The sequence below is a fragment of the Onychomys torridus genome, chromosome 8 (assembly GCF_903995425.1).
Source record: "Onychomys torridus chromosome 8, mOncTor1.1, whole genome shotgun sequence".
Lineage (NCBI taxonomy): Eukaryota > Metazoa > Chordata > Mammalia > Rodentia > Cricetidae > Onychomys > Onychomys torridus.
The window spans coordinates 5379411-5519918 of record NC_050450.1 but is presented as its reverse complement, the minus strand read 5'-3'; the positions used below and the strand labels follow the sequence as shown (position 1 = coordinate 5519918).

Genomic DNA, 140508 nt, shown 5'->3' with positions numbered 1-140508 from the left:
CCTTCTTGTGGGACTCCTACTGTGGGAGCAGGGCCTGTCTCTGACTCTGTTGCCTGTTTTTAGGACCCTTTTCTTCTACTGAGTTGCCTTACCCAGCCTTGATAGGAGAGTGGTACCTAGACTCACTGCAACTTGATAGAGCATGGATGGTTAATATCTGTGGGAGGCTTGCCCTTTTCTGAAGAGAGATGGAAGAGTGGATATGGGGGGAGGTGGGACTGGAAGGAAAGGAGGAAGGGAAAATTGTCATCAGGATGTAAAAACAATTAATTAATACACCCCCCCCCTCAAAGAGTACTTGCTGCTCTTGCAGAGGACCAGAGTTTGATTCCCAACATCCATGTCATGTGGTTCACAATCACTGTAACTCCAACTCCAGGGGATCTGACACCTCTGGCCTCTCTGGGCACCAGATCTCCTGTGCATGTACCCACAGACACAGATACACACACACACACACACACACACACACACACACACACACACGAACGTATCCACAGACACATATACGTACACACATGCACAGACACACACAAACAACTTAAAATAAAATAAACATTTTTTAAAAAATAGTTTCATTTAAAAAAAACCACAATGAGATATCATTTCATACTAACTAGGCAAACTGTATTAATAAAAAAAAGAAAGGAAAATAATGGTGGAGGAGGCAGAAACATCAGGAATTCAAGTCCCGCCTAGGCGATATGAGACCTGGTTTTAAAAGAAAAAGGAAGGATAGACGAAAAAGAAGAGAGAGGGAGGGAGGAAGAGAGAGGAAAATGCCCTGCGTGCTGGTCATCCTGATAAAGAAACCTGAGTGGCCATGAACACTTGGGAAATGGAGCAGCGTCACCTCTGGCTGGCCGTTAGAGGGCAGCACGAAGGAGAGAGGCTGTTAGAGGACATGTAGGGCAATCCCTCTTCCTAGCCCTCCTCTTTGGTCCTCTGAAAGATGGGCAAGGTCAAGAAGGTGGGAAGGGTGAGAGGCCATTGCAGCCTGGAGGGGTCAGCACCCTGAGGGTGGCATGCCCAGAAGATGCTGGCTTGCCCTCTGTGGTTCAAAGCTGATGTGTTCTCGCCTGTGTGCCCTCAGTTCTCGGTGGCAGGGCTCCGCCTTGTGATGTAAAGTCCTTAACTGAACCCACTGGCCACCTAAAAACAGGAGCCTGGCGGCCAGAGGCATCATCGCTGTCTGGCGGTGGATGATGGGTTTACTTCACTGCTACGCTGTATGTCAGGGGATCGCAGCTGTGCCTGTCAGTCAGGCTCTGCTTGGTGAAGCTGCACTAACAAACAGGCCACTCTGCCACAGGCATAATGAACAAGATGCCTGCCGCCTTCTCATGCAACAGGGAGACTGTGGGGAGTAGGACAGCTCCCCGTGCCAAAGGCCAGGTACATGCCTGCTTGCCATCCTCAACAGTGTGCCCTTGACATCACCGCCAGGTCTCCCGGATGAAGGGGGCGGGGCTGCTTTTCCTCCAGCAGCCCCAGCTCAGCTCTGGAGACCCTACTCCATCCTCTGTGACCCTGTGACCTCTCTGTCCTCATGTTCCTGTGGAGCTCTCCACCACAGCTTCCCTCCTTACTCAGGTTCCCTCCTCACACACTCGCCTGGGGACTCCAGACAAGAAATTCAAGGCACAGCTAAAAGCTATCTCCTCTCATTCAAAACACTTCTTACTAACTCCAGACTCACTTCCTCTTTTATTCACTTCTTTGCAACATTGATTTATTGGGTGGGTGTAGATGTGGGGTACACACCCATGTACGTGTGAACACCATGCACTTGCATCCTCAGTTCTCTGTGTTGTCAGGCCCAGCAGCAAATGCCTTAACCTGTTGGGCCGTCTGGCCAGCTCAGGCTTACTTTATTTTTTAATGATATCTGTTATTTTTTGAGATAATCATTTCCTTGTCCTTTTCCTCCCATATACGTTTCCTTACTTTCTCAAATTCATTTTCACTAATTGTTGTTGCAAACATACGTGTGTACAGATATATGTTCCTAAATATATACATACGCCCTGCTCTATTTGTGTACCATTACTTGTATGTATGTTTTCAAGGCAAACCATTTGGTGTTGGATAACCAATCGCTGTGCTCCTCCCTAGGAAAGACTATGTCCCCACTCTCAGCGTGCCTTAGCTGCCTGTGGTTCTGTGTGTAGCTGAGGATGCCTGGACTTCCTCATGTCCACATTAGCATGTCTATTGTTCTTGTCCTTGTTCAGCTCCTGTTAGGCAGTCATGTTGATGAGACTTTGATAGTAGCTTCTGACATGGACTAAAGACACCATGAGAGAGAGAGACACCATCTCACAGAACACTCCCTAATCTGCTGGCTCTTACAGTCTTTCAGCCCCCTCTTCTGCAACATTCCCTGAGCCTCAGGTGCAGGATGTTTTGTAGGTGTATCCATTGGGACTGGGCTCCACAGCTCTGCATTTTGATTGGTTGTGATTTTCTGTAATGGGCTCCATCTTTGATGAGGGGTGAGGAATATACTTACCTGTGGGAATAAGGACAAATATTTAGAATGTAGTTAGAAATTATGCTGGTTGGTAAAGTGGTTGTAGATTCTTCTCCAATATCCATGACTTCATTAGCCCTGAGTAGTTGCCTCCGTTTCCAGTACCAGGCATGATATCTCTCTTGTTGAGCAGGTCTTAAGTCCAGTTAGAGAGCTGTTGGTTACCACCGAGGTATGTGTGCCACTACCACACCCTTAGGGTTATCATGCCCAGGCATACATCTTTAACCTAAATAAGGAGCTCCATTTTTGATGATTTTGTCTTCATTGTGCCCCTCTAATGTTTAGGGTAAGCTCTACATCTTTGAGGTGTTAATGTTCTACCTTGATTCTACTAAGAGTATGTTCTGGCTTTGGAAATATTTTAAAATTTAAATTATTCTTTAATTAGCTTACAAAACAGCAGGCTTCCTTATGACATTTTCTTACACACCTAGGATTGGTTGATCTCCCCCACACCTTCTTCTCTCCATCCTCATTTATCTTCTCCCACTTCATATATGAAGGTTCTACTGCTCTCCCCACTCCCCTCCCTTAAGTCTCTCTTCTCTCGAGGTTTCCTGGCCTCTGCATACCCTCACTCCCACATACACACATATGCATACACATACACATTAGAAGCTAAGATCTGCACATGAGAGAGAGAGCACATAGTACTCATCTCTCTGAGCCTGGTTTACCTCACTTAATGTAGTGTTTTCCAGTTCCATCCATTTCCCTACAAATTTCATATTTTCCTTCACAACTGAATACAATTCAATTGTATATATATTTTAAGAATGAGCATTACCGAACATAAAAGCCATCAGCTTCGGGTCTCACCATTTCCTTGGGGTAAAACGTGTTGTCTTGTGTTTTATCAGAGGCAGCTAAGCCCAGCAAGGACTCATTCCCATGCCTCTTCTTTCAGCCAATTGGCCAATTATGTCAGATTCTGAAGCAGGAATGAGACGTGGTCACCCACCACCTGTGTCAGGGATACAAGGCAGGAGCCATGTTAGCCCAGCTGTGTTGCTAGCCTGGTTTTCAGTTCTGCTACACACTTGCGCCTTAGCAAGCTATGTTCACTTTGTGGTTCCCTTTGTAAGACACTGAGATTATTCGGTTTGTTTCTAATGCTGATAACACCAATTTTGAGGAAAGGAAGAATCTCATTTGTCCCTCCTTGAGATTTAAAATTCTCAGGGATGGATAGATGGCTCAGTGGTTAAGAGCACTTACTGCTCTTGCAGAGGACCCATGTTTGGTTCCCCGTACCCACATGGTGGCTCACAATGGCCTATATCTCCATTTCCAGGAGACACAATGCATTCTTCTGACCTCCAAAGGCACCAGGCCTGCACATAGTGCACATAAACGCAAGCAAAACACTCATACATATAAAATTTACAAGTATTTTTATTAAAAATGATTTAAAATACCATGTGAACAGGAGGTGGAGAGCTATTTAAGGGAAGCTACTTTCTCCTAGGTAAAGAACAGTGTGTGAATTTTATCTCAGAGTGGGGGTAGAAATGTAACTTTCTAAACTGCCCAAAGCATTGCAAACCATTATCACCTCCCTTAAAAGTTCATCTAAATGGGCCTGTCAATCAACTGGCTAGGACACCTGAAGACTTGTTGATAAGATGGGAGGCTAATTACCCACTCAATGGGAGACTGTATTTCCACACTCAGGTGTTCCTCCCTCAAGGCAGTTGCTTGCAGATACTCACTGGTAAGTCTGCCTGGTTTCAGGAGTTGTAACTCAGAAGCATAACTTCTCTTCCCCCTTTCTATCTAGTCTGGATACCAGCCTACATCCTAACTCGCTTGCCCTGAACTCCTGTGCTCTCACCCTTCCCAAGCAGATGCTTGCTGACCTCTGGTCCTCCGTCTCCCTCCTCCCAGTGATTGACAAGTGCTATAACCTGTCTGCCCTTCTGTTTGTTTTTTTTTTTTTTTCTCAAATTCTAATACAATTGTCCTCAAGCTTTCTTGCTGAGTATGTGTTTAAATGCTTTTATCAATGGAAATATGACCTGCTTCCCTCCAAAAAAAGAAATGCTTATTCCCTGGTAATGCACATGCCACATTTTCTTACCTGGTCACCTGTTGGTAGACAACTGGCAGATTCCACAGAGTAGCAATGAACATGATGTGCAAACGTCCCTGTGGTAGGATGTACAGCCCTTTTGGTGTGTGCCAGGAGAGGTGTCTTGGCTACTTTTCTAACTACTGTAAAGCACTTGAAAAAGGAATGATTTGTTTCAACCCACAGTTTGAGAAGAGTCTGTCAGGGCAGGGACATCACAAAGCGAGTGTGATGTCATGGAGCGGGTGTGAAGCAGCCAGGGCATTGCATCTGCACTGGGAAGCAGGGAAATGAATACTGCTGCTATTCTGCTCAACTTCCTTTATATTCAGTCCAGGACTCCCTCCCACCTATGGAATAAACTCCCTCACAGACACGCCCTAAGATTGTTTTCCTGATGATTCTAAACCCCATTAAGAAAACAATTCCTGAGCAGAATGGCTGGTTTATGTGGTAGTTTTCTTTTAGCTTTGCTGGAAACATCCATGCTGCATTCCATTGCAGCTACACAAATGTATACTCTCACTGACCGTGTTCAAGTGTCCTGGCTGATTTCCTGTTGCTGTGATAAAAAATACCCTGGAAAAAGCTGCTTAAGGAAGAAAGGGCTTATTCTGAGTCACAGTTCCATGGGGACAGAGTCCATCATGGAGAGGAACACTTGACTGCAAGGAGGGAAGCCACAATGACAGGGTCAAAGGGCTAGCTGGTAACAGTGTATCTGCAGCACTTAGGGAGCAGAGAGTGCATCTGAAGTGGGGTTAGGCTATAAGGCCTTCCCCCAGTAGCCCACTCCTATGAATAAGGTTCCTCCTCTAAAAGTTCCACAACTGTCCCAAACTGTGCTATCAGTTTGGGACTAAGAGTTCAAACACAAGCCAGGCACGGTGTCGCATGCCTGTAGTCCCAGATACTGGGGAGGCTGAGGCAGGAGGATTGCCCTGAGCTGTAGGGCGCTATGCTGATCGTGTGTCTACACTAAATTCAGCATCAATACGGTGACTTTTTGGGAGCAGGAGGGGTGAACCTCCCAGACAGAAATAGAGCCTGTCAAAAACTTCCATGCTGATCAGAGTAGGATCATGCCTGTGAGGAACCACTGCACCCCAGGACCCCAGGCTGGGCAACATAGCAAGACCCCGCTCTAAAAAGAAAAAGAAAAGAGTTCAAACACATGAGCCTATAGGAGACTTTTGACATTCAGACAACATTCTGGCCCCTGGGCCCAATAGGCTACAATCTCTTGACATCAAATGTACAACTTCAGAAGTCCCCGTGGTCTTCAACAGTCCCAACAAAAGTCCAAGGTCTCAAACTGTGACCCTGTAAACTTTTTATTATGTACTTCCAACAAATGACATCGAATAGACATTTCCATTTCAGAAGAGAATGAGGACAGCCATAAGGAAGACCAAGCCAAGGGAAGCAAATACTCAATCCTGCAATGTCATGTCTGGCATCTGAACCTCAAACGAATCACCTCATTTCCAAGGGCCTTAGGTAGCCCTGCACACCCCACTCAGCTGCCTGTGGCCCCAAAGCCCTCTCTTTGGGGCTGGCTTTCTGTCATGTACCCACATTTCTTTAGGGACATCCCATGGCTCCTGCAGGTTCAATTCCAAGCACACATGTGGTGGCTCAATGGTAGTAACTTCAATACAGGGGATCACGTGCCTTCTGATCTCTACAGGCACAGGCACACACAGGGTGCACATAAACACAAGCAGGCAAAACACTCACGCACATAAAATGAAATACCAAAAATAATAAGCCAAAGTTTAAAAAAAAATTCCCCACTGTCTAACAATCACATCCTCGCTGTCTGGACCAGACATGATGCTTGGTAATGGCATTATAAATAATTACCCCTACTGAGCCCAGCACCACACCTCAAATGACCCATGATGCACAACCAAGTAACTTAATTATTATAAAAGGACTCCATTATCTCACAGGGGGCAATTCTTACTCTTGTTCTCATTCTCTCTCTCTCTCTCTCTCTCTCTCTCTCTCTCTCTCTCTCTCTCTCCTCCCTCTCTCTCCTCCCTCTCCCTTGCTCTAAATTTTTCCACTGTGTTTCTGTCTGTTCCACAGCATATATTCTTTTTGTTTGTTTGTTTGTTTGTTTGGGTCTCTTTGTGTAGCCCTGACTGCCCTGGAACTCTCTCTGGAGAGCAGGCTGGCCTCAGATTCACAAGAGATCCACCTGCCTCTGCCTCCTGAGTGCTGGGATTAAAGGTGTGTGCACCCATGCCCAGCTCCACAGCATATAGTCTATATTATAGGTATACAATGTATAAATGTATACCTGATGGTGACCATCGGGCCCCCATTTAATAGTGACAAACCCATTTCAGATCACAAAACAAAATGAAAAGACATGTAGAGGGTGCCAATGAGGGAGATGGACAAGGGTGAAAATAGTCAGAACACAAAAACCCACATCCATTAATTTTAAAAATCTATCAGTCTTGTAAGTACGTTTACCACCGTGCCCTTGGCTCACTGTTTCCAACATAACATAAACATGTTATGTAAAGTGGCCTCCTTCCAGGCAAGAGTCTGCCTGCGTTCAAAAGGGAAATCATATTGCCCAACCTAAGCAAGTCTAGCTGTGCCAAAGGTGAAAAGAAACATAAGACCCTGAGGATAAAAAAGCACATGGCAGAGTCACTGTTCCCTTAGTGAGATACGCACCCCAAAGCATTTCCTCAGCATGGTGCAGCTGCGTCCAGACCCCTCTGCTGACCCCTCTCCATCTCTGTGCTTCTGACACAGTGGTTCTCAGCCTTCCTAATACTGAAACCCTTTAATACAGTTCCTCATATCGTGGTGACCACAACCACAAAATTAGTTTGTTGCTACCTCATAAGTGCAATTTTGCTACTGTTATGAATTTTAATATAAATATCTGTTTCCCAATGGTCTTAGGCAACTCCTGTGAAAGAGTTATCCAACCCTCCCCCCTTCCCCCCCAAGGGGTTGTGACCCACAGGTTGAGAACTGTTGTAGCATTTCCAGGAGCACAAGCTTGTCTGCACTGCCATTAAGTGCACATTCTCTCTCCCCAACACCAATAAACTCTCCTCCAGTTCTCTTCTGCAACCGTTTGCTGTGGATATCACTCTGTATAAATAAAATGCTGATTGGCCAGTAGCCAGGCAGGAAGTATAGGTGGGACAAGAGAGAAGAGAATTCTGGGAACAGGAAGGCTGAGTCAGGAGATGCTACCAGCTGCCACATGAGTACCAACATGTAAGATACTGGTAAGCCACGAGCCATGTGGCAAGGTATAGATTTATAGAAATGGGTTAATTTAATGTAAGAACCAGATAGCTAGAAGCCTGAGCCATTAGGCCAAACAGTTGAAATAATATAAGAGTCTGTGTGTTTATTTTATAAGTGGGCTGCAGGACTGCCTGGGCTTGGCGGGAGCTGGAGAAAAACTCTCCAGCTACAACCGTTTCTAAATTCCTTTATCTACATACAGAGGAGACTCTGTGGCCCATGTCGTGCAGCACTTCCCACAATTTCTGGAGGAAGTCTGCCTCCATCACAGCCTTGAGACATCCTCAGACAATGTCTCCATTGTCCTTGGCATTCTCCAAGACTGCTAGGCACACTGCTTAGGAACAACCAAGACTAGTAGAAAATGCCTCACCTAGAAAATGGCTTCAGCCCTAAACATGTGGTCCCCTAAGCAGGCCTCCCCTGTCCCTTACCAGCCTGGTACTTCAGGCTCCAAGTCCCCTTTACCTCTCTAAGGTCCACCTGCTTGTCTTCTGCTCACTTTTTACATTTAATAAACTTTAGGAGACACCATTGGCTGAAAGCCCAGGCTGTTGAATCTTTATCATAATCACCTTCAGACTTGACCATCTTGAGGATTTATCTGCAGGCTATTTACATTTGTCTACATCTCTGGAAAAGATTGAACTCCACAGGGACCAAGGAGAAAGAGTCTGTTAGGGATCTATATCCAAGTATATGGACATCAGCCAGCTCTCTAGGCAGAGCCCAGACATAGGAGATGGTGGGGTGGGGGCAGAGACACACAGCACAGGGCTGCAGTCAGTGGGACCCTGTTTATCTCCTGGTTTCTTTGTTACTGTTAGGCTAATCACTGTGTCTGCACTAAGGGACGTCTGTAGCTACCTCCTGTGGGGCACACTCCTATTGAAAGTGTGCTGGCAGGGGCATGCTGCTTTCAGGTCTGCAGACTTCTGAGAGAAGTGTGCCCCAAGGTAATCTCAGCTTGGGCACTCTGCTGACTCAGACAGCACGTGAAACCATTTCTGCCCTTAAACCTGCACATATGTATACGTGTAAGGGCTCTGTGGTTTCTAAGAGCTGTCATGGTGCCAGAGTGTCTGCTCCCATGGGTGACCTGTGCGCTGTGCCACTTCATACCTGTCCCTCAAGTTTGGCCTCTCTGATAACTCCCCTGCTGTGATGGGGTCAGCTGTCCACCCACAGCACATTTGTCCTGAGGGTGGTGCCTCTGTGTATCATGCTGCCACTGGGCACACAAGTCATCTAAAAGGAGGATTTGGGCTTCATTTGATTCCAGACACCCTCAAAATTTGAAGGTGAATATTTATGGCTGAGATGCCCCTCAGCTGTGAGACCTCATCAGAGCTTCTTTCTGTTGACACACTGTTGAGGAATACTTGACATAAATTATAGGTCCCCAAAGTCACTACCCCGGCACCAAGTGCAAAGGGAGCAGCACTGGTCATATTGGCTGCTGTTGTGGGGACACCTACTCTTTGTGTTCACTAATCTCTGTGACTGATGAGTGAGGTGATCACCACTGTGATTGGTGGGCATCAACAGGTGAGTCACTGTGATTGGATGAGGGCATTGTAACCAGGGATTGGTTGATTACTTCAGAGTGTGGTTCTCAGCTCCTAATCTAAGTCTCTGGTTCCACATGACACAGCCTCTGTGTACTGTTGAGAGTGACAGCACCCGCTGCTAGCACAAGGCTAGAATGACCCTGCAGAGTCATCATTAGAGACATGTAGACTGTATTTTCCTTTAACTTAGCAGAGCAGAGATAAGATAACTTTTTTTGTTATTTCAAGTGTCTATTTAGAGCTGAGTATGGTGGCGCACACCTTTAATCTCATCACATGGGAGGCAGAGGCAACTGGATCTTGTAAGTTCAAGGCCAGCCTGGTCTACATAGTGAGTTCCAGGACAGTCAGAGCTACATAGACAGACATTATCTCAAATAATAATAATAATAATAATAATAATAATAATAATAATAATAATATTCAAGTACTTGTTTAGGGTGCTGCAATGATCATCTGGAGTATAGGTGAACACAGATCACTGTTGTGGAATATTATTTTAAGGTATGTTACATTTGTTTATGCTGTAGAACATTTGTTTAATGATGCAAAGACGTGTTGCATCTTTTATGTTGCATTTGTTTAACTCTGTGAAACTGTGTTACTTTGCCTGTCTAAAACACCTGATTGGTCTAATAAAAAGCTGAATGGTCAATAGCGAGGCAGGAGGAAGGGCAGACAGGGCTAGCAAGCAGAGAATAAATAGGAGGAGAAATCTGGGAGGAGCAAGAGAGATCAAGGAGTGAAAGGAGAAGAAGGGAGACATCAGGGGCCACAGCCACACAGCCACACAGCCACAGCCACACAGCCACAGCCACACAGCAGCAAGCCACAGAGTAAGAAGTAAAGAAAGGTATACAGAATGGAGAAAGATAAAAGCCCATAGGCAAAAGATAGATGGGATGACTTAAGAAAAGCTGACAAGAAATAAGCCAAGCTATGGCCAGGCATTTATAAGTAATAATAAGTCTCCATGTGTATTTATTTGGAATCTGGATCACAGACCCCCAAAGGAGCAAAGAGTAAAAAACAACCAACTACAGCTACCAAAGCAGTGACTGGCCTGCACCTCTTCTGTTGTGAGAGTGTGATCAACCATCATTCCTCACCATTGAAGCTATCTGGACATGCCCCCCTCTCCACCTTAAGAGAGGATCCCATTTTTATGCCTGCCCCAGACCATCTTTAAGGAGTCCTCCCACCTCCTCCTCCTTCTTTTGATTTATTTATATGTGTGCAGGTGTTTTGACTACATGTGTGTCTGTGCATCACATGCATGCAGTGCCTGTGGAGGCCAGATGAGGGCATCAGATCCTCTGAGACTGGAGTTACAGGCAGTTGTGAGCCACTGTGTGGATGCTGGGAACCCATGTCCTTCACAAGAGAAGCAAGTGTTCTTAACTGCTGAGACATCTCTCCAGCCCACTCCTTTTTTTGAACTTGAAAGATACAGTCCTTGGGGCTGGAGAGATGACTCAGCAGTTAAGAGCACTGGCTGCTCTTCTAGAGGACTTGGGCTCAATTCCCAGGACCTGCATGGCAGCTCACAACTGTCTCTAACTCCAGTTCCAGGGGATCTGACACCTTCATACCAATGCACATTAAATTAAAAAAAAAAAAAATCAGTCCTTTATCCCACCACCCAGGAGGCTACAGCAGGGGGATCAACAGTTCCAGGCTCAAGACACTAAGATTAAAAACTATATATGTTTTAAAATTAAGTATTGAGGGTTGGGGATTTACCTCAGTGGTAGAGCTCTTGCCTAGCAAGCTCAAGGCCCTGGGTTCGATCCTCAGCTTAAAAAAAAAAAAGTATGGAATCAACTTAAAACATCAAGTGCATTCAACTGCTTTCCCAACTCAGACAGGATAAACAGCACTCTCAGAGACATGGATTTGAAGATGCTCTGGTCTCTGTCCTAGCCTTTCTAACTACCCATCAAGAGACACCTACCTGCTCAGCACCCAGCAGGATAGCTGTTGCTCCAATCCTAATGGTCCTAATAAAAACCTTGAGACAGATATTGGGGTAAATACTGAAAGATCAGAGAGACAAAGGAACAAGCCACAGCCACTTCTTACCTCACCAACTCGACGAATTCTCTAACTGAATGCCTCCAAGTCCTCAGCCGAAAGGCCTCTAGTTCCTATCTCCTCGTGCATCATATACCTTTCTCTGCCCAGCCATTTCACTTCCTATCTCAACCTTCCTAGTGCTGATATTAATGGCGTGTTGCCTCCCAAATACTGGGGTTAAAGGTGTGTGCCACTACTGCCTGGCTGTTTCTCTCCTAGACTGGATTAGTCTCATATAGCACAGTATGGCCTTGAACTCACAGAGATCTAGATGGACCTGTGCCTTCTGAGTGATAGGATCAAAGGTATGTGCCACCACTGCCTGACCTCTATGTTTAATCTAGTGGCTGGCTCTGTCCTCTGATCTTCAGGCAAATTTTACTAGAGTACAACAAAATATCACCACAGATAGCCTTGCCTGACCTCACCACCAGCTGCTCCCCAGGCCCACACTTCTACCTGGGCTTCAGACCACCACTGCCCTTCTTTCTTAGACCTGTCTGTGTCCCAGCCCATCGCCAATTGCTGCTCTTACTGCCATTGCACACACTGCTCTGAAACTACATGCTGCGGGCAGAACTCATGCCTCATAAGGGACTCTACAACCTAAGTACACATTAAATGCAAAGTGATGGTGCACAGCACCGTCCGAGTGACAGGGTGCAGCTGGCACATAACCAGGGAGACTGCAGATAAGAGGTAGAAGCCAGATGAGAGGAAACTGTGGGAGGGAGGGCCACGTTGGACTGAAGTGGCTGAATCAGGTCCTAGGAGGCCAAAAAGCATCTTCACCATGGGGTTCGTTCCTTTGTTACCACTTCAAAATCAGCCACAGTCAGTGTTGATCTGTAGTGCATTCGAATCATAAGCCCTGCTGGGAAGGTTTAATTGTGAGATTAATTGTTGAAGCTGGAAAGGCTTTTAAAGGCTTTGAAACTGTAAGAAGAGGCCTGTGGATTTTCATTTCACTTTTAAACTTAGAAATTCCACGTGGTAGATTATGTGATATGTAATTGCTGCATATATTACAGAACAAATGCATTGGAAAACAGACTTCAAGAAATTGCAAGAACATAGCCAAAGAAGCATGAAAGAGGTCAGGAGGGAGAAGCTGAAGAGAAACCTAACCCAGGCATTGAAGAGCACAGAGCACAGCAGATACTCCATTTGGAGGAAGTACTACAGATTGACTCCCCATCATATGTAGATCCTACCATATGATATATATACACACACAAGTGGGTGAATGCTGGTATAGACTAGAAAGGAGACCATGAGACGGTGAGGACAGTTGAGGAAGAGGCAGGACAGCAGGACACGTACGCCATAAAAGTGAAAGGAGGATATAGGGGGAAGGGGAGGAGAGGGCACAGGAGGAGCAGGGAGATAAGGCAGATAATTAACAAAAACTAATTTTGCTTGAAAATGCCATAATGGAACCTAACACCGTGCATGCTAATTCAATTTTTCATTTAATTTTATTTTTATATTATGGGTAAATATTATGAATAATAATATTAGTGAATTGCCTGAGTGTAGGTGCAATACTTGCATTTGATGTACACCATCAGAAGGCAGCATCAGATCCCCTGGGACTGGAGTTATGGACAGTTGTGAGTCACCATGTGGGTGCTGGGAACCAAACCCAAGTCCTCTAAAAGAGCAGCAAATGCTCTTAACAGCTGGGCCATCTCTCCAGCCCTGGATTCAGTTATTTCTAAATAATAAACAAACAAATGATAAATAAATATAATACATCACATAAATGGACTCAAGAACAGAAACCACATGACCATCTCAATAAACTGAGAAAAAGCTTTTGAGAATATATAACATCCCTTCTTGACAAACATCTTGAAGAAACTAAGAATAGAAAGAGTCCATCCCAACATAATGAAGGAAAAATACAACCAACTTAGAGCCGACATTACAGTGAGTGGAAAATAATCCAAGTATATTCACACTAAATCAGCGTAAGAGAAGGGTCCTCTTTCTCCATTCTCATTGCTGGAGGTTCTAATGGCAGCAAGAGAATCAAATAAAGGGATACAAACAGGGCATCGGAGGGACCTTATTTGCAGATGATACGATTCTATACCTAAGAGCTAATGTTAAGGTTCCCACTAGGATATTCTTAGAACTGCTAAACACTTTCAACAAAGTGGCAGGGTTTAAATTAACCTACTCACATCTTCAGCCTTCCTATACACCAGTAACAAGTGTGGTGAAGGAGAAACTAGATCCCATTCATCACATACAGGCCCATGCACACGCACATGCACACACAGACACACAAGAACACACACATATATGCAAAACCTTACCAGAAACCTAACTGGAAAAATCAAAGAAATCTACAATGGAAACATTACAACACTCAAGAGAGGAGTTGAAGAAGGAAAACGGAAATATTCCCCGTGCTTACTGATGAGGAGAATCGGTACTGAAAAATTTACTCCCTTACCAAAAGCAGTCTATAGATTGAATAAATCACCATCAAAATCCCAGTGCATTCTTCACAGAAATAAAAAGAATCTCCTAGTTATTTCTGTTTGTTTCATTTGTTTCTAAGACAGGCTTTATGTAGCCCTGGCTGGCCTGGAATTTGCTATGTAGACAAGGCTAGCCTCAAATGCACAGAGATCCATTGATCTCTGCCTCCCGAGTGCTGGTGTTAAAGGTGTGTGCCATACTCAGTGAAGTACAAGAAACCTGAAAATCCAGGGGAAGCTCAAAAGACCTTGGATAGCCAATCATGGGGAAAAAAATAAGGCTTGGAGGATCATCACACTAGTTTCAAGTTGTGTTACAGAGACATAGTAACAAAACCAGCATGGTAGAGACAGAGGGCAGGCATGCTGATCCATGACTCTGAATAGAAGCTCCAAACCCACACAGCTACAGCCACCTGAGTAGACCGCGGCAGAAAACCAGCCTCTTTCACAGTGTGCCAGGAAAACTGGATAGTTGCCTGTTAAAGAATGAATCCAGTTTATAACTTATCCTTAGTAAAAATAACTCCAGATGGATCGAGGACTTTCAGACTGAGAGTCTAAAGCTGCTAACGGGAAAAGCAGGTTAAGCATGTTGTATCCCTTCCAGCACTCAGAAAACAGTCTGTTTGAAGGTTTCAATATTCTTTTTTTGGCTGGCTTTTTAATTTCCCATTCCACAGATTCCTGGACTTATAGATTCATAGGTATAAGGCACAGTTAGAGGCTGAGGAACTCCTGGCTTCAAGATCTGGGACCACCAGGTCCTGGACACACCTACAAGGGAAGGAGAGGAGGGTTAGCCTGAAAGGATGATGGAGAAAGCATGGGTGAGAGAGAGAGTGGCCCTGAGAACTTACCTCCTCACACTCTACTGGCAAATAGCCGAGAACATTCTCCTGATCTGGCAAGCCCGGAGTCCCTGCGTAGCCTTTAACATAGCGGTCATTATTTGTCTTCTCAGTGGAGGCCAGTCTATCCATCACATACTTTATCCTCCACTGGGAACGCTTAGCCTGGAAGCCCCTATCTAAATACCCTATTCAACAAAGGCATTGCCTTAGTGACCCCAGGAGGCAAACCACCTCACTCCTTTGGTCCCCAGCTCTGCTGAAATGCCTACCTGGTTAGCCTCAATGCCAGAGCCGCGCTGCCTCTTAGCGCTCCCGGGCGGTTTTCAGGCACTGACTAGAAAGGAGTAGCTCAGGCTCGCTGGCTAGCCTGCGCAAAGGTCCACACAAACCTACACAAGCTGGCCGCGCGCCAGGCCCTCTCCACCACGGCACCCACTCTCCTGGGGCTCAAATAGGGAAAATGTAAAACGCCTGTGACTATGATTCAAAAGCTGATCCGGACGGACAGAGCAGAACCAGAGGGGCATTTTGTTCGCCTCCACATGCGGCCATAGAAGGCTCAGAAGAGAATGTGCTCGAGCGAGGCTTCCCGGAGTCCCCTTCTGGAGGAAGAGCTAGCTCTCCAAGGCCTCGGGAGCAAGGGAGTAAGAGGAGTACAGCCTCGGAGACAGACAACCTTTATGCAGAGTAGGAGAAAAGGAAGGCAGAGCGTACGCCATGCGGCGCTTCCTTATGGCGTCACGAGGCCGCGCCCGTAGCCAGGGGCCGCGCACGCGCTCTGCTGGCGGCCGTGGGCATAGGAATTGCACCTGTATATCCTGCGGCTTTGGCCTCGGCAGCCAGTCTAATCCTCGTGGGCACTCCTAGTCCTTGGATTTTCCCGCGATCGATTGCAAGCCCCACTACACTTGCCACCTCAGCCACGTGGCAACTCTTAACCCCTCAGTGTGAAGGGACTCTCCCCTCCAAATCCCAGAGTTCCACCCCTGTGATTCCTTCCTGCTGGACCACACTTCCTGACTCTCTTTGCCCTGTGATTATAACTGCCCATTGGGTCCTGTGGAACCCATGTACGGTCAGGAGCCTAATCCTCTTTCCGGAACTACCCTTTCACCTGTTTGTCTTCCTGTGAGCTCATATCCAAACTCACAGATGACAACGTGGCAAACTCCCTCCCCCACCCCCCCTGTATCTCCTGTACAGAGACTAGGCTGGGATGTCGTTAGTCATTACTAAAATGGAGATTTAGGCACAGCAAGAGCTTTCCCAACAAGACAGCAGTGTCTCCAGCCAATGATGGGCAGATGGGGCCTCGTGGAGTGTAAAAGCTTCTGCACAGCAAAGGAGACCGGACTGTGCGGGGACAGCCTGCAGAGTGAGAGCCGGGACAGCCAGCAGAGTGTCTCAGAGAGGACTGACATCTATACAAAGAACCTGGGGGTGGGGGAAGAACATCAATCAAAAAGTGGCTTTAGGGGAGCTAAGGAACTGGTCCAGTGTAGCACGCACTACCCAGCATGAGGTCCTGGGTTCAAATTCCCAGCACCCAATAGGAAATAGAATCTGTCTAGACATCAATCAACTGACAAGTTGTGCAGACCTCTTGGCTGGTGTTTCACCTAAACCTCCCGTCAGTATCCTGTTGCTGGCTCCTTTCCTAGTGTGGCCACGTGGACAAAATCTCCTTTCTCTGCTTTTTACTATTACTCTTCTCTTTACATGGCATCCGAGGACAGGTGACAGAGCCACGCTTGTGAGAGCTGCTGGGACCCGGGCTGCACCCTCAAAAACTGGAAACAAATGCTCTTTGTTTTTTCCTTCCCATCTTCCTACACCTCCCAGGGACACTTCTAAGAAACCCCTCTTTTGTGTTCACACACAAGCTATGGCCTTGCTCTGACACAGCTCACGTGTCATCTGGAGGCCCCTGCATCTGTCCAGCCCTGTGTCTGTCCAATGAACAAACTTGTTCCCCACCCTCACATGGCCTATAATGCTCTGTCGTACTGTCTCCCCTCCCAAGATCAGAAAGCATTGTCCGTATTCTACCCCTAGCTAGAAAAGCCCATGGAAGAGGCCATCTCCATGTCGCTGTCCCTTCTGTTAGACCTCTTGTGTCTGAAACACCCCCACCCCAATCAGGGGCTCCTGTTCAAGAAACACTTGGCATCCAAGAAACACTTGGCATCCATTCAAGAAACACTTGGCATCCAAATGCTTTGTGATGAATTGAAATGGTCAGGTGGAATAGGTAATCAAACAAGAATGTCTGCTCCTAGAAGGTAGCTGCAAAGTAGGCAAGCCCTATTATAAACCCTGGGTTCTGGAGGGACGCAGTGAAAACCTAGACTGGACTGTGAGTTTACAGCGATTACAGTGAGTCAGCTGCCAGATACAGTATGGCCAGGCCTTACTGCAGGACACCGTGAACTCCATCAGGGACCTAGCATGTTGTTGGTATAAAGTCCCATGTGCAGCTGGTGCAGGAACACAAGCCAGAGTGACAAGCATAGCTCCTAGAACATGGCTGAGGAGAGTGGCAAGGTGCAGCCCACCTCGGGATGCATCCTGCTGGAGGAGCTGTCAGGGCTGGCTGACTGGCTGTGAGAGGGAGCCAACATGAGCCCCTCGGTGAGATGAAACAGCTGAGGTGGGAGCAGGGGGAAGACAGCCTCAGGGAGACAGGGTGCCTGGTACACAAGTCTGCCCTCTGCTGGCTGCCACATAGCTCTACATGGAAGGCTGTAAGAACCAGGCTTCTGGGAGATGACAGGGCTCCAAAACAGACAGACCGGTGCTCACAACCAGTGCTCAAGAGGGGAATAGGGATTGAATAGGCCTGGCACCTCAATGTCCAGGAGCAGGGAGAAGTAGAACTGGAAAGTGGCCAGAGAAGGTTGCAGACCGTAGTGTCCTGAATACTGTGTCATTACCTACCTACAAGTGATGTCTGATTGGAGTGGGCACATGGACAGCTCTCCTGAATAGGTATCCTGGAAAGAGTGGTGGAGCAGTGGCAGCCTCTGGGTAACATGAGGCTACAGCAAATAAGATTCATTGTGTTTTGTATGTTTCTGGGGGAAAGAACAGCATTTCCTTGAGCCTATGGGTCTGGCTTGTTGATATGGGCTTGCTGGGAGCCAGGTATGGAGCAAGACAGAAATTAGTGATCCACTGTGCCAGTGAGGGAGACTTTCACAGTCCCCGAGCAGCAGGAGAGCTCTTCTGGGGGTTTTCACTTCCTTGGGAAATAGGAACTATGTGCTTGCCATGTGGAGTTGGAGGTTTGAGGAGAGAAGATGGGAAGCAGGACAGTTGGCCCAACAGGGTTCTTAGAGACACACCAGCACTCTGGTCTGAGGCTGTCTCCATCTCTCTCTCTCCAGTCCCCAGAGTAGGTGAGGCATGGAGGTGGCCCTGCACAGGACTGAGAACGCCTAGGAGGGTCAAGGGCCAGGCAGTATGAGCTGAGCTGCTCCAATCAGCAGAGGCTGAGAGTAGATGCCAAACAGAGCCAGAGTGGAGCCGATAGGATGGTCAGCTGTGTGGAGGCAAGTGCTCATGGCATGGGTGACTGAGACACGAGTTCCTGTATGGCAGCATTTGGGCATGGTGACAAATGGCTTCTGTGGTAAGGAAGGCAAAGTTCTCAGAGTAGAGGAGGCCAGAGACCTTGTCTGGAAAAGAGGAATATCTGCAAATGGCAGCAGAAGCAAGGGATGCTGGGAAAAGTCTGACATCAGCATCAGTCACAGCCTGGGGGCAACAAGGAGCCTATCTCCCTCAGGCCCCACCAGTGTAACACAGGTGTGCAAGGTGACAGCTAGGGTCACAGGGGAGCACTCAAGCATAGGCACCTGGATAGGAGGGGGTGTCTTCCAGGTGTTCTGAGTGATCAGGAAGGTGCTTGCCTCCTGGCCACATGAGGAAACACACCGCCATCCAGTCCCTGAGAGCCAGCTCAGGAGAGTGTCCATGTCAGAACACCTCAGCAGAGCTCCCAGTTGGCTACAGGCAGGAGACAGCTGGCATACAAGGTCACCACACTGCTATATAATTGTATTTCTGACTTTGCCTTTCTGGCCTCCTCTGTGTTCCACACTGGTGCCAACAGCACCTAATTGTACAAGGCGTGCCCAGCCCTTGTCCAGGCAAGAAGCTCAATCTTCCAGGACAGTGCAGAGCCTCATAATGAGCAAGCACAGGCCCTGGAGGTCTCTGGGTCAGACTAGTCAGCTCTGAGAGCACGGACTCCATGGCACTGCATTATCCCGCCACATCCTAAAATCTAAGTGGCTGCTGTATCATGGTGTAATCAATAGAAATTAACATTATTGGCCTGTTATGGCAAGTCAGTACAGCAGGTTGTCATACAGGTCTCTGATAATGTCAGAGTCATCGTAAGTGGACAAAACTTTATACTTAAAGAGATACAGACAAGGGGAGTAGCTGCCCTGCTTTGATGCATCGCCAAAAGAGTGCTTGCAGGAAGATTCAAATCAGCCACCACCATGTCCCCAGACTCCTTGGTTAAGTGGTTCACACAGTGTGGCTCTAACACTCTGCTCAAAACAAAACAGGCTGGGTGAGTGGTGAATGTGATGATTGTTGTTGGCTAGGGGTGGCATTCAGTTGGTATAGTGCTGGCCTCACAGACATAAAGTCCTGGGTTTGGTACTGGACATGGTACCCCATACATATAATCCTAGCACTCTGGAGACAAGTGGACATCATCTGACCTGGCTCTGGGCTCCTTGTCAGGGGTAGGGGTGATGGGGGTACTAACATTAAGGGGGTGGCCACTTCTAGAACATAGGGTGAAAACTGGGAGGGATATGCAGTCCCATTAAATTTATTCAGATTGAAAGGCTCGTGTGCCAGACTTGGTGATAGAGACCTATAGTCCTCGCTACTCTAAAAGCTAAGACAGAGCATAGAAAAATTCAAGACCAGCTTCAGCCATATAGTAAGTTCAACAGCAGCCTGGATAACTTCATGACACTTAGTCCCAATGTTTAAAAAGTATGAGCCAGTTGGGCACACCTACAGACCCGGCACTGGAGAGGTAGGAGCAAGAGTTCAAGGATCCATACAAAGTTTCAGGCCGGCTTGGGCTCCACAGCTCAAGAAAACAAAGAGAAGGCTATGAGTGTAGCTCGGCGGTGAGGCACTTGTTTTCCGTGCATGAGACATTAGGTTCAGTGCCCCAAAGAACAAAAGAAGCGGGGAAGAATAGAAGGAGACTCATTTTATATGGATGAGTGGTTTACTTACATGTATGTCTGTGTGCCACATTATGTTCCTGGTGCCCTAGGAAGTCAGAACAGGGAGTTGGATTCCCTGGAACTGAAATTATGGATGGCTATAAGCCACGTGGGTGCTGGGAATCGAACCTAGGTCCTCTGCAAGAACATGTGCTCTTAACCACCAAGTCACCTCTCAAGCCCCAACAAAAGGCAGATTCTTAAGGCATCTTCTCCAGAGTATAGGTGGCCATAATTCAATCTAACTAGTGTGGCAGAATTCATTTCCTGTCACCTACTCCACTTCCTGTTGAAAGAAATTAAAACCTAAGCTAACATCAAGCTTGAAACGTGTTTCTGCCATGAGAGGTGGCCCAGACCTGACTCCAAGAGTATGCTAGTCTGGTTGGGCAGCCTGGAGGGACTGCCAAGACCCTGAAGGCATGGCTAGCTCTGTCCAGCCTGAGCCTGTCCCCAGTGGAGCAAAGTGAAGTTGCATAAAGCAGCTAACATGGTGGAATCATACCTGCTCACTCCCAAGAGCTCCAAGTGCCAACAACAACTGGCAAACTTGGCCGAGAATCTAACTCCTCATTGTTGTCCTTGGACATTTCTAGGTATCGTCTCAGGGCACACAGGCAGTGACCGCCACGCATGCAGCACAGGTGCCTTACTCCCAGAGTCTATGGGCTGTAGCTTACCCTCCAGAAAACCCACGGTTCTCAATGTTGGGATCATATCACACTTCAAACCAAGTTGTTTTGGGTCATCCAGCCCTTGGTGATTGAGTACATGGTCCTTGCTGAGAGGTAAAGCCAGAGGTGGCTCAGTGCTGCCTGCTGAGGGGCCATGCAGATGCTCAGATGACCAGCTAGCAGGTCACAGTCACTCGGCTTACCCTGTGATACCTGCCCCTAAGCAATGACCAGTACTCAGTGGCAAAGTGCTGCTGGGGGCCAACCGGCTCCAGCCAGAGCCAAGACAAAACCACCAACAGCAAGTGGCATGCTTAGCCTAAAAGAGTATTTTGGGCCCTTCCGTCACCATTTGGGGTGTTTGCTGTGTGTAGGTGATAGAGACCAGGAGTGGTGCTCCTATCTGTTATAAGAGCTTGCCTTGGCATCCTGGGAGAAGGTGGTCGTGTTACAATGCCCAATCGGGAAACCGCTGTGAGAAGCATTTCCAGATGGTAGTAATGAGATGAAAGATGGTGGGCAGTGGCAGCCTTGAGGCCTGGGGCACAGTCAGCCTAGCTGCTGTGAGGGTTACAGTCAGAAGAAATAGTCTAAACAAGGGGCCAGTGAAGGAGAGGCCCTCCACACCCACCAGCTAAGAACTGCAGCCAGGCAGTGAGGTCACAGTCAGGCCGCAGCAGAGGTCTGGGACGAGCCGGGACTGAAGGCCAACTGTGTGCCTTGAGAGGACACAGCCAGGGTGGTGATGAGAAAGGGAGAGAGCAGGACTCTTACACCAGAGCCAGCTTGGGGCAGCAGGACTGAGTGCTCACCAAGAGTCCCTTGCACGCCGCGTCCTCTAAGAAGCCACCTTGGGTGGCTGCATTTGGAGCGCTGGAGATCTGGAAAATATATAGCAGTGGTTCTCAACCTGCAAGTCGCGATCCCTTGGGGGTTGATGGACCCTTTCACCTAAGACCACCAAAAACCATGGATATTTACGATTCATAATAGTAACAAAATTACAGTTATAAAGTAGCAATGAAAATAATGTTATGGTTGGGGGTGGGGTCACCACAACATGAGGAACTGAACTAGAGTCGCAGTGTCAGGAAGGCTGAGAACCACTGGTCTATGGCTCCATCCCGGGAGGTGTCCATATTAGCTCAAAGCCTATGAGGGGAAAGGACAGAGGAGCCTAGATTTAAAAATCAACAGATTCGATTTTAAAACAAGCCAGCGGAGGGTGGCCCAGTCAAGTAAGGCTATTCAAGGACATTGAAACTGTGACTGTATTAAAGGGTCACAGCATTAGGAAAGTTGAGAAATCTATCGTTGCCTTCCCCTGTATCTTAGTGGTCTAATGTTGGTTGGGGCACAGATTGAGGACCAAAGAGGCTCCACTAATTTCTTGTGTTGGCCTCCACATCCTCCGTACCTAGCTAGCTCCAGTCTAGCCACCTGTTGCAATTGTAGGTTTATCAAAGGCACAATGTTTGTATTTCCATGAAGGAAGAGACCAGGCACAGGCACATCTCTGAGTCCCCTGCTCTGGGCCCTGTCAGTAGCTGCAGGAGGGAGCTGTGTTTCTATGGAAGACAGCAATGCGCACAGGCTGCACTGCTGGACCTACTACGTGCTGGCCTGGCCTGGCCCTGCCTCCTATGGGCCAGCCTCATTGATCAGATGAGAACACCCAGATGGAGACCAAGGACTGAGATCAGAAGGCCATAGCCAGCAAAGCCTCACCCTGCTCCACCTAAAGAGAAGGGACTGAAGATAAAGGGGTGGGGCAGAAGGTGGTGTCACATTAGCCTTGTCAGAGAGTCCGTCAACAAATTTGTTTCATGGTTCTTCCTTGGAAAGTGATCACAAGGGGAAAATTAGGGGCGGGAGGAGGCTGCAAAGGGTGGTTTCTTGCTTGTCTCAGTATCTTCCCAGTTTGCAGCCTGCTTCCTGGCCCTTCACAATGGGAAGTATGTGAATCTTCTTGAGGAACCCCAGCTAGGAAAACTGGAGCCTCACTATGGCTTGGGTCCATAAAGGGGCAAGGGATGTCCTTCCCTTTGCCTGGGACAGAAAGGACAGAGGCTGTATGCTGTATTCCTGGTGGTCCACAGAGGAGGGTAGCAGTGAACCAAAGACCAGTTAGGCTTCACACTTGGCAGCTGCCCAAATCCACCTATTGGGCTCTTCCAAGGACCTCTCTCTACCTCTGCCTTTAAACACGCGACTGCTGGAGAAACTGAGACCCCAGGTCTCCCCAACTCAGGAATGTTCCCTGCTTGTGACAATTGAGCGGCCAAAGCAGATTAACCTGGGTGTTAATCCCCTCTAATGGTTTCAGAATCCTCGGTGCGAGGCGCTAAGCCGGCCTTTCTCCTCGGCCTGCTGAAGCCCTTCCCGAAGCTGCGCCTGCAGCCGCGCCGATGCTATCTCGGCCCCGCCTGGCAGCGAACCCGCACTAATCCCCGGTGCTCGCTTTCTTCCCCTGCCTGCCTGAGATGGGGCCGATTGGCGTTTGATTACCGCGTTATCGAGGACCCTTTGTGCAATCGGCCTCAAATCCCCTAATTCCGTGATAAAGGAGGCATTAGCAGGCGTTTGCTGTAGAAAAGGCACTGGCATGAAAGAATGCAATCAGGGGAATCCTGATGGCCTGGTCCAAGCCTGGACAGCAAGGAGAGGGAGACGCCTCTGTCCTACTGGACAGGGGAGGGGCAGCCCTGCAGAGGGCATCGTGGGTCCTCGCTTCTTCTGACATCTCCAATCCATCTTCCCCAGCTCTAAACACCTGAGCTGCAAAAGGGTCCAGCCTCACGGTCGCACTTTCAAGACCTTTGACTTGAGCTGTATCTGCCTTGTCTGCTCAACCTCTAAATATCGAGAACCAGGAGTCTGTCCGTGCTTGGATCCTCTCATCTGCCCTTCTCTTTGGGCAGGGACACTGCTGGAAACAGTATGCTGTTTTCAGACTGGGAAGAGGAAGGGTGACAGACACGAGCTGCTAAAATCACCCCTACTAGAGGAGTACTGAAGACGGGGTGGCAAGCAGATAGAGTTTCAGGAAGAGGCCTCTGTAAAGGCCACCAGAGCCCCAAGATTTAGCTTCACAGAACCAGGCATGAGGTCAGCATGCTGGAGGAGCTGGCCATGGCTTGGGCAGCTGAGAGTGAAGAATAAGCAGTTGATGGAGAGGTGTAGCATGCTGGAACTCTGGTGTTGGGGGTTCAAAGCAAGAGAGCCTGAGGATGAGATTTGTGTGGGTAGAATCGTGGAGCCTACCTTGAAGAGTAGGGTTGGGAGAGAGAAGTGGCTGGAAGTGAGTTAGGAAGCTGTGTCTGGGCTGGCATATTGGCTTATGCTTCTATTCCAATACTTGAAAGGTAGAGGCAGGAGAATCCAGAAGGTAATCAAGTTACATAGTGAATTCAAGACCAACTTGGGCTATATAAGACCCGGTCTCAAAAACAAAAAGCCTGGGGTTGGGGATTTAGCTCAGTGGTAGAGCACTTGCCTAGCAAGCACAAGCCCCTGGGTTTGGTCCTCAGCTCTGGCAAAAAAAAAAAAAAGTCATCAAAGCAGAGACTCCTTAAGTAGCACTGACAGGTCGGCTCCAGGGAGGACTGGGCAAGAGGAGTGTCGAGCACAGTCCCAGGGCTGAGGCTTCAGTAGCTCCAGGGATAGGCAAGATTTTCCATACAGATATGTCCATACAGACATACAGATGGGCTGGAGGGCTCTTCACCTGGGTAGACAGACGTGTGTGTACTTATCAAGGTGAACAGGAGTTGGCATGTTAATTTTACTAAAGCAAAAGGAAAAGCATGCCATGCCAAGGAGGGACACAAGTGGCTAGATGTGTACTGGCTCTGTCCAGAGCGGCCTTACCTGTCCTCTAGCAGCTGAGGGCGGCTGCTTACCTTGGTCATTGCCTAGATAGCAGAGCCACCCAACCCTGAACGTTACTCTGCGATGACCTCAAGGTGGGTCAAAGGTGAAGTCCTAGGACCTCCAGCTGGAAACTGGTTCTGAGCCTGCCTTCTGCTTGGTCTTCTCCCTCCTCTGTCCTCAGTTAGCCCTGCTCTGCATCCAGGGTGACCAAGCAACCCAGTCAGTGTTCTTAGATCAAGGAAACTGGTTGAGAGAATAGGACATTGAACTCTAAAAGTGATAGAATCCAGGAGAACCAAGGGTGGTTAGTATACCTGTGTGTTTGCATGTCCATCAGAGAGGCGGATCAAAGTCCTAACCTGAGACTTGAGAAATTGTAAATATGGCCTTTGTAGCATCAATTAAGATTAATTAGGGCTGGGTGGTGGTAGTGCACACCTTTAATCCCAGCACTGGGGAGGCAGAGGCAAGCAGATCTCTGTGAGTTCGAAGCCAGCCTTGTCTACATAGTGAGTTCCAGGACAGCCAGGACTGTTAACATAGAGAAACTTCGTTTCAGAAAACAAAGCAAAACGATTAATTAGGATGAGGTCCTACTGGACAAACTAAGTGCTCTACTACTGAGCTGTATCCCACTGGTGTTCTTTTTCCATTTTCCACTCCTTATCAATTTCTCTCTCTCTCTCTCTCTCTCTCTCTCTCTCTCTCTCTCTCTCTCTCCTTTACCTTTTTTGTTTGCTTCTCTGAAACAGAGTGGCCAGGCTGGACCCAAGCTCCCAGTAATCATCCTGCATCCTGTCTTACTCTCCTGAGTCCTGGAATTACAAGTTTGAGTCACCATGCTAGGCACCTAACTTTCTTAGACATGTTTGTTTAGTTCATTTTTGAGACAGGGAAGGATGTAGTCCAGGCTAACCTCAAACTTGCTATGAAACTAATGACCTTGAACTCCTGATCACCCCTGCCTCTATTTCCCACGTTGTGCGTGTGCAGCTGTTTGCCACCATGACTAACTTTAGTTTTTTCTTCCCTTTTTAGAGACATGTTCTCATATAGCTGACACTGGACTTGAGTTCCAGATCCTCCTGTCTCCACCTCCCAAGTACTCAGATGACAGGCATGTGCCACAGTGCCCAGCCGGCATGACATCTTTTATGCCAGGGTGACCATGAGATGAAATATTACAACTCTTCCTTTACGGTTTCTGCACCTTGAGCATAGTCTTGTTCATGAGGCCTGCTGCTGTTTACAGCACATCTGGTCTGTACTCTGCTTTGCTTTTCAATAAAATGCCCTTACTACTTTTTAATCTGTGTGCACTTTTATTTCAGGTATTTGAATTAGATGCCTAGAACCTGGAAACGCCAAGTCCAGACATCAACCACAAATAACAAAAAGAGTGCTGGGGATACAGTTCAGTGATCTGCCTAGCATACTTAAGACTCTAGGTTCATTCACCAGTACTGAAAATAATAGGTAGCATAATACTAGCACAAGGATAAACTTTGGGGCTGGGAGACGGATCAGCAGTACTTAACTGCTCTTCTGCTCCCAGCACCCCCAGGAACCTCACAAGCATCTGTATCCCCAGTTCCAGGAGGTCCAGCGTTCTCTTCTGACCTCTTCAAGCACTGCACTCATATGCTATATGGGCATAGATACAGGCAAACACCCACACACATAAAATAAAATAAAATAAACAATAAAATCTTTGTTTTAAAAATTAAACCAATAGGTCAATAGAGTAGAATTCAGAATCAAAAATAAATCTGCGGTGGCTGGGGCTCTATCTCTGTGGTAGATGCTTGCCTAGCATATGTTCAGTACTGGCCATAAGTTCAGTACCGGTATGGCCAGTAAATAAATTAATAAATCTTCACATTTGTGATCTATTGATTTTTCACAGAAATACAAAACTTAATTCAATAGGAAAAGAATACTCTTGTCAACATATGGTGCTAGGGTGAGATGTGGGACACACATATGTAATCCTAGTGCTCCAGAGATGAAGCTGGAAGGTTAAGAGTTCAAGACCATCCTCAGTGAACTTGAGGCCAGGCTTGGGAACATGAGTCCCTGGCCTCAAAATAACAACAAAAAGTCCAAAATACAAATTATGTCCCCATACAGAAGAAAAAGAGTTGAATCCTGGATTGGGGGGGCTGGGGTGGATAGAGCACTTACCTAGCATGGTCAAGGCCATGGGTTCTATCCACAGCATCCATACCCAGAGATGGGGGTGGTATTGAATCCTATTTTATATCATATACAAAATTTAACTTACATGGATCAATGCCAGAGCTAAAACACATAAAGCTTATGAAACTATAAGCCTCCCCATCTCCAGTACTGTGGACAGAACCTAGGGTTTGTGCGTGCTAAAAAAAGTCCGCTCCCATCTGAACTGCTTCCCCAGCTCCTAGTAGTAAGTCTTGAATTTGACAATGCTTCTTAGGTACAGCACCAGCAACATAAGCAATCAAAGACAAAATAAATTAGGTTTATTCAAATTTTAATATATTTTTGTCGCTCAATGGTGGTGGTGCATGCCTAAATCCCAGCACTCAGGAGGCAGAGGCAGACAGATCTCTGTGAGTTTGAGGCCAGCCTGATCTACAAAGTGAGTTCCCGTCTCAACAAACCAAAAAGAAAAAGGTAAAAAAGTATTTTCCTTTTTTTCTTTTTTCTTCTTGTTGTACAGTAGTTTCCTCCAAAGTCTTGTTGGGACCCAGGAGTTCTAAACCACGAGCATGAAGCAGGAAGTGAACTGAGAACAGCTTGGCTTTAAAAAAAAAAAAAAAAAAAAAAAAAAAAAAAAAAAAAAAACTTTGCCTATGTGCATTGCCTGAAGATGACTGATCCCAGGGAACTGGAGTTACAGACAATTAGCCAACATGTAGGTGCTGGGAATTGAACCCAGGACCTCTGGAAGAGCAGCCAACTGCTGAGCCATCTCTCCAGCATGGCTTTTAAACCCCAAAGCCCAACCCCAGTGACATACTTCCTCTAGTAGGCCTTCCCGCCAACTCGAACTAAGTCTTCAAACATCCGAGCCTGTGGAGCCATTTCATTCAAACCACGTGATGCAACTGTCTGAGTCATTTCTGTTTCTGTAAGCAACCTCCAACTAGACTTCAGCAGGAGTCTTACATTGGCTATCATTGGTTCTCTACTTGGAGTGGGTGGGCATTTACTCACTTTATCTCAGGAATAATGTCACATGTCACTATAACACGATGAAAGTGGCATTGCCCCAATCAGCTCAAAGCAAGTTCAGAAGACACAAATGAGCCACATACCCAAGTGACTGCTACCTGCGAAAGGCCTGGCTCCCCACACCTCACAGTGGTCCTGAATGGCAGCATTGAGGGAGAAGTCCCCAAGGACCAGCTTCTGAAGAGCACCATGTCATCTTCCTACACGAAGAAAAACACAAGAGAAAGGAGGCAAAGCCATCGGCAGTGAAGGAGGAGATACATCAGACACCACAGAGGCCTTGCTGTCCCATTCTCAGCGGAGCTCCAATCTTAGGCGGGAGTAGTTGGCACTGCAGTGGGCTTAGACATGATTGTTCTACATCGTCCTACACTAAAGTCTGCTAGACAAGGTTTCTACATCCAAAGGATCACATGGGAGGTCTGGGGCTATGCCAGCCATTCTGCAACCAGGAGGCAGGCTGAAAGGTCACACACAGAGCTAGTGATGCTATCCCTGAGCCTCTCAGATGAACACACTCTGAGACTCTCGCAACAGGGATGAGCCACCAAGGTCCATCACTGTAAGTCCACAGCATCCTCGCTGCTTCTAGAGCAGCCAGCAGAGGAACCCAAAGAAGGGCTTGGTAAGATGGGAGAAGGGAGAGTGGGTTTCTGCAATGGCAGATAATGTTCCTGGGTCCTGACCCCTGCCTCTAATGTAGTTCCAGACACCTCACACCTACTAATTGCTTAAACCCTAAGGACACATCCTTTACATTTTTTTTTTTTTAACAGAGTCTTACTGCCTCTGCCTCTCAAATGCTGGAATCATACCAGGACTTTGTTTGTTTGTTTGTTTGTTTGTTTGTTTGTTTTTGCTTTGTTTAAGACCGATCTCACCATATTGGCCTTCCTCTCCCAGCAATCCTCTTGCCTCAGCCCCTGGAGCCCTGAGATCCTGCGATTACAGACTGCCTCACCGTTCTCAACATTTGCCCCTTAAGACCCACTCTTGATTAGTTGAAAGTGTGCCGACACCGGACAACCCAAGAGAAGGAGCCTTTGGAACGCCACACAGCCGGGAGAGCTGAGGAAAGGTGAGATGGTCTATTGCTCTGTCCTGTGAGACACACAACGTATTTTCAAAGATCAAAAGCAAAGTGCCTAAGCAAAGTGCTGGAGGTCCAAAGCTTCGTAACTGACGATGGCTTAAGTTAGGCCAAGTACTGGTCTCTGGTGGGAAGAATAGTGGGCACAGGTTATATTGTAGACAGAGCAGAACGCCCAGGCGAAGGGGGGGGGGGAGCATGTGAGACCACTGTGGTGTGAGGGGAATATTGATGTTTGAGGGAGTCGGGACAAGGGCATCGGGTCTTTTAAGACAGGAGGTAACAAGAGGATCGGCCTTAGACGGGATTAGAAAAACCTCCTAGACCCTGGAAAGACCGCACAGAATTGGTGGCTCTCCAAGCATTCGGGAGACAAGAAGCAGATGAATCTCTGAATTGGAGGCCAGCCTCAACTTCCCACCCTGGAGATTCAGACCTGGGCTCCAAGGTGAGCAAGTGCTGTGAAATGGGATCACCTGATTGCCAAGGGTGCTGGGCTCATTCAAAGTAGGGGAGAAAGAAATTTGGATTCCAGGAATCTGCTTCACTTTCATGGGTGGCGACAGAACAAGGAAAGCCAGGGCAGAGCGGTGGCAGGGACTCTGAGCTCAGAGGTCTCCAGGATCCTGGCATCTCTTCCAGCAGGCGACAACGCCATAGGAGATAGAGTGGGCTCCTGACCACTTCCTTTCCCTCCAGCTCTGGACTTGGCCGAGCACAGGTCTCCCTCCTGACAGCGCGGCTCCCTACACCCAGACAGTGGCTCTCCCTCCTCGATAGCCGGGGATTAGCTCTCTGGGGACTAGTGACGGGATTAGCACGCGCGAAAGCGGCGCCCGGCCCGGGGATTACCGCACCCCCCATCCCCCGACGTATATATTCGGCCGCTCGCGCTGGCGACCCGCGGGCATGGCGACTGCAGGCAGCGCGGCGAGCCGCAGGGACCCTGGACGACCCTGCCCTTTCTCCATCGAGCACATCCTCTCCAGCCTGCCTGAACGCAGGCCCGCGGCGGCACGGCCGCTGCAGCCGGTCGGTGGCCGGAACCCCGCGGAGCCCGACGAGCCCGAGGCGCCTGCCGCCGCTGCGCCCTGCGCCTGCTGCTGTTGCTGCGGCCCGCGAGCAGCAGCCCGCGGAGCCCCGGAGCCGACGTCAGGAAACGGTGAGTGCGAGCGAGCAGCGGGGCGAGGCGGGCCCCGGGATCTCGCAGGGCGGCCAGCGGGGCGAGCTGGGCTCCCACCCTAACCCTAACCCTCGGCCTGACGCGCCCTCGCCCCGCCCCGCAGGCGTGCGGCTGGCGTGGCCGCTAAGGCTGGCATCGGCCGCGCCCTCGCTCTTGACGGCGCCGAGCGCAGGCTCGCCGGCGCTGACCGGCACGAGCGGCCCGGGCCCGCAGCGGCGCACGCGGCGCCACCGCACCATCTTCAGCGAAGAGCAGCTGCAGGCGCTCGAGGCCCTCTTCGTACAGAACCAGTATCCCGACGTGGGCACGCGGGAGCGCTTGGCTGTCCGCATCCGCCTGCGAGAGGAGCGCGTGGAGGTGGGTGTCCGCCCTGCAGCCCGGAGGCCACTCCGGCGTCACTCTTCTCTCTCAAAGACCGACCTTCCAGAGTGTGCCTCACCTCAGAGCCCTCCACGCTGGAGGGAAACCCCCCAGGATCAGTGGATGGGGGCGCAGGGCCAGTTCCCCCAGCAGGTTCAAGTGTCGCCAGTATTGGAAGGGGTTAAGAGTCGTTTTCTCTGACTTCGTCTGTCTTCTCCGTTTCCCCTGCTGATAAAAGATGTTTTCATTCATGTCTCAGATGTGGGCAAGTTAAGAAATGTGTAAAACTAGCCAGGCACCGTGGCACACGTCTGTAATTCAAACACTCGGGGAGGTGGAGACAGGAGGATCATGAATTCATCAAAGTCGTCCTTGGCACAGCGCTTCAGAAGCCAGCCTAGGTTACATGGGACTATGAAAGACACGGAGACAGAGAGTATCCTGGTTGCTAGTGGGCCGAGACTGAGGAGAATAGGAAATCTCCGTGTAGGGGATCTAGGTCCTTTTCTGTGTGTGGATAAGGGAAGTGACGCAGGTCCATTCAACTTCACCTCTGTGGTGAAGCCTACCACCCCGCTCACCTACCAGTCCTTCCGAAGTTCTGTGGGTGTGGGTCCATGGACCCTGAGCTGTCTTGGTCCCTCTCCTCCTCAGGTCTGGTTCAAGAACCGCCGGGCCAAGTGGCGACACCAGAAGCGTGCTTCGTCAGCGAGGCTCCTGCCTGGAACCAAGAAACCTCCCAAGGACAGCTGTTGACGTGTCTGGAGTGTCTCATGGCAGTGATGTGGAGCACAAAAAAAAGTAGGAGGGAGGGAGACCTACTTGAACAGAAACTAAGAGAGGACTGCAGTCTTCCAGCTGCCCAGTGCCGGAGAGAGGGAATCCAAGACCTCCTCACCTATGAAGGAAGGACACAAGGGGCAGGAACCAGAGATCTCCTGCAGGTGAAGAACAGGCATAGAGCAGGTCAGCTTCCTCAGGCACCTTTACTTCGTAAAGAGGCCATAACTCCACCCAGGGCCCCAAATCCTCTGCAGTGGAGTCTCCCTCCCCACCTCCTGCCTGCCTCCAGGACTGGCCCCCTATCTATTCTTCCACCTTCTAAGCCAGGCAGTGGCTTCTGCACAGGTCCTCAAAGGTCCAGCACTGGTGTCAGGACCTGTGAAATAAGAAGGTTATAGTTGGTATTCCCGGATCCCTGAACCTGCTCTTTCATCTCAGCCTTGTGCTGATACCAAGAAATAAACAAGATCTACAAATACCACAAGAGTCCAGCATCCCAAGTCTGCATGTCTCAGAGGAGCAGGCTCCGCTCCCCGTTTCCAGGGAACTGGGGAGTCAGCACATCTTAGAGAGCTCAGCTCAACAGGTCCTCAGTCCAAGTCCTGTATTTCCCCATCAGGATTAAAGCCAGTGGATGGTGGCAAGGCCTCCAGGCATTTGCTATGGCCTCTAGTACTACCAACCTGCTTCACAGGTGGGAGACCTTTGGCTTCTTGTCCTTGGAGGTTTCCATACAGTGGCATCTGCCAATAGGGCGGGCAAGATTACATCAGGAAACATCCCATCCCCACCACTTTGGGAAATTTTGTCTTCCCTCCTATAGTCCTGGTCACACAGAAGTGTGTGGGGGTACACCACAGTATAAAAGCATGGCTTCCATTCCCTGATGACCTGTGCAGTCAGCTGGAGGCAGCTAACACCCCTGCACCTGGCCTGATCTTCCTTACTCTGTCTCCTCACAGGTCCTGGTGTGGTGATATCTGTGAGAGATGTGGTCCATCCATGAAAGCTAAACTGTAGAACCAATGTCAGGAAGACTTGGCACTGTGTAAAGATGGCTGGTTTGGAGAACACTGAGTAGGCATGTATCCCCAGCCAGAGCTGTTCAAACACTGCTAGAGACCTCCAGGATTGGGGATTCTCCCCAGTCCCTTGGATGCACATGTAAGGTGTCACCAGACTCTTCTTCCTGAACTTTGACCTTGCCTTAGAAGACTGCACTGTCTCGGTTCAGACATAGCTGTCCAGGAGGTCTATTCACCTGCAGGCTTGGGCATTCACATTGTGCTTGGTTCCAGGCCTCTGACCTGCTTGGTTCTGCAGAATCCAAGCTTGCCTGAGCTTCTACCCTCCTCTCACTGCCACTGTCCCCTGCAGAGGCTCCTCGCAACTGACACCTGGCACTAACAAGTGTTCAGAGGCTGCCTCCCATGGCCTCTCCCATCTCCATTCTCTTCTTTGAAAACAATCAGTTTGTGTGTGTGTGTGTGTGTGTGTGTGTGTGTGTGTGTGTGTGTGCTGCCTGCATGCGTGCATGTGCACCACATGTTTGCCTGTTGCTGGTGGAGATCAGAAGGGGGTATTGGAACCCCCGGAACTGAAGTTGTGTGCCACTGTGTGGGTACCGAGAACTGAACTTAGATCCTCTGGAAGAGCAGCAAGTGCTTTTAAAGGATGAGCTAGTTATCTCTACACCCCCCTCCACTCTCTTCTTGATGTGTCTTTTCCATCCTTGAGCCCCAATTCCCACCTCTTTATTGAATATATTTCCATCTCCAGTCCAGGCCTTCCCCTGACAACACTTGGAAACCCACAGCCTCCTCACATTTGCCTTGTATACAGTGAGCCATTTCCCTGTTCATTGGCCTGGTTTAAGACACACGAGTCATGGAGTTCTTGATCACCTCTGTCCCTCACCTAATCACACCATGCCCATTCAATTTCACCTCCAGATGTATCAGTAAACCCCAGTGAAACTAGCTTCTCTGCACCCGAGCTTGGTTAACCTCATGAAGACTGCTGTCACCTTACACTGTGACCATTGTGGCTTTCTCTAGTGATGTTCACCTGAACCACTCAGCCTCCCTTTAATCCAGAATAAAAATAATATTTCTTGCCAGGACCCCAAAGATACTGTGAGCCTGGCTCTGCCCCCACTGTCACATCCTTTTCACTGCACTGAGTAACCAAAGGCCTACGTTGGAATTTGCCCTGCTCCATTCTGGGCCTTTGCATGTCTTTCTAATTCCATGTGACTGATGCCTATCCATTCCTCTTTTGGATCTACGACCACGATCTGCATGGAAAATGCCTCTTAATATGTGTAGAAGTCACAATTCTCTGAGTACAGAATTCTTGCAAGTCACAGGGTGATTTTTTACACATTTGCAGGATGACTTAATGTGTGTGTTTTTTATTATGGTCAATGCTATGGGGGTAGGGACTGAGCCATAAAGTCCCCAGTGACTCCCAGTGAAGGAAGAGACCATTGGAAAAGCAAAATTGTACCAAATCATTCTGGGTTAGAACTTGTTTGTCTGGGGTAATTCACGATCTCCCTTATGATGGAAGTCCCATGAATGCTTTCAGTGAGTGCAGGCCTCTTTTGGGAAGCCCACCTTGGCAGGTGGGGAACTAATAAATCTAACCAGAGATTTGAGCGCCCTCCTGTTCTTTCTTTTCATTTACCTTTTGTTAGATAACTATCTGGGAAGAATTGTCTTAGTGTTCTTTCTCTGAGTTTTGAAGTTATATATGACCAAGTTTTTTTGAAGTATTTATTTTTTAAATAATTTATTTATTTTTATTTTATGTGCATTGGTGTTCTGCATGCATGTCTGTGTGACGGTGTCAGATCTTGTAGTTACAGACAGTTCTTAGCTGCTATGTGGGTGCTGGGAATTGAACTCATGACCTGTGGAAGAGCAGTCAGTGCCCTTAACCGCTGAGCCACCTCTCCAGTCCCCTTTTGAAGTATTTAAAAAAGACTTTGAAGCATATGCAGTGGTTTTTTGTTTTGTTTGTTTGTTTGTTTGTTTGTTTGTTTTTGTTTTTGGTTTTGTTTTTTTAGAAAAAAAAAAAGAACTTCTAACAGAGGGAATGTGGCGTCAAATAGTCATCCCACAGCGCCCCCTAGTGGCCATAGTCTAGACAGGCACGATCAACGTGGGTGGGGATCAAAGACTACAACTCCCTTAAGATCCGGCGCTCCCAATGACGTCATTGGGAGCGCCGGCTTTGTTACAAAAATATTGTTTCTCCATTGGCTGGCTGTTGGTGCGGTGCCTAGGGCGCCCGAGCGGTTCTGGGATAGCGATGGGGACTCCCGGGGCCTCGGCGGGTTCTCTGTTTGTGCCCTCCGCGCCCCCAAGGAAGCGCGCGGCCGGGGAGGCCGGGGTTGCGAGAAGCAAGCAGCGGGTTCTGGATGAAGAAGAGTACATCGAGGTAGCAGCTCAGTGCGAGCGCTGGCGACTTCCGGGCCCCTCCCCTGATTCGCGTTCTTCTCCAGTCCATTGGTTTTTTTTTTTCTGGTCCGGGAACTCTCAGCCGCCTATGGAAGCGGAAAGTCTTTGGGTTTGGGAAGCCTTGATAGCCAAGAAAACAGTGCAGGAGCGGGTGTCTAGATTTCAGCGAAAAGGAGCGGTCCTGCTGTCTGTTGAGCGTCAAGGAAAAAGTTTCCAATTGAAATATGGGTAGAATTTTGACACGTTTTTAGGATGATGACGAAAAGGCAGCGACATTAACTGTAAAGTCTGGAGGTTCTGGAAATAGACCGCGGTACTGGCCGTGTTATTGAGTGAGGGTCTCTGTTGCTCCTCGAGTTAGGGGTCCCACTGCAAACATGCTGGAGGGCAAGCTGACATAGGTCTGGATTTAGATTAGTTAAATTATGCTCGCGTACCATCGCCACACAGCTGGGTATAGAGATTTGCAGATCCACAGCAAGGTCTGGCTGAAGGTGAAATCTTGGGAATTTCATCTTGTGGTGGCCGTTGTAGTAACTGGCTTTCAAGAGAAAGGTTTGGATTGAAGTAAGAATTCATGGATGGAATGAGGATGGCAACATCCACATTAATCTGACCGGTATTGTAGAAGGAGCCAGCAAAGGAGAATGAGAAAGACCAATTAGTGAAGGATTTTATGGGTATCAAGAGATTGTTCAGTAATGTTAGATAATACATCAGAGCCATATGGAATGAACTAGAAAATGTTTCTAAACTGCTTGCAAACCGCAATCATCCAGATAGGCAGAAGTGAAAGGACCTCAGGGCCTAACATGGACAACGGTGGACTGTGAGTCGTGGCTCCCAGATGCCAGCTATGGCCTTTGTTCTGATTGCTTATGATAGGGACTCCAGACAGTCATCCAGCGAGATTTCTTCCCCGATGTGGAGAAACTACAGGCACAGAAGGAATACCTGGAGGCTGAGGAAAATGGAGATTTAGAGCGTATGCGCCAGATTGCCATCAAGTTTGGCTCTGCCCTGGGCAAGATATCTCGGGAACCTCCACCCCCCTGTAAGAGGATGCTGTTACAGAGGGCAGAAGAGAGGGGAACTATTGTCATTTTAGACTCCATCTAATTTCTAACTCGCTTCCCTCAGATGTTACTCCAGCCACCTTTGAAACTCCTGAGGTACACCCAGGATCTGGTGTGGTGGGCAGCAAGCCCCGGCCCCAGGGCCGGGACGTAGAGGATGGTAAGTGAACTCGCTGTTTAGGTCTCATAGTCAAGAGTACTTGGGAGTCATGTTGAGTTTTCTCAGGATCACACTTCATCCTTGAGGGGTCTCCTAACCTAAGTATCAACTTTTGGGATCAAAGACACTGATGTGGGAAGCAGAAGATTATCCAACTCCAGTTGTGGAGGAGCAATGGTCTGGGCCTCTGGCCTCTCTGGTACTGTCACCAGCCTGATGGGTGTGCCAGCCTTTGCCTTGGAGACTTTGTGGGCTTGGGGGTTTCTTTCATTACTGACTGCTGAAAATGCTTCATGCCCTTTCTTCCTTTCTTCCACACCAGTTGCTTATGTCTTCCTTCAGGTCCGTGTTCAAGTGTGACCTATTTGGGCTGAGAGGCAAAAATTTATGTGGATTTTTATGTTGATGTTACGTTGAGGTTCCTGGCCTTTTGTGTAAAGTTGGAACACCCTGGGGCTCTATGCAGCACAGACTGCCTTTGTTTTTCTGATTTGTTTGTTTTGTTGAGACCAGAGTCTCATTGGTCCCCACATTGTTGGCTTTGTGTTTCACTGCAGGATATAACATTTCAGAAAGCATTTCTGTTTATTGCCTCTCACCCTAGTCACTAATTCGAGTGCCTCCCAGAGAGCAGGGTCTTGGTCTTGCTTCCATCTGTGTGCTCCACATTTAGCATTAGCACATACCACATTAGCATATGGTATGCTGCACTATCAGCAGACATGTAGAGCAGATGAATGTGTTGTCTTCAACATGTTCCTGAACATCGGATATAACTATGGGTTGTATCTTAAGTGAGGAGGAACACTTTATAAATCTATTGAATATGTGAGTGAACCGCATGCTAAGGGACTTGTCTGGGTCAGTTGATCTTTTTATCAATAATTGGATATATCCCTAGAGGTGGGCAAGAAGTTTTATCTACCAAGCTCTAGTCTACTGCATCATAGTCTAGGGCATATGTACAACATGCTCACACAAGCATAGTTTCTCAACAGCCCAGCTTTTTCTGCCATGAACACAGTAGTAATTGCTCTTGGAGCTTGAACTCTTGATTGAAATAAATAGAGTCACAGCAATTTGAAGATGCTATTCTTTTTATACACATATGTTTTATCAGTAAATATTGGAGTAAATTACAAATAAGGAAACAGGCTTCAAAAGGCTGTAACTTCTGTAGGTGTCATAAATAGTCAACAGTTGAATCTGCCCCCTTTCTAACCTCAGGTCTTGAACTTGTAGCCACTGTGTTTGGCACTGGCTGGCACACAGATAGTGGTCAAGACTGTCAGTAGAATGGATGAGAAACCTCAGCCTCACATGCCCCCTGAGATCTCCAGTGCTACCTCTACAGGAGGATCACTTGCCTTGGTGGCAGGGATCGAGATGCTATGGTTGGCTTTTGTGGCCCAGAGTCTGTGTGGCCCTCCCTGGAGCGCTGGGCCATATGGAGTTAACTGGCATACCCTGATGTGTAGTGGCTATCACTTACCTGTAGCACCAGTCAGGAAGGGAAAGTTGGTAGGGTAAGGCAATCCCAGGGAGGGAAGAAGAGCCCCTGGGACTTTGAAGGTCAATCCTACAAACTTAGTACAGTTTGGGCAGAGGAAGAGCCTACTAAACTATCACCATGAAGGGGTTGGGGATTTAGCTCAGTGGTAGAGCACTTGCCTAGCAAGCACAAGGCCCTGGGTTCGATCCTCAGCTCCGCATTTAAAAAAAAAAAACAAAAAAAAAACCTGTCACCATGAGCTCTTACTTGTCCCTGCCCCTTCACCAGTCAACCAGATCACAGACTTCTCTCGTCATCCAGCCGATGAGCTGGCGAGTCACTGTAGATGCCACCTGGACAGTTGGGGTATGTTGTGTCATCTGGCAGGAGCCAGGGTTCCAGCTCCTACAGAGTGGTAATGGTGCTGTGTGTGGTATTGTGTTTCCCTACCTGTGACCCCTGAGCAGGAGAGGCTGGAGATGAGGAGGAGAAGGAGCCGCTGCCCAGCCTGGATGTCTTCTTGAGCCGCTATACAAGTGAGGACAATGCCTCCTTCCAGGAGATCATGGAGGTGGCCAAGGAAAAGAGCCATGCCCGCCATGCATGGCTCTACCAAGCTGAGGAGGAATTTGAGAAGGTAGCCCTGGAGTCTGAAAACATAGGCACCTTCTTAGGGGTGGAGTCCCAGGGCCACAGGTGCAAAGTCTGGGCACCTCCCTGACCCTACTTCCCCCATGTCACTATAGCGACAGAAAGATAATCTTGAACTCCCGTCGGCAGAGCACCAAGCCATTGAGAGTGGTCAGGCTGGAGTGGAGACCTGGAAGTATAAGGCAAAGAATTCGCTCATGTACTATCCTGAGGGTGAGTGGATAGAACCAATGAGCAGGACAAGAAGACAGGGGCCAGGGCTTTGTCTTGTTACCTTTGAGCCAACTTTTAAAGTCTCTATATATGTGTTCGCTTGCAGCATGGACCCGAGAGAAGTCCTGGTCCACCTTGGGGTTGGGGAACATGTGACATTGTGGGGCACTGAGGTCTCCCCGCACTGCTTTGCTCAGGTTCTGTAGGTGTGGTATTTGCCTGGGAGTGACTTAGCTGAGCGAGTGTGCTTTCACCCTCAGGCTCCATGACCTCTAGGGCTGAGGTGGGGCGTTGAGCTTCCCCCGTGATGCCTGCTACCTTACTCCTCTGATAGGTGTCCCTGATGAAGAGCAGTTATTTAAGAAACCACGGCAGGTAGTACACAAGAACACGCGTTTCCTCCGGGACCCCTTCAGTCAGGCCCTGAGCAGGTCCCAGCTTCAGCAGGCAGCTGCCCTGAATGCCCAGGTGAGTCAGCAGAGCCACCAGACCACTGAACACATGGGATGGGCTAACTGTGGAGAGATGTGGCCTCTCCCTTTTTGGTTGTCCTCTTTAAGTTAGGATTGTCCTGAGGCCAGGTAGAGCTTAATTGGCAAATTACCACAACCCCTATGGCAGGACCCATCCCCCTTCCAATGGGACCAGACATGTGACCTATGTGTTCAGCCCTGTATCAGCCGCTATGATGTTGGCCTGAGGGGAGAGAAGCTTCTGGAAGCCAACCCAGACCCAGACCCATACCTATCTATCAGGCAGGGAGGTGAGTAGAACAGTGTGTACTAGGAAGTGCCAGGGGGAGCCTGGCTGCTCAGGGCCTGGGATCAAGATGAGTAAGTGCCCTCAGGGTGGCTCTGGTCATCATGGGGTTGGGGGAAAGAGAGGCAGGAGATTGGGAAGATTCAGATGCCTCAAGGGAAAGAGCCCCGGCCCTTTGTAGCATTGCAACCCAAGAGGTTCCTCCTCAGGTAGAGGAAAGGGGCACCCCTTGCTTGATGTTCACTACCGCAGTCCCTCAAAGTCCTTGAGGAGAGATGAGGATGGAGGTCTTCTTGCTCTTTCCCAAAGGGATATGCCAGTCCTCGAGCCCCAGCTCTATCCCAAGGAGGAGAAGTGTTTCCTCCATGTCTCCTGCACCTGCCATCAGTCAGCTGTGGAGAACACTCTGACAGTGGTCTCTCTCTTCCAGCACAAGCAGGGCAAGGTTGGCCCTGACGGCAAGGAACTCATTCCGCAGGAGTCCCCCCGAGTGGGCGGCTTCGGGTTTGTTACCACTCCTTCTCCTGCTCCTGGTAAGAAACGGGTTGTGAGCCCAGGCTGGACAGGGCAGTATACAGGCTAGACTCTAAGCCTTGAGATGCCCCAGGGTACCGGGTCTTGTTCTGGTCTCCCTGTGATGTGACTAGGCAGATGTGCCTGCGTCTGTGGTGCTTGTAGATGTAAATTTGGAGAGTTCTGTAGAGGGCGAGGTTCTGGACACCAGGCCTGCAGTCTCTGCAGGGAGGCAGGCGAGAGCAGGTGTGGCCTTGCTGCACAGTTGCCCTCCTGCCTTGCTGTGCACTGGCTTCCACACTCAGCGCCAGCTGTTGTAATGCAGCAAGGGTATGTGAAGACACCATAGGTTCGCACTGGGATTCAGGAAGCCTTGGAAACCTGGACTGTTTTCTTCCTCGGCACCCCTGGCCCTATGCTAGGATGGGGTCCAACAGACGCACCTTCTCCAACCTAAGTACAGCTGTTGTGCCTTGGGGCTCTGGTGTCTTTGAAATTTCCCTTCAGATGGTGGGGTGCTAAGCTCTGGAGTTTGGGGGAAGATGGTTTGCCTGTTGGCCTTAATGTCATCTGGGATACATGTTAGGAGGAAGACAACACCCCAACTAGGTCCTCTGCTTAAGGTGTGGGCTCTCCATCTGCAGGTGTGAATGAGTCACCATTGATGACGTGGGGAGAAGTTGAGAACACTCCCCTGAGAGTCGAAGGGTCAGAGAGCCCCTATGTGGACAGGACACCAGGACCGACTTTCAAGGTGGGTTGTGGTGAGAGGGGAGCAGGCTGGAACTCAGTGTGGCTGCCTTAGTACTGCTGCTCAAGACTGAACACAGGACTTCTACGGAAGAGGGGATTTTGGTAGGATTATCACACAGGGATTTGGAAGAGTAGAGACCATGCCAAGGCAACAGAGCAGGCCTGGAGGCTAGACTGTCACAGACCAGAAACTCCAACTGCCCTGTAAGCCTGAAGACTATGGGACATAGTGTGTGTCCCCAGAAGGGCTATGTGCTGGCCTCTGGTTACATAGCACAGTAGGGGCACTCAGGACAGTACAATGTGAGCCCAGCATTGTAGGAGTGGGTGGAATGGAGGTCAAGATGTAGAACAGACCAGAAAGGCTGAGTCAGATGAGGTCTGGTGCACATCATGTGTCCTCTGTCTGGTGGAGCAGGAAGCTAGAGGTGGACAGACAGCACATACAAGTCAGGTAGCTCCTGGTGGTTTAGGTGGATGGGTGAGTAGATATTCCCGAGAGCTGTGGGGAAAAAAGTACAGTGTCCTGGGCTTCAGGGAGTTTGTGGATAAAACAGAGAGTGTCAGTGTAATTTGGAATGTGAAGAAGGAAAGGTCCCTGATACTTGAGAGTATATGTGCTCACTATGAGGGTGCTGAGCCCATTGACTCGGGGTATTGAGTGGGAGTGGGTAGGCCAAGAATATGAATCTTCTTTGGAAACCCAACAAGATGAGATGTGGTGTTGAATAAATATCTAGGTGTGCTTTGGTGGCTGGGTCACAGGTCATCTCAAGCCAGTCCCTCCAGTACTGCTGTGATCAAGCTGGAATGTGATAGACAGCGATGATGTCCCTGGAGCAGTAGAATCAGAATCACCAGGAATAGCATAGATTTCATAAAGCAAACAGAGACGTGTTCTGCAGTCCTGACACTGCTTTCCTGGCCCAAGTCAGGAGGACCTCCCCAACATGGCACTACAGGTCCTTCCCCAGAGCAGCTGGAGAGTGTATGTACTACCTGGACAGATCATGGGTAGAGATTTGGAGGTCTTGGCTGTAGACTGTGTCTGGGATGTGAGATAACAAATGTGAGAGGGGGAGTTGGGAATTAGCTCAGTGGTAGAGCGCCTGCCTAGCAAGCGCAAGGCCCTGGGTTCGATCCTCAGCTTCAAAAAAAAACCAAACAAATGAGAGAGGAACAAACAGGACTGTTGAACATGAAAGCGGGGCCCAAGGCTCTGCCACACAGCCAGTGGCTCTAGCCCTACAGTGCCTCTTCCAGAGGAGAGAGCTCTGAAACAAGCCCTGGGCAGGCTCTGTGGGGACAGGCCAGATGCAGCCTGCTGTGCCTTGTGTAGCCCAAGTGTCAAGCAGGATGGAAAGCTGGGGACAGACAAAGAATGGAGGGTGTGGAAAAGGTGATGTTTCAGATGGTGTGAGATTGCAGAGCCTTTGAGGATAAGGTAAGCTAGGTTCGGAATACTGGTAACAGCAAAATAAGTTCCAGAAAAGTGAAAACCTTAAATATAATACAGTAATTATAGAAACATCTAGCTGAGCAGTGGTGGCACATGCCTTTAGTCCCAGCACTCAGGAGGCAGAGCCAGGTGGATCTCTGTGAGTTCAAGGCCAGCCTGGTCTCCAAAGCGAGTTCCAGGAAAGGCGCAAAGCTACACAGAGAAACCCTGTCTCCAAAAAACAAAAAACAAAAACAAATCTAGAAGATAATGGTGTAGTTTAAACTGTTTTTGTTGTTGTTGTTGTTTGTTTGTTTTTGTTTTGTTTTTTGGGTGGGGAGTGGAGAGGGATTTAACCTGCTTCCTGTACATACCCTCCACCACTTTTAGTATCTGAAGTGCTGGGACTACCTTTTTTTGTTTATTTTTACTTTTTGAGAGAGGGCCTCACTATGTCGCTCAGATTTGCATTGAACTGTGTGTTGATCAAGTTGCCCTTGAACTCACAGAGATCTGCCTCTCAAGTGTTGAGACTGAAGGCGTGCACCACTACTCCCAGCTCCCAACACTATTTTGTTCTACATTTATCTATTTGTGTGAATGTGTATAAGCATTTGTGTGCATGGCGTGTGACAAAGCACATGTATGGAGGTCAGAGGTCAACCTGCTAGAGTGCTTCCCTCATTCAGACCAGGTCATCAGGCTTTTAACAAACACCTTTACCCACTGAGCCATCTTGCTTTTGTTTGTCTGTCTGTGTAGGCCAGGGTGGCCTCACATTCTTTAGTCTCCTGCCAATTGCTGGGGTGCACAAATGCACCATTCCAGCCGGGGGAGTGGGGGGGGGGGGGAGGCTTTTGACAGGCTATTGAGAAAGATGAGTTACTGGGATTGTAGCAGCCATGGAGAAGAGGTTGGTGCCCATGCAGCTGCCCTTCTGGATAATGGACTGCCTGGCTAGGTAGCAGGTTCATCATAAGTAACCCACATGCCTGATCCCTCGTAGATCTTGGAGCCAGGGCGCAGGGAGCGCCTGGGTCTGAAGATGGCCAATGAAGCAGCTGCCAAAAACCGGGCCAAGAAGCAGGAAGCGTTGCGGAGAGTCACCGAGAACTTGGCCAGGTGAGAGGCAGCTGGATCCTGGGTAGGATGGGGTAGAGGTGAGTTTGTCCTGCTTCACTCCCACTCTCTCAGCCTCCAAGGCCATGTGTGGGGCCATGGCTTGCAGTGTATACCCATAGGCTCCTTCTGTTAAGGGCTGTGGCTGTGTGGAGCAGACTGCAAGCACTCTCCATCTCGCCTCTATAACCTCCTTGGCCTTCTCTAGGAGGTATCTTTGAGCTCCTTGCCCAGCTATGAGCTCCTGGTAATCCTGTGGATTCATGCCATTCACATTGGAGAGAGATGGAGACTGCAGCTCTTAGAAGTGCTCCATCCAGCCCCACAGCCAGAGGTAGCAGTTCCACAGTGCCTCAGGTTTGGTCCAACTGCTGTGTCCATGGTTGTTCTCAGCTCAAAGTGACTGTGTCTCTTGATAGGGCTCCACCTGAGGAACTGAGGGAGGCCTTGCCTTAAGCAGCACTTGGCTGCTAACATGGTTGCTTTTTTCTATTCCTTCTCTACAGTCTTACTCCCAAAGGCCTGAGCCCAGCCATGTCCCCTGCCCTACAGCGCCTTGTAAGCAGGACAGCCAGCAAGTATACAGATCGCGCCTTGCGGGCCAGCTATACACCATCCCCAGCACGCTCTACCCACCTCAAGACCCCAGCTGGTGGGCCACAGACCCCAACAAGCACACCAGCCCCTGGGTCTGCCACACGCACACCCCTCACACAGGACCCAGCCTCCATCACAGACAACCTGCTGCAGCTCCCGGCCCGGCGCAAAGCTTCAGACTTCTTTTAGAGCCAGGCCTGGATGGACCTGTGGATGCTTTGTGGGACACTTTGTGGAGCATGTAGAGCAGCTGTCTACTCTCCCGAGGACTTCAGGTCTTGGGGACCCAGACCACAGGCAGTTGATTACCCCGAAACCACAGTGTGTAGTGCTGTGCCATGGCACGTTCCGCTGACCACTCCCTTGGGAGTCTAGCATTGGTACTGTCCCAAGGCCCTGCTGAAACTGCCTTCCACTTAACCCCCAACTGAACTCATTAAAGAACACCTGGCATTGTCTGACTGGGCTGCCAATCCATGTCCTGGGGCCCACCTGGGTGCCCAGGACCCCAGGGCTAGAAGCAAGGGTAGGGGGGCGAGGAAACTGTGACGCACAGAGCAGCCTTCTGTGCTGAGTTCACACTTGAGCCTAGCACTGTGAAGGGTAGCACAGCCCCCAGAAGTTGTGCCAGTGAGCTCATAGGGTTTTGGTCCAGCTCCACAGACTCCCAGCCAGGCCTGACCATTGGTTTGTTGGTTACAGGCCCAGGTAGGTCCTGCTTATCAGGCTCACACCAGGACGAGTCACTTTGCTGTGACTTCAACTGTTACCTCCTAGCACCTAGTTCCAGCTCAGGTAGGGTTAGGCTGCCTCCCCATCCTAATCTCTATGTATCCCAGTGTTCTTGGTACTTGCTACTGGGCTCTGCCAAAACACCAGCCTTGCCTCAGTTTGGGCTGTATTATGAAAAGAAAGAGTTTGGGTTCCCAGCAAACCTGTAAATGCCATGTGCACCAGCAGCCAGCTATTTACCTGTGAACTAAGGGTGGCTAGCCCTCAGGTGACTAGTGGCCAACTGGGCCTGTGAGCCTATGCCTTACAGAGGTGAAGGGTCCCTGCTGTCTGGGCCTAACAGAGTTCAAAACTATGATCTGATTCCACAGCAATGGTCTTGAGGCCACTGGTGGTGTCACAGGGCTTGCCCTCTGAGCAGCCCAAGGCTTGAGCTATTCAGGTAGCCTAAAGCACACCTGACTCTTCCCCAGCCCCTGCTTTGATTCCATGAAAGCCATCTTTCCAGACTGCTGGCAATGGTCCTCGGGCCTGTGCACTGGTATTCTCTGGAGACTACCTGGGTTGGATACCTCCTGCCTTGGGCCTTGGGCCTTGGGCCTTGAACTGTGTGGTATTTGTCAGTTTGACACAGCTAGAGTCACCTGGAAAGAAGGAACCTCAACTGAAGAATTGCCTCCATCAGATTGACCTGAAGGCATATCTGTGGGGTATTTTCTTGATTGCTAATTGATGTAGGAGGGCAGGGCCCAGCAGTGGCATCCCTGGGCCATAGTCCTTGGTTGTGTGAGAATGCCTAGGAGTAAGCTAGAGAGGGAGCCAGTAAACAGCATTCTTCCATGGTCTCTGTTTCAGTTCCCACTTGGGTTCCTGCTCCAGCTTCCCTCAGTGATGGACTGTGACCTGAAAGTGTGCACTGAAATAAACCATTTCCTCTCCTAAGTTATTTTTGGTTCAAGTTTTTATCTTGGCAATAGAAACAAACTAGGTCAGGTCTCTGCTAACCAGAAGTTCCCCACAATGAGTTCCTGTGCCCTGGGAGCCTCAGGGCTGGAGCTGGGATCCCAGGTTAGGGCTTTAGTACTTTTGTCTCTTAGGGAAGGTTGAGCTTTAATCCAAGGGATTCCCCCAGTGAGTGGGAAGCAGAGAGTGGGGATGGGTGCTGCCCAGATGCTGACCACCTCAAGCATCTGGCCAGTGTGAAGGAATCTTTAGGGAGGGATGGTAACCAGGAAATGACATTGAGGGATGCTGGGGGTTGGGACAAGACAGGTCTACAGGATGGGAAAGATAGCAACAAGCTGTCATCGGGGTCACCTGGGAATGGTGAGGGTGAGGCTTAAGCAGCAAAGCTCTCTAATTTCGATCGCCTCTTTGGGGGTTAATGGATACTGACCTGGGTAAGAACAAGACAGGGTCAGGATAGCTTATATTGCATTAGATAAGGGAGAAGCATGGAGCTGTCCAAGCCTTGGGGGTGGGAGAGGGCCGGAGGCTGACAAGTGTGAGCCTGGCAAGAGGACTATGACAGGTCCCCTCCGCCACGGGCCTCACTGAGTCTGTCTGGGCCTGAGTTCCTGGACCCCTATGCTGGAGATCCCCGCGCTGGATGAGTCCTAGAGAAAAAGACTCCCCACTGGGCACTCTCAATGCTTGTATATACTTTGTGGTTTATTTGGTGGTCAGTATTAATGTCTTTGCTACTAAGTGGAAGAAAGCTAATAGAACGTAATCAAAATAGTGGTTTAATTGACGGATTTTACTTGTTCCTTGCGCCTGTGCCTTCTTCAGCTCCTCCCTGCCTGTTTAGCTTGTGTGAGTGCAAACTGCACACCGTGACCCCCCAGGGCCCACTCCACCACTAGGTACTTGCTTTCCCCACCTCAGCTCCAGAGATGTGATGGTCTTTAGCTCTGGAAGTCTCAGCCAGCCTCTCCTCCATCCTGTCTTCATTCTCAGGTGCCACCATCATCCGGTGCTGGGGTTTGGCCCCCAGTTTGTGGTCAGGCCGGTGCTCAGGTCTTGAGCCTGGTCGAGTATCCAGCTTGCACTCAGCTCGATACTTGCCCTCCCCCTCCCTCTTGAAGGAAGCAGAAGACATGGCTTTGGGCTTGGGGGGCTGTAGCCATGAGTGGCTGAGGATCTCATCAATGTGCAGCCGCCGGTTGACATCTGGCTGTAGGATGCGGTAGATGAGGTCCTTGCATTCACCAGTCAGGTTCTTGGAGCGTGGGAAGTCCACTCGGTGCTCCTTCTGGATGCGCAGCATCTTTTTGATGTCAGAGTCATCATAGGGCATGGAGCCACAGACCATGATGTAGAGGATCACACCCAGGCTCCAGATGTCGTACACCTTGGGCTGGTAGGGGATGCCCTGCAGAACCTCAGGGGCGGCATAAGCTGCTGACCCACAGAAGGTTTTGCTGAGGACGATGCGCCCACTCCCGTCCCGCAGGCAGCGCTTAGAGAAGCCAAAGTCAGACAGCTTGATGTTGAAGTCCTTGTCAAGCAGAAGGTTCTCGCACTTGAGGTCTCGGTGGACAACATCCAGATCATGGCAGTACTTGACAGCTGAGGAGAGCTGGCGGAACATCTTACGTGCCACGTCCTCATGCAGGGCACCTCTGCACTTGATGAACTCGAGGAGGTCGCCCTGGACGCCCAGCTCCATGACAATGTAGATGCGTCCATCAGAGGTCTCAAAGATCTCATAGGTCTTAATGATGGAACGGTGGTTGACGGTCGCCAGGATGTCCATCTCCCTAGGAAGGAATCTCTCCACAAAGTCAGTGGGTGTTTTCTTGCGGTCTATGATCTTGACTGCTACGTTGAACTTGAGGCGCTCAGAGTAGGCAGATTTGACTTTTGCATAGGAGCCCTTGCCCAGATTGATTCCTACGATGTAACCCTTCTTCCTTAGGACCGCTGCATCATCCATGGTGCCAGGAGCGGCCGGTGCCGCCGCCCTCTACATCCCCTCCCAACACGGGCCAGCAGGCATTGTCCTCATTCCCACTGTGGGGAGGCGTCTGGTTGGGCTGGCCTGGACTTGGAGGAGTGGAACGCTCAGCATTGTCACCAAGTGACCAGCAAATGAAGTCATAAAGCCAGGCTGCTGGGAGTGGGGACTAGGCTGTGGGCAATGGGGCCCCTGCAAGCCAGGAAAGCCTAGAAGAAGCACCCCCTCCCCACCCACTGGAATGAAGCTGGCATTCAGGCCTATGGTAACCCTCCCTGGCCCTCTTTCTTTCTGTGGCTTCATTGTCACCAGTGAGGCCCAAAGGGAGGTGATCCAGGTCCATCCCCAAGCCTGTTTCCTTATCAGGCCTTGGGAACTGGTCCTGTGTGTTCCTCATTTCACTAGAGCCAATTCCCTGTCCTTTCTTTGGGGTTTGAAGAAAACCTCCTGTGAGCTTATGACCCAGGAATCAATGGAAGCTGCCCAGGTCCAGTCAGTCAGTGGTGGTCCCAGTCTACTGGATGAGAGCACTTCCATGTGTGGGGTCAGGAGTTAACAAGGGTCTTTGGGCAGAGTGGGCAGATGAGCCATAGACCTGGTGAATAGGGGGGGGGGGGGAGGTAGTGCTAGGGGATGTACTGAGGGTCCAGGGTAGGCATGTTCAGTGGTGTGGGGAAGGTATGGAGGATGGATACAAAAGTTGGTAAGATAACCAAGGAAGCAACTGCTGAGAATGGCTAAGTCAGGAAAGAAGAGAATGTCATGAACTTTTCTCTAAATGATGGGCAGGCCTTATACAACCCAAGTCATTTTTAAGATGGTTGCTGTTAGAGAAACCAATTGGCTTTGAGATGCACGTGGAAGCCTAGGGCCTTGGACCAGAGCAGGCCTCTGATGGTCTAGGGTGGGGGAGTTGGGAACAGCCAGCCTGAGCCTTTCCTGGGAGGAGGGGACTGTGCTGGGCCTGGTGCTGGATGGCTCAGGGATTGATGCCCTTTAGCACTATCCATTACGAGTAAGCTTCTGAGTGGAGGGTGGGGCTCACTGTGCTCCCCTTGGGGTTTTGTGAGTGGTGAGCAGGGATTACATGAAGTGCTACAGCACTGCTCACCATTTGCATGTTGCTCTGTCTTGTATTTTGTGCATGAATGTTTGTTTTGCAAAGTGGCATCTTGTATAATCTTGGCTACTTTAGAAGTCCTGTGTTCATTTTCACATCTCACAGGAGTCTTACACTTACAGTGAGCTGCCAAGACGTGACCCAAGGATGCTGTGTTCAGAGGGAAAGCAAGAAGGCCTGTTTCTAGTGGGGGAGGCAGGACAGAAGGCTTCAGAGAGGAAGTGACATAACCCAGGTACAGAGGAGCCACCAGGGAGACAAGAGGGAAAAGATGATATGGGGGATAAGAATAAACCATAGATGCCACCTTGAAGTCCTGGTCCTAAAGCCCCTGAGTGCTACTACAGATGGCTGAGTCAGACTCAGCAGCCCACATGAATGGTTCTACAGGATAAGGCCACATGAGGAGGACCGGGCTCAGTCACTTGTAAACGCTACTCAGGGTGCTGTGCTCTGTAGTGGGAACCCACCTTCTCTGAGCTATTTCCACACCTGTAATGCACATAGCAGGAGCTCTTGCATCTCTTCCCTACCCCCACTGTCTCCTACTTAAATGTCAAGTAGCCTCAGGCCTCATTGGTGTCTTCTGTCCCCCAAATCATAGGAAGACTACAGAGATGAGAGGGGAGGAGCCTACACACCTCTCAGGGCACCCTCCGCCAATCAGCCTCATATGTCTTAGAGCCTTCGGCCCCATCCAAGTTTCTTCATGGGGCTTCTCCCGCCACTCTCTCCAGTGTCACTCAGGTTCAGCACCATGCCTCAACCGTCTATTGGTCCCCACAGGCAAAGTTCACAGAGGCGGGCTACAGAGTGTGGCTTGGTCCCAGGAGGCTTTGAAGAAGACTACGTCCCTTGGCTGAGCCTAGGGAGATGGGCAGAGTCTTCAGAGGTGAATTGGCAAGTATGCTTATGGCACATGCATTGGGGTGCAGGGATGAGGGGGTGTGGATGGGCAAATCAGAAGCTAGCATTGAAATCCTTTCTGAGGGTGGTAGGAGGTAACCTAGGTGTAGCTGTGAACACTGGGAGATGACAGGTGGAACAGTGGACAGTGAGATCATGGTGGGCTGGATGTGGTGGGGCACACAGAAAAAGCAGAACTCACTGGACCCCGAGTCACCAGGGTAAATTGGCATTGGTGTCTTCCCAAGTTAGAGACATAAGTGAGGGCAGGGTTGAGATGAGTCTAAACATTCTTATTTTTATGTATTAAACCCTTAGACCTCCATGAGGTTGCCCAGAATGAGGTGAAGAGAAAGGGGCCACAACAGGAAGGTGAGGACTGCTTGGGACATGGTGTCAGCAAGGCGAGCAGCACATGGCAGCCAATGGTGCCAGATGCAGGCCACACTCATGTGGGATACCACTAGCTGCTTTCCTTGCCTATAGGGTTCAGATATGCTGCCAATTTTCCTTTGCCAAGGTCAGCTTCCAGCTCTGACTGAGGGCACCTCCTCTGGAACAGATTGAGATTGGAAGGGAATGGGATGTGGGACATACTTTGGTTAACTAGTGGAGCCCCCTCCTTCTGGGCTGAGAAATGATGGTGTGGAGCAACTAAGGGCATAGTTGAGAACTGGGTGCCAGCTGGACATGGAGGAACATGTCCCCTGATGGGCAGAACTGAAAAACCAGCTGCCAAGCAATATGGGGAGCCCAAAAGGTACTATGGGAGTCAACCTGCTTTCCATAGTCTTCCCTCAGCCCCTCACAGGCAGGTCTGTGCATCCAGAAGCCCTGGGGTAATGATGAGACACCTGCCTAGACCCTGCCTGAGCTCCTGATGCAGCCAGTGCAAGAGAGGGCTTTGGCTTCCAGCTCTTCCTCTGCAGGCAGCCCTGTCCATCTCTGCACTTCTCAGCTCCCCTCCAGAAGATGTGTCTTCCTGATTTAGCTATCTTCCCTGGCCTCTGCCCTTCTTAAATCCTCCCAACCAGCCTCTATCTGCTACTGCTAACTCAACCATGGCCTGAGGATACAGTCTGGGCTGGGGGTGTGGGAATGGATCTCCTTATGAATGAGGATTTGCAGTCTAATAGGAAGCCAAGGGGAGCCCAGGACCAGGGTCTGCACCAATATAGTGATTTATTGCTTCTTTAGCCATGTTGAGTTACCAAGTTCAAAGGGGGGAGAAGAAAGTGACGAAAATAGCAGCTCATCTGGGACTGTCTTCCTTCTCTCTCTCATCCCTTGACTTCTAGACTCAGGCTTCAAGCCATGAGCTCTGCCTCATTATTCCCTGCTGGCCCCCTGGGCTGCAAGAGGCTCACTAGGTATGTGTCTCTGGAGGCTGTTGGGGGTGCCCTTCCTCTGTCTCCCTGTTCAGTTCACTGCTAAAGCCCAGGGTCTCTGACTGCTTGGTCACTTGCACAACATCTTCCTGGAGTTTTGTCTCAGGTTGGGCCTCAGGTCGTGCCTCTTCCCTAGGCTCCAACTTGGTGGCAGACTTCTTATCAGCACCAGTGGGTTCAGGGGTCCATGGGGACTCAGTGGCCCGGGAGCTTTCTCCCTCTTTGTTGATGGCTGCAGAGGACAGACCTCGTGCCTTGGGCTGCACCCAGCAGTGGCTGAGGATCTCATCAATGTGCAGCCGCCGGTTGACATCTGGCTGTAGCATGCGGTAGATGAGGTCCTTGCACTCACCAGTCAGGTGTTTGGAGCGTGGGAAGTTGACGCGGTGCTCCTTCTGGATGCGCAGCATCTTTTTGATGTTGGAATCGTCATAGGGCATGGAGCCACAGACCATGATGTAGAGGATCACACCCAGGCTCCAGATGTCATACACCTTGGGCTGGTAGGGGATGCCCTGTAGAACCTCGGGGGCCGCATAAGCTGCTGACCCACAGAAGGTTTTGCTTAATGTCAGTCGACCACTATCATCCCGCAAGCAACGCTTGGAGAAGCCAAAGTCAGACAGCTTGATGTTGAAGTCCTTGTCAAGCAGAAGGTTCTCGCACTTGAGGTCTCGGTGGACAACATCCAGATCATGGCAGTACTTGATGGCCGAGGAGAGCTGATGGAACTTCTTACGAGCATCATCCTCTTGCAGGGCTCCTCTGGTTTTGATGAATTCAAGGAGATCACCCTGGACCCCAAGCTCCATGACAATGTAGACCTTGCCATCTGATGTCTCAAAGATCTCATAGGTCTTGACAATAGAGCGGTGGTTTAGCATGGCCAGAATCTCAATCTCCCGAGGAAGGAATTTCTCCAGGAAGTCCGTGGGGGCTTTCTTGCGATCGATGATCTTGACCGCCACGTTGAACTTTAGGCGCTCAGAGTAAGCGGATTTGACTTTGGCATATGAGCCCTCTCCCAAGTTTATCCCCATGATGTAGCCTCGTCGCTTGAGGACGGCAGCGTCATCCATGGTGCCGGGAGTGCCCAGTGCCTCTGAGGCTCCCCTCTACATCCCTGCCAGACATGGGCCAGCAGCGTCCTCATTTACACTGTGGACAGAGAGTCCTCTGAGCTGGCCAGGCCTGCTGTCCCTGCCTCCTAAGAGGCCAAGACTCTAGCATGGAACATTCAGCACTGTCTCCGGGGGTGACTTCAGTGGGTGAAGTCACAAAGGAGTAGTGCCCTGGGGGAAATGAGGCTATTACCTGAGCCACTTGGACTTGGAACCTAGAAGGTCTGTCAGTGTACTGGAGCATACTAAAAGTGAACAAAATGGCTTCGTGTTTGGCTCCACCTGAGGTAAGAGAGGATTATGGGACACAAAGGTCTGCCCATGTTTCTAAACCAAAAAACTGAACTACTGTATAGCGGCATGGCTCACTATTGCAAACCGTGTCAATTCAGGGGATCCAGGGTGGATGGTCCTATCAGTCAAGGGTCCCAGCAGGAAACAGAAGATAGACTCAATTAAGGATAATCAGAAGGAGTCTTGATAAAGGGGTGTATCACAAAGGTGGGAACAAAATGTAGGGAACCCTGTAGGTAATACAGTTCCCTAAGGTAGTGGAAGGGAATGGAGAGGGCCACCCCTCCACAGGCCAGTGATAAGGAAACCGTTTCTGACCCCCACCCCTAACCCCTCAGCTCTTGATCCTGTCTACACAGGCAACCCTCAATGGCACAGAGCAGGGCTGAGAAGAGTGAGGGTTCATCTTTATTCAGGTCCTTTACCTCCTCTGGCTAACACTGTGTTTCACTGTGGGGTTCAGTTGGACTTTTCACTTCTTGTATTGCTCTTTTCTCACCCAAACCTTTCCTGGTCTCCTAATAGTGGTGCTGCAGGTGGACAATTGGCAGGAATTCTGCACTTGGCTGTGAGTTCCCTCCTAAGGACCTGCCCAACTCATGGCTGGCTGGGTTCCCAGGGCAGATTTGGAGTGTGGGTTGGTGTCGGGGCAGAAGGCTGGGCCTGGATCTTGTACTGAGTGCTGGGAATGTGCCACCAGGACTGTGCAAATGCCAAGGGCAGTGCTGGATAGGTATCTTTGCTTCTGCCAGCAAGGGGATCTCCCTCTGTTGTGACAAGACCTGTGTCCAACATCTGCCCTGGTGCCAGGACCTATGGAAGTTGGAATATCTGATGGTTTTACCTAATCTTGGGTTTGAATTTGCCTTTATCCACCTATAAGGAGTTAGCGTCTGTCACTCACATGGCTCCAGGTATCACAGATTGGAATCCTGGGACTTGGTGGAGGGGTACTAAAGTGAGTTGGGTATGCTGGAGGTGACTGGCTTTCCCCTTTTCTCTTCACGTCCTTCCCCAGAGCTGGGCCTGTACATAGGTGGTGGTCATTCCCTCGGAACAGACTGCTTTTCCATCTGCTGTCTCTCACTTTCATGCTGTTCGTGAGGGGAGGGGTGAGGTCAGCACGTGGAGCCTTATTTCCAGACTTTAGCCTCATCTCTGCCTGGCCTTTCTCCTTCATTGTATAGGTAGGACCTCCCCGAGATCTGGTCCAGAGGATCTGGGCTTTTCTGTTATTCTCTCTGACATCCCTTAGGCCATTTGCTCCTCTGTTGAAATTGTTTTGTGTTCCTTGCCCATTCTCAGAGCCTGCCAGCCCTCTAGATTTCTTCACTTTGATCACAGAGGTTCGGCCTTTAGAAGATTGTTTTAGGGTGTATGTTAGGCACTGGGACAGACCTGGGCTTCCAGAAGTAAAGATCATTCAGGTCCTACGCTGCCTCCTCAATTCTCTAATCCCAGGTTCCCACTCTTACCCACTCCAGCCCCGGGTCCCGTACACTGCTGGTCCTTGTGATACTAACCAGCACTTATGGACCCCTTTGACCACCTAGCTGCTAAGGCTCAGTCCCCGAGTCCCGCCTCCCGGCTCAGCCAATGGCACGCCTCATTTCCTATAAGCCCGCCCAAGACTCCGCCCACTGCCGCCCAGTCCCTTGGTTTAGCCTCTTTCCGGCCCTCCTGCTCACGCCCTGCCCCTCCTCTGGAGAGTGTCTGTCCTGCCTTCCCTCCGCCCCCCAACGCCCGGCTCGGCGTTCATTGGTTAGTGCGGGCTGGAGGCGGGGTCGCGCGAGCCCGAACAGGACGGCCGCCATCTTGCGCGAGCCGGAATCCCGTCCCGCATCTGCGGCCTATAGAGCGCGCGAGTCGGCGGTGTTCCCTTGCAGCTGCCCAGCGTTGCCGCGGCCCAGCTGGATCCCTCGCCCGCCACCTCTCTGTCCCCGGCCGGAGTCCGGCCTCACGCCCTCATCTGGGCCAGGTCCGGCCTCCCCGCGGGGTCACGCCGCTGCCCCGGGGACGATGAACGGAGGATAAATGGTGCCCAAGGCAGACAGCGGTGCCTTCCTGCTGCTCTTCCTGCTGGTTCTCACTGTCACCGAGCCGCTGCGGCCAGGTGCGCGGCGCCGGGGGTGGGGGCGCGGTCGGGGGTTGGGCTGGGGACGTCCTTCCACCCGCGGCAGCTGGGCGACCGCTGCGCCTCTGCTAAGCACTGGCGAGGCCTGGCTGCGGGCCTCTCGTCCCCTGCCCGGGCACAAATTGGAGTGTACCTGGGTTCGGAGGCTCGAGGATGTCGCCTTCGGACCCACGTCTGTCGAGCACCGCGTGCTCTGGGAGCCACTGGCCAGGAGCTTCTGCTGAACTGAGTGGAAGTCTGGGGGCTGAGAGCAGCTTGTGGAGGCACCTGGTGTCCCAACTGTCCTCCCAACTGTGGCTTTGTGCCAGTGTTTCAGTTCTGGACAGCGATGGCTGGAGGCTTATTGCCTCTTAATGAATCGCTACATCACATAAGTCTAGCTCGGCCCCAAGGAGGTTCTGGGAGTAAACCAAACCCCGTGTGCAGGGGACAGAGTCCGCTCGGTGGTGCCCAGCACTTACTGCTTTGTGTGTGATATGATTAAATACTTTTGGTTCTCTTTTTGTGTCTGGTGGAGAAACTCAGGTCACTTTTTTTGTCTATGTCGATACTCCTCAACTGCACCAAGAAAACCTAACTGCTCCCCACTCTCCAAAGCAGGGTTGATTTATCTATCCATCAGGCACAGGAGTGCCCATACAGCATCATTGTTACTTTAGGGATCTGCCAAAAGTTTTAGGAATAGGGGTGTCTGTGAACTTTTAGGTGAAAAGAGATGCTTTAATATAATGTGTTCTTTGTTGGTAGACTTAGCTCTGTACCAGTGCAGTGGCAAGTAGAGTTTTTAGTGGAGGATGGTTCCCATGAAGGAATGCCCAAGGTGAGTCTTCTGTGGGTGGCATCATGACTGGGTGTCAGCAGGTGGTGCACCCGCAGCAGGGTCCTAGCCTGTAACGTTGCATTGCTTGGCTTTGTGCCTTTGTCGCTTGTGGAGATGTCTGCCCCAGTGACCAAGACCCTAGGCCAACACTCAGCTGGGCTCCATGAGCGGAACTCAGTTCAACCTGCAACTCTGCATAGTGAACTGACTGTAAGCAGCCTACTGGATATGGTTCTTTTGCCGGGCTAATGAGTTTGTGGTTCTTGTGATTGAAATCTTGGTAAACATGTATACATCTGCATAGAGTGAATTGCCATCCCTTTCTGTGTCCTGGGTCCCGGTTTTGCAGATGAGATCTCTAGGCCTGAAAATGGAGCCCTGCCTGCCTGCCTGTCTTGTGCCTCTTGTTCCAGGGCCAGCATCTGTCTAGATCACAGGTGACCGATGTCCCTAACCTTTTTCCCCTGCCAGTCTGTTCACATAGCCGGCTGGAACTTGGCAGCAGCCCCCAGTGCTGTCTTAAATTGTCCAGTAAGACCCTGAGAGCTCTAATGTACCCCCTGTCATGGGCAGCAGAGACAGGGATTGCTAGGCCAGGTTTTTTCTTGTGTGCTATTGTGTCTCTGTACACGTTCCTCCTGTCTGTCCTGGGAGTGCTGGACAGAGTCTTTGCTGGTTTTTCAAGAGGAAGGTCCTTTTGTGGTCTAGATTTGCTTGCTTTCTGTTAAGGTCCTAGATCTGATCCATACATGGGTATGAGGAGGATCTAGTCAGTTCTCGTAGGAGGGAGGCAGATGGCTGTCTTCTTGGTCCTCCCAGTGTTATTTGTGAGGAAGAGCCGGGGCATTGTGAGTTCTGTGGTACAGGTGAGGCCATTCAAAGACAGGTGGGGAGGCAGAGTGTAGAGCAGGGCTTGACTTGTCAAAACTTCCTTTTCTATTTTGTTTTTATAGTGCTGGGTAATGAATTAGGGCCTTGTGTGTGCTAGGCAAGAACTCTGTCACTGAGCTACACCTCCAGCCCCCATATTTCTTTTAAAATGATCTTGGTTGTTTGAAAATGTTACATGACAGATACTGTTGTAGCGTTAATGTTTGTGTTAACTTTCAGTGGTCTCTGGAACTGTTACTAGCCCAGTATTATAGACAGAAACTAAAATAGAGAACTCTCATAAAGCTAAGTGACCCAGGTGAAATGTTATCCTAGGAGCCTGGTTGCTTTGGTCATTATGCACCTTTGTTTGGATCCTTGTCCATCCTGGCTGTTTGTGTCCAGTTTGGGCCACAGAAAGACCTCATGTTACACTGTTAATTGGTTGGTTGGTTGGTTGGTTTTTCTAGACAAGGTTTCTCTGTGTAGCCCTGGCTCTCCTGGAATGTACTCTATAGGCCAGGCCGGCCTCAAACTCAGAGAAAGATCTGTCTGCCTCTGCCTCCTTAGTGCTGGGATTAAAGGCATGTGCTACCTGGTTTATAAATTTTTTTTTTAAACTCTAGATGTGAAACCTCTGGCTGCCTTTATCTTCTGATGGGTCCCAGAGGTCCTTTAGGTGACGGTACCAAACTTCTTGCCATCTTAGTACTCTGCTCTGATTATTCCCCTTTTTGTGTGGTTGGCCAGTGTATTAAGGCCTCTCAGTTTGGGGGAAAAAGGGGTTTGGACCTTTGAAGTAGCTATGACAAGAAGCTGGGATGGTGCAGGGAGCAGGGGGGCTATGAGAGCCGCTACTGGCTTTCTTCCTGCCATAAGGAGCGAGCATCAGCTTCTCGCCCTAACTCTGTTGAAGCTCTCATTGGGAAAGAACAGCATGCCATGGTTTCAGCCATAGAAGGGCCACAGTCCCTTCCTGCCTGGCAGGCCCCATAAGAGGCGTGGGCCCTTGGGAGGTAGTAGGATGGGCAGTTGTCTTCCTTGTATTCCAGCTGTGCTGCTTCCAGCTGTGAGTGACCTTAAGTCACTTGCCTCTCCTTGGTAGGTTGGGTGAGCTAGCTCCTAGTTCAGGGTTTTTTAACCTCTGGAGTCCAGCATACCAGATGGGGTAGTGCAGGGGCTGGCCAATAGCGAGTGGTATTTTCATTACAAGTGGACAGAAGCTCAGACACAGCTAGATAGTTGAGGCTCTCTGGCCTTGACAAGTGTGTGTGTGTCCGGAGTTACATGTGTTTTCCTCTAGAGCCTAGTCTTATCATGACACTTTGTAGTAGCACATGTGACTACTGAGTTAACAGTTTCATTCCTGATTGGAGAATAGTGAAATGTGCTTTCCAACTTGACTAGCTAGTGAACTGCCTTCCTTTTGAAGAAGAAATCTTTTAGAGCTAGGCCTGGTGATGCACACCTGCAGTCCTAGTCCTTGGGGTGAAGGCAGGAGGACCAGGAGAGCAAAACCAGCTGGGCTCCCTGAGACCCTGAAAAAAAGAATGAAAGAGAAAATCATTTCAAAATCATGGAAAAGTTATGAAAAAGGCAAAGCCCTGTATATCCTTATGTCATAGCCACATTCTGAAACACGTAGGTGCCCCACTTCCCTGCTGGGGAACTTACTTCGGAATAAGTTGCATCCATGTGTCATGGCCCTTTGCCCCTGATCATATGGACCATTTCAGGGAACAGGAGGTGGCTTCCTTTTAGCATAGCCCAGCTCTGCTCATTCACACCGCTTTGTGCCTATCAAGTACATAGGTCCCCAGGGTACAGGGAGCCTGGGGTTAAGTTGACGTTGTGGGGCAAGTAGGCATCAGTGTGCTTCTGGATAGACAGGAAAATGTGCTGAAGATAGGTTTTGCCTTTTCTGTTGTCTTCCCTGCCTAGTTTAGATCCCTTCTTCTTAGCAGTGGTGAGAGGTGGTCTGGGGACCATGTAGTGTCCTAGCAGTGAGGCCAGATCCTCTGTCTGCAGTTGGGCTCTCGTAGCCATAGCAAGGGATCCAGCTGTACACCTGTCTTTCTGGCAGGACGACAGTGATCCAGTAGTTGATTTTTTTTTTTCCCTGCTGGGATGAACCTTTGACTGTTGGAGAGTTCTTTTGCCTCCTCTGGTCCTTCGGTAGGTAGGTTTTTGATTCTAAAATATTGATGACCATATTTAGGACCCAGGAAAGAGCCCATGACTAAGCATATGTCTTCTTTGGTGTACAGCTCTGTCATTTGTTTGTCCATCACCTACCTGTGTTTATGTGTGCTGAGGAAATCGTGACCTTTGGTTTTCCTCCCAGCCTGCAGAGCAGATTGGTAACCTGCTAAGCCCAGTTTGGGGCCCCAGACAACCGAACAGAGTGATGCCTGGGTTTAAAGTGTGGTTATTCTGTGACAGCTGTGGTTTTGTTTCTGGTTTGATTTACCAGCTGTCTTGGAAAGTTTAGTGGAAGCTGGTCACATTTTGTCATGGCAGGCCTCGGTAGGACAAGCCCAGGCTAGAGGTAAGCAGCTTGGAGGCCTGTGCTGTGGGGTAGTGGCTGTGGACATAGATGTCTTTGTGGTGGAAGAGTGAAGTGTAACTATGATTTTTACAGGAGCTGTCTGTCAGAAGATTAGAAGTTGTTACAGTTTGCTTTCTGTTGCTATGGTAAATACCACAGCCATAGCAGCTTGGGTAGAAAGAGTTTATTCCTTTTAGTACATCATGAAGGGAAGTCAGGGCAGGAACCTGGAGGCAGGAGCTGACTTGCTTCCCCAACTTTCTTACAACCTAGACCCACCTGCCTTAGGGACGGCACTGCTCACAGTGGGCTGGTCTCTCCTGCATCAATTAGCAATCAAGAAAATGCCCTACAGACCTCACAGGCCAGTTTGATGGAGGAAGTTCCCTGGTGTGCCAGGTTAATGAAACTATGACAAGTTATACAAAGGCCTTTTTCTCATCCAGGTCAATGGCAGGTGATTGTAGTGATTCAAAGCCATGTACCCTGAAGTCACATTGCCTGGGGTCAAGGCTGTACATAGTGCGGTTTGTGTTCTCTCTCTTTCCTCTCGACTGCTTTTGTGACTCAGCTTCCTGTCTTTGAATATAAACATCATAATACGGCTTCATGGAGATGTAAGGATTAAAATGGGTAAGGAAATATTCTAGAAAGTGTCTGATATAAAGCAAATGCTTTGGATAGATTATCTCCTGGTGTTATGCACAGGCAGATTTGAAGGAGTCTAGAGAACCCTTAAGTCTCTGAGCCTGATGGTATGTGTATGCAGGTCAGCAGGTCCTCCCTCTAGGAGGCACCAGAACTCAGTGTAGTGGTTTTAAAACACACATAGCATCTTCTGCAGGATTTTCTTAGCTATCACACTTTTTGTTTTCAAATTGTATTCTTTATGTTTTTACATTTATTTTAGTTATTTTTGAGAATTTCATGCGTGGATACTGTATTTATATCATTTCTACCCCACTCTCTTCCCTCAGTTCCTGTATCCCCACTTCAAGTTCATGACCCCTTTTCTTTATTACTTTCACATAATATTACATATGCACGTGTATACATAAATACAACCTGCTGGGTCCAGTTAGTGTTGCCTCCTATGTATGTGTATGCGCCTCAGTCTGACTGCTTGGCCTTGAATAACCTCTCGGGGTTTATCCCCTAGAAAAGAAGAATGATTTTCTTTCTCTTAACTTCTTGGCCTATAACTCTTCCTCTAGGTGTGGGGCCTTGTGAGACTTCCCTCATCTGCATCCGATGTCACTTGGTATTATCTTTGTGCAGATCTTGTTTGAGTAACTATATTGTGAAGACTTCATGGGTACAGCTCCCTGTCATAGAAGATGTGAACATCCTGGTCCTCTGCCTCCTAAAGTCTTTTCTCCTCCTCTCCTTTAGGGCCCGTACCTCTTTTGCAGTGTTTCCTGAGCCTTAATTGTAGGAGTTGTGTATCAGATAGGGATGGACTCCCCCCACTCCCAGCCTTGGACCACTTGTCTGCATTTTGACCAGTTGTGGTTTTCTGTGATTGTCCTGCAAAAAGAAGCTTCTTTGATGAGGGCTGAGAAGTTCTCTGTGGATCTAAGGATAGGTATTTGGAATGCAGTTGGTAATTATACTGGTTTAGGGAAGTGGTAGTAGATGGTGCTGCTTTAGCAGTGGCTCTCAATCTGTGGGTCATGACCCCATAGGGTCACATCAGATACCCTGCATATCAGATATTTACATTATGATTCATAACAGTAGCAAAATTGCAGTTATGAAGTAACCACAAAATAATTCTAGGGTGGGGGTCAGCACAACACGAGGAGCTGTGTTAAAGGATCATGGCATGAGGAAGGTTGAGAACCATTATTCTTCATAAACTTGCCAGCTATGGGTAGTAAGCTAAGTTTATAGAACTAGGCATCAATTCCTTCAGTCCAGCTAAACAGCCTTTGGTTACCTCCAAGATACATTGCCACCCACTCTTGCACCCTTGGGACTGGCTTGCCGTGCTGGTCACTCCTGTGTCCCACAGGCTTCGAAGCTGGGTAGGACTGTTGACTGCTTTTCTCCTTTGGCAGCTTACACAGCACCTTTGGATAGTGTGGTGCTAATCCCCAGGGAGGAGGCTTCCAGGTCAGTTCCAGCTCAGTTTCTACTGCATGAGTCCAGAGTGTATGGTGTCTTCAGCAGTTGGGTCTTACCTTCAAGTTCTGGGGGGTAGCCAAGGGCAACAGCAGTAGCCTGCAGTGTTTTAGGAGTCTCTTCGACTCCCCTGACCAACAGTTTGGTTGGTCATGCCTGGTACTAAGGTTTTTGCTAATCTGTGGCTCTTGGGAGAAGCATTATCCCTCCAAGTAGTATAAACTCATTTGATTTATATAATATACACACACATTATTTTTTAAGTAAACACAGAACAATATTTATATATATATATATATATATATATATATATATATATATATATATATATATATTTGGAGACAGGGTCTCTCTATAGCCCTGGCTGTCCTGGAACTCACTATGTAGACTAGCCTGGCCTCAAACGTTCAGAGATCCATTCCTTGCCTTTACCTCCCAGTGCTTGGATTAAAGGAGTTTGCCACTATATCTAGCTTATCCTTAGTGTTTTTTATTCCCTCCTCCCTCTCCTTCCCAAGATAAAGCCCCCTCCAGTTTTTCCCATTTTCCCTTCATGGTACCTGGGTGTTACTATTCCCTTCCCTAGAGCCCCCCCAATCCTGTCCCTTTTTTCTTTCTTAGTTACTCCAGGTTATACATCTAAAGATTCAGAGCTGGGTTCCATAAATAAGAGGAAACATTCAGCTGCTATACTCTGCACAATGCTAGGATTGTTAACAGTGACAGGTTTTACTAGTTGACACATTTCATGTATGTTCCCTGTACCTGGATAGGCACAGTGGCTGCTCTTCCAGAGGACCTGGGTTCAATTCCCAGCACCCCCATGGCAGCTCACATCTGTCTGTAAGTCCAGTTCTAGGACTTCTGACACTCTCACACAGGCACACATGCAGGCAAAACACCAAGGAACATAAAATAAAAACAAATCATATGTTTTTAAGAAGAAGCCCATTTATTAAAAAAAAAAAAAAGGAAATCAGTTATGGAACAAATGCACAAATGCTATTTATATTTCAACATAAAGGACAATAGTTCCTTTAGCCAGATTGCCGTGTAGCTGCCTTGACGGGGCAGGGAGGATGGGGTTCTTGTAGCCGTTCTATGGGAACATGAGGTAGGTGAGGGAAGGGGCTCATGTTTGGTGGAGCGTGCTCCTTGGGTATTAACTGTGCTGAGAGGCAAGAAGTGAGGACCTCTTGCCAATGTGGATCCTTCCTGAAGCTTCCCAGCTACTCAGCCTATGGTAGAGGCGGGGTCTCCCAGAGAGAGAGGGAGTCAACTTTGGCATTGGGACAGGGTTGAGTCAACACGAGCTTTTCCTGGGCAGCTCGTGCTGTAGGCTATGGTTGGGGCGACCAGACATGATGGCTGCGCCCTCACTCACAACTTTCTGCCTTTCTACCTGGTGAGCTGCTACTTAGTTACCCAGAGCTGGCCCTCCGGCTTCCATGGTCTACCCCACTCTCTCTTCCTGCTTTCTGCATAGGTTGACTTCTGGTTGCTGACATTCAGCCATCCTGTCACTCAGCTTGTTGTCTGTCTTCTTCAGCTATGGAGCTGCTTCCTTCCTGTTGGGAGGGCAAGGTGAGTTAGCTGACTTGAGAGTGTGCCCAGGCAGATCCAGCTTGCTCTTGTTCCCTGGAGAACCTACGTTAGGAGTTCATAGCTATACTTTCTGTGTGGGGGTGAGCAGGTGGGAAGGAATGGACCTTAGCTGTCATTCCTCAGGCACATGTGCACATGTGTGCATTGCAGACCAGAGGTCAACCCTGAGTTAATCAATTCATTCTCCATGTTGGTTTTCGAAGCTAGGTCTCTCACTGTCTTTGGAGCTTGTGGATTTGGCTAGCAAGTCCCACAGCTCTTCCTGTCTTCACCTCTCTAGTGCTAGGATTAGGCACATGCTGCCACACCGGTCTTTAATAGGTGCTGGGACCAGGTTAGGTCTTCGTGTTTGCACCAGAAGCTGCTTCTTGACTGAGCCATTTCCCCAGCCTCAAACTGGTTTTGTTTTTTGGTTTTTTGTTTTGTTTTTTAGCTGGCCTGGGATTTGATCTATTAGGCCAGCCAGGATCACCAGGGATCCACCTGTGCCTCTCCTGCATTGAGGTCACACACCTGCACTACCAGAACTGGTTTTGTGTGTGTGTGTGTGTGTGTGTGTGTGTGTGTGTGTGTGTGTGTACGCACAGGTATCCATGGAGACTAGAAGAGGGTGTCACTTAGATTTTAGTCGGAAGCAGAAACAGGACACTCAGGAACAGCATGCTTTGCCTCCTGCTTCACAGTTCCAAAATCAAGTGACAGTTCTGGGTAGTTGAGGAACCACTGCAGAGTCCCTTCAGTGTCCATGGTTTCCAAAGTGCAAGCACTTAAGCTTTTGGCCTGGGTGGCCTGCTCAAGGCAGTCAGTGGCTTCTGCCTGTGATCTCACCACACTGCCTTTGTCATCAAAGGAACACCTGCATTGCATGCATTTCCAGAAGCTTGGGAGGCTTACTTACAATTTTAACCTTGCTGCCACCTTTTGTGTGGTCTTTGTGGATTCTGAACCATGTAGTTATATTACCTCTTAAAACATTTTCATGAAAGTAAAGGGTCATCTGGACTGTGGTGGCGCTGGCCTTTAATCCCAGCATTTGGGAGGCAGAGGCAGGTGGATCTCTCTGAGTTTGAGGCCAGCCTGGTCTACAGAGTGAGTTCCAGAACAGCTAGGGCTACACAGAGAAACTCTGTCTCGGCAGGGAGGTGGGGAGGGGGACGATAAACAGACAAAAAGGGTCAGAAAAAAGTACTTTACTCAACACCCAGAAGAGTCAGGCAGGCTCATAAGTTCCAGGCTAGCCTAGGCTACATAGTAAGTGAGACTGTCTCTGAAAACGAGGTAAAGGCCTGGAGTTGGCCCAGTTGATGAGATGCTTGCTAAGCAAGTTTGAGGACCTGAGTTATCCCTAGCAGCCAGATGAAAGTCAGGAGCAACAGTGTGGGCCTGTGAAAAGTGAAGGTAGGGGATCCTGAGTTCACTTGCCTGCTCACCTTGCTGAATTGATGAGTTTCAGGTCAGTAAGAGTCCCTGTCTCAAAGGGAAAAAAGGGTGAGAGCAGTGGAGCAAAACACCCAACACAACACCTGTTGTGACCTTTGCGTGAGTCTGTGTGTGTGTGTGTGTGTGTGTGTGTGTGTGTGTGTGTGTGTGTGTAAAAACAGTATGTGAGTGTGGAGATTAACTTTGGGAGTCAGTTCTCTCCGTCTACCTTGTTTTGTTTTTGAGACAGGGTCTCACTATGCAGCCTAGGAGGCCTGGGACTCACTATGTAGTGGGTCTTGTGCTGGATATGTGCCTCTACCTTGTTTTTGAGGGAGGGTCTCTCTTCTAGAGTTTCTTATGTGATTAATCTCTGCCTCCCATCTTGCCCCAAGCATGCTGGGGTTACAGATGCAGGCCACTCTATGCAGCTATTTTCACATGTGTTCCAGGGACCAAGTTCATGTTATCAAGCTTGTGTCCCAAGAGTTTTGTTGTTTTATTTTTTACTTGCTGAGCCATGCCTAAGAAAAGTATTTTAAAAGGAAATAGGTCTTGTAACTAAAGGTAAAACATGGTTTAAAACAAGCAAAAACAAAAAGTAATTATAAAGATGATTAGAACACAAAAATGACATAAAATTATAGCTAAATGCTGTTACGTGTTTCTACTTCACAGTGCAGTGTGAGGTGGGTTAGTCCTGTTTTACAGACAGGCAGAGTCTAGGAGAGTAGAGGACCTATTCAAGGTTACAGAGCTCCACAGCTGCAGTTTATAAAGTAGAGCTAGCATTGGGAGTCTGGGCAGCTTGATCTTAACACACTGATATGTGCAGCTTTAGTGGGTGTCTTAGTTATAATTCTGTTGCTGTGAAGAGACACCATGACCACAGCAACTCTTAAAAAAGAAAACATTTAGTTGGAACTGGCTTACAGTTCAGAGGTTTATAAATGCCCACTATCATGGTGGAAGCATGGCAGCATGCAGGCAGACATAGTGCTGGAGAAGGAGCTGAGAGTTGGCCCTCTGGGTCCAAAGGCAGCAGGAAGTGAAAGTGAGCCACTAGGCCTGGCTTGAGCTTCTGAAATCTCAAAGCTCACCCTCAGTGACATTCCTCTACTCCAACAAGGCCACACCTACTAATAATGTCACTCCTTATGGCCTATGGGGGCTGTTTTTTATTCAAACCACCACAGTAGATTTGTTTCCCTCTGTTTCTTGTCTTCTACCTTTTTACTTGAGTCTCAGCTCTCCATTTATTTTTCCCCTAACCATGGCCACCATCACCACAATTCTCTTTCTGTCCTTATTGTTCCCTTTTGCTACTGTGCCCAGCACTACCGTCAGGAACTGAGCACATCTCTCCTCACTTGTCCTGCAGTCTATCTTGGGCCCAGTTGCTAGTGTCATTGTCCCTAAGCCTCCATACCATGTTTGAGCAGCCCACACTCTGCTAAGCACTTGGGGTGCACAGCCTGGATAACCATAAATGCTAACATCCCTTTTCAGATGGAGTTTCTGGTGTGTTGACTCTTGTGCTTGATTTAAGATTCCAAAGGAGTATATGAAATGATGCCTTTAGGCTGTATTACCTTTGAACCCTCCCCAGAGATATCAGAGCTCTGTGGTGATTGAAATGCATGATAGTGTTCAGATGTGGGGCAGGAGAGAGTGTGGTGGGGAGATGGGGTAAAGCTGCCCATTGTTGTTTGGCCTTAGATCTTTTTGCATGCCTCAGAACTCTATGTCAGCTCTGCTTCAGAAATTGCCTTGTTTAATATTGCCCTTAGGTGGGCCTGGAGTGTAGCTCAGTGGTAGAGCACTTGTCTAACATATATAAGACCCTGACTTGCACGTCTACTACCAGGGTGGAAGGAAAATTTTGTTGGAGGTTAGCCTGGGCTACAAAGCCAGACACTTCAACAAAAATTTATCTATAGGACTTTGAAATCTTCCCATATTTTGCATGTGCAGGTAACTCCTCTGCTATTCCATTTGGAAAACTGATCCTCAAGAGGAATGTGGAAACCTCATCCTTTTTTCTCTAAATATGGATAGTACTTAAGAAGTACTTTAGACAGTTGTTTTCCAGATACAAGGAAATAAGGTATACCAGGCTTTTGCTTTTGGACCACCAACCAGCTCCCAAATTATGATATGATATGGAGACTTATTGTTAGTTTTAAATGCTCAGCCTAGCTTAGGCTCATTTCTGGCTAGCTCTTTTAACTGAAATTAATCTTTTTCTCTTTATCTACCTTTTGCCCTGGGGATTTTTTTTTTTTACCATCTTTCTTTCTGTATATTTTACTTTCCTGCTGTCTCTGTGTCTGTCTGTCTGTCTGTCTGGCAGCTGGCGGCTGCCTGGCTTCTGGCCCCAGTCATGTCCCTCTTTCTCCTCGTTTTCTTCCCTTCTCTCTCATTCTTTTTAAGCCTAGATTTCTCCTCCTAGTCTCTCTCCCTGCCAGCCCCACCTTGTTCCCTCCTGCCTAGCTATTGACCAATCAGCTCTTTATTAGACTTGACTGATCAGCTCAATTAGACCAATCAGGTGCGTTAGGCAGGCAAGTTGAAACAAATGTAACACGTCTTCACATAGTAAATATTCCGCAGCATAAACAAATTAACACATCTTTATGTAATTAAACAAATGCAGCATAAATAAATGTAACACATCTTTATCCACAACAGCAAATATATATTCCACAACAATTATTCCACAGCAGCAAAGTTTAGTTTTCTTTTTAATTTTATTACATTTATGTGTATGTGCATGCACACACTGTTTGGAGTGAGTTAGTTCTTACCTTCTACTATATTGGTCTTCGGAATTGAAGTCAGGTCCTCAGGCTTAGTATACAGTATCTTTACCCACTAAGCCACTTTGCCAGTCCTAAGGTTAAGTTTTCTTAAGATAGTCTTGTGTAGCCTCAAGCTCATCTGTGTAGCTGTGGTGGTGTAAATGAGAATGGCCCCACAGTCTCATGTGTTCATGCTTGGTCCCTAGTTGCTGGAACTGTTTTGGGAGGATTAGCAGGCATGGCCTTGTTGAGGAGGTGTGTTATTGGGGGTGAGCTTTGAGGGTTTCAGAAGCCTGTGCTACTGCCTCCTGTGTCGTCAACATGTAAACTCTCAGCTGTGGCTGCAGCATCGTGCCTGCCTGATGCGAGTGCTCCCCACCACGGTGGTCAAGAGCAACTCAAGCTGTAATCCCCCAATAGAGTCTTGTGTAAGTCGCCTTGGTCATGGTGTCCCTTCTCAGGTACCTGACCAGAGGGCCTCCGAGCTGATGGAGCTTCAGGTTCAGTTAGGTGCCGGCCACCCTGAGCAGTTGGAGACCCCACAGTGTGCTGTGCCCTGTGAAGCCCTGGACTTCACTCCCTTTTGCTAACTTATGGGATCTTCTCAGAGCGCCTGCCTCTTCGGGGTCATTGCTAGCCACAGACACTTGGCGTTTCAGTAACAAGCACTGCTTGAGCGGGTTCTTGGGGTTCACGACTGCGAGGAATGGTCACCTCCATGTGTCTCTGAACAAGGAATGGGACCTAACAAGGTAAGATCATTGTCATGTAGTCTGGAGCAGAGGCCTGTCTTTTGAGGGGTTTCTGGTGCCTCTTTCTATACTAATCTCCACATACACCATTCCAAGAAGTGGAGGGCGGGTGGTTGCACATGTGGTGACTAGAAAGGAGCTGTGTGCTACAGGGAAGAGTTGCAGGGACTGCCAAACCAGGCCCAAGAAGATGCTGGGATCTTGGGGGAAGGCGGCACAAATGGCTCTGCAGAAGGTGGCTGGGAGTTCTGTGCACCACCACAAAGGTCTGCTTGTGGCTATCCTCACCTCCTTGCACTGCCTCCCCTGGCTGCTACATGTGTTGGGCAAGCGCTCTGATCCATTTCCCTTTTGTGGGCAGCTGTGGTCCTTCTTGAAGCCAGACCATATCCTCCTATGAAAACACCTAGGCTTGGTCCCACTGCACTGAACACAGAGGGTGCTCCTTCAGTGTACCTTTTCCTGCCGATTGGTTCTTGTCAGGGCTGCACTATGACTGTAGCACTGCCTCCAGGTAGCTCTCGACACCCTGTCTGACTCCGTCTGGCCTTTTCACTCTTACCTTAGGAGAGGATCTGTTTTGTATTTGGTGGTTATCTGTATTGTTGCCTATTACCAAATGACAGTGGTTCATGTCTCCTCTTGATGGTGTCTGTAGGAAAAACTGCTGGCCTGGGTTCCACAGTGCTGGATGCAACCCCATGTCCATAGGAGCCCACCTCTAGAATAGTGTGTCCAAGTGGACAAGAAACCCAGCCAGCCATCCTCTCAGCTCATTTCTGGTCTGCTGCTAGTTTGGGGTGTGGTCTTGCAAAAAAAGACCTCTTTTCTAGAACCTTGTGATACAGATGGAGAGCTTTTGGAAAGTCTGCTAGGATGCAGCTGCTAATTGTCTAATGCAGAGTGATGGATGAAACAACAGACCTGCTGGGAGACTGACACTTCCTGGTCCAAAGGCACGAGTTGTGCATGACCACATCTCCAGACATCTCCGACCACTCAGGTGCACAGTGGGAGGAGGTGACCTTGTCAGCAGGTCTTTGCTGGAAATTCCTTTCCTTGTGATGTGAGTGTGACATGTACTTCTGTTAGTGCTCTGTCTTCTACCCTTTGTTGACAAATGCTGAAGAGAAAGTAATTCCAAACAATGCAGAAAACATACAAAATGTCCTACAGTCATTTGAGACAGCTTAGTTTACATAATTTGAAGTGAGGCCGAGGCTTGCTGACCAAGGAGTTGATTTTAGAGAGAGAATCTTGGTGTTGTAAATTCTCAGTCCCACCCGTTGCACAGTGTATTATACCAAGGGTTGCTACAGCCTCTGTGGCCGTCAGGACCCATAAGGAAAAGTATGTGCTTCGTAATACTGCCATGTTTGTCTGCCTCTCTCATCTTACCGCATGGACTTATTAGTGTTCCCAGAGCCTTCATGATATGATGTCATTACTCTCGAAGGTGATGAGATAAATGCTGGGTATCTCTCTTCTTAGATACATCACATAAAATTTACCGTATTGGGTTGGGGATTTAGCTCAGTGGTAAAGCACAAGGCCCTGGGTTTGGTCCTCAGCTCCAGGGGGAAAAAAAGGAAAAAAAAAAAAAAGGGAAAAAAAGAAAATGTACTGTTTTAATCATTTCACTTTTGGTGTGGTGAGGATTAAATCTAGGGAAAACATTCTGGGAAATACTGTGAGCTGTATTTCCAGTCCTTCACTGTTGTTTTGTGTTGTGTTGTGTTGTGTTTTGCATGTGTATGTGACAATGTGTGCAGTTTATGTGAAAATGGGCATCATGTGGAGGTCAGAGGACCACCTAGGTGTCATTGTGTCCTAGCCTTTCACCTTGTTTGAGACTCTCCTGCTTGTGTGTACTTACATGAGGCGGGCTGGCCTCAGAACTCGCAGGGAATCTCATGTCTCTGTGTGCCTCCCACTTTGCTGTAGGGAAGACACGGATTACAGAATCATGATATTACATGCAGCTTTTATATGGGTTCTAGGGATTCAAACTCAGGCCCCCCATGCTTTAAGGGCAAGCAGTTTACACACTAAGCCATTTCTCTAGCCCTTTAACTGTTTTAAGCATGTGATTGAATGGCAGAAAGTACATTCAGATTATTAGTATAACTCACTACTACACATTCCTGGAACTTTTCATCATACCAAATAGAAACTATACCAGTTAAATAATATTTTCTCCTTCTCCCTTAGCCCCTAGCAGCCACTAACCAACTCTGTCTCTATGGATTTGTCTATTCTGGACATTTTATGTAATAGGAATTATGCTGCATATGGCCTTTTGTGAACGTTTCTTTGACTTAGCATATTTTCAGGTTCATCCACATTGTAGCACGTATAAGTTATTATCACCAAGTAATATTCTGCTGTATGAATATAACCACATTTGTAAAAATCTATCCTTCAGCTAGTGAATGTGAGTTGCTTCTGTCTTTAGCTGTTGTAAATAAATGCTGATGTGGACATTGGTGTACAACTACCTGTTAGTCTCTGCTTCCAGTTGTCTTAAGTATATGTCTGTGAGTGAAATTGCTAGTTGATAGGCTAATTCTATGCCTGCAGATGCTGAGTCATCTCATACTACTCTGAGATGCTCTGAGGGTTCCCTACACCCTCCCAGGACATTTTCACCTTAAGAAGCAGCGTTCCCTGGCATGAGGTGCTAGCTCATTGTGGTTTTGACTTGTGTTTCTCTGATGACTAGTGTTGCTGAGCATTTTTTCATGTGTTTATTGATTGTATTTCTTTAGAGAAATATCTGCATGATTTTTTTAGTTTTGAATTGAGCAGTTGTGTTTTTACATTGTTGTAGGAATTCTTTATATATTCTGACTATTAGTGCCTTATCAGATACTGAATTTAATATATTTTGTTTCATCCAGTGGGCTATTTCTCTAAGTCCTTGACAGTATCATGAGAACCACAAACGTTTTTTCTCATGAAGTCACCATTGTGTTTTTTCTTTTGCTGATTTTGCTGTTGGTTTTGCATCCAGGAAATGGTTTCCAAGACTGACATTAGAAAGTATCCCCTGTTTCCTAGGTGTTTTATAGTTTTAGCTTTTACAGTAGAAGTCTTTGATGTACTTTGAGTTAATTTTTATATTTGTATTAAATGAGGACCAGCTTCCTTTTCAGATGACTGTATAGTCATCCTTAAGTACCAGTTGCTGAAAAGACTGTCATTTCCTGGGTAATAATGTAGTAATCAACTTTGTGTCGTGGTGACAAAATACCCAAGAAAATCAACTTCAAGGAAGAAAGGATTACTTTTTAGTTAAAGGAGGTGTGGTGGTTTGGATGAGATGGTCCCCATCATAAACTCATGTGTTGGAAGGCTCGGTCTCTAGTTGGTGGAACTGTTTGGGAAGGATTAGGGAGTGTGGCCTTGGAGGAGGTGTGTCACTGTGGGTAGCCTTTGAGATTTCAAAAGCACACACCATTCCCAATCAGCTCTCTCTGTTTCATGGTTATGGATCAGTATGCAAGCTCTCAGCTACTGCTCCAGTGCTCTGCCTGCTGTCTGCTGCCTGCTGCCATGCTCCCCAGCATGCAGGGTGTGAACTCCAACCCTCCGAAACTGTAAGCCCCAACAGTGCTTTCTCCTGTACATTGCCTTGGTCGTGGTGTCTCTTCACACCAACAGAAAAGATAACTAAGGGGAAAGCTCAGGTTTCCAGAGGTGCCAGTCTAAGATAGTGTGGCTCTGCCACTTTGGATTAGAGGTAAGGAAGGATACCATGCAAGTACTAGTGTGAGGTAAAGGAGGACATTTACATTGGGGTGCAGGAAGCAGAGAGACAGGAAGGGGATGTGGAGAAGTGACATCCTTCCTGGTGAATTATTTACTCTCACTAGCCCCACCTAATAACCCACTCAGCGATGAGCTCATCAGTGGATTAACTAGTCATGAGGTTAGAAACCTTATAATTTAATCCTCAGTCCTATCAACTGAGGACGTGCTTTTCGGGGACACACTTCATAGCCACATACAACAGGTGTGCATCTATAAGTGGAATTGCTGGGTTATATTGAAAATCTGTTTAGTATTTTGGGCATGTGCTTGTGGAGCTTTTTCAGCTTTAATAAAAAACACAGAAACTACTGACAGTTATAACCCACATAGCAAAACCTTTTCGAGCTCCTCAGTGACTTTAGCGCATAAAGAGGCCTTGGATTAAAATGTGGTAAGGGTGTGGGGTGATGTTTGGGGACTGCTGGTGCACTGGAGCCTCTTGTTTTGATACTGTGGCCATACATTTGTGTAGTAAGGTGGCAATAGAGTGACAACAATATTGTCCTTAGCTAGGAAGAGCTGAGCTGCCTTGCTCATGCCCAGCAAGGAGGGTACCAGGATGTTGGCAAACCCAACTGCAAAGCAGGGTGGCTTTTAGCAACTTCTTGTATGGCAGAAATTTCTACTAGTTGCTTTTTGGAAGGACCGAAAGGATCTTCAGAAAGAAGGGAAAGGAAATGTTGATGTGCCACTAACATATAGTTAAGCCCGACAGAATCACCGTCCAGCACACTGCAGATGATACAGAACCTGTAAGTACCAGAGTTCATCTGCGTGGTTAAGCGGCCCACCCTCCTGGCTAAGAACAGACATTCCTTACTTTGTTAGAAGGTAGGGTCCTAAGTGTTAGTGAGGCACTCCCCTGTTGAGGTGCTCCCAGCACAACCCCTGCTCTGGGAGGAGGGCCAGGAAGGCAAAGAACCTTCCTTCTTGACACTTGGTATGAGTGCCTGCTCACTGAAATAAGGTTAGACTAAGAAATCCAGCAGACCTTGCTGGGGAGGTGAGGGAAGGGTTCCAAGAAGAGGGTGTGTGTGTCTTGAAAGCTGAGATCCCAATATCCCAGAGTAGGGAGGTCAGGTGTATTCAGGATGAGGAAAGACAAAGAAAGCACTCTGCTGAAAGCCTACTGCTCAGCACAGCCTTTTTTTTTTTTTTTTTTTTTTAAGAAAGTTTAAAGGTCAGTTTTAGCCAGATCTGTCTGGTTACAAGGGATAACTGGGAGGAAGAGGCTTCTCTGAACTGAGGAGGAAAGCACAGGTGCTCAGGGAGCTGGGGTGCTAAGGGTCCTACCTGTCCTGGTTTTCACCCTGCCTCATGTACACACACAGCTTGAAGGGGTCACGCTTCAGCATCAGCTCCAGTGTCTTACAGCCTCTGATCACCCGTCCTAGGGCTGACGGCTTGAACGGTGTGCATAGGCGGTTCTCAGCTAGAGGGGCTGGTGGAGCCTCGGGACCCCTGGCTAGGAGGAGTTTACACACACCCCACCCCGCAAATGAAGCCGGGCGTGTGTGGAAAAGAGGGGCTGTTTACCAGAGCAGGCATGCTGATCTCAGAATGTTTGCTTTTGAAGGAAGTAGTAGGGTTGTTGGGAAAGAAAACCTCAGTGAATGACCATGTCCTAAAGGAATTTGAGACAGTACACTGAAACTTCAGACACGGTGATTTATTTATTTATTTACTTACTTACTTACTTATTCATTCATTCATTCATTTTGAGGCAGAGTTTCTCTGTGTGGACATGACTGTCCTGGAACTCATTCTGTAGACCAGGCTGGCCTGGAACTCAAGAGATCCAGGCTGCCTCTGCCTCCCAAGTGCTTGGATTAAAGGCGTGCGCTACTACCATCTGGCTGCATTGTGGCTTTTTTCTATAGAGTGAATAGTGTTAAAATGTTCTTTGCTAATGTTTTCGTCTTTTTCTCATTATAGTTTACAAATTAGTTTTTAGCCAAACTGGAAGACCTAGAATGGCTTGGGAAGAATGGTATATTTCAGGGACTTGACTTAATGCTTAGGGATGGAGGCTAGAAGAGACTATCCCCATCTTTAATTCCTCATTAGATAAATCGTCTTCAGTAGTGAGTCAGCCCTGGGACTGTAATCATGAAGCCTGATTCTCGTTCTGGAGCTGCAGTAATAACTGAGCCAAGCCTGGCTTGTCCAGGTGAGGAAGCAGGCCATGGAGGAAATGATTAATCTCGACTGACTTCACTTGAGAACATTAAGTAACTGATAATGTACACTGAAATCTGTTTCATGGCAGTTTTTAAAACAGCCTTATAATAAACTACACATATTTAAAATGTAAGAGTTGGGAGATCATCGTCCCATCCTGTCCCTCTGGGGTCTCATGATTTTTTTGTTACTCTTTGGTTGTTTTCTGTACCTCTAGACACACTGGAACTCACTGTGTAAACCAAGCTGAGCTGACATATTTCAGATTTGCTTGCTGTAGCCTCCTAAGTGCTGGCATTAAAGGCATGCTCCACCACTCCTGACTTGTTACTCCTAAAGACTTCTCTTTCACTGGACTCAGACTTACAAGTAGATACTTACCAGTTGAAGAGATGGCTCAGAGCTTAAGAACATGTACTGTTCTTGCAAAGGACCTGATTGTTCAATTCCCAGCACCCACATCAGGTAACTCACAATTAACCTATAGTGCCAGTTCCAGGAGATCTGATGCCTCTGGCCTTCTTCTGGGTTAGATCATATTTACGCACCCACATGCAGATGAACAGACATATGGAGAATTAGAAATAAAGTGAATCTTCAATGAAAGAATTAGAAGCTCTCAGGGAGGACACCTTGTCTCTTGGAAGTCTGTTTTTACTTTTGGCTTCCCTCATTTTCTTGGCCAAAAATTTTAGCATATTCTTCAGCCTCCTCCTCATTTTTTAGTGCATTGTTTCTTCAGAGTAACACATCTGCCTTTGTGTCGCAGCACATGTGGAATAACAAGACACTGAATATTGGATGCTTTGGTCATGATCTCCTCACCATCTTCACTCAAGGGCTTCCCAACAACATTGGAGGAGCCCGTGCTCTTTACAGAAGTGGAAAGGCTTTCGGAGTCTACCCGCTCTGTTGGGCCCCAGTCACTGAGGCACAGTCATATGACAGTCCAGCAATCTCCTCCTCTCCTTTTTCTAAACAAGAACCAAATTGAGAACATTCAGATTGGCGTCCACAGTGCATCTGTGAACAGACTTGCACTTCCCCTCTCCAATTCTCCTGGGTCTAGAACAAGAATGCCTCTTACTCAACAGCAAGCACACTTTGCTGTGAATCAAGACACCTTGCTTCATGGGAAAGGTGTTCTTCCCAGTGTTGATTGGGATTGGAACCATTATCCTTGCATTTTCCTCTCAGAACATCAGCAGCTGCTTCTGTGGCCACATGTGTTTCACAGAAAACACAAAGCTTAAGTTCGTTGTGTACTTCAGTGAATTTCTGACAGTCAGTGACTGAAAAGGAAGTAAGTCAGCTTCATTTTGGCATAGCCTACTACTTGAGAGCCCCCCCCACACACACACACAAGTTTTGGTGTGTGTGGTATATTCATTGTGTGTGCATTGTATGTGGGTGCATGTGGAAGCATGTCTTCCCGAATAAGTTCTCCATCTTACTTTTGCAGACAGGATGTCTTGCTGAACCTGGCTGGAGCTTACTTACCATTTCTACTAGACTGCCTGACCAGTATGCTCCTATGATCTTCCTCTCAGACCACTACAGCCAAGATAGCAAGCATACCAATGATCAGCACAGGTGTTCTCCTGTGCCCTTCCGTAGTCTCCCATCGCCCTCTCATTTCTGACCTGCTTTCTGATGTTGCAGATTAAGGATGCTTTTTTTGTTTTGTTTTGTTTTGTTTGTTTGTTTGTTTGTTTTGTTTTGTTTGTTTGGTTTTTTGAGACAGGGTTTCTCTGTGTAGCTTTGTGCCTTTCCTGGATCTCGCTCTGTAGACCAGGCTGCTGGCCTCGAACTCACAGAGATCCGCCTGCGTCTGCCTCCCAAGTGCTGGGATTAAAGCCATGTGCCACCACTGCCCGGCTAAGGGTGCATTTTTAAGAAACTCAGGAACTCTGCTGAGTACATACTGGCTGCTTTCACTTGTAATTGAGATTCCTCTGGCTTTTAAAAGTTTTATAATTGTTAGTATTTATGTCTATATGTCTGTGTGAATCGTTGCCCCTGGAATTAAAGTTACAGGCAGTTGTGAACTCTCTGATAGAGGTACTGGGAACCAATATCAGGTCCTCTGAAAGAACATCAAGCACTCTTAACACTTAGCTGTCTTTCTAGCACCCATCCCCAACCCCAGCCTTTCCATTCTCCCAAGAAAGGGTTCTGGCTGGGTGTGGTAACACAGTCTTTTTTTTTTTTTTTTTTTTTTTTTTTTAAATAACAATGGGTATGGGTGTTTTGTCTACATGTGTGTCATACCTGGTGCCTGTGGTGGCAAAAAGAGGGTGTCAGAATTGTCCTGGGACTAGAGTTAGAGACAGTTGTGAGCCATCATGTGGGTGCTAGGTGTCAAGCCTAGGTCCTTTGGAAGAGCAGCCAATGCTCTTAACCTGGAGTTCTCTCTCCAGCCCCTAAAGATTTATTTTATTTGTACATATATATGTGTCTGTGTGTATGTCTCTGTGTGTAGCTGTGGGTGTGTAAATGTGCCCCTGGAGGCCAGTAAGGGTCATGAAATGGCTTCGAGCTGGAGTTTGGGTGTTTTTGAGCTTCCTAGTATGAGTACTTGGGCACTGAACTCTATCTTCTGATAGAGTGGTAAGCACTCTTAACTGCTACTTCCTGGCATATACTTTTAATCACAGTCAGAAGCAGAGTTCAAGTTTGTGAGTTCAAGGCCAGACTTGTCTACATAGCAAGTTCCAGGACAGCCAAGGCTACAAAGTGAGACCCTGTCACAAAAGAAAGAAAAGGTTACAAAATTTAATGAAGTCCAGCTTATCTGCTTTTTATTTTGTAATTCAACATACATCTTCACAATCTTTACCTGACCTAAAGTTACAAAAATTTACCATGATTTCTGGTCAAATTTTGATAGTTTTGGAGCTTTACATTTACATCTAGGCCTCTGATATGTTTTGAGTTACTTTTTCTTTCTCGTACAAGGAACAGCACAGTGCTTTCTTAGTAGATAGCCAGTCATCCTGTGTCCACTTCTTGAAATAGCCTTGAACTGGGAGATCCACCTGCCTCTGCCTCTCAGAGACGGATTAAAGGTGTGTCACCATGGGCTCTGTGATAGCCTCTTGGTACCTGCAACTGCCCTATCTCGGTGTCTCTGCCATGCTATATGGTTTGCTGTTCCTTCTGTTGGATCCTGGAATGTTTCGCTGCTCTGAATTCTTTGCATTTCCATAAATTTTGGAGTCAGGTTCTACAGTCAAGCCTGGTGGGATATTGTTGGTAACATTGAATTTGGGTAAACCGAGATCTTAACCATTTGAATCTTCTAATCCATGAATACTGTACATCCCTTAGGTTTGGGTCTTTTAAATATATCTTTTAGCCATGTTTTTGTATTTTCACTAACAAGATTTAAATGTCTTTTGTTAGATTTATCACCTTTTTTTCCTTTAGTCTTTTCATTTATTTATTTATTATTTATTGAAACAGAGTCTTAGCATGTAGCTCAGGCTAACTTTGAATTCAGTCCTGCCTCAGCCTCCAAAGTTCCAAAATTATAGGCATTTTATTTCTGGAAGAGTTGACTTTTTTTTTTAATCCCAGCACTCGGGAGGCAGAGACAGGTGGACCTCTGTGAGTTTGAGTCCAGCCTGGTCTACAAAGTGAGTTCCAGGACAGCCAGAGCTGTTACACAGAGAAACCCTGTCTCAAAAAAAAACCAGAAAGAACATTTTTTTTTTTAGTTTTATGTTTACTTACATGTGTACGTATGCCTCTTAGGGATGAGTGCCCTCAGAGGCCAGACCGGGGCACTGTATTCCTGGCAGCTGGGGTCACAGAGTTGTGAGCTACTTCAGCGTGCGTATTGTGAACCAAGTGTGAGTCCTATAAAAGAGCAAAACATACTTTTAACAAGTGATCCATCGCTCCAGCCCTGATATTAGTTCTTCTTTAGTTTATGGGATTTTTCGAATGAAAACATTTGAGCCTGGACTTGACTTTGTATAAAGCAGAAGTACTAATATTTTGACATTGCAACTTAACATTGTGGTCTGCAAATGTGTTGACCTGTGTTCACAGTTGTCCTGGGATGAATGTGATCTGTGGGCCTCAGTTGGACACACCTGTAAAGGTTTTTTGCTTCTTGAGGTGCTGATGCTCAAACCTAAAACCTCCTAAGTCCTAGGGAAGTACTCCACCACTAAGCCCAGTGAGCTATACTCTAAAAGATTTTTCCTAAAGGCTGAGTTTTCTTTTCACCTGTAGGTTATTGATTTCCTTCTGCACAAGACTGGGCTTTCCCTCTCCACGTGCTCTTTACCAGGGCTGCTTTTGCTGAGTTGCGATGTAACAGGAAGGTGTTCACCAGATGTAAGACCTGACCCTGGGCATTCTGGTCCGCAGAACCATGTTAGTTAGACTGTGGGTTTTAATGTGAAAAGATACTTGAATTGCTGTCCTATATAGTGTATAGTAAATACTCCAGGTTTCATTTTCTAAGTTGACAAATGAAAACACAGGGCAACATTTCCTTGGATCTCCAGACTCCCATGCCATCTGTGACACTGTCTGTGAGGGTCCCAGCACTGTTGGGTAGTGATGAACACTCTGTGAGTTGTTCTGTTATGGGTCCATGCTCAAGGTGTTCGCTTGTTTCTTCAAATTTGGCTTTTGCTGCTTGTCCTTGTGTTTTTTCATTATTATGCAGAGGATCAGGTTGAGGGGTCGGCTTTGTGTGTCTGTGTGGAATGTCACAGAAGGGTGGTGGCACACCATTGTCCTGCTGTCAGATGTCACAGTCCACTCTACTCTGCAATTGTAGTCTTCTGGAAGGAAAGAATATGTAGACTTAGGACAAACAAAAGATAAAACCACACTTTGGATTGGAATTAGATGCTGCCAGATAGTTCTGTTTGATATCACCCTTCTTTACTGCTGATGCCATGGTGGATCAAGATCCTTATCAAATGATATGGGAGGTAAAAGATCATGTGAAGAGAACCTGCCTTTAAAATAAGCACACAGATTTTTATTCCTCTGTCCTGCATCTTGCCTCAATGCCTAAACTGTTGTTTGTAATTGACCTACTTTGGGGTAAATTCTGTGATAGGAGCAGAAAGTGGGTATGGAAACATAAAACATCAAGCCATTCTCCCATCTTGACTGTGTGTATCTGTGTTTAAAGTTAGCTTATGACAGCATAGGCCTTCCTTGACTTCTAATTGGTTATATGCCAATAAAGCTGTGGTGACCTAAAAGTACCATAATTGGAAAGTACACTTAATATACCTAACCTGCAAGCACGTGATTCGGCAGCATGGTGTGCGAGAATGCTGTTCATCTGTTGTTATATCATGACTGACTGGAAGTTGTGCACAGTGCTCTTGTTTAGTTTGGGACCTGCCACATCCTGACTGTTCAGGAATAGCTCACATCCAAATCAAATGTGGTTCCTGCTGCATGTGAACCACCTAGTCTACAGTCACATGTTGTAAACTGGGAAGCATTTGTGCATAGTTGAGTTTTTAAAAACATTTTTGTTATTTTATGTGGATGAATGTTTTGCCTGCATGCATGTCTATGCATATGTCTGCTGCCCATGGATGTCAGAAGACAGCATTGTATCCTCTCAAACTGGGGTCATAGATAATTGTAAGTGCTGTGTGGGTGTTAGAAATCAAACTCAGGTCCTCTGCAAGAGTCCTACTGCTCTTCACTGCTGGGGAAACGGAAACAGGTAGCCCTGGGGCTTGTGGGCTAGCCAGCCTAGCCCTAGTCAGTCATCTCAGGCCAATGAGAAACCCTGTCTAAAAAACAAAGTGGATAGTACCTGAAGGAGGAAAACACACACACATACACAGAGGGAGAGCACTGTACATAAGCCCAAGGATGTAGTTCAGTGGTTCTGTGTGTGATATTTTGATTTAGTCCAAATAATAAACAAACAACATGTATGGAAATGAATCAGGCTAGAGATAGAACTAGCTCTGCAGCTAGCTCTCTTTAAAGAGGAGGGCAAACAGAATGCTTGCCCTCTTTGTACAAGGCCTGAGCTCTGAGCCCAGGTCAGACAGGTGCCAGTTTGCTGGTGTGTGCCCAAAGGCCAGCCCAGGCTACACAGTGAGAGCCTGTCTCTAAAATTTAAAAGAAAAAAAAAAAAAATGTCCAGGGGCAATAAAGGAAAAATCAAGAAGGGAAGAATTTGGCACTTGGCTGTAGTATACAGGTTGTTGGCTTCTACTGTTTTGCTGCATTAGTTTAACATTTTTATCTTGTCAGAAACCACTGCCAGCTTTACCTTATTCAAACACATCTTCTCATTACTGCCTTAGTAACCTCTAGCTGCCGGCAGCATGCCAGATAAAGGTCAGAAATCTGTTAGCCCTGCAACCTCCAAAGTCTGGGTTTCCAGGTATTGACTCCCAACCATTCTCATAAGGCCTATTTCCTGGAGTGTGGTTGCTGTTGTATCACACAACATACCCAAGTGTCACCTTCCTAGGAAACCCTGCTCAGATGCCATCTTCTTGGAAGAGTATTCTGGAGTTCGTTGGCTGAAGATGTACTTCATCTTGTGTTGGCATACCATTTAAATGTTCCTGGGAGGGAGGTGGTGCTGTTATGTTCTGATGCAGGATTACAACCATTCTCTGCCCTCTACTTTGGGAACATGTGTTCAAATCCACCTGAGGAAGCAGGCTATGGGCAGCCACTCAGCTTCTGGACTGCTTTTCCCAGGGCTGCCATGTGTGGAGAGAGTCCTGTCCTTGCAGGTCCCTGCTTCTGTGCCACACCCTCAATAGCCTCCATACCCTCAACACCTCTCATCCCTTTGTTCCACAGAACTTCGGTGCAGTCCTGGGCAATTTGCATGTCACAGTGGTGCCATCCAGTGCATACCCCTTCCCTGGCAGTGTGACGGCTGGCCCACGTGTGAGGATGCGAGCGATGAAGCTGACTGTCCAGGTGAGTGTGTAGACTGTCCTGCCTCTGCCGTGGCCTCCTCAGGGAGGGTGTGTACCCAGACAGTCCATGTGGTCTGTACTCACAGGAAGGGCAGTGTGAGCCGACCCCACTCTTACTTACCTTTTTAAAAAGTAAGTGTTGGGGGCTGGAGAGATGACTCAGAGGTTAAGAGCACCAACTGCTCTTCCAGAGGTCCTGAGTTCAATTCCCAGCAACCACATGGTGGCCCACAACCATCTGTAATGAGATCTAGCGCCCTCTTCTGGTCTGCCCCAGGTTACACTTTAAACAACTGAAGCAGAGACAGGAGGCTGCAAGTTTGCCTTAGCTTAAGGCAGATAGGAGACTTACACAGCAAAGGTATTACTTGCTACCCACATTATTTAGGTGCACCAGTGTTGTTCTTTTTCAAGTAGTTGTTACCCAGGTCATCTTGCCTATCTGGCAGAGTTATGTGTTTCCTATGAGAGCACAGGGAACTCTTTGGCAGACCAGGACTTAATGGTGGTCATGACCCTGTTGCGGGAATCTTTCTTGAGTAAGCACTCTGATACCAATGAGAGTGGAGAGAAGAGACATCACTGGTAGAATAAAGCCAAGATAGGTCCTGAAAGGCTCCAATATCGGGTCCAGTTTGCATTCTCAGTTTATACAAGTTGGAGCAGAAAGGGAAGCAATCTTATACAGAGGTGTAAGTAGCAGTCAGCAGGTTGTGAAAGGCAGCAGCCCATTGTGTCAGCCATTCCTCCAAGTCATTCTGTCCTGGGAACAAGGGACGTCATGCTTGGCAGATGGGCTACAAGCAGTTCTATCAGTAAACCACTAAATGGATCGGCATGTAATAATGGGTCTTTTCTACTTGAAGTCTATACTGTCCCCTCCCCACAAAGCTGTGCACTAGAGGTATGTTTTTAGTAAGGGAATCCTAATGGCTGGTCATAAGGCAGAGCTGTCTCCTTTGTCAAAAGCTAATGGCTGGTCAGTCCTGGTGAGTAAACATTTATATCCTAGCCTCCTAAGTTTACCTTGTCTCTAACAGGCCTAGTTAGCACACTGCTTTTCTTGGGTTATTTTGGAGGTAGTTAGATCAGTTCCACTGTGTGACTCGGTATCTCCTAAGCAGTCATATTAGTAAGTCCCTTAGAACATCAGTTCTGTAATTTGATCAGTCATACTCCAACTCAAGAATCACAGCCTTAAACTGTGCAGGCAGAAGCAGGCAGATCTCTACATCTGAGGCCAGCCTGGTCTACATAGTTCCAGGCCAGCTGGTGTACTTCCTGATTGCTTCTCACTACATGTATCCTGTTCATGGTGTTTTCTTGGAATTCCTTTGTTCTGTTCTTGCATGGATCAATGTGCCTTCCTTTAAGCCTTCCTCAAATGCCAGCTGCCATTGTGAGAGGGTCCCTTTGTCCCTCTGGTTGAATCACCTGATCTCTTAGTACATCTAGAACTGCTGGTTGGTGCTCACTGTGGAGGGGTGCAATGGCTATTCTTGGTTGTCAACTTTTCCATATGTGAATGAACTATAATCCAAAAATGGAGGGCACACTTGTGATCTGGATCTTAAAGCAAGAAGGCAACATGCCTTTGATCTGGATCTTGAGGCAGAAAGGCACACCTTTAATCCAGATCTTGAGGCTGGATGATATACCTTTAATCTGGGCCACACCTTGTGCTGGAAGCCTATATAAGGACAATGGAAGAAAGAAGGGTTTGTTTGCCTGCTTGCCCTCACCTTGTCAGCACATCCAGAAGACCAGTGGAGACACCTAGCCTCGTGGGACTGAGCAGCTACTGGATTCTTGGACTTTCCATCCACAACTAGCCATTGTTGGACTACAGCCTGTGAGTTGTTCCAATAAATTCCTTTTATATGTATGCATATATATGTGTATATATATATATACATATACATATATATGTATATGTATATATGTGTGTATATATATATATATATATATACATATACATATATATGTATATATATACACACACACAGGAGAGAGAGATTCATTCCGTAAGTTCTGTGACTCTAGAGAACCCTGACTAATACAAGGGGCCCGTTCTTCATTTTTCCTTCCAGAGCACAAGCCTCAGGGCAGGAAGCCTCTCCTCTCCCTACATGGGCCCTAGCTTGAGGTAGAAAAGGTACAGCCTGGGCCATCAGGAAGGTGTCCAACAGGAAGTAACAGTTAAGCTTTGCACAGTTCTTTGAGGGGGTTCCACAATAAGATGCTGTGCACCTGTAATCTCAGCCACTCAGAAGGATGAGGCGGAGGATTGCTTGAGTCCAGGAGTTGAGTGGAGACTTGGCAACAGAGTGGCGTGTTATCTCTAACACACAGATGGGCTACAGTACAGAGAGCAGACGGGCCTTCCTTCCGCCATCGCATCACACGTGTCTGCTAGAGGCATTTTTCCAAAGATATGAATGATGGCAGCCTGCTCATGACCCTCTAGGAATGTCCTCTATCTATGACTTGTTCTTGGGTCATAGCTGAGAGAGAGAGGACTTCCCAGCCCTTGGCACCAAATGCTAGTGAAGACCCTGAGGCCATAAGGGGAAGCCTCCCCAAGGCCATAGAGAGAACAAAAGATCCCTAGAGTGGTCTCTTGGAAAACTTGGTGAAAATCACATGGCCTTTGTTTTTTTCAAATGAAACAAAGCTGTTTGCTGCTCTGAAAGTGTCTTTTGCCTTTACTTTTTTTTTTTTTTTTTTTTTTTTTGTTTTGTTTTTGTTTTGTTTTTGTTTTGTTTTGAGATGGGGTTTCTCTGTGTAACAGCTCTGGCTGTTAAAACGGTGCAGAGCTTCACATACACGCTGTGGACTGTGCAAGCAGTGGTAGCCGTGCTGTGCACACCTCTCGGAGACAGTGAAGTGAAGACCACGTGGCCCAGCACAGAGGAGGCCTCAGCACAGCTTCTGTAGCTGGAAAGCTATGTGGGTTGCCGTGCTCTTTGGAAGGCCAGTGTGGGGAGGCTGCTCCAGGCTCTGGGGTGGGGTGTGACAAGTAGGAATGCTGTAGACACTGGGCGTATGGAGGTCGAGACTGAGCCACAGCAGCCCTCACCTAATTTGTCCTTGTCTCTCTGTCTGTACTTGTGGTGGGCTGCGAGGTCACAGTCCACATGGGAGCAGATTGATTCTTATTTCTGAGAAATTTAAGTTATAAAAACACACAGGAGTAATATAATACCTTATCTTACTTATTTAATAGCTGCTGAAATTTTGTTCCCTTTTTCTAGTTTTCCTTTTTTCCTTTTTTTTTTAAACTTTAAAATAAAAATGACTGGTCATTGTGGTTCATGCCTGTAATCCTAGCACTCGGAAGGCAGGAAGATTCCCCCAAGTTCAAGGCCAACCTGGGCTACATGGAGGCTGGGAGACCCTTTCATAGGAGGGAGCAAAGAGTTAGTGGGTAATCACTTGTGCTCTGAAAGCTGTCCTCTTCCTAGAGAGCATGTAAATGAGTCAGTGGAAAGCCCAGCCATTCTCAGTGAGACCACTTTTGCATGTGGACTTGAGAATTGGCCGAGATTATTTCATTGCCCTTACCCTCCAAAAGCATGTCTAAACAGAGCAGGAGATAGGAAGTTACGGATACAAAGAAGATGAGTTCAGTAACAGAAAAGGAGTGATTTCAGTTTTGTTTTTGTTTTGAGACAAATTCTCACCATTTAGCCAGGGCTGGCCTAGAACTCAAAATTGTAGTTCAGTCTACTCTGCCTCCCAAGTGCTGATGTTATGGATAGGTATGTGCCGAAACTTCAGGTTTTTGAAAGCGGAAATGGGTGGCGTACTTGGTGTAGTATCTGTCCTTTATGTGTCCTTCTTGTGTTTCAGAAGCTGGAAGGCTGGAGTCATAGTACTCAGAAATCCCTGCCATCAGCCTTCAGTATAGGAGGTGCTTCGGGTGGGGTGGTTGGGGGGCAGGGATTCCCTCTCCCTGGACTCGTGTGAGAACATCACTTTCACTGGTACACACTTTTTGCTGTGGCTGCCAGCTGTCTTAAGGGCTCCAGGGCACCTGTGACGTTGGTTTGTGGCACAGCAGCTGGGGTGTCCGCTTGGCTCCGGCTCTCTGCAGCTTTGCTTCCAACCTTGGCAGTCGGATTCTTCACAGTAAACAATGCTGTGTTCCTCAGGTTTTGTGGGACTCTGACCTCAATTCTAAGACAGGAGGAGGTCTTAGAGTGTTTTGAAGAAGGCAGTGACTACAAGAAGCAAAATTTACTTCAGAGTTGGTTTAGGGAGACACCAAATGGCCTGCAAGACGGAATCTACTGGATATAGGCAAATCCAAGACACAGGACATGGCAGAGGCAGAATCATACAACACAGGGCTGTGACACTTGGGAAAAAAATGGAATTGGTTGCCTAACTCATAACACACAGAAAATGAAGTATAAGGTAAAGAAAAAAATTAAAGACAGTTTGAGTGAATATCAACTTTGATAAGGAGGTTAAAAATCTCTTAAAAACAGCTGGTTTTAGCGGACAGTGGTAGCGCAGGCCTTTAATCCTAGTATTCAGGAGACAGAAACAGGTAGATCTCTGTGAGTTCAAGGCCAGCATAGTCTACAGAGTGAATTCCAGGACAGTCAGGAGGACTGTTGCACAGAGAAACCCTGTCTCAAAAAAAAAGCAAAAAATGAAGAGCTGGAAGCCAGGGAAATGGCTCAGTTGGTAAAGTGTTTGCAGTACAACCTTGAGAACCTGAGTGTGATCCCCAGCACCCCATCCAGAGCTGGACATCATGGCTGCATTTGTAATCCCAGCACTAGTAGGAATCAGAGGCAGGCAGGTCCCTAGGTCTCACAGGCCAGCCTAGCCAACTCAGCAAGCCCCAGGTCCCAGTGAGAGACAGTGCTGAGAAGATCACAATGGGTGACACCTAAGGCATAGCTATGTCTTAGAAAAGTTACTAGTACTAATACTAAATAAATATAGAGCTATGCAAATAAATTCCTTGGTACTCTAAAGACTAAGATGGTGTTTACACACCTAAGGATGGCAGAAATTATGATGTCTGCTCAACTAAACTAAGTGTTGGAGAGAATGTGGTATGTTGGGACTCTTACCATGGTTTGGTGAGGTGGATGAATTGATCACCTACTTTAGGAAACAGGTATTTTCTTACATTTCAGACCATCCTCATATTCTATGATCTAGGATTCTTACTTGGAAGAACTTTGGAGAAGTTCTTTTAGCATTTTTATACTAACATCTTGGGGAACAACCCATGTATGTGATTACATGATAAAATATTTTATGCCAGTGACAAGGAATGGATGTTAGGTGTCAGTGTCAATGTTTTGTTGGTAGACAGAAGCAGTTGGCAGACAGCTGCAAGCAGCACAGTGTAGATATGTTCTATGATTTTAACCTGAGGTAAGCTGAGTAAAACACAGCATCGGGACACAAGAGTCATGGCTCAGTGGCACAGTACTTCTGCAGAATTAGAGCTCTTGGTACCTCCCTGTTGGGAAAACAAGGACAGAGACTGGAAGGCTCAGGCAGTGTGCGTCTAGCCCTGCAGGTGAGGTTTCTGTCATTACTGCATTTCACTGTGATGCCTGTAGCTTCCATTCTGTTGTGTTTGAGGAGACAAGTCTTGTTATGTTGTCCAGACTGGTTTCACATTCCTAGGCTCACAGATCCTCCTGTCTTAGCTCCAAGTGTTGGAACTCTAGGCACGTAGGAGCAAAGCAAGAACTGACACAGCCTAACAGACCAGCTGCAGCATGGCCTCCTCAAAAGAGAGCAGGTAGAGCGCATGTGAGCCCTGGTAGTCGAGAGCTAACAGGTTCTGGCAGGGGACTGAAGTGGGATTGGTGAGCTTCTCAGTACCACACACTTTCTTCTCCACTGTGCACAGTTGACTCCTCCCTCCAAAAGATGATAGGCATGTTTTGTAGTCCTGTGCTGCCCCATGGTAGCAGTGAGTCCTTGTGACTCAGGCACCTGAGAGAAAGGGCTATTTGAAATGAAGATGTGAGGGAAACATAAAATAAGCACCATGTAGCAGCCATAGTGTAAACCGATGGTGAAAAGCATTTGTGGCTGCTCCTGTACCGTGACTGCGTGCTGAGATCCATCTCCTCCATTTACTTGTTGAAGAGAAGTTGCATCATCTCTGTTAGCATTGGAGCCACTGGGCACTACAGGGAAGTCAGGGAGGTTGAAAAGAAAAGAATTGAGAAAGATTATCTCAGGTGACAGAGCTTTCCTCCTCCCTCTTGCTGCCTGGATGCTTTCTGCCAGTCCTGTATCCCAGGAAGAGATCAGGAGAGTCTTTTCTGAGGACACACAGGTATGTCACACAATTACAGCAGGATAGAACAGCCCTGGGAGAAGGCTTCCAGCATGGGACTCATTCAGGTGCTCACAGTTTGTGGCTTATCTAGACTATCTTCCTCTTAACCCTGAAAACAGTTGGTATTTCCCCAATCTCTGGTTGTGCAGCAGACTTAACACAGCTTTCTAAGCCAGGAGAGTCAGAGTGGGGTTACCTGAGGTACCTACAGTGTGTAGGACAGTGGTTCAGTTCAAGATGGAGGCCAGCACCTGTCAACACTGCTGACTGGCCGTGTCTCTTGGACATGCTACATGGTAAAATGGAGACTAAAGTTCTGCTCTGCTGGGATTGTTGGCAAGGTTAGATAATAGGACACATGGGACATAGGAGTGCTTAAAAGAAGCATAGCGCACAGCAGTCCCCCTTGGAGTTTACCAATTACTGTTGTCTATTAATTGAAGGGTAAAAGAACTTTAAAACATACTCTGACTTAACACAATGGCAGTCTAGGAAACCCCAAGTCCTCGCTCTGCCACAGAAACATTCCAAAGCAACTAGAGCCTGGACAAAGGGACTCTGTAACAGCTCTGGGGAAACTCAAAAGCTGGCTACCATGCCCGGCTCAGAGACCTCTCTTTTTTAAGGCAATGTTTATTTCTATTCTTGGCAGTCTCATCCATGTATATAGTAAATCTTAGTCTTTACCCATTGCCGTCTCATCCCTCTCTTCCCTACAGCCCCCTCCTGTTTTCATGTCATTTTTGTGTAAGAATACAGATGTAAACAGTAGCTGAAGTGTGTTTGCGGAACTAAAGGGAAATCTGGACGGAGACCTGAGACACACGGGAAGGTGGGCTTGAAGCTATTGCTCGGGCAGATGCTCTCCTAGCATGGGTTATGCCTCCTGGGGAGCTGACAGAAGAGAAATCCCAGACCCAGTGTGGCTGCTCATACCTGTAATCTCAGTATTTAAGGGACAAAGACATCCGTACTCCAGAGTGAGACCATTGTCCCCTAGCAGGATGGCAGGTGACACTCCTGTGATCTCCAGGGATAATCTGGGACAAGCTGAAGTCAGCTACCAGAAGAGTCTCAGATAGGTACTGTACAACACCGGAGAAAACACCACAGCCAAGTGGTTAGATGGAGCATCCCACATCCTGAACGCCCTGCAGAGCAGTTGTGCTGTGACGGCAACTGAGAGCCAAGTGTCCTAGAACTACAGGATAAAACCTGTCAGGTAGAATCCTGTGAGACTGAGAAAGAAAGCTTGAAAATCAGACCTGACAGAACTCAAGGGTGGAAACCTGGTGGGAACCAAAGTCTCCACAGGAGCTTTCATAGACTGCAGGCACACAGGACACTGGCAAGAGCTGCTCGGGGATGTGGATCCGAAGGAAATCAGAGATTCAGCCGTTGACTTCACCATCCTGGAAGGGAAGAGCACTTGCAGAAGAGTGGGGGAGCAACCTAAGAAGGAAGGCAAGGGAGACTGGAGGGGCTCAGTCAGGTGACTGTGACCTGTTTCTGCCCAGTGCCCTCTCTACCCAGTCTCTGAGCAGACTGGCCCAGTCCTATTCCCTCCTTCCCTCTCTTCCTCCCTTCCCCTCCCTCCCTCCCCTTACTCTTTACTTTTGCCAGAACATAGTCTGGCCGGCCGGATTCACGGGTCTCTGTCATCTGAGTGTGTGTTCTCCCTTGATTCAGGCCACCCTTTGCTGGAACTCCCTTGTCTCCGTACCCGCTCTTTGGCCCTGTAGTTTCCCCTGTTTGTCCCTCTGCTTCTGTCTTCCCAGTACTGATCAACAGTCTTGCTGTGTGTTTTTTTTTTTCTTCACTTTTTCTTTCTGCTCGTACCCATAGTGACATATTAGTATCCACCTTATAACAGTGTCCCCCAAGATGATTAGCATTTAACAAGTTACTATTAGGGAGGGGGTTGTTGCTTGCATTTTTAAAAATTATTTATTATTTGTTTGGCTGGTTTTTATTGTTTGGTTTGGGGGTATTGTATGTGGGTTATTTTTTTCAGGGGGTGATTATTTTGTTGACTATTTTCACAGAGCATTTACTAGGTGTTGACTGTTGTAGATAGTGTTCTACTGATGGGGAGGAATGTGGATGAAGTCTTGGACTTCAAACACCAGGTTAACAAAAACGTTTCAACTCCTACTGCCACCTAGTCTTTCCTGAAGAAAGGTGACCAAAATAAAATAAAAATTCAACCAGTGATCTAACTCCCGCTATAGATTCCAGCCCCCAAACATAAGTAGCATTGAAGCTTATAAGACGGCTCAGCAAATAGACATGCGTGCCACAGGTCTGACAGCCTGAGTTCAGTCCTTGCCTAAAGGGGACACACACACACACTCTAAAGCTTTCAAAGAAAAACACAAGTAACATGACATCCGTGATATGTCTCATCTGAAATATACGATCCCTGAATAAAGTCCCCAGTGAAAGTGACTTAGATGAATTTCAAAAAGAATTCAAAAGTATGATGAAAACTTTTCAAGAAACAAGAGGAGTGAATTAAGGACAACACACAAATGAGGTAAAGAAGTCAGTTCAGAATGAAAACAGAATTAATAAAGAGCAGTATTGAAAAAGGAACAAACTTTAAACTGCCGGGCGGTGGTGGTGCACACCTTTAATCCCAGCACTTGGGAGGTAGAGGCAGGCGGATCTCTGTGAGTTCGAGACCAGCCTGGTCTACTGAGTGAGTTCCAGGACAGCCAGAGCTATTCAGAGAGATCATGTCTCAAAAAAAAAAAAAAAAAAAAAAAAAAAAAAAGAAAGAAAGAAACTGAAATGATATCAGAAAAGAAAAATTTAGTAAGTCAGATGACAAGCACATTGGAAAGCCTTACTGGTAGAAAGGGACACACACAGGGCTGAAACATCAGGGTTTGAAGACAAGGTAGATGGATTGGTGCATCATTCAAGAACATCAGTAAGATCTTAAACACATACAAATGGAATGTGCAGGAAACACTGAGAAAGGAGTCTACAAATTGTAGCATACAAGGACAAAAATGCTGTGTCAAAAGCATAGAAATTATTTTTAGTACAAACAGCAGAAAATTTCCCAAGTCTGGGGAATGTGGGGTCCATCTAAGGACAAAAGTCAGAATCAAAACAGAAACTCCCCACATCCTCTCCAGTTAAAACACTAAATAGACGGAGCAAAGAAAGTGTATCAAAAGCAGCGATAGAGAAGGCCCAAGTCCAGACAAAGGCAGCTCCTTAAAGCCCCACCTTCACTGGACTACCCAAACATGTGCAGGAGAACATTAGGGTAAAAGTGAGCCGTCCAAGCTGATGGAGCACTGTTGTTGTTGTTGTTTTGTTTTGTTTTACTCTGTTGGCTCTTTGCTCTTTTGGGGGGCCCACCACACAGCTCCCAAATAAATCACACACAGAGACTTATAAATGCCCATCCTTAGCTTGGCTTGTTTCTTGCTAGCTTTTCTTAAATTATCTCTTTCTCTATTTCTTTCCTTCTTATTCTGTGGCTGGCTGGGTGGCTGGCCCCTTCTTTTCTCCCTCCTTGATCTTTCTTGCTTCCCTCTTTTTCTCCTTCTATTTATTCTCCCTGCCTGCCATCCCCTCCTATCCTTTCTCCTGCCTTGCTATTGGCCATTTAGCTCTTTATTAGACCAATCAGGTGTTTTAGACAGGCAATATAACATAACACAGTGTCACAGAGTTAATCAAATGCAACATAAAAGACTGCAATACATAGCTGGGCAGTGGTGGGGCACGCCTTTAATCCCAGCACTTGGGAGGTAGATCTCTGTGAGTTCTAGGCCAGCCTGGTCTACAGAGTGAGATCCAGGACAGGCACCAAAACTACACAGAGGAACGCTGTCTCAAAAAACCAAAACAAACAAACAAACAAACAAAACACTGCAATACATCTTTGCATCATTAAACAAATGTTCCACAGCATAAACAAATGTAACAATCCCAAACTAAAATTCCACAACAGGGCACCAACATGAACACATACCTAGAATCATAGTCGGCATCAGCAAGTTAAGTAGTATTTGCTTACTAAAACCCTGAAGCCAGAAAATACAGAATTCCTAATGATACTGCTGTTACCCTGTGCCAGGTTCTGTAAAACTGACTCTGCCCTGGCCCAGCCAAACTCAGACTGTCTGCTGAGACTTGCTGGAAAGCACACCAGGGCCATTATCTGTCTCTGGTCTGCCAGCATTTTGAGGCTGTGATGTTTTTAAAATATCAACGAAAACTTGTTTTCTAGTTTGTACTCACATCTATAATCTAAAACCCAACAGAAAATGACTGCACAAACACAGTCCTGCAAGGTCCAAGTTCAAAGTTGTCTCCCTGCTGCTCCTGGGTTCACGACTTCAAACCTGTACAGCAGAGGAAATGCTGCAGAGGAAATGCAGGTCAACACAGATGGACGAGCTGCCAGTCTTCCAACACAGTCAGACTGTCACCTGGGGACTAAGCTGCCAGCAAAGCCATGACAGGATGACCCCCTCTTTTCTCCTCTCCCTCTCTCCCCTCTGCTCTCCTCCCGCCTCCTCTCCATCCCCCTCTACTATGGTTTGAATGAGATGTCCCTCATAAGTCTCAGGCATTTGAATACTTGGTCCTCAGTTGGTGAGACTGGGAAGAATTAGAAGGTTTGATCTTGTTGGAGAAGGTGTGTCACTGGGGGAAGACTTTGAGGTTTCAGAAGGTAAACCCGTTTCCTTTTTTTTTTTTTTTTTTAGATTTATTTATTACGTATACAGTGTTCTGTTTGTATGGATGTCTGCACACCAGAAGAGGGCACCAGATCTCATTGTAGATGGTTGTGAGCCACCATGTGGGTGCTGGGAATTGAACTCGGGACCTCTGGAAGAGCATTCAGTGCTCTTAACCTCTGAGCCATCTCTCCAGCCCCCAGTTAGCTTTTTTCCTTGTTTCTGGCTTGTATCTCAAAGTATGAGCTCCTGGGCTGGAGAGATGGCTCAGAGGTTTAGATCACTCACTGCTCTTCCAGAGGTTCTGAGTTCAATTCCCAGCAACCACATGGTGGCCCACAGCCATCTGTAATGAGATCTGGTGCCCTCTTCTGGCATGCAGGCAGAGTACTGTATACATAATAAGTAAATCTTAAAAGAAATACTGCTCCAGTGTCACACCTGCCTGCTGCCATGCTCCCCACTTATGATGATCATGGACTGTGACTCTCTGAAACTGTGAACCCAGATTAAATGCTTTCTTCTATAAATTGTCTTGGTCATGGTGCCTTTTTTTTTTTTTTTTTTTTTTTTTTTTTTCTTCCAGAGCTGAGAACCGAACCCAGGGCCTTGCGCTTGCTAGGCAAGCGCTCTACCACTGAGCTAAATTCCCAACCCCAAGTCATGGTGGGTTAATCACTGTTGCAGGATATTTGATCACACTGTGAACTCCAAGATTGCATTATTTACTGGAAAAACCTGCTTCTAGCCGTGGTATGGCTCAGCCCTAGCACACACCTTTTAATCCAAGAGCTTTCTGCTTGAATATTGTAAACATATGACAGCAATAGGAAAGTACTAGACACTGTGTCCCCTTCTCAGCTCTGCCATCTCTGTCTTCCTCCTCCCCTTTCCCTCTGTCTACTGTGTGAGAGTAGAGCTCAGGGTCCCACGCATACTGGTATACTACCACTGACCTGATCCCCGCTTTTAAGGATTTGTATAGGAAAAATTAGAACATTTTAACTTTTAAACTTAAACACTTTCAGTATTTCACATTTAATATTAAATGAGATGAGAGAATCCTGTTAGGTAAAAATAAGCTTAGAGCCCAGGATATTACAGAGTCAGGTGTCTAGAGAAACTGGAGTCAAGGAAGTGTGTAGGAGGCCATTTCTTGTCACGTCTTCAGTCTCAGGCTAGCCCAAGAGCAGCCATGCATACCAAGTATAGAACTGTTTGGCTTCACCTTGTCCTGATGCAAGGGGAGTGGGAGGTGATGGGCCCCGGAGGCACGGTGGCTCTGGCTGTCTCCTGCTCAGTGACCTTGGGTCAGTCACCTCACTTCTTTGAGTCCACTTTTCGTGAGGTGGTTGGAAGATGTCTCTGATCAGGGCTTGACTGACTCCCAAAGACCTGTGTGGAAGGAGTGACCTGCAAGTCGTTAGCTCATTCTGCGGAAATCTAGAATGTTCTGTCTTCAGCTCCTGTCCACACTCAGCCATGCATGGAGACCTGTTGCATACCAGGACCTGTGCCAGGGGTTTTGTATGCTTAGGCACTAGCCTGGTAACTTAACAGCCTCAGGGGACCTGCAGACAAGTGAACAAACAGTGGACACAGGCCAGTGACAGTGTGGTAGAAGTCTGTATGCGGTGGGTTTCCCTTGCACACTTACAGAATGTCCCCAGGCCTGTGAGGCTGGAGAGGGCAACCTGGGCCTTAGGAAGAGCTCCCTCCCCAGGCATTCCTGTAGACCATTATAAAGCAGGAATGGACGGCCTTTGGCTGAGCTAGGAGTGCTTGCCAAAGGATAAGACCCTGTTCCATCCAACAATAAAGTAAAAGGTATACTTCTCCAGAAATATGCTTGTCCTATTTGACGTGAACATCTAAAGAAAATCAGAATGGGATGCCTGGTGCCACACCTGGTCCCACCAGGCCTTTGCAGCACTGAGCTGCCGTTGGACTTGGTTCTGAAAAACCACAAGGTGCTGCTAATGGGCTCATGGCATACTTTTGCTTTCAGAAGTGACTGGAGAGGCCCGTCCTTATCATGGGAAGGAGACCTTGGACCTGCGGCAGGGGTGGACCAGAGGAGGTGACCCCACACAGTTCCACATAGTGAACATGGCTCAGCCTGTCCGCTTCAGCAGTAAGTTGCAGACCTGCCCTAAGGCAGTGCCCACTACCATGTTTGCTAGCCTGTCTTAAGTTTGTAGCCTCGCTCAGTCCTGGCTCTCTTCAGGCCACGGCTGAGGAGATAGGTTTGCTAAAGCAATCCTGGAAGATGTTGGAGTTGTGACGAAGCTGCGAGAGTGTATAGCTACAGCACGGAAACAGTCTCCCTCTTCTAGTGATTAGTAAATGGGTGGCGTTAAACTTGTGAAGGAGCATAGCAAGGAAAGCAAAGCATAGTTTAAAATGCTGCCACCCTAAACAGCCCTGCTGAGGAGATGATGCTCTCTAATGTACAAGAACAGCTAAACCCGGGCGGTGGTGGTGCACACCTTTAATCCCAGGACTTGGGAGGCAGAGCCTGGCGGATCTCTGTGAGTTTGAGACCAACCTGGGCTACAGAGTGAGTTCCAGGAAAGGGCAAAGCTACACAGAGAAACCCTGTCTTGAAAAACATATATATGTTGGGGATTTAGCTCAGTGGTACAGTGCTTGCCTAGCAAGCATAAGGCCCTGGGTTCGATCCTCAGCTGTGGGGGGAAAAAAAAAGAACAGCTAGACTTGGGGCAGAAGAACTGGTGCTTAATGTGCTTGCTGTGGGGCATAGGTCTGTTTTCTGTGTTAAGATTTATTTATTATGTAAACAGGGTTCTGCTTGCATGTATGCAGGCATGCCAGAAGAGGGCACCAGATCTCATTACAGATGGCTGTGAGCCACCATTTGGCTGCTGGGAATTGAACTCAGGACCTCTGGAAGAACAGTCAGTGCTCTGAACCTCTGAGCCATCTCTCCAGCCTTCAGTGTTAACTCTTAGCCCACAGCCTCAACATGGAAGGTGACTCAGAGGCACTTTGCAGACTCAGTCTCTGCCTGTCTCCTGTGCCAACTATCACCAGTCCTAAGGCTTGGCCACTGGAAAATCAGCCACTTTCCAGGCTCCCAGCTCACCTCACAGCTCCCACCCTTGCATGGGAGCCATAGTTCTTGGTCAGAGTAAGATGGGAAATGTGTAACCAGGCACCTGAGCTCATGTAAGAAACTTGAAATAAACGCTGTCTCCTCCTTATCCTCGGGGAGCATGTCCCGTGTAAGCTGAGCCACACTGTCTCCTCCAGGAGGCTCCACATCCCTCTGCACTCACTCAGCTGTGCTTGTCTGAGGCCTGAGCAGTTAACCCATAGCCAGCTTGCTCTCCTTGCACACAGCATTGTGGACATGCCTCAGCCGTGGTCCAGCTTGCCACTTTGTTCCTGTGTCTCCGTTAATAAGTCAGTCACACATACTTTAAATCTAAACACAAGGATTCAGCTGGTGAGATGGCTCAGCAGTTAAGAGCACCGGCTGTTCCAGGGGCCATGGGTTTGATTACCAGTACTCACATGGTGGCTCACAATCAAACTCCAGTCCCTGGGGATCGGACGTCCTCTTCTGGCCTGTGCAGGCACTGAGTGCTCATGGTGCACAGACACATGTAAGCAACCCGCACACATAAGATGAAAATAAAACACGAGTATAAATCCCTAGTAAGTTTTACCAGTTCTGTGGCATTTTTCAATAACATCTTTTAGAGTGTAAGAGGTACTCTAGCCGGGCATATGTAGAAGTTAGAGGCAGGCAGAGCTCTATGAATTCAAGGCCAGCTTGGTCTCCACAGAGAGTTTCAGGCCACCAGAGCTACTGCATAGTGAAACCCTGTCTGGGGTGGGGTAGGGGACAGGAGGAGATGGGACTTCTAATAGTGAGTGTTCTCTAGACGAACAGAGAGAGGAAAGGGGACTTACTAGAATGACTTACAGGCCGTGATCCATCTAGCAAGCAATGGCTGTCTACCAACAGAAGGTCTGAGAATCCAGTAGTTGTTCAGTTCACAAGGCTGAATGTCCCAGCTCTATATACCCAAAACCCAAAGAAGTAAGCTGTAATGCCAGTGAAGGAATGGACTTGTCAGCAAGAGCTAGGGCAAGCAGGCAGAGTGGATTAAAGGTGGATCTTCCCAATTAAATTCTCTATTTAATTACAAAAAAAAAAAACAACCCAAAAAACCAAAAAACCCTCACAGGTATACCCAGCCACTTAGGTTTTAATTCATTCCAGATGTAGTCAAGTTGACAACCAAGAATAGCATCACAGCACTTCCAACATTTGAATGCTTTAGATCTGTGGAGCACACCACTGGTACTGTCTTCATAAGGTGTAAACCCATGCCTGAGGGGCACAGGAACCGTCCAATAGAATGAAAAGATGCTGGAGATGCCCTAGGGTTAGGGCTCTGACTGCCTCAGCCTCGACAGCTGTGGCAGAGCTGTGCCTCCTTTTCTTCATCCATGAGGGGCAGGCTTAGACCCTCTGAAGTTAGATTTATGGAACTGTTTTAGGGGGGTGCTGATTGGCAGGTACCCTACTGAAAACCCCTGTGTAAACAGAAAAAGAAGCAGTGGGCCTGGCTTGCTGGCAGCAGAGGCCAGGACAGCCAGTCCTGGTAATTTGCTTACTTCCAGGGCCTCACTGAGACTGAGTAATTATTCTGTTTTGTTAACCAGATATAAGCAGAGAATGAACTGTGTTAGAGAAATTCTCTCAGCACCTGTTGTTGACTACTGAGGAAGTTGAAGAACCCTGTAAAATCGAGAGGACTCTGAATACAACTTGAGTTCCAGGCCAGCCTGGTCTACAGAGCGAGATCCAGGACAGGCACCAAAACAACAGAGAAACCCTGTCTCGGAAAAAAAAATAAAATACTCATAGCACAGATCTTCTAACAGAAAGTTTGTTTAACATGTACATTTTGGGGACAGCCCTTTAATGAACTGCAATTAGTTTGATATGAATGTTTTACTTTTTTTTCTTCCGGAAAAGACATTAAGCACACAGATCTTTTTCTAACCAGACAGAATAAACCCAACCAACCCAACATCTGATTTCCAGTTACCTCCGTGTCTATTCATTAAACACACTTGAAACCTTGAAAGCATTAAAGTTGTAACGTAGGTTGTGCTGCTTAGAAGAACTGAGCCTTTGTAGCCAGTGTGAGCTCAGCTGGGAGCTTATCGCTGTAAGTGAAGCCACAGAGGAACTGCTGACCTAGACTGCTCTGTGGGTAGAAAGATTTACTGGGGATCTATCCGCCAAGGCGCATGCACTTGGCTTGCATGCACTCTCACCCCCCCATCCCCCTCAGAGGAGGCAGAGAGATGAAGGAAATGGAGGAGAAGCAAGCAGATTTTCTGATTTCGGAATGGGGATCCTTGATCTGATACAGGCTGTGTGAATTGACTAGGTGCCCTTGCCTGGGCTAGTCAACCTTAGGGAGTGGATTAAGGGTGGTTTCTGGTAAACAGAGACCCGCCTCTCGGGTCTCTGGGGTCTTGGGGAACTGTGCTCTGGACCTATTACTCATCTCAAGCTCTAGCTCTCCAAGGTGACTCTGAGGTGTGTCTGTGGCTGATGCAACGCATGTCACTTCACTTTTGAAGTCGCGGCAGTCCTAATATGGGGGACAACTCCCCTTCCATTCTTCATGCTTCCTAGGAAAATGCCCAAGCGGGTGGCACCACTATGAAGGCACAGCCAGCTGCTACCGGGTCTACCTCAGTGGAGAGAACTACTGGGATGCTGCGCAGACCTGCCAGCGCGTAAACGGTTCACTCGCCACTTTCTCCACTGACCAGGAGCTGCGCTTCGTCCTGGCCCAGGAATGGGACCAGCCAGAGCGGAGCTTTGGCTGGAAAGACCAGCGCAAGTGAGTCCCAGGGTTCCGAGTCTGTTCGCTGCTAAGCATGCACTGGCAGCCCCCATCAGTAGAAGCAGGTAGAGATCCAGGGGCTTGGTTTGGCATCAAGATGAAATCGGGGCCTTTGAAGGAACAAGGAGCATAGGGCCCTGTTGCCGCTTTGTGGGACCATGGAGCAGCCCTTCACTGGTCCCCTCTGTGCATGTACCCACACTTGGTGACTGTGGCCAGGGCATGGTAGCCTGAAGCCCAAGGGATTGCTCAGTGTGAGGGCTCTGGGCATGGTAAAAAGGGTATGCAGGTGTGTGGGAGTGCAGATGATAAGGTGAGCCTGTCAGCTCTCCTAGGTACTGTCTATGCCCCTGCTCAGTCTTTCTCAGACACCTTAGGCTTCTGAGTGCTTGCACATGTGACCACTGATGGGCTCCGGGGCATGTGCCAGGCCTAGCTCAGGCAGTCTGCCCAGAACCTGGTCCTGAACTCCAGAAGATGAGCTCATCTAGAGAAAGCAGAAAAGTAGCAGCCAACTTAAAGGCTCAGTATTTGTGGGGCTTTTGTTTGGGACTTGACAGTGTGCCACCTCTAGAAGCCACATCATGTGCCCTATCCATGCTGTAGGGTAGAAGTTGGAAATGGCCACCATTGTCTCCTCTGCTCTAGAAGGAAGGACAGAGGATGGCCAGTGTTTACTGCTGGTCACCTGCTGCCTCCTAACAGTGGGCACAGCTGCCATTCTGCTGGGAGAGCATGATGACAGAGGGCTACTTCAAGACAAGCTAGTTGTCGTGTGGCAAGCCTGAAAACCACGCTGTTTCTTGTCTGCAGCTGTAGTGTTAGAGAAATAACTCTTCTGCTCACCAGGAAGTGCCTGAAAGGGCAACCAACGGCCTTGCTGGGGAACCCCTGTCTTCCATGGTAGCCGATGTGTGCACAGCCCACTGCTCACAGCAGTTGTTCTCAGTATGGGCTGGAGTGGCTTGGTCCTTTGAGTGGTATACCAGATCAGCAGGTGGGCATCTCTAGAACCAGAACTGGAGAGCTAAGGCAGCATAAGCAGGCCCAGAACTGTCAGGTACTTGTAGCATTCAGTCCAGTCCATGTGCAGGTGCCTCAGTGTTTGATGGCACAGATTGGGGACATGCTGCAGGCTTGAAGCAGGCTGGCCAAGCAGAAAACAGTGAAGGTGGCAGGATGTGTCCACAGGGCTTTGTTTGGAGTTCCCTGTGCTGTGATTTTACCATACACAGAACTGTGTTTCTGTGACATTACTTCTGTGGTCATCTTGGCTTTGAACATAAAGTTTTCTAGAATTAGCTAAAAAGAACAGGCTTGGCAGGGGTACCAGTATAAAACTCTCTGACCTGGGAATTTGTTTAGAAAATGGATTTTATTAAAATTAAGAGAAAAACTTTAATGACTCATGTAAATGGATTACTCTTTGGGCTGCCAGCTCATAAAAAAATGACACGGAGACTTATTATTAATTATGAAAGCTCAGCCTATAGATTAGGCTTGTCCCACTAGCTCTTAGAACTTAAATTAACCCATTTCTATTCATCTACATGTTGCCATGTGACTCGTGGCTTTTACCTGTCCTACATGTCTGTTCCTCTGGCGACTCCTCCTTTCTTTTTCCCAGAGATCTCTGTCCTCAGAAGTCCCTGCCATACCTCCTGCCCAGCTATTGGCCATTCAGCTCTTTATTAAACCATTCACAATGACACATCTTCACACAGTGTAAAGGAATATTCCAAAACAGACACTCATTTTAGAGGTCAGTATAACCGTGAAAACACATACACAGGACTGGAGGTGTAACTCGGTGGTAGAGAACTTCCCCAGCACACGTGGATGAAACACTGGGTGTAGTGGCGCATGCCTGTAATTGCGGCTGCTTAGGAGGCTGACCTCAGTGCTAGTCTATCCCAAAATAAAGAAATAGTTAATGGTGTAGGAGTAGAGTGCTTGCCTTGCAAAATTGAGCTCTTGGGACCAAAAAAATGGATAAGTGTTCTCATTTCTCCTAAATATATACGTGTATGCATAGGTAGCCATCGGTACTGAGATTTCTCTCTCTGTCCTGCAGGCTGTGGGTTGGTTATCAGTATGTCATCACTGGGCGGAACCATTCCTTAGAAGGTCGCTGGGAGGTAGCGTTCAAAAGTAAGTATTCTTGTTTGTTAAGTGTGAAATGGAACCATCTTGACTCAGATGATATTGCTGGAATCTCCTCCTTCCTGCTTCTTCCACCCAGTGATTACTTGATTTGCCGGGCCCCAGGGGACAAGGCACATGGAAATGGGGAGTGGTTGCAGAGAGGGCACCTGAGGCAGCACACTGCCTACCAGCCAGGCCCTGTGAATTTCTGGGCCCTTCTCTGGAGCTGCAGCAACCTTTAGCTCTTGAGAGTCCTCTAGCCCTATGGTTGGCGTCCAGTTGACGCCAGCTTGAGGACTATGTGGCAATCTGCTGATGGTTGGATGTGTTTATCCTCACATTTATTCTCCTCCACAGGCTCTTCAGAGGTGTTTCTGCCTCCGGACCCCATCTTTGCCTCCGCCATGTCTGAGAGTGACAGTGTGTTCTGTGCCCAGCTCCAGTGCTTCCACTTCCCCACACTGCGGCGCCATGACCTCCACAGCTGGCATGCCGAGAGCTGCTCTGAGAAGTCTTCCTTCCTGTGTAAAAGAAGTGAGTCTGGCCATCAGCCTCCAGGGGGCTCGGACCTCACAGTGCTCTGCAGGGGCTCCATCCGGCTGGCCTCTAGCTCTGTGTCCTGGGCAGCCGTAGGTGTTCTTGAACCCCTGACCACAGTTCCTGCTTTATTGGCTTCAGTGTTCTTCAGAGACTGGGTGAGAGCGGTGAGCTCAGAATTTGCCAGTCCTGTGGCAGCTCTGCAGCATCGAGGGCTTTGGTAACTTGTCAGCTGGATATCTTCTTGGCTCTGTCTGATGTGTGAATTCCTTTCCCTAGTATGTTGGATCAGGAGTCTCCCCAACCCTCTGCTAACACATCCACCCAAATTTTACATCACTTGTAGTGTAGACACACCAAGCAAAGATGGGGACCCCCCCGCCCAGCTCTGGGAAGGGTGAGGAGGAAGACTGGTCTTGATAACTTCTGACGGTTGCTGAAGCAGTGGTTGGAGTGAGGAGTGCTCCCAGCTCTGACCTTGGGTGGAGTGCTCCCAGCTCTGACCTTGGGTGGAGTGCTCCCAGCTCTGACCTTGGAGGAGTGCTCCCAGCTCTGACCTTGGGTGGAGTGCTCCCAGCTCTGACCTTGGGTGGAGTGCTCCCAGCTCTGACCTTGGGTGGAGTGCTCTCAGTTCTGACCTTGGGAGGAGTGCTCCCAGCTCTGACCTTGGGAGGAGTGCTCCCAGCTCTGACCTTGGGAACTAGCCCTCTCCTTTGCTGAGGTATTGGCACTCCCTCCTCCCTGCTTTGTCCCAGGCCGGGCTCGCTGGGTCCATTCTGACCCTTGCTGTCTGTCAGTCTGTGTCAGCACCGTGCTGCCAGGGAACAACAGGTTAGCCTGGACCTCAGCAGCTGGCCTGGGTTTTCCTCTCTGGCTGTTGCTCTTCTGGGCCTTTTTCTCTTCTACACTGATTTTAGTGTTTTCACTTTTCTTATTAGTTCTTCTAGTGTGGGATCTTCTTAGATATCTCTATGAACAGTTTTGTAACTTTGGAACCTTCACCTGTATTGCTTGAGCTCTTCTTGCTGACGTCTCCAGCATGGCGTTGATTAGGAAAACCGAGCATGCATTTAGTCTGTCAGCATCAAGCTTAATGCTTTGGACAGAATTTTAAAACTGTCCTTGGGAGTAAAGGAAGTGTGTTTCAGTCCCTCCTTTTCCAGGAACATTCATGCCACACACACACACATCCTGAGTTTTACTAGAGGGTTTTTTCTGATTTTCAGTGATAATAGGTTTTTCGTCTTTAATCTTATCACTTTGTTCATTTTTGTTAGACATTTTTGGATGTAGGTTTTTACTGTGTTGCCCATGCTGATCTTGAACACCTGGGCTCAAGTAACTCTCTTCAGCCTCCTGAGTAGCTGGGACCTCAGGCACACTTTGTTGCATTGGATGTTTAACCACCTGTGGGTTTTGTGTGTCTTACATTGCTGAAATTCATTTGCTGATACTTAGGTTCACTCCTTTTCTATACTTTCCTTGGCTCATATTTCTGGTTTTTGTTATTTTGTCTCTTTTTTTTTTTTTTTTTTTCCCCCAGAGCTGAGGATCGAACCCAGGGCCTTGGGCTTGCTAGGCAAGTGCTCTACCACTAAGCTAAATCCCCAACTCCCATATTTCTGTTTTTTAAATGTAATTCAATTTTAAGTTTATTGTTACAACTTTTTCTTCATAATTCACATCATAAAATGCAAAGAAAATTAACTTTCCACAGTATGGGTGGTTGGAGCTAAAAATATCCTACAGGCCTGTGAGACCGCTCAGCAGGTAAAGGTACTTGTTTCTGAGCCTGACACTGAGTTCAGTGCCCAGGGCTGGGCTGATGTGAAGAGAGAGCCTCCCCCAGGTTGTCTTTTGACCTGTACACATGCACCATGGTACATACATACCCACCACACACCTACACAAGGAAATAAAAGTAATTTAACATTTTAAAAGTTTTTCAGATACAGTGACAATCAAAGATCCAGTTATCAAAATGAAAAGTACTCAACATATTAAAGTTAAGAGTAGTTTGTGTAGAGCAGGTGAAAAAGTCACATTCTGCTGGGCCTACTGGTACCACCCAATTGATCCCAATACTGGGAAGGCAGAGGCAGGTGAGTCTCTTGAATTCTAGGCCAACCAGGGCTATATTGTGAGAACCTGCCTCAAAAATCAATCAGTCAATAAGTAAATCAACAAACATTTTGCCTATGTAGTGAGACCCTATCTCAAAAATAAATAAATAAATAAACATTTTGACTTCATTAAGAAAGGTGTTAGATTTTTTTTTTTTTTCAGAGCTGAGGATTGAACCCAGGGCCTTGCACTTGCTAGGCAAGCGCTCTACCACTGAGCTAAATCCCCAACCCCTAGATTTTGATTTTACTGATTTTGGGCCAACCAAGTTGTCTGTTCTTAAAAAGAAATGGCATTATAGTGTTAGTCCAACAGTATTTTCTTCTTCTTCTTTTTTTCTTTAATAATTTATTTCAGGGTTGGAGAGATGGCTCAGCCGTTAAAGGCTGGGCTCACAACCAAAAAAAAAAAAAAATTAATAATTTATTTCACTTTATTTTATGTGCATTGGTGTGAAGGTGTTAGATCCCCAGAACTGGAGTTATTAGACAGTTGTAAGCTGCCATGTGGGTACTGGGAATTGAACCTGGGCCCTCTGAAGAACAGTCAGTGCTCTTAACCACTGAGCCATTGTTCCAGCCCCTACCCCCTTTTAAAGATTTATTTATTTATTACAGTATACAGTGTTCTGCCTGCATGTATGTCTGCACACCAGAAGAGGGCACCAGATCTCACTATAGATGGCTGTGAGCCACCATGTGGTTGCTGGGAATTGAACTCAGGACCTCTGGAAGGGCAGCCTCTTAACCTCTGAGCCATCCCTCCAGCCCCCAGTCTTTTAAAGCAAGAAACAGTGCAGATAATCAAGAGACATCCAGGAGACTGGCTTCTTAGCTCCTAAAGCACTTTCCCTTGGTGGGCAGGGGCTGAGGGGGCAGCTAGGGAGGGGGGGCAGCTAGCAAAGGGGGTGGGGGCACAGCTGGAGATAACTAAAATGGACTATGCTTGCTGGCCAGGTGTGTCTGTTGAATTCCTTTCCTTGGCTCTTTTTAAATCTCTCTACTACTGTTTGTCTTTGCCTTTTTTTAATTTTTTCATCAAAACATAAAAAGTATGGAATGTAGACCAGCCCTGTACTGACTGCTCAGCAGTGTCCAACTCAAGCGTAATCTTGGACAATTCACTAATCTACAAAAATACCAGGACACAGAAAACTACAACACACTCTTTACTTGATGGCACGTAAGATTCAAATATTCCGTCTGAGGTTAAACATGGCCATTTGTCTCTCTTCTACATCATAGTGTTGATGTTCTCATTAAATATTCCTGGGTGATCATATTTGTTTTTACTATTTCATGGCAGATTTAAAAATCTCAACATCAACCATCCAGACATAGCAGCTCATCAGAATGATTGTCTCCTGTTTCCCTAACCTTCATAACTATGAAGTCAATTCTGTGACATGACTCCAGACACTAGGCCGTGGTGACATTTAGGTCCAGATTCATTGTAAACCCCTCGTGGGGTGATATAGTTGGTAGAACCCCAGTGTGGAAGCCTGTATCAGTCCACCAAGCAGATTGCACAGCACTACCTGTGTGTGACCACTTGCACATCAGTTGTTTAGGATCCAAGCTCTTGCTGCTCAGTCCCTCAACCTCTGCATCTATGATATCCAAGATAGGTTGTATAAAATCAAACTCGATGAAAAGAGATTTCACAGGGCTGGAGACATGACTCAGTGGTTAAGAACCATGTACAATTTACAGTAGCCATGTTGGAGTTACCTGTAACTCTGGCTCCAGGGAACCTAGTGCCCTGTTCTGACTTCCATGTGCACCCCCCCATCCCACACACACACACACATACATGAACATACCCACACACAGATACACATAAAGATACTTTTTTTTAAAGTTTCAGGTCCCGAGAATCTCTTTCAATGAGTGTCAGTGGAAAGATTCTTTTTATTATTTTTAAACATGTGTCTGGGAACACATGTGGAGCTCAGAGGACAATCCTTAGGAGTGAGCTGGTTTTCTTCTGTTGTGTGGTTTCTAGAGATTGAACATAGGTCATCAGGCTTAGAAGATGAATACCTTTCCCAAGATTTTCTTTTTCCTTCTAAATAAGGTTGACTCTGGTGTGCGTCACACTAGTTCAGCTCTTTCACCGGGCCTGGGCGGTGGGTGGAGACTGTTTCAGCGTCACTCAGCAGTGGAATAGAATATGATGGAATCTTGTCCTGTGGTTGGAACGTGCTCCTCTGGAATGACGAGGGTGGCTCCTTCTCTGCGCTAGTGCAGTTCCCGTCAAAGGCCATTCTTGTACTTGTCTTCATTTCTAGAATGCAGCTAAAATAAGAACCTCCTTGTAAGCTTGGAACATGAAGGCACTCAGCAGTATATCCTTTTTCCTGGAGTCGTCAGAGGAGCTTTAACAAAACAAAGAAATGGTCTTCAGTTCTGCCTGAGTTTAAGGATCACATACCCCTTTCCATCAGACTGGAATCTTGAGCTGTGACATGGCAGCATGGCCAGTTCATTGCATGTAGGTTTTTTAAATCGCTTCATCACCCTCCTTTGAGTTTTGTTCACTGACTCTTGCTGCCTCCTCAGCAGCAACACAGAAAAGACTGGATTGTGGCTGTTCCCAGCTCTCCCTAGTGTGTGTCCTGGGCCTGCTGCCACCATCTGCTGTGCTGTGTGATGTAGATGTAACCATCTTGTTAAATAAGAAACACAGAACCAATTGCAGAGTTAAAAACCACGAGGTCAGAGCAAGAGCGGAAAACCTTACCCTTCACTGCTTCTGTTGTCCTTCTTCTCCGCAAGAGACCTACTTTTGTGTGTCCTGTCTTTTTTATAGACTTTCTGTTCTGTTTTCTCATTGGTTGTAAACCTAGCCACATGACCTCCTTGTCACTGCCTGTTTGTCACAGACCTCCAGGTCTTCTATGGTTGGTATTGAGATTAAAGGCATGTCTACCATGCTGGCTGTGTCCTTGAACACACAGAGATCTACCTACCTAGTTCTGCCTCCCAAGTGCTGGGATTTAAAGGCGTGCACCACTACTACCGCCCAGCTTCTGCTCTGGCTTGCTCTGACCTCAAGGCAACTTTATTAATATACAAATAAAATCACATTTCAATACAAATAAAATATCACTATAGGGTGAGGCCACAGTTTGGGAGCTCTGTGATCATCTACAGCCAGGCCACCCTCTTGGTGGGGAACTGGGAAGCTGAAGCAGCAGCAGCAGGTCTGGTAGGCAGCTGCCACTCCACTACCCAGGCAGGCAGACTGGCTTGTTCTGTCAGCATTTACATTCATGTATACAGTGCACGGGGAAGCAATCCGTGCCATTCTTTTTTTTCTTTTTTTTTTTTTTTTTTTTTTTTTTTTTTTTTTTTTTTTTTTTTGTTTTGTTTGTTTGTTTGTTTTGTTTTTTTTTTTTTTTGTTTTGTTTTGTTTTTTGAGACAGAGTTTCTCTGTGTAGCTTTGTGCCTTTACTGGATCTCCCTCAGAAGACCAGGCTGGCCTCAAATTTACAGAGATCCTCCTGGCTCTGCCTCCCAAGGGCTGGGATTAAAGGCGTGCACCACCACCGCCCAGCTCCTTGCCATTCTTTAAATCTGTACGTGTTGAAGATAGCCTTGTCTTTGAGTGTCTGATAGACAAGACCTTAAAGGACCATCTGCACTGGGAGGGGCAAGCAGGGGTAACCTTGGGTAACTTATTAGATATAATTTCAAACTTAGGAAAAAATTTCAGGGATATACCTGTGTTTATCTTAACCAATTCAACATCTGTCTGAAATCAGAGATGCTATGGACTCAGAGCAATAATGTCTTTACTAAGAACAAATACACACTCTTGTATGAAACAGTACATTTTCATCTTCAGAATATTTTGTCTGACAGTAATACCATCAACAGTCCACTGCTCCAGTCTTGTCAGTGGCTCCAATAACATCCTGTCCTTTTATAGCTCATTTTCTCCAGTCTGGAGTCCAGTCCAGAACGCACTGTGCCTCAGACTTCCATGTCTCCTTGTGTCCTTTAGTTTGAGTCAGTTCTTGTCCTTGTTAGGTCATGCATACTTAAGAGCCTGCTGGGCTGTTTGCTTTACTTTCGTGTGGGTTCCTTGCTCTTGTAGGGTTCCTGCTGGGTCTTCCATGTCTTGAATACATTCTCCTTCTGTGGAGGTTTCAATGAGAATGGCCCCGGGCTCGTATTTGAATGCTTGGTACCAGGGAGGAGCACGATTTGAAGGGATTGGAAAGAAGAAGTAGGAAGTGTGGCCTTGTTGGAGGAGGTGTGTCTCTAGGAATGGGCTTTGAGGTTTCAAAAGTCTAAGCCAGGCCCTCCTCTGTTTCTCTGTCTGTGTGTGTGTGTCTCTCTCTGCCTGTGGATCAGGATGTAGCTGTCAACTATTGCTCCAACTCCATGTGTGCCACCGTGCTCTGCCATGATCATGGACTAACCTCTGAAACTGTAAACAAGCCCCCAATTAAAAGCTTTCTTTTAGAAGAGCTGCCTTGGTCATGGAGTCTCTTACCAGCAATAGTGAGTGCCATTTGACCTCATGTGTTGCCTGACTTTGTCTTCAGAACCTTTATTGTATGGGCCATTGACATTCATGGTCTCTATGGGGAGGCTCTTTGATCTGGGTTATATCTGGTCTGCTTTTGCTGATCATTAGCTTGAGGGCATGGTGCTTTTTCTTTATTTTTCATGAAAAAGGAACATTTTTGTATATGACAGTAGACATAGGTGCTTGCAGCTTGGTCTGTTGTGCAGGGATCCTTTATCTTCACACGCCAGTCTTCCTGTTCTATCTGCTCCATCCTCTGTGTGTGGTCTGCCCTCTGAGCTGCCTCAGAGACTACCTGACAGGATTTCCCAGTGGTTGTCAACTGTGACTGCTCAGGGCTGGTGACAGGGCAGTATTCTGAGTCTGCATCTGCCCTCGCTCTGCCCTGAGTCTCTCCTCTTCACTCTCCAGGGGTTAGCTCCAGCAGTGCATCTCTAGGGTGCTCTGAAGATTCCCAGGACATGGTTGACAGGGGTGGACTACTTAGCTAGTTGGGTGGGGAACACTTGGTCGGTCAGTTTGTTTGTTTGTTTGTTTGTTTTTTGAGCCTAAGTTGGAAATACAGTTAGAATGTATAGTTGGCTGTGTTAGTCAAGGAACAGAACTGGTAGAATTAACACATGTATGAAAGGGCATTTATTTGAGTCGGTGGTGGCACATGCCTTTAATCCCAGCACTCAGGAGGCAGAGCCAAGAGGATCTCTGTGAGATCGAGGCCAGCCTGGTCTACCAAGTGAGTTCCAGGAAAGGCACAAAGCTACACAGAGAAACCCTGTCTCAAAAGGGGGGGGGGGGGGGGCATTTATTAGACTGGCTCACAGGGTACTGTCTGGATAGTTCAACTGTCTTAACACTGGCAAGCCCAAGAATCCCCTAGCTGTTGAATCCACAGGGCTGGATTCTCAGCAGTCCCAGCCTGGCACTGGAGTCCCGGGAGGTTCCTGGAGAGCTGCTGTGTTGGAATCCTGAAGGAGTATTCAAACAATGGCAAAGGAATACCTCCGCAGCAGGGTAGACGAATTCGCTGAGAGAGTGAGGACCAGCAGGCAGAGTATTCCCTTCTTCCTATCCTTTTATGTGGGCGGGTGACCACCAGGAGGGTGGCCCAGGGTTAGGGTGGGTCTTCCTGCTTTAAATAATCGATAGTCAGATTGACAACCAAAAGTAGCCCTCACATTGGCAATCATTGACTAGATCCCAGTTGCCCTGTCTGGTTACTGCAGAGGTGGCCAAGCCTATGGCCTGTGTTGATGCTTAACCATTTTGGGATACTTTATGGTATCCTGTAGTTCACTCGTGGTTCTGTTTCTTTCCCTTGTTCCTTTCTTACTGTTATAGCAAAGAATGCTCTCCGTCTTTCTTCCCCTGAACATCGGTGGCCATGTGGGTGATCCCAGTCGTACCTGAGGAGAGCTGTAAGATTTCTAGTCTCTTTCTAGATACCCCCATGCCACTTGGAGAGTGGAACAAGCTTCCTTTTCCAGTTCCCTTTCCTCGTACCCATCCCCTCCCCGTGTATCTGTCACATCTGCTTACTACCTTAAGGGGCTGGTTGTAGCTTTTTCCCTGCTCTCGTCTCTCGGGTCACTTCTGTGCAGTTTACTACAGACGTTCTCAGTTTCAAGGAGTCATCTTGCCAAGCAGTACCTAGAGACTTACTGTAAACACATCATAGCTTTTAAGTGTATCCATAACATCTGCATTTCAGCTTTGAAAATCTCATAAATGAAGTGGGCACCTTAAAAGTAAATACTTCTACAGGGACCTTTGTCCTGAAATCTGCCGTTCCTGTTCTGAGTTAGTGGCTCTGTGGTCTGGGCCGTTCCTGTTCTGAGTTAGTGGCTCTGTGGTCTGGGCCAGCTGCGCTTTGTCCAGCTGGCATGTGCCAAGATCCAGAGCACGCCATACAGGAGGACTTGCAGAAAAGATCTGACCAACTCCTCGGTTGCCCTGTGCTCTCCAAAGGTGCAAGTAGTGGTGGGAAGTCGGGCTTAGTGCTGCTAGTAATCCAGATCTGCACACATGCCCTTGCAGGTCAGACGTGTGTTGATATCAAAGACAATGTCGTGGATGAAGGGTTCTACTTCACTCCCAAGGGAGATGACCCATGCTTGAGCTGTACCTGCCATCGAGGGGAGCCTGAGATGTGCGTCGCTGCCCTGTGTGAGCGGCCCCAGGGATGTCAGCAGTACCGCAAGGACCCTAAGGAATGCTGCAAGTTCATGTGTCTGGACCCAGGTAAGAAGCCACCTCTTAGCCAAAAGCACTGGTGAGGGCTCTTAAGAGCTCACATGTGACACAGCAGGGTGGCAGCATGTGCTCACATAGCTGGCCCGGGCTCCAGTGGGCACCTCTGAAAGCCTCTGTTAACCACCCCATCCATCAGATTGCATGCTTCTCACTATAAAGTAGTGTTTACCTATCAACTTGAACCTCAGCATTGCTGATTGTTTACAAATCAACTGGGCAGCTTCAGACTTGTCTTCCACTTCTTAAGAATAAGACCTAAACTTGAAATTTACATGTGCATTTGAGTTCTTCCTCCTTCTGTTATGGTGGGATGTGGAAGGTAGTGAAATAAATTGTTCTTACTTATAGTCATGGGTGTTGTAAGGATAAAGCCCTTAGTGTTAGGATAAACTCTTCACCACTGGGTGGTGCTCTGAAGTACACACTGTGTAGTCAGGTTTCAGGATAACTGTCCTCCTTCCAGTTGCAGCAAAAGAACATCCGTGGGGCCTGGATAGTCTCAGTGATAGAGCCCTTATCTAGAACATCTGTGATACTTGGATATTCTCAATGATAGAGCCCTTATCTAGAACATCCATAGGCGCTGGGCGGTGGTGGCGCACGCCTTTGATCCCAGCACTCGGTAGGCAGAGGCAGGCAGATCTCTGTGAGTTCGAGGCCAGCCTGGTCTACAGAGTGAGATCCAGGAAAGGTGCAAAGCTACACAGAGAAACCCAGTCTCAACCCCCCCCCCCCCCCTGAAAAAGAAAATCATTTAAATTGTAGTCCACCAAAGAAGATACATAACCATACTGTGACGGACCTGGAAAAATGTTCAGTATCAGTCATATGGGAAAGGAATCTTCGTGGACCAGAAGAGTGGCTAGCTAGCATACCTTGTGTGCCCTCCAGGACCTTTACCTACCATCTGGTTCTAGTACAGCTCTCGGCTCTGTACCTGACTGTAGGTGGCTTGGTCCTAGATGTGTCCTCCTGGTCCCCACAGTGGAGGGGCAGTCCTTGAACTTGTTTTTAGAACTGATTAGGAATTAGTCATTTGAAAGGGGTTGCTTACCAGGCATTCAGCTGGGAACTTAGTGCTGGCCTCCAGGGAACAGACCTGTCACCATCCCACAGACAGGGATCCCAGAGGGTCATCAGAGGCATCCAAATAAGCAGCTAGTTGACTGGGTGGATCTTTTCCACATATCCACACCACAGTAAAAAGCATCCCTCCCTGGTCATAGGAGAAGAGGTTAGAATATCCAGGCCCTTTGTTCTGTCCAGATCAGCCTTTCTCAATCTGTGGGACCATCAGAAAACACTATTTCCAGTGCTCTTAGGAACTTAGACACCACTTGGTAGCAAAATTACAGTTAGGAAGTAGCAACGAAAACAGTTTTATGGTTAGGGGTCAGCACAACATGAGGAACTGTATTAAAAGGTCACGACATTAGGAAGGTTGAGAACCAAGCTGGCTGGCAGGATTTGTTAGGGCTCTGTAGCCTGGTTGTTCATATGTGGGTTGTGGAGTAATTTTCTAGGCTAGTCTTTGGGGACCTGCCTTCCAAAACTGTTGTAGAGGTGGGGAGTAGGCAATTCTAGATCCGGTAAGTCACTGCATCTGCAGGACCCTCACGCTTCCAGGAGGGACCACATCCTCGGCCCAACACTTTGTATCTAGGTTGAGAGCACACTGGAAGCACCAGTCACACAGTGTAGGCACTTGGCAATAGAAGCCACCTACCTGGTATACCTGGTAGAACACATACCAGGTGCCTGCCATGTCCACCTTGGTGTACTGGACCAAGGTTGAGTGGTGAGGGCTTCCTGGATGCCTGGTAACCAGTGCCTTTGGCCTATACTCACTTAATGCCACTAGTCCCCTCCCTAGAGAATGGAAGGACTGAGGAGGACTCTACAGGTTGGACCAGTTGTTTCTTGGTCTCCAATGCAGCAGGAGGGCAGTTTAGCATTCTCTTTTCCCAAAATTCATCCAGAAAGAGGGAGCTTGTCCTGCACCTGCTTAGTGTGTGCAGTATATCTGGGGCTTCTGATAGAAAGCCTGCTTCAGGCGTGTGCAGTGAAGGCTGCCCTAGGATCCAGAGTGCTGCGTTGCATGATGTGCAGTGAGATTCCCCTGCCATGGCTAGAGGTCTCCCAGCTGCAGTGGAAAACAGTTTGTGAGCAGCGTCCAAGTTAATTCTCCTTTGTGACCTTTGCCCTGGCAGTTGTTGGAAGGTGCCATCCTCCAGTGAGCTCAGGCTTAGTCTGACCTGTATTGTCATTCTATTGCTGGTACACACATGACTTTGGGGAGTCACAACAGTCTGGCTCTCCAGTGCCCACAGTCCTAGAACAGAAAAGTCTCTGCTCCCTTGCTTAGTGACAGCTGCAGCACCATTTCACACGGCGGCCAGTGAGAAAGAGCCAGGGTCAGGCCAGACAGCCGCTGTGCCTGAGAGCAGAGAGGTGGTACCTGTTTGTGCAGTGCCTTGGGGAACTTCTGAGCTGTGTTCTTCCTTGCTTTTTCAGTGTTGTCACAGTATAGTGTCAATTTTGAGCAGTTTTCTTTGACTCTGTCCTAAAAAATTGCAAAGACAGTGTAAACAGCTGTTGGGCAGGGCTGAACCAGCCCAAAGCCTCCGCTGTCCCTGCCTGTGTTCTGCCCCCCTCCTAGTCCTGTAAGTGCCTTCCTCCTCACCCTCCTCACAGATGGCAGCAGCCTGTTTGACTCCATGGCTAGTGGGATGCGCCTGGTCGTCAGCTGCATCTCCTCCTTCCTCATCCTCTCGCTGCTGCTTTTCATGGTCCATCGGCTACGCCAGCGGCGCCGGGAGCGCATCGAGTCCCTGATTGGAGCAAACTGTGAGTGCCCTCCAAGGGCCACAATAGTGACCCGTGCCAGCTACCACCACCACCGCCAGCCCTCAAGTCTCCCCTGTCCTGAGCTGTATCCCTCCAAGGTAGAATCTGGTAAGGGAGAAGAGCAGAGAAGGGTGCCCCTCTGCAGCTACATGCCTGCTTGCTTTGGGGCTGAACATGTCTTGGGGAGCCAGAGAGACAGACACCTGAGGAGGTGTTCAAGGCAGGCCTTCCGCCCTCTGCTCTCTATCAGGAGCAACATTCCTAAACGTTCAATCACTTCCTCATGATGAGCTGTGAGTATGGGCCACCTGCAGCAGAGGCTCAGAATCTGTAGCCACAGCAGGCAGCTGGCATAATTATCTTGCCAGAGTTCCCCGTCTTCTGGCCGAAGGGCCCTCCTTAACAACAGAAGGCTTAGGAGCAGGTTGCCAACAGCTACAAGGGACCCCACCTGTTCTGTAGGTCCCGAGTACTTCCTAGGGCAGGGTTGAAGCTCGCTGACTAGGACCCGGATTTTTCAGCAGTTGGCAACAGTGTCCTCCTAATCTGCCTTTATGCTCATTTCAGTTGCTACAGTAGACAGATAGCCAGAAGTGAACTGGAACTGGAGCTACAGTAATGCCAGCGGTTGCTCCTGTAGCCAAGTGACAGGGTAGGGGTAGGTTGCACATAGGTGAGGTGAGAACACCTTGGTTGGAGAAACCCTGGGATGGGAGGTTCTGAGTCTCATGTGACCTATTGGATATGACTGGCAAGTGGATTGATGGTTACAGGAATGTGACTCTGGGGTGGCAGGGTCAGCCTTGGGAAGGAGGCTCAGGAGCCAGCAGCCTACCTCTAAATCACATGACTTCCCTCTTGTTTCTCTGTTTTGATGGCTCAGTGCACCATTTCAACCTTGGCCGGAGGATCCCTGGCTTTGACTATGGCCCAGATGGGTTTGGCACAGGCCTCACCCCACTACATCTTTCTGACGACGGGGAAGGTGGGACTTTCCATTTCCACGACCCTCCACCTCCTTACACAGCTTACAAGTACCCAGACATGGACCAGCCGGATGATCCACCACCGCCCTATGAGGCTTCCATCAACCCGGACAGTGTCTTCTATGACCCTGCAGGTACCTGTCCACCATAGGGAGAGGGAATATGGAGTTGTCAAGCAATAAGGAATGCAGGGGCAGGACCATAGGGTTTTCCTGGAATCTGGGGACCCTCCTTTCTTTCTGGCTGCCTTCTCAGTCTGTATTTTAGGGCCATTCTCAAGATTGTCCCTGCAGAAGGCACTTGCTCCTGGCTTCCTTCAGGTTGTTGAGAGTTCTGGGGATCCATGGGCAGCATCCTTCTCTTCTCCTATGAGCACCTACTTGTGGCTGGACAGCCCTCAGGGCCTCTCAGTCCATCTCTGTAAAGCAGTGGGGGCTAGGCAGTGGGGATCATAAGGACCGATCTGGTCCTAACCCAGCTCTGGAGCTTGTTGTGAACCATAAAGACACCACTGTAACAGCTCCTTGTGTTGTGTTGTGTTGTGTGAAAAGTTGCTTGTTTCCCACCTGACCCTGAGTTGTTCTTCTCAGAGTGCCACTTCCATCCCTGCCCCTGCCTGCCCTCGAGGGAGTCATGTCCTGTTTGCTGTGTGGCCTGCACTCTGCAGTGGAGTCTTTTTAACACTGCTGTGATCTAGGGCTAGGAGAATTTGGTTCCTACCTTCAGAGACCGTCATCAGAGACAGGCCACAGTCAGAGCTAGGGACATAGCTCAGTTGATAGAACATTTGCCTAGCATGCCCTTGATTGGATCTTTAGCACTGCAGAAGAGTTGAGACAAGAAGCTTTCCACCCAGACTGCACTAGATAAATGCAGCTCTCCACTCTCCAGCCTCCAGGCTGCCGGGCAGGGAGTGGGGATGGAGACAGCTCCTAGCCGAGGCTCTGGTCACCAGCATTCAGAAACAGCCCAAAGTGCTAAGCAGACTGGTAGATTTAGGGAATGCTTTTATGCTGCCTGCTCCACTCAGCCCCTTTGCTGTAGCTGCCATAATGCTGCTGCAGCCCGGGGGTTCTGTCCAGAAGCTCCTGGTGTGTCCCTGCATAGTCCGTGGCTTCCCTCTGGTCACTGCATCTCACCTACCACAAACAGTGGTGGCAAGCTGAACTCGTGTGTGCCAGAACATTAGTCTAGGAGCCCCCTACGTCCTGTCTACCACTCAGCAATCAGGAAGGGAATCTTCAGTCTGACCAGGCCCTCACTTGCTTCTGATATCCCTCCGGTCTCCTACAGATGACGATGCCTTTGAACCCGTGGAAGCCAGCCTGCCAACCCCAAGTGGCATTGAAGGTGCATTGCCCAGGCACTCGGATCATCCGCTGCCTCCTACAGAGACCTCCTTAGCAGATCTGGAAGATTCCACAGACAGTAGCAGTGCCCTGCTGGTGCCTTCTGATCCTGCCCAGAGTGGGAGCACCCCAGCTCCAGAAGCTCCAGGTGGTGGGCGTCACCCCCGTGGCTCCCTCAATACTGTGGTTTAGGTGGCTCAGCTCATGGCCCCAGTGGGCTAGGAGTATCTGTTTCCTGTTCAAAAGACACCTATCCCAGTGGGAGACTTCCAGGGGTCCTGTCATAGCCTGGACCTACTCCACTGCCACATCCCACCAGCAGCGGGTGTGTACATAGAAACTGAAGCCAGGCACCCTGACAGAGGAGCAGGTGCCTGTGCCGTCTTTATCGGAGGCTTCTCAGACGTGAAAAGGGTTGGTCAGTCTCATTTTCAAATGGCAGAATGACACAGGTGTTCAAACCACACATTTCCAAGAGAGCAGAGGCAGTGGGCTGCACTCACACCAAATACATCTTTGGATGGGCTTGCTTACTGCACTCTCTCGCCTACAGAAGCCAGTCATCAGCCAGTGACCACACCAGTGTAGACAGCAGGGCTACCACTGTATGTGACAACAGTGGAGGCAGCAGAGCATCTGGGAATTGCTTCCGGGAAAGCATTTGCAGCTGCTATACTGGCTCTCTGGGGCATCCTGTCCGGACCCAAATGCAGATATCAAGGTGCCAGTCCTGGGGAGAAAATTGAACTTACCACCCCATTTCTAGCTTTGCTTTGAGGCCAGTACCATGGCAGCACTCTCCATGGCATAGCTCTGCATGCCTCCCCCAGGAGTAGACTCTGGCCCCCTGTGGAGGGTTGGGCATGCTGGCTTTTCTCTGCCACACTCTGGATCCCTGTGCTCTGCCTGCTGGTGAATGACCTTTGGGTCTGGCCAGCCCCCTTCACCTTGTCTGTGCCATAAAGGGTTGGTTGTTTGGGAAGAGAATTGACTCAAATAGACATCCTGTGTTGAGTCTTCTGAGTCCACGTCACCTGTGACCATTGCTGGAGCCCAGCGTCTGCTGGCCACACACATGTCTCCCCGCCACTCCACAGCACTGGGTACCTGGGACTTTTGCCCAAAGGATCCTGTTGCCAACTCCATACAGTGGTTTTGTCTCCTGACACAGGCCTTTAGCATTTCTAAGGTTTGGAGATTAAGCAAGGTTCTGTGCAATTTTTAGCACATATGTATCTTTTCTATGTTGGATGTCAGGATCTTTCTGTATCTATGTGTGTCCTCACATGGCCAAGTGTTTGCAGGTGATGATGGTTCACAGGAGGAGCTCAGGACACCCCGTTACCCAACATGAGCCATTTGCCCTTGGCTGCTCTTAGACCGCTGTGTCTGAGCTGCTTCCTAGGCCATGGTCCAGCTAAGAACATGAGCGGGAGAAATGACTAAGACCTCCAGCTCTTTGGTGCTTGATCAGACCTGCACAGTTCTAGGCACATTTTTACACTGCTTGGGAACCTATGTTTCCCCTTCCCATATGGAGCATCTTTAGGCTGGATCCCCGGGGCTGACTGGAGGTAGAAGATTTGTCCTAGATTTGTCTGTCTCAAGCTGAGCCCACAGGCTAGCTGCTGCAGACATCCTCTGTCAAAGGGCTTTTGCCTCCTCCACCCATGACTGAGAAGAGCAGGAAGTTCATCATATCTCCAGCAAGTACTGAGTGCTGGGTGCAGGCAGCCACGCTCCAGAGCAACAGTGGGAAATTGTCTTGGTGCCAGACCATCCAGAAGAGTCCTAAGGACCACACAGCAGTGCCTCCTCAGAAGGCCGTATGTACAGACTGAAATTCTCTGGGGACCAAATGACTGTTAGGGTTGGGGCCTGAGTCTAGGAGGGAGAGGTGAAGAGGGTGGCCTAAGGTGGACCATGGTGCTGCTGAGGTGGACCAGACGGACTGCCCGGGGCTGTCTAGCAGGCACTCGGGGTACATGTGGCCTATATTGGGGGCTGTTCAGACTGTTGCTGTTGTAGTTCCAAATAATGGGGTCTGCCACCCTCTCCAGATCTTAGGTGAGTAATCGCAGGTCCAGGATTTGCTAAGGTATGTTTTTCCTTGCCCATCCCACAAGGCCCCAGAGGGACAGGCCAAGCTGCCAGGAGTCCCCTTTCCCTGGACTGCCTTGCCACTCTTCTGAGAGGCTGGGTGCCCTCTGACCTGCCTTGAAGTGGAATTTGATACTGTACATTGTCCCAATGCCTGTTTTTACATACTCTTTTCACTAAAGGTTTTAGTTTGGGTGTATTTTTGGTCGGGTTGGCATTAATCCTTTCTTAAGATGCTGTGAGAACCATTTCATCCAATGCCAAATAAACTTGTGTTATGGAAAAGGCATGGTCAGTCCTTGCTGCAGCCCAGCCCTGTAGCCAGGGCCCTCCTAAGGTTTCAGCCCTTGCAGGTATCCAGCTGGCTTCTGACACTCTTTAGTTGAGGACCAGACAGCTAGGCTTGGAGTCTCTGCAGGGTACATGGCAGGACCACCCTGTGCTCCCTCTGAAGTGTTGTTAGAATGATAGGCAGGCTGCTGTATCCTCTAGTTACTGGTGACCAGTGTGAGATAGGCCAAGAAGGGAAGGCCATGCAATTTCGTCTCTAGCCATTCAGGTCGAGTAAGCTCTTCCAGCAGAGCAGCTCTAGGTTGGGGGGGGGGGGGGGCTGGCTACCTACACCCAGGGTGGGCTGGACCATGCCTCTCTACAGAGGCTGGAGAAGTTTGGGTCCTCTGGGAAGATTCTCATCTATAAAATTATTGGATGAACTGGGCGGTGGTGGCACACATCTTTAATCCATTACTCAGGAGGCAGAGGCAGACGGATCTTTGTGAATTCAAGGCCAGCCTGGTCTACATAGCAAGTTCCAGGACAGGAACCAAGCTACACAGAGAAACCCTGTCTCGAAAAACCAAAAAAAAAAAAAAAAATTATTGGGTGGTCTTGTCTTTCCAGAAGTTCCAAGGTGCTAAAGACTAGCAGGGAGGTTGGAGATTTAGCTCAGTGGTAGAGTGCTTGCCTAGCAAGCACAAGGCCCTGGGGTTCGATCCTCAGCTCCAAAATAAAAGACTAGCAGGACCTGTTGACTTGGCCTGGGCTCCCTCCTGAAAAGGCGGGGGGGGGGGGGGTTGCACCCACCCACTCTGGCACTCCCACAGGGTAGGGGCTGGGGTGAGGAGCAGAGGAAGTATGGCAGCCTCTAGATGCTGTGTTTAATGCCGCCCTTCTTCTATAGTATGACAGGGTTCTTGATAGTCATTTCTGGAAGGAATCCTTAAGCTTACCTTCCTTTTAAAACTTTTTTTTTTTTTTTTTGAGACTCTGTCCTGGAACTCACTATTGTAGACCTCAAACTTAGGAGATCTACCTTCCTCTGCCTCCTGAGTGCTGGGATTAAAGGTGTGCACCACCATGCCTAGCATAGTATTTTAATTTTATAGAGGTGTGTGTGTGTGTGTGTGTGTGTGTGTGTGTGTGTGTGAGAGAGAGAGAGAGAGAGAGAATATATTATGTGCATCACATACATGCAGGAGCCCTTGGTGGTCAGAACTCAGGAACAAAGGTAAAGCTAGGATCAGGCTCATGGTGGTCCTAACAGCCTTTTGAGCTAGCTGGGAAGGGCGGTGACAGAACAGGCTGTCACAGGCTGACAGGTTAGGGTCAGGATAGAACTGCCGAGTCCTTGAGAGGGATTGGGAGCTTGTATCCCTCAACACATCTGAAGCAGGTGTCTCTGGGTCACCATTTTCTCCTTCTGGGGAGAACACCCCTCCAGCAGTTGCTGTGCTTGTTTTTCAGTTGCTGAGGATAAATCCAGGGACACATGCTAAGCAAGTGCTCTTCCTCTGCGTTCCCTTGGGCTATGAGGAAGAGATGCCGACTACTGGAATGCCCAGAGGGACAGTCTTCCAGCCCACTCCCCGGGAGTCATTGTTAGGCCAGATCTACTCATACCTACAGACACAGGGTGTCCAAGTGCAGAACTGTCAAGTGATCATTTGACACACAGGGAAGCCAAAGCGTCATAGACACTTCATTCTGACTGCCTGGGACTTCGGCAAAGAGGCTTGAGCTGATGCAATGTCCCCACCACAGAAGGGCTGCAGCTTCTTCCAAGACTTTTAGTAGGGTAGTCCTCAGCCAGGTGCATCAGTAGGAAGGCAGCTGTGGACCTGGACTTGGGATGGGTTGGAGTCTCAAGTTTGTAGCAAGGCAAGAAACATCCACACCTCCCATCCCTAGCCTCCTAAGTCTTGGTCACTAAGGATCCCAAGTGCCCTCACCCCTCAAACTAATTTCTTTGATAGTGGCTTTGGCATGTCTCCCCAGCTCTCTGTCCCCCATTTCCTCTGCTGTGAAAATAATCAGGCACCATTCAGAATTAATGCTAACCATTACACTGGCTGCCGCAGCCCTGGACCAGCTCCAGCCCACCTCTTCCTAGTGGCCCTACCTGAGCCCCACCCACTCTGGCTCTCTATGGCCCCACCCCAGCATGTCCACAGGATACTTATCCACACCTCTTGTTCACCAGCCAATGAGTGAGTAGCACTCCAAGTAGCCTGGCCACACGTTTCTTAATCCAGTTTGTAGTTCTCCAGGGTCACAGCCACTGCTGCATCATGTGGGCCCTGGGCTTTCTGCTCCAGTTCCTCGCCATGCAACCAGTGGCACAGGTGGACTCCAAGGGTAAGCACCAAGGCTCTGCCTGTGTGATCTTAGATCTACCCACTAGTGGTGGGGCAAGTTTGAGAGGAGATGCAGGGACAGGAACAAGCTCTCCTGGCTAGCCTGGCCCCGTTCCTGCACTGAGGCCAAGATGTGGTGGTTTTCAGCTCAGTCCCTGCCTCCTGTCTGTAGGTACCTGGTGCTACGACTCCCAAGACCCAGAGTGTGGTGAGGACAGTTGTAACAGGCTATGTGGATCTGTCTGGTCTCTGCAGCTCCTATGTGATCACGTGTGTCTGCTGTCATCCATGGTCAGGGGCTGTGAGCCTCTGGGTGTAGCTAGGGGTGGTCCCCAGCATGAGTATGCAGCCATATCTCAGATCCATCTACCCTGTCTATGGGGCAGTCTGCAGATTTGGTGGCTAAGTCAGATGGGTCTAGAGAGCAATTGTGACCAGGTGTGGTGGGAGGATGGAGGTAAGCCAGTCCTCAGCCAGGAATGTTTGGGTTATGGGATCTACCCTCAGAGCACCCCCAGACAGCCTCCTTGACCCCGCTGCAGACACTAGCCCTTGTTTCCTCAGGCCCTACCCACTGGAAGGAGCTAGCACCTGCTTGTGGGGGCCCAGCCCAGTCCCCTATCAACATCGACCTTCGTTTGGTCCAGCGGGACTATACTCTTGAGCCCTTCATCTTTCAAGGCTATGATACAGCACCTCTAGACCCTTGGACCCTGGAGAACAATGGCCATACAGGTCAGCATCATAAGGTCAAGACCAATACACAGAAGCAAGAAGTCCACACAGCTTACAGGAAGCTCATCCATACACAAGGAACAGGACACACAAAGGAGCTGAGGAAGCAACTTCCCCAAAGAGCTCACTGCTCCCAACCCACCCACACATACACAAATGGTCTAAGAAACTATGAGAACAGGACACACATAGGAATCCAAATCCTTGGAACCAAGCAGAGAGGGGGGCTCTACACACATTGTAGTGGGTTGACAGGAACCTCCCTATAAATGAAATTAGCCATGCCCGAGGCAAGTCAGTTCACACCTAAATGTCAAGATGCTGGAGAGAAATCAAGGCCCTCAGCCACGCTGCTGGGACCAATTTGATTCCCACAGCTTGAGGGTGGGGGAATAGGCTCTCATTTGCTTCCCCCATCTTCAGTGCTATTGCAAGTAAGTTCCAGTCAGCAGAGCTGTCCAGTGATCCAAGGGGCTGGGCTGCCATCACCAGGGTACCAGCTACTGCAGCTGCACTTCCACTGGGGCAGCCCAGGGCACAAAGGCTCGGAGCACAGCCTGGACGAGAGGCACGGCTCTATGGAGGTGGGTTCAGGGTGCACCAGAGAGAAGATGGGCAGAGGGAGCAGAGGGCAGCTGGACACCACCTGTGCGCTCTATTCCCTAGATGCACATGGTCCACATGAACACAAAGTACCAGGACCTGAGGGAGGCACAAAGCCATCCGGATGGGCTTGCTGTGCTGGCTGTGCTGTTGGTGGTGAGGAAGGAAGGGGCTGTGTGACTCCATGCATGTTTCCCAAATGAGGGTCTTGGAGTTGTGTGGAGAGCAGGGGTCTGTTTGGAGTCTATGGGGATCATGGGACTTGGGATTTTCAAGAGGTGGGGGAGCCAATGGAAAGGAGTGTTGGTGGACATCATGGGGGGTGACCTTCCTCACTTCACCCCCAGATCTCCCAGACCTTCCACCTGGGCCCTTCCCACTGGTGCCCCAGCTATCCTGTCTCACCTTTGGAAACACACACACAGAACCTTACAGCCCCTCTTACTGGAATTCTCTCCAGGAGGAGGACAGGGACAATACCAATTTTTCTGCCATTGTGTCTGGCCTAAAAAACTTATCTTCACCTGGTAAGAAGCTGCGGGGTCTCATCTAGGTTGGAAGGTATGTGGGTAGGGAGCAAGAGCAGGGAGGTGAGTTCCAGCTTCTCTCCCACCGTTCAGGGGTCTCTGTGAACCTGACGTCCACCTTTCCACTGTCCTCACTGCTGCCAAGTGCTGTGGGGCTCCTACGCTACTACCGATACTCTGGGTCTCTAACCACGCCAGGCTGCGAGCCGACTGTGCTCTGGACAGTCTTTGAAAACACCGTACCCATAGGGCGCGCGCAGGTGGGAGCCACTGTCCCTCCCCAATGCCTGGCTCCTTCCACAGCCTCGGTTGCCACTCCTGCCTTCTCTGCCTGGCCCTTCGCGTCTTGACCCATCTTTGCCCGTCCTCAGGTAGCACAGTTCCAGACCATACCCCAGACTGGGCCACCGGGCTTGCACCCCAGACCGCTCGTGGATAATCTCCGCCCCCAGCAACCTCTTGGAGGGCGCAGGGTATCAGCCTCTCCTGGTGCATCCCTCCGGTCATCGGTTTCTACCCTGCCCTGTTTGCACCTGGCTCTTTTGGGCTTGGGAGTCGGCCTGAGGCTCTGGCAGGGCCCCTAGACCCACGGGTGACTCCTGCTTCCACAATAAATGATGCAGACTGACCTTGACCTAATGTGGCTGGGAAGAGGTGTGTGCCTAGTGGTCAAGGGGATGGTGGGGAGAGAAGCCTGCCCCAACCTCTCACTTCAGCCTCAGTGTTCTTGTCCACACAACCAAGAGGCTCCTGAGTGACCTCAATCTTAGAAACTTCTTCCAAAACCGAGACCCATTCAGATACCCAACTCTAATACCCACCCACAGCATGTTATTTTTGAACCTCCGGGCCAAAGGGAAGGGGAAAAATCAGTGCATCTCAGAAATGCCACCTATACCAGAAATTACACTTTATTTTAAAAACAAGCTGGGTGACCAATTAAGGGGGTTACTGTGCCACATTAAAACGATGACCCTGGTGGTGATCCCAAGCCAGTCCTTAAGAAAAAGCAGCTCCACAGAAGGCATTGAGTTGGTTGGTTTTGGTGACAGACAGCAAGTGCTATGCCTGGTGGCACTCTGGGGAATTATTACCCTAAGGAATATTTTCTAGAGAGAAGCTGGTGTTGACGACTGTTGGGAGGGCTAAGTGAAGGGTTGTGTCCTTATAACTGTCCGAGGCTGAGTCCAAGGGATACTGGCAACACGACACTACTATGGAGGTGGCTAGCAAACTGATGTCCTGTTCATGTCATGCGCTATCTCAGCTCCCTACGTCCCTAAAGTCTGTTTACACAGTGCAGAGTGGACACTATTTTGGTGCATGGAGGTCCTGCCTGCCCCCTAGGATTTAAAGAAAAAGAAAGTGCAACCATTTGCCTCCGGGCTGCAGATCCCTTGGTTCTGCCAGCTCCTCCATGGCAGTAACACTCTGGTCCAGCTTCTCCCCCAGCTTCAAGGCCAAAAGCGGCTCTACAGCGAGCGCAGCCTCAGTCCCGGGTGGCGATCACCCATAGCACAAAGCCATCTACGCAGCCTCTGCCGCCCACCCTTTAATTAATGGAGCATCATTGGCGGCATCTAGGGAGTCTGTAGGAGGACCGTACATCAACCAATTTGCCCCCTTCTGGGGACACCGGAGCCCCTCAATCTCCGCCTTGCGCAGCCGCTGGAGGCACTGGGGTTTTCTTGTAGTTTTTCCGAGCAGCGGCTCGGTTCACCAGGTCATCCGCGGGGGCGTCCGGACCGTTCTCCGCGGCCCTGGAGGCCGAAACCAACGCGTTCACCGTACCGAGCGCCCGCAGCAGGGCGGGACCGCGGGGCTCACGGCGGGCGGGTGGCGGCGGCGGCGGTAGCAGCAAGGCGCGCAGGGCGTCCAGCTCAGTCCGCAGCTCCGCGCGCAGCGCCTCGAGCCCCGCGCCCAGCTCGGCACGCACGGCCGCCAGCCCCTCCTGCAGCCGTCGCTCGCTCACCTCCAAGACGCCCGCGGGGTAGGTGGCGCCGCCGCGCGGCTCTCCGCACACCGAGCACACCGAGCCGCCGCTGCGAGCGTCGCTCCTCTCGCTGGTCCCCGCCGCCCCGGCTCGCGCGCCGGCGCGCTCCACCACCCGCATCAGCCGCGGCGCCTCGGCTCGCCCCGCCGCCTCGGCCCGCAGCTGGCCACGCAGGCGAGCCATGCGGCCCGGGACGCGGACATCTTCGGGGACCGGCCCGTTGGACTGCGAGCCAGGGTCCAGCCGGCGGCCCACTCCCCGCCTCAGCGCCTCTCTAACGCCGTATGCAGTGCGCGCCTGAGTCCACGAACGCCCGGGCTCTGCCGCCATGCGCTGCCACCTCTCCACTCTCTGCCAACCCAGCCGAGAGGGCCTGGGCCCCAGCCTGCAGCCTAGCGACCGCTGGACCCGCGGGGACGCGCTCCTGGGACGTCTTTGGGAACGACCAGGCCTGGGGGAACCCCAGCAGAGCCAGTTCCTAAGTGGCTGGAGCCCCAGGGAGGCCGCGGGTTGTGGGAGGGCTGTGCCAGTAGGCAGGGGTATTTGAAACCTGGCCCTAGGGACCACGTTGTCGACTGGGGGCCCCATATGGGACTTAGGTTGGCCGCTAGGCAGCGGCAATAGCACATGGCGCAAGCACAGACACCTTAAGGCCAGAATCAAAATCCACCTCACATCCTCTCATGTCCTGGCCACAGTAGGGGAAGGCTGGGCTGGACAAGAATCAGCCTCCTTCAACTCACAATCCAGGTGCGTGCGTGTGTGTGTGTGTGTGTGTGTGTGTGTGTGTGTGTGTGTGTGTGTGTGTGTGTGTGTGTCTTGTAAGCTAGCCAACCACTCTACCTGCGCTGCATCCCCAACCCAAGCCGCTCTTTCTCTTGTGTCTCCCACAGTCCATACTCAGCCACAAGACTCCATCTTTGTGACTGGCATCTCCAACCCCAAGCTCTTGCCCTCTCCTCAACCTTCTGAAAGGTTTCCTGACCCTAGCCTGTGCCCATCCCTCAGAGACCGCTGGGCCCCAGCCCATCTCATACTGTGTCCTGCCCATGTCCTGTTTAACCTAACCAAACAACCTAGCCACCCCTCTGGGCCTTCACATACGTCGACTCTGCTCCTCCCCTCTGCTGACAGCTTCGGCTTATCCCACTGGACAGGGAGCCTTCCTTGACCACCCAGCCTCCCGACTAGTAACAGAAGCCTCGACCACAAGCAAGTAACTTTCACAACATTTGAGGGGGTAGGGGTTGAAACAGGGTTTTTCTGTGTAGCCCTAGCTGTCCTGGAACTCACAGAGATCCTCCTGCATCTGCTTCCCAAGTGCTGGGATTAAAGGTGCACACCATCATCGCCTGGCGGACATTTTTTTTTTTTAAACGGTGTCTCCTGTAGCTAAAGGTGGTCTCCTACTCCCTAGGTAGCCAAGAATGACTTCGGATTCCCGATCTGCCTGCGTCTTGAGTGCTAGGATTACAGATGTGTGTCACTATGCCCAGTTTTTGCGGTCAATACTAGGACAAACCCAGGACTTTATTCCTGCGGAGGAACCACTCAGCTGAGTTACATCTCCAGCTGTTTTCAGTTTTTGTTTAGTTAGTTAGTTTGTTTGTTTGTTTGTTTTTTAGATTTATCTTTGTTATTTCATATGTGTGAGTGCTTTGCCTGCATGTGTGTCACCCAAGGAGGTGGTAAACCTCCATGTGGATGCTGGGAATCAGCAATCGAACCCCAGTCTTTCACGGCAGGTGCCTTTAACCACTGAGCCAACTCTCCAGCGCATTTTTGTTTGGTTTTGAGACAAGGATTTGCTATGTTGCCCAAATTGGTCTTGAACTGTCCTCAGGTCTCTCCTGCCTCAGCCTCTGGAGCAGTTGGGACTGCAGGCACATACCGTTGCATCTGGCGGACAGTGGTTTTGATGACTCCCTCCCCCTCCATGGTGAGGTGTCTGAGCCCACGGCTGGCTTTTCTGCCTTGAGTCTGGCACTGGACTAGGTCCTTTGTGTTCCTAACCATGCTGAATGTTTGATAAAGGAATAAAATATATGGATGCTCAGAGTTGAGCTAGGAGCCCAGATGACCCCTCCTACTCACCCTGGCCAAGTCCCTGCCCTTACTTGTTCCTCTCACTACTGCCCTGGTTCATTCCCACCCCTGTGTAAATTGAGCTGTGCCTGTGTGTGGCGCAGTGGGCTATATATCCCTCTAGAGGGCAGCATCTCCCCATCGGTCCTTCTCATTGTACCCCTGGGGCCTTGTTAGCACTCTGGGTGCTCTGTGCCCTGGACCTCCAAAGAAAATTGTGAGGAGGGAGGACTCTGCATGGATCCAGCAGTGCTGGGAGACTTGATCTGTGTGCCCAGCTGCTCTGCGCCTCTGTGTCTGGACATGTGTGGAGAGGCTAGCCTCTGCGCCTCTGTGTCTGCACGTGTATGTGTGCAGGATGGGGGTGGGGGGTTGCTGTCTACTGTTTGTAGGCAGCCAGTTAGAAGGACGCCCGTTTCCCCTCTAGTTCATTAATTTCACCAGAAGATGAGAATGTGGTGCTCGGCCTCTTAGATTTCCCCTGTTCTTGCTGAGTCCCCTGTTCCCCTGGGACCACCTGTATTTGGCCCAGATGAATTCTAGAGCTCATTAACCATGCCCCTCCCCAAACCTTTAATTAAAGCGCTGCTGACTAAAAAGCTCTGAATTCCTGCCCCAGGCCTGTTCTCCAGGCTGTGTGGCCAGAGGGGCTCTACCTCTCTGACTCAAGTCTGCACCTAGGAAACCTAGCAGCTGGGAGGGTGACAGGGGTTCTGAGCTTGCAGACCAGTGGCAAGAATATTCGAGGCAGGAGGGGCCTGTGCAGAGAGGCAGACAATTTAGTGTTTCTGTATCAGACTCAGGATGGTATGAATTAGATGAGCTTTAGGATGAGCCTCTGCAGAGAGCTCCAGGTTGTCTGTTGTTAAGACTGCAGATGTGGGGTCTGATGCTTGTAGCAGAGGCTCAGAGAGTGGGGTCTGCTGTGGATATCGCTCTGTGTAAATAAAGTTCTGATTGGCCAGTGGCCAGGCAGGAAGTATAGGCGGGACAAGAGAGAAAAGAATTCTGGGAAGTATAAGGCTGGAGAGAGACACTGCCAGCCGCTGCCATGAGAAGCAACATATAAAGACACCAGTAAGCCACAAGCTACGTGGCAAAGTATAGATTAACAGAAATGGGTTAATTTAAGATAGAAGAAGTAGGTAACAAGAAGCCTGCCTCAGCCATACAGTTTCTAAACAATGTAAGTTTCTGTGTGCTTTCTTGGTTGGGTCTGAGCGACTGTGGGACTGGCGGGTAAGAGAGATTTGTCCTGACTGGGCCAGGCAGGAAAACTCTAACTACAGGGGTCCAGAGCGGGGCTGCAGCCAGGAGAGCTGAAAAGCAAATGTGAGCTCAAGAAGAGAGGGCAGGACCCGTGGCTGTTGGACAAGACCCTCGGATCTTGCCCCAGTACCGGTGGGGGAGGGTAAGGATGTGGGGAGCCTGGCCCAGTTCTGATGGGTCCTGCAGGGCTATAGCAGGAGCTAGGGTGGAAGAACAGACAACCCTAACCCAGATGGCTACTCAGAGAGGTGTCCCCTTCAAAAGAAGATGGGTGAAATGCAGGGGCAGAGCTGGAGGGCACGGAAGAAGGAGAGAGCAGGCTAGCCTCTGCCCCTCCTGGGGGCTTCTCAGAGCATGGGGAGCCTGGCTGCAGGGTTGTCCCCATCTGACCCTGATCTAGCCCTGTGCATCCAGGTGGGACTTCCTGGGCAGTCAATGACCATACCACTCATTAATTAATGAACAAGGTGGGTGGGTTGGAACACCTGGAGCTCCAGGCAGGAATCGAGATGGGGCAGTCCTTTTGTGTGACTTGAATGTCATCACCATTGACACAGTTGCACTCTGGTGCCATTAAGCCCCGACAGTCACCATGATAGAGTTTATTTGCCAGAGCCAGAGGGCATTTGGGAGCCATGAGAGCACTCAGCCATGTTGGAGGGGCTCTGGGAGCTTCAGAGGGAAGGGAGTTGTGGGAACTACTGGAGGATGGGCAGCCGGCTTCATAGTCCTTAGGGGAGTGTCAGGGCACAAGTGTCCCCAAAGCCCAGGCCTCGTGCTGTGGAGCTCTGTCTTCTCCAGATGTCCTGCCAAGTTCAAGCTGGCCTAGCTCTTGGTGAAGTGGTTGTAGGCACAGAGTCCTTGAAGGTGCCTGACTGGGTGGGGGCGGATGTCTGTGCAGCTCCAGAGCCTGGCACTGCCTCCTGGAAGTGGTGGGGGTACCAGAGGGAGTGAGGAGAGCAAGAGGGAACAGGATCAGGGCCCCAGCTCTCAAACCAACCTCCGGTGGCCCTGTCACCAGAGTTTCTAGGGGACAAGCTGGGACTCGGCAGCCCTAACAAGCTCATTCTCAACAGACAGAGTGACAAGTAATATTGAGAAGCAGAGAAATGTATGAGTATGTATCGAGTATGGTGACATTGAGAAGAGGAATAAATTGTGACACACACCCCCAGCCCATCTCTGGTAGGCTTGGATCTAATGGAGAGCAGGAAGTACATACAGCTAAGCCATCCTGGCTAGTGTGGTCCTGCACATCACTGACCTGTGGCTTTCTGCTCTTCAGTCCTGCAAGGCCATCTGACAACACTTTGAGAAATCTCTTTCTGGAAGAGAAGCTCCCTGCTGGCTGGTGCCAGGCTTTCCTTTCCTCTATCATAAAATTTCTGGAATATTCTAATTCTTTGTTTGTCTGATGGCCAAGTAAAGATGCAGACACTTCTTAGAATGTCTGAGCTCCAGTCAGGGCAGATATAGTTTCTGTTGCCTGACCTTGGTTTCCCCACCTGTCTGAGCTCTGGGAGGGTCTATGCTGCCAGAAAGAGGTGAGGCCGCGGGGGGGGGGGGGGGGGGGGGGGACACGGATCTGTGCTCACACAGAAGCCAGGTGTGAGACCTCGGGACTTGGGGAATGTTTCCAAACAGAGTGGAAGAGATCAGGGGCCCACCTGCATGGTCCAGGGCTTTCGTCCATGGGGCTGAACTTGGGCATATCTTACCCTGAACACCCCTGGGTACTAGACACAGAGGTTTTCTGGGAGCTGTACTGAAGCAGGTGACTCTACAGGGGGTAAATTCATTACTCAGTAATGACCTTGTCTGACCTCCTAATGAGCTCATTACCTGGTAATGGCTTTGTTTGCCCAGGCCTTGGCGTCAGCAGCCTGGAATATCTCCCAGACCCCTGGAATATCTGGCCTGAGGTGGCTCTGAGCAGCCTAGGCCTTGAGCCTTAACCCCTGTGACCTGTCTAGGACAGAGATGGGAATGGACCCACCAGCACACGTGGCTCAGCAGACTCAGCCCCAACTGCCTATCCCTCCCCTAGTGAACAGCCTGGGTGGAAAAGGCCTTTACCCCACACTGCTTCATGTGGTAACAATCCTTTGCCTAGCTAAACTTTACTCAGGCTCCTGAACCTTCCTCGGTCCATCTATGAACTTCCTTCTGGGTTCTAGCTTTAGGATGAACTCTGAGCCTAGCATGTGACTCATGTCTGTAATCCAAGAATTTGGGAAGCTGAAACTGAAGGATTGTGGGTTCAAGACCAGTCTGTGCTATAACGTGAGTTCCAGGACAGCTTGGGCTAAAGAGTGAGACCCTGCCTCCTCAGAAAACACAAACCAAAAAGAAATTGTGCTAGAAATTTAGCAAGGGCCACTTTACCAGCGTCCACCCACCTCAGCCCCACCTCGTCCCAATGATGTGGAGGTCTGACCCATCGTCAACAGGAATCCCCCTTGTTTAATGTCTCATCACGGCCCTCCCTGAGCTTGACCACAAATTCCCATTGTCATTCTGTGTTCAGAGCTGAATCCCATCTCTTCCTCCCATAGCAGAACCACTGCAGTGCCTGGCTCTACCGAGATGGCCCTCCATAAAGACCTATAGAGTTAAAATATGTGGCTGAATCATTTTTAACATAACCAAGGTTACGAAAGATGGCCAGAACGCAGGGTTGCTGTTGAAGGACAGAATGTGGCTAGCCACCTGGGAAGGATGTGTCCAGTTGTCTGAAAGTCTCTGAGGGTCCCCCTTCTCCTGCCTGCTGAGGTGTCTCTGCCAAGGCCATCTTCCAGACCCTGGAAGGGAACTTTTCCGTTGTTCCTAGTCATAAACCAGGCCAGCCTGCCTGAGGCCCTGGCTATGCACTGCAGTGAGACACCCTCTCCTGCCCACCCTCTAGCAAGTGCCTGTTCTCTGCCTGAAATATTGTGTTGTACAAACTGTTTCCGGTGCTCAGCCTCAGGACAGTTTACACATCACCTCACAGCAGCCTTCCCTGCCCCTTGTCCTCCCTTCTTCAAACTGTCCCCCCTTTTCTGCCTGTACCCACTTCTCTGTGTAATCCCTCCAGTCTCGTTCCCCCTTTGACTGATGTCTACCTACATGCTCAGACTCCTGGAGAAGCACCTGCCCTATAGCAGGCACATCATAAACACTAGGGCTGTGCTGCCAGAAAGAGGTGAGGCCACAGGGGCAAGAGGAAGAACGGATCTGTGCTCACACAGAAGCCAGGTGTGAGACCTCGGGACTTGGGGAGTGTTTCCAAACAGTGGAAGAGACCAGGGGCCCGCCTGAGGGTCACTGCATGGTCCAGGGCTTCTGTCCATGGGGCTGAACTTGGGCATATCTTACCCTGAACACCCCTGGGTACTAGACACAGAGGTTTTCTGGGAGCTGTACTGAAGCAGGTGACTCTACAGGGGGTAAATTCATTACTCAGTAATGACCTTGTCTGACCTCCTAATGAGCTCATTACCTGGTAATGGCTTTGTTTGCCCAGACTTTGGCGTCAGCTCGGAAGATAGCTAGGGAGATAGCTTAGTTGGTAAAGCACTTGCTACATAACTGTGAGGATCTGAGTTCAAATCCTCAGAACCCACATAAAGCCAGACACAGTAGAATGCACCTGTAACCCCAACACAATTCATCCCTCCAAAGATAGGGGACAGAGACAAGAGAATCCCCAGAAGCTCACAACTGACCCATGAAACCTCAAAGTGAGAGGCAAGGAACTTCACCCCAGGTTGTACTCCAAACCCACACTCACACACAGGAATACACTCACACACAAATTCACACACAAGAACATGTACAAACACACAGGAACATAGACACACCCAAACTCACATACAGGAACATGTATACACACACTCTCACAGTTATATGCACACACACACACACAGAAACATGCACACAAGCTCACTCAAATACAGGAACATGTACACACACATAGAAACATATACATATTCAACTACAAGAACATGTGCTCACACACAGTCACACAGGAATATGTACACACAGAGAAACATGCACACAAGCTCACTCACACACAGGAACATGCTCACACTCACACATAGAAACATATACATTCAATCACAGGAACTGAAAGTTTTCCTGTATTCCACCTGGTCCACAGTCGCTCAGATCCAAGTAAACACACAGTGGCTTATAATTAATTAAAACTGCTCAGCCATTAAATCAGCCTTACTACTGACTAGCTTTTGCACTTAAACTCAGCCCGTTTCTGTTAATCTAGATCTCATTATATATATCACACAGGAACATGCTCACGCTCACACAGGAACATGCACACACAGAGACCATAAATAAATAAATTCATTGGCTTGGTATTCAGTAGGCATTAAGTAAATGTTTGGGCTCTGCTCACAGCAGGGCCAGCAGCAGGCATTGGCTCCATCTTCACATCTTGTCTTCCAGTGGAAAGGCTGAGGTTTGCCCACCTGTGCATCTTGGGAGGGGACAAGAGGAAGTGTGACCCTTGGACAGCTAGTGCTGTCCTCTAGCAGCAAGAGGTCAGCAAGGAGACCTCAGCAGCAAGCGTCATGTGAGTGCTCAGCACGCCACCACCCAACAGACCAGTTCCTGTTGGACATTTTCAGCCAATACTCACTCCTCCCACACACCAAGGGCTTTCCTTCTCAGCTTCTATCTCCAAATGAGAAAGCTTGAAGTTGGTTAATTATTTTTTAATATGAGTTTACTGTAAACTACAATAATACACAAAACCCACCTGCTATCTGCCAAGCATTACATAAAGCACACCTGTAAACCAACTTTTGGACCAGGGTGACCCCGGCTCTTCCTCCACCTCCTAGAGGCTCCTGTGTATAAATGTCTGAGTAGCATGCACCTTGGTTTGCCTGTCTCTAGATTTTAAAGGCTGTTATGCTCTATGCGCTCTCCTGGGACTTGCTCTACACCGACATTCCTTTTTATGTTTTGTTTTTATGCTGTCTCCTCACTCTAAGCAAATCCCCTGCCACAGAGACACTTTGGTTATCAGACACTTTACTTGTGAGATTCATGCATGTATGTAGGGCACTAGCAGGCTGGGGCACAGCAGACATGGCGCTGATAGGTTCAGCCTTTTACCCTTGCTAAAAACCATTAGATTACAGTCATAAAGCTGGCCTCCAAGGACTAGTCCCTTAGGTGACCACTTCCTCCTGAGGCTGCCTACAAAGTCTAGCCATTAAAGCCCCCTTTTGGCTCACCTAATTAACATGCCTAATCAAAATTAAACACCTCAAGCTAACACAGGCTTCCTTTTATCTCTGTACAAACTGCCATTTGCCTATGGGCTACATCTGTCCCTCTCTCCAGAGGTGGTCCTTTGTCCCTCAGAGATTCTGTCCATTCCCCCTCTCCCTTGTCCCTTTTCTCTCCTCTCCCTGCCCTGTCTTTGCCTCTGGGCTGGGGCAAACATGTCTCCTTTGTGCTGAGAACTTGGTCTTGGTGTGTCCTGTGCCTACTCTGGTACTTTCAACTTTAGTCCATTTGTTTTTTCACTGCTGTATAATATTTCAACTGAATTATTTCTACTTCTAGCAATGGACACTTGAAGCATTCTGATTTATGTTCATTGCTGATTTATTATGGCCATTTTAACATGTCTTCTGGGGCCCATATGCAATAATTTTTCAGAGGAATACATATGAGGTATAAAAATACAGTATGTAGTTCATTTAAATACTGGGGAAGGGCTGGAAGGATATCTGCTGCTAAGCCTGACCACCTGAGTTGGAGCCCCAAAACCCACATGGTGGAAGAAGAAGAACAAACTGTCCTCTGACCTCGACACACATTCTGTGACACACAAGTGCACACACACACACACACACACACACACACACACACACACACACACTTTTTTTTTTTTGAGACAAGGTTTCTCTGTGTAGCCCTCGCTGTCCTGGAATTTGCTCTGAAGACCAGGCTGGCTCAAACTCAAAGATCTGCCTGCCTTTGCCTCCTGAGTGCTGGGATTAAAGGCATGTGCTACCACTGTCCAGCTAAGTAACTAAAAATAATAATAAGATATACCTGCATAGAGCATAACCCATGCATATATCCAGATATACTTTTACAATAGTGTTCAGCCATAAGACTAACACCTTGACTAAGTTGTGAACATTTGTGGTGCCTAGAAAGTTCCTCAGGCAGCATCCTCCCACAGGCTGTGCCTAGGGAAGTGGCATGATCCTCCTCCTGTTGGTGGATGTGGGTGTGGACCCTTCTTCTCCCGAAGCAAGTGGCTTGTGGTGCCATCTGCAAGTAGGAGCTTTATTTTTCTCCACTTTTTAAATTTTATTTTTCTATTATCAGCTTGATATAGTATAAATTCTTATCCTAATAGTGAAATGTTTGCTTGAGGCTTGCCCAGTAATTGAATAAAACCAAAACTTATTATAAGCTACATCATCCTAGGGCTCCCCCTGCTATATAGCCCCCCTGGTTCTGTGGGTTGCAGTCTGATTGTTCTTTGCTTTATATCTAGAATCCACTTATGAGTGAGTACATACCATGTTTGTCCTTCTGGGTTGGGTTACCTCACTCAGGATGATATGTTCTAGTTCCATCTATTTGCCTGCAAATTTCATGCTGTCATTGTTTTTCTCTGCTGAGTAGTACTCCATTGTGTATATGTACCACATTTTCTTAATCCATTCTTCAGTTGATGGGCATCTAGGTTGTTTCCAGGTTCTGGCTATTACAAATAGTGCTGCTATGAACATAGTTCAGCATGTATCTTTGTAGTATGATTGAGCATTCCTTGGGTATATGCCCAAGAGTGGTATGGCTGGGTCTTGAGATAGATTGATTCCCAATTTTCTGAGAAATGGCCATACTGATTTCCACAGTGGATGTACAAGTTTGCATTCCCACCAGCAGTGGAGGAGAGTTCCCTTTGCTCCACATCCTCTCCAACATAAGCTGTCTTCTGTGTTTTTGATCATAGCCATTCTGACAGGTGTAAGGTGGTATCTCAGAGTCATTTTGATTTGCATTTCTCTGATGATTAAGGATGTTGAGTATTTCTTTAAATGTCTTTCAGCCATTTGTGATTCTTCTTTTGAGAATTCTTTGTTTAGCTCTTAGCCCATTTTTTCAATTTGATTGTTCAGTATTTTGATGTCTAATTTCTTGAGTTCTTTATATACTTTGGAGATCAGCCCTCTGTCAGATGTGGGGTTGGTGAAGGTCTTTTCCCATTCTGTAGGCTGTCTTTTTGTCTTATTGACCATGTCTTTTGCCCTACAAAAGCTTCTCAGTTTCAAGAGGTCCCATTTATTAATTGTTGTGCTCGGTGTCTGTTCTGCTGGTGTTATGTTTAGGACCTGATCTCCGGTGCCAATGCATTCAAGGCTACTTCCTCAAGTAGGAGCTTTAAACCTAATACAGCTAATTTCATCAATCATTTCTTTTATGGTTAGTGCATTGTGTATTTTGCTTAATAATTTTTTCTGATAAAGGAAAGCACCCTGTACTCATTCTTTCTCGGTTGGGGCTAGACAAGTTGGAGACTGCCAGGAGCCCCTGATGATGGCAAGTTGGCATTTTGCTCTTCACTAGCCAGGGCCATGCCAGGTATGGCTGGTTATAGACTGGTGCCGGGGGCCTTGGAGGTGTAATCTGGAAACTGGCACTTGACATGTCTCCCTGTGGTTTGAATAAAAACAGCCCCTACAGGCCCATAAGGTGTGGCACTATGAGGAAGTGTGGCTTTGTTGGAGTAGGCCTTGTTAGAGGAAGTGTGTCACTGGGGGGTGGGCCTGAGGTGGTGCATGCCTTTAATACTAGCACATAGGAGGCAGGGGCAGGTGGATCTCTGACTTCAAAGTCAGCCTGGTCTATAGACAGAGTTCTGGGATAGCCAGGGCTTCATAGAGAAACCCTTTCTTGTAAACCTAAAAAAAGAAAGAAAAGAAAGAACGAAACTCAAGCCAGACCTAGCGTTCACTGACTTCCTGCTGCCTGTGATCTCAGCTACCTCTCCAGCACCATGTCTATTGGAGGAAGTATTAGTTAAAAGGGAAGTATTAGTTAAAAGGGAGGTTTATTTTGTGGGGTAACTTACAAGTGAAGGGATAGGTTACAGGGTCCGGGAGAGGTGAAGTGCAGTCCAGTGGTGTTCTCTGGAGAACTCTGCTTGGTCTACCTCTAGCATCCAGGATCCAGGAACCAAGAGATCTGGCACATCCGGATCTCAGGGCTTAAGGGCTCCTGTCTTGGCCCCACCTGGTAGGAAGTACTACCTCAATGGAGGTAGTACTTCCAGGTCAAAGCTGGAATAGCTACCCACTACACATGTCTGGCTGCACACCTCCATGTTTCCTGCCATGACGATAATTGTAGTTGGAATTTTCTTTGGGTCACCAGCCAGTTCCCAAATAATGTCAGGGAGACTCTTTATTAATTATGAAGGCTCAGCCTATAGCTTAGGCTTGCTCCTAACTAGCTCTTATTTTGGAGGGTCCCAAAACAGATTGACCACACAGCTGCCACAACAGGTTTAGAGGCCCAGACACAGCTTCTGTGACAGGCTTATGGGCAGATAACACCCAGACCCAGAAAAAGTCACAAGCTGACCCCACCCAGGGAGGGCCTTCCCTAAGGGGAAGTACCTGACATCCCAAACATTCCAACCATCAGATAAGGTTAGATAAAGTGGCCAGATGTCCTTGAGTCTAGCACACACCTGTTTCTGTTTTACAGATACCCCTAGACAATGTCAGCTAATCAGGGTCCTGACCCTGGAAATCCCTCACCCCAACCTCTGCTATGATAAAAATTGCCCCACCTGAGCTCAGGGCCCTCTGCTCTCATTGCTGTGTCGGACAGACAGAGTGACCAAGCTCAGAGCTTGAAAATAAAGACTCTTTGCTTTTACATGTGGGATTTGTTCTCCATGGTGGTCTTTTGGGGGTCCCCACCTGGGCATAACATTATAACTTAAATTGACCCATTTATATTCATCTATGTTCTATCACGTGGTGTTACCTCTCTTCCACTTGCTCCTCCTGTTTCCTCTCATGTCTCCTGGCATCTTTCTCATGTGCCTAGATTCCTCTTCCTTTTCCTCTATCTCCCCAGAAATCCCACCTATACCTCCTGCCTAGCTATTGGCTATTCAGCTTTTACAGCAATACATCTTCACACAGTATACAAATATCCCACAGCAGATAATAGACTAAACCTTTGAACTGTAAGCCAGCCTCAATTAAATGTTTTCTTTACAAAAGTTGCTGTGGCCCTGGTGTCTCTTTACAGCAACAGAAACCCTAAGACAGAAGTTGGCACCAGGAGTGGAATATTGTTGTGATAGACCTGGCCATGCTTTTGTTTGGAGGAATGTAGACTTTGGGACTTTGTATTAGAAAAGCAGTTGAACTCTTTAAGTGGGGCTCAATGGGCCATACTAGTAGGAAATGGAAAACCAGTAGTGCTGAGAGTGATGTGAACTGTGAGACCTGGCTCAAGAGGTTTTAGAGGAGAAGAATTTTAGTATGTGGCCTAGAGACTATTCTGGTGATATTTTGGCTAAGAATGTGGCTGCTTGTCTGAAAAGTCTGCCTGAGGCTAAATTGAAGAATTATGGATTAAAAGTAGGGTGGTTTGAAAGAAAATGCCCCCTAAAAGGAGTGGCACTATTAGGAGGTGTGGCTTTGTTGGAGTAGGTGTGGCCTACAGTCTGTCACTGTGGGGGTAGGCTTTCAGGCCTCCTATGCTCAAGCTACACCCAGTGTCACAGTTCACTTCCTATTGCCTGCAGATCAAGATGTAGCCAGGACTATGTCTGTCTGCATGCCACCATGCTCCCCCACCATTATGATAATGAACTGAACCTCTGAAAATGTAAGTCACCCTAATTAAATGTTTTCCCTTTATAAGAGTTGCCATGGTTATGGTGTCTCTTCACAGCAATAAAAGTCCTAAGACAGAAGTTGGTAGCAGGGACTGGGTTATTGCTGTGATAGACCATGCTTCAGTTTGCAGGAATTTGGATTTGGGTACTTTGGGTTAGGAAAGCAGTGGAATGCTTTAAGCACTGCTTAATGGGCCACACTAGTAGGAGCATGGAAGACAATGGTGCTGAGAATGATTTGAATTGTGAGTAGGGGGACTGGCTCAAGAGGATTCAGAGGAGAAGATATTAATATGTGGCCTAGAGATCTTTCTTGTGATATTTTGGTGAAGAGAGTGGCTGCTTTTTGCCCTTGTCTGAAGAGTCTGCCTGAGGCTAAAGTTTCTGTTGTCAGAGGAAATCTCAAAACAACCTAGTATAGACTCTGTTGTGTGGTTATCAGTGGTAACTCTAATGAAGATTAATAATGAAGAGTAGCAAGTTAAGGAGGATAAATTACAAAATGTGAAAATTAAGGAAAAAAGGAGCACCAGGAAGTGGAATGGAGCTAAGTTCTGTGTTCAAGGAGATAAATGGATTAAGAAATGGAATAAAGGGAGTGGTGGCCTCAGGGCAAGATCCCACCCAGCTAAGTTTTTTCACAACTTGTGAAAAAGAATTAAAGAAAAGCTTAGAGCTGAAGGACTCCATTTTAGGCTCTATCCCAGTAGAGAAATGTATTTCTGCTTAGTGGAAAACTATTTCTGCTTAGCTCTTACAGAAGGCTTCCACATTGTAAAGCTAGCCCGCAGCTCTTGCAAAAATAAGCTGCTTGTGGCAGAACCACCTTGCAAAACCACCTAAAAGCCACAAGATCCAGCCAGATGGCTGAACTCCGAGCGACCCCACTCCCCCACCCATATGAAACTGCCCTATAACAAGCCTGCGAGCTTGAGCTTCGGGGTCTTCAGTCCCAAGCTTGGCTGATTGACCCGTGTGGATGCGTACAATAAACTGTTTCTGTGTGACCCGATATCGGAGTGAAGCTTCTGGTTTCAGCGCCGACTCTAACATTTGGAGGTCCCACCGAGATATTCTTCACGTCTGGTGGTGAGTCGGCTTGGGAGGGTGAGCAGCTGTCCAGGCTGCCCGTGAGGACTCCTGAACAGTGGGGGACAGACATGTCTGGAACCCACAGGCTGCAACTCTGGAGGACGCTCTAGAGTGTGGGGATCCTGTAAGAGGGACCCCTTCAGAGACCCTCTTGCCTAGGAGATTTTTTAGAAGGCCTGGGCCGCTAGATAATCTTTTGGTTTCGTTTTCTATACCATTTTGCCGGCTTGTCCTGTCTCTGTGTGTTGTGATTTCGTTTGTGTCCTTCAGTGTCTTATTTTATCTGTTCGGTATGGGACAAACTGCCTCTACACCACTCTCTCTCACTCTCTCTCATTGGTCAGAAGTGACGGCTCGTGCATTGAACCTGGCAGTTCGAGTGAAGAAGGGAAAGTTGCAGACTTTCTGCTCATCTGAATGGCCCACCTTCGGTGTGGGTTGGCCTGCTGATGGCGCTTTCGATCTGAACCTTATTAGGGCAGTTAAACAAAAAATCTTCATTCCAGGTTCACATGGGCATCCGGACCAACAAGCCTACATCTGGGTTTGGGAAGACTTAGTGGTGGACCCGCCTAAGTGGGTCTGGTCATTTCAGGTCGGCCTGTCTACACCACCTACTGATCATACCTCTCTCCTTCTAACCAAAACCTCTGATTCACCTAAATCTTCCCCTCCCCCATTGATCCCGACACCTGCACCCCTGCCAGAGTCTCAGGCTGATCTCATTTCTCTTGACCTAGATTCCCCGCCGACTTACAGACTGCCGCCGCCGCCAGTGGGGGCAGGATCCACACCGGCCCCGGTCTCCCCTTCGGGGTCTGCACAGGGCACCTGCCAGAGAAGGGCACGCCCTCATGATGAGGCCCCACCGGCAGTCACACTGCCCCTACGCCCCATTGGGGGAACTATTGATAATGGGGCTGGAGGAGACATGCCTGCCTTCCAATACTGGCCATTTTCTTCCTCAGATTTATATAACTGGAAGAATAATAACCCACCCTTTTCTGAAGACCCCTCCCGCCTAACTGGACTCCTAGAGTCCATCATGTTTTCCCACCAGCCTACGTGGGACGATTGCCAGCAACTTCTGGGGGTCCTTTTCACCACAGAAGAAAGGGAACGCATCCTCCTGGAAGCTAGGAAGTTGGTCCCTGGACCAGACAGGCGGCCAACTCAGCTCCCCAATCTCATTGATGAGCGCTTTTCCCTGCAGCGCCCAACGTGGGATCCGAACACTCCGGGAGGTAGGGAGCATCTGTCCCTCTATCGCCAGACTCTAATGGCAGGTCTCCGTGCAGCAGCCAGAAGGCTCACTAATTTGGCTAAGGTAGGCGAGGTTCTTCAAGGGTCTGAAGAGACCCCCTCTGCCTTTCTTGAGAGACTCATGGAAGCATATAGAAGGTATACACCCTTTGACCCACAGTCAGAGGAATTGAGGGGAGCAGTGAGCATGGCCTTTATAGGGCAGTCTGCCACAGATATACGGCGGAAGTTGCAAAGATTAGATGGGTTACAAGGGCTGAGCCTGAGGGACCTGGTTAAAGAGGCAGAAAAAGTCTATTATAAGCAAGAGACTGCGGAAGAAAAAGAGGCTCAGTTAGAAAAACAAAGAGAAGAAAGAGAAAAACAGAGGCAAAAACGCCAAAATCAGGATCTAACACGGATTCTTGCAGCCACGGTAAGAGACGGGCCGGGGCCACAGGGCGAGGAGGAGGAGGTCGGGGAGGCCATCCTCCTTTGGGACCAAATCAATGCGCCTATTGCAAAGAGGAAGGTCATTGGGTCAGAGAATGCCTGAAGAAGCAGAAAGGGCGAGGCCGGCAGGTCCTCGCCCTTGGGGACTGAAGGAGTCAGGGTTCAGATCCCCTCCCCAAACTCCGGGTAACGTTTGAAGTGGAGGGGACCCCAGTGGACTTTGAGGTGGACACGGGGGCAGTCTATTCAGCCATCCAGCATCCACTAGGCCCTCTGTCTACCCAAAAGTCACTGGTCCAAGGAGCAAATGGAAGCAGAGAGAGACCCTGGACCACCCAGAGAACAGTCAACTTGGGAAAAGGTACTGTGCAACATTCTTTTCTGGTCTTACCTGACTGTCCGGCACCACTATTAGGTAGAGACCTCCTGACAAAACTGGGAGCTCAGATCTCCTTTACCTCTCGGGGCCCAGAATTAAAATTTGCCCACCCGAAAGTAGGGGACCTCCATCTCCTCACACTAGAACTCCCAGCCGCTGAGGAATACCGGTTGTATGGAGCGGTGGCAAAAGCCTCTGTAGCCACTGTTTCACCGAACAACGAGGAGTGGACTCATAGGTTCCCTAATGCATGGGCAGAGACAGGGGGCCTCGGACTGGCTAAGAAGCAACCCGCGGTGGTGGTCACCCTCAAACCCACCGCAGTACCCGTGCGAGTAAGACAATACCCGCTTAGTCGAGAAGCCCGAGAAGGCATAAAACCCCACATCAAGAGGTTTCTGGAACTGGGCATACTGAAACCTTGTCAATCAGAGTGGAATACTCCGCTCCTGCCGGTAAGGAAGCCAGGAACAGATGACTACAGACCAGTCCAGGACCTGAGAGAAGTAAACTCCCGGGTAATAGACATTCACCCTACAGTGCCCAACCCTTACAACCTCCTGAGTACCTTACCTCCAGAGCGCAACTGGTATACTGTTCTGGATTTAAAGGATGCCTTCTTCTGCCTTCCCCTCCACCCCGATTCTCAAAAGCTCTTTGCCTTTGAATGGTCAGACCCTGAGGGAGGGAGGACAGGGTAACTGACATGGACCAGACTTCCGCAAGGATTTAAGAACTCTCCAACTATCTTCGATGAGGCCCTACACCGAGACCTTCGGGAGTATCGAGAGACCACCCCTGATGTCACCCTCCTCCAGTATGTGGATGATCTACTCCTGGCAGCTGAGACTCAGGACGCCTGCAAACAAGGGACTGAGAAACTTCTGGATACCCTGGCGAGCCTGGGGTACAGGGCGTCTGCCAAGAAGGTGCAGATCTGCCAAAACAAAGTCATCTTCCTCAGTTACTCCTTGGAGGGAGGAAAGAGGTGGCTCACAGACACCCGCAAGCGAACCGTGGCCAGCATACCGGCTCCAACGGACCGCCAGCAGTAACATGAATTCCTGGGCGCAGCTGGGTTCTGCTGGCTTTGGATTCCAGGGTTCGCTGCCATCACAGAGCCCTTCTCTCCCTTGTTAAAAGAAAAGACCCCCTTTGTCTGGCAGGAAGAACACCAGGCCGCATTCGAAAAGTTAAAGAGGGCGCTCTTATCTGCTCCGGCACTCGCTCTCCCGGACGTGAGTAAACCCTTCACTTTGTACTTGCATGAGAAGGGTGGGGTGGTGGTCGGCGTCCTAGTACAAGCCCTCGGTCCGTGGAAAAAGCCAACCGCTTACCTATCCAAGCGGCCTGATCCTGTGGCCAGGGGATGGCCGACTTGCCTCCGGGCAGTGGCTGCAGCAGCCATGCTGGTGCGGGACGCGGACAAATTAACTTTGGGACAGCATCTGACTATTATAGCTCCCCATGCATTGGAGAGCATTGTCTGCCAGCCGCCTGACCGATGGCTTAGCAATGCTCAGGCCACATATTATCAGACAACTCTCCTGGACCGGGACCGCATCACCTTCGGGCCCCCATCCATCCTGAACCCAGCCACCCTCCTCCCAATTGCTAAACAAGAAGAGGAGGGGGTGCCAGTTCACGACTGTGGTGCCATTCTGGACAGATTTAACGGACCAACCACTGGCCACCCCTGACCT

At 48.6% G+C, this 140508-nt stretch overlaps 7 protein-coding genes across 8 annotated transcripts; 4 read left to right on the top strand and 3 right to left on the bottom strand.

Moving 5' to 3' along the window:
* Nucleotides 1-29898: 29898 nt before the first annotated feature.
* Gsc2 (goosecoid homeobox 2) lies at nt 29899-32406 on the top strand. The gene is made up of 4 exons (XM_036194542.1): nt 29899-30167; nt 30292-30545; nt 31203-31514; nt 32294-32406. Exons 1-3 carry the CDS (start codon nt 29915-29917, stop codon nt 31302-31304), a joined length of 609 nt encoding a protein of 202 aa, XP_036050435.1. The 5' UTR covers nt 29899-29914; the 3' UTR covers nt 31305-31514; nt 32294-32406.
* Nucleotides 32407-34592: 2186 nt separating this feature from the next.
* Ess2 (ess-2 splicing factor homolog) lies at nt 34593-44024 on the top strand. The gene is made up of 10 exons (XM_036197164.1): nt 34593-34775; nt 35681-35849; nt 35936-36031; nt 37991-38160; nt 38270-38387; nt 38722-38855; nt 39577-39679; nt 40304-40413; nt 42857-42972; nt 43476-44024. Exons 1-10 carry the CDS (start codon nt 34647-34649, stop codon nt 43753-43755), a joined length of 1425 nt encoding a protein of 474 aa, XP_036053057.1. The 5' UTR covers nt 34593-34646; the 3' UTR covers nt 43756-44024.
* Nucleotides 44025-45950: 1926 nt separating this feature from the next.
* On the bottom strand, nt 45951-47355 carry Tssk2 (testis specific serine kinase 2). The gene has a single exon (XM_036197162.1). It carries the CDS (start codon nt 47234-47236, stop codon nt 46160-46162), a length of 1077 nt encoding a protein of 358 aa, XP_036053055.1. The 5' UTR covers nt 47237-47355; the 3' UTR covers nt 45951-46159.
* A 3087-nt stretch (nt 47356-50442) lies between these two features.
* On the bottom strand, nt 50443-52125 carry Tssk1b (testis specific serine kinase 1B). The gene has a single exon (XM_036197669.1). It carries the CDS (start codon nt 51748-51750, stop codon nt 50650-50652), a length of 1101 nt encoding a protein of 366 aa, XP_036053562.1. The 5' UTR covers nt 51751-52125; the 3' UTR covers nt 50443-50649.
* A 1739-nt stretch (nt 52126-53864) lies between these two features.
* On the top strand, nt 53865-116187 carry Dgcr2 (DiGeorge syndrome critical region gene 2). 2 transcript variants are annotated; one of them, XM_036196329.1, is made up of 10 exons: nt 53865-54199; nt 79973-80095; nt 93134-93259; nt 96803-97022; nt 99100-99176; nt 99528-99704; nt 108405-108608; nt 111315-111467; nt 112351-112587; nt 113747-116187. In XM_036196329.1, exons 1-10 carry the CDS (start codon nt 54121-54123, stop codon nt 113992-113994), a joined length of 1644 nt encoding a protein of 547 aa, XP_036052222.1. In that variant the 5' UTR covers nt 53865-54120; the 3' UTR covers nt 113995-116187. The 2 variants fall into 2 exon arrangements, with proteins under 2 accessions (XP_036052222.1, XP_036052223.1); XM_036196330.1 differs by having other exon boundaries at nt 53866-54199; nt 96812-97022.
* Nucleotides 116188-118396: 2209 nt separating this feature from the next.
* On the top strand, nt 118397-121028 carry LOC118588468 (carbonic anhydrase 15). The gene is made up of 8 exons (XM_036194784.1): nt 118397-118536; nt 118708-118743; nt 119100-119270; nt 119694-119854; nt 119937-120029; nt 120334-120400; nt 120494-120660; nt 120772-121028. The coding sequence occupies exons 1-8, from the start codon at nt 118470-118472 to the stop codon at nt 120982-120984; spliced, it is 975 nt and encodes a 324-aa protein (XP_036050677.1). The 5' UTR covers nt 118397-118469; the 3' UTR covers nt 120985-121028.
* Nucleotides 121029-122045: 1017 nt separating this feature from the next.
* On the bottom strand, nt 122046-122723 carry LOC118590368 (protein FAM246A-like). Its single transcript, XM_036198326.1, has one exon. The coding sequence runs from the start codon at nt 122721-122723 to the stop codon at nt 122046-122048; it is 678 nt and encodes a 225-aa protein (XP_036054219.1).
* Between the last annotated feature and the right edge of the window lie 17785 nt (nt 122724-140508).

Bases quoted from the DNA above. Each gene is read 5' to 3' on its own strand.
- LOC118590368 (XM_036198326.1), bottom strand. From the start codon at position 122,723: ATGGCGGCAGAGCCCGGGCGTTCGTGGACTCAGGCGCGCACTGCATAC.
- Tssk1b (XM_036197669.1), bottom strand. From the start codon at position 51,750: ATGGATGACGCTGCCGTCCTCAAGCGACGAGGCTACATCATGGGGATA.
- LOC118588468 (XM_036194784.1), top strand. From the start codon at position 118,470: ATGTGGGCCCTGGGCTTTCTGCTCCAGTTCCTCGCCATGCAACCAGTG. The intron at 118,744-119,099 runs GTGAGGACAGTT...TTGTTTCCTCAG, and splicing joins CTCCCAAGACCCAGAGTGTG to GCCCTACCCACTGGAAGGAG. The intron at 119,271-119,693 runs GTCAGCATCATA...CCCCATCTTCAG, and splicing joins GGAGAACAATGGCCATACAG to TGCTATTGCAAGTAAGTTCC.
- Ess2 (XM_036197164.1), top strand. From the start codon at position 34,647: ATGGGGACTCCCGGGGCCTCGGCGGGTTCTCTGTTTGTGCCCTCCGCG. The intron at 38,161-38,269 runs GTAGCCCTGGAG...ATGTCACTATAG, and splicing joins CTGAGGAGGAATTTGAGAAG to CGACAGAAAGATAATCTTGA. The intron at 40,414-42,856 runs GTGGGTTGTGGT...GATCCCTCGTAG, and splicing joins CACCAGGACCGACTTTCAAG to ATCTTGGAGCCAGGGCGCAG.
- Tssk2 (XM_036197162.1), bottom strand. From the start codon at position 47,236: ATGGATGATGCAGCGGTCCTAAGGAAGAAGGGTTACATCGTAGGAATC.
- Gsc2 (XM_036194542.1), top strand. From the start codon at position 29,915: ATGGCGACTGCAGGCAGCGCGGCGAGCCGCAGGGACCCTGGACGACCC. The intron at 30,168-30,291 runs GTGAGTGCGAGC...CCCGCCCCGCAG, and splicing joins GGAGCCGACGTCAGGAAACG to GCGTGCGGCTGGCGTGGCCG. The intron at 30,546-31,202 runs GTGGGTGTCCGC...TCTCCTCCTCAG, and splicing joins TGCGAGAGGAGCGCGTGGAG to GTCTGGTTCAAGAACCGCCG.
- Dgcr2 (XM_036196329.1), top strand. From the start codon at position 54,121: ATGGTGCCCAAGGCAGACAGCGGTGCCTTCCTGCTGCTCTTCCTGCTG. The intron at 97,023-99,099 runs GTGAGTCCCAGG...TCTGTCCTGCAG, and splicing joins GGCTGGAAAGACCAGCGCAA to GCTGTGGGTTGGTTATCAGT. The intron at 112,588-113,746 runs GTACCTGTCCAC...GGTCTCCTACAG, and splicing joins TGTCTTCTATGACCCTGCAG to ATGACGATGCCTTTGAACCC.